Source organism: Colias eurytheme, chromosome 14, assembly GCF_061535395.1.
Source record: "Colias eurytheme isolate Ceu_HAF_F1 chromosome 14, ilColEury1 Martin Lab GWU primary, whole genome shotgun sequence".
NCBI lineage: Eukaryota > Metazoa > Arthropoda > Insecta > Lepidoptera > Pieridae > Colias > Colias eurytheme.
This window is the reverse complement of record NC_142993.1, coordinates 2,403,084-2,547,262: the sequence shown is the minus strand read 5'-3', so window position 1 is coordinate 2,547,262 and position 144,179 is coordinate 2,403,084. Positions and strand designations below refer to the sequence as shown.

Sequence of the window (144,179 nt, the reverse complement as noted above, 5' to 3'; positions counted from 1 at the left end):
TGGTTTAATTATCGTCATAAACTACTGCCTAAGTTTTAAGTATGAAATTTTAGTTCATTAGTAATTAAATAATTTCCATCACATCTAAGTGCTCGGTTGTGACGTTTATGACCATTTAACCGTTTAAAATCCGCCATTAAATGTCAGAAGCAAACCTCAATTTTGTCGAGATTAAATTTACTATTCAAGTTTAATAGACTCTTCAAGTAGATTTGTGTGCGAAATATAGGTTAATATGCCATATAAGTGAACATTGTATTCACCTCCATATACTATAAATTACACGTTTAATTGTTCATGATTTTCAATCAATTAGTAGGTAGTAAATGACTACTGTATTTTAGTACAACAGTTAGAATTAGTTAATTTTATGACTGAAGTTAGTAATCAAAATTAAAGGTGAACATTTAATGATGGAAATATGTACATAGATAATAGTCAGTTATATAATTGTAATTTGTCCAACGGTATGTGTATACTGTTGGTAATTTTTTTTTAATCGCATTTCTTCATAAGGTTCAAGTCATCTACATTCTTACTTTTAGAAAAATGATTCTCATTATTATTTACAAGTGAATGCTCGTATTTTCCGAATGTGTTTATAAATCTGGATACAGCCAGCTGACAGAATAAAGCATGTAATCAAGGAGTAGCAGTTCGCTCCAAGGCACAGGTTACAATTACTGGTGATTTATGAAACAGCCAGTCAATTGAACTAAATTGTTGAGTGGCCATCTTCCGTGAAACAAGTTACATCTGGAAATAAAGTAGCTGTGCTGTGCAAAAATGTTGAAGATTTACGAGCTTTAGACGCGCTTTTGTTTTTCAATTTGACCTCCATTAGATGGTATGAGAAATATTTTAATTAAAATAATGTGTTTATAGTAGTATAGCATATTATATCAGTGGTTTATAGTAAACTAGAGGTCCGCCCCGGCTTCGCCCGTGGTACATATTTCGCAATAAAAGGTAGCCTATGTCCTTTCTCGGGTATCAAAATATCTCCATACCAAATTTCATGCAAATTGGTTCAGTAGTTTAGGCGTGATTGAGTAACAGACAGACAGACAGAGAGAGAGCATTTATAATATTAGTTTGGATTATGTTACCTGCATTCTATATAAATAAGCCCAGAAACTATAAGCCTATAAGCTCGCTATGACATAGTAAAAAAATATTCAAATAATATTTTTCAGATTTAAGTCGATAGATTAGTAAACAGTATAATTAATAAATTTAAATGAATAAATTGCTTCAATCAGTCCATAGTCTTTTGAATTCGACGACATGTCGGGTCTTTACGATGTAAAAGAATATTGATTATAAAAACAAAATCAACACGATGATTAAATTCATCTGTTTAGATATGAAATTATTACCTAACTTGATTTTGATTTAGCAAAGTTAGAGAATAGGCTTTATGAAGGTGCCTCAAGCGTAATGTTAACAGAGATATCAAACTTCATTTGTGATGTAATTTGTACTTGATGTTTATTCTGTCTATGAATTATTTATTATTGATACTGTGATATTATTTTCGGGTAAAGACAAATAAGTATGAATAATATTAAAATATCTATAAGTAAATGAAATAAAGGGTATTCGAAAAATGTGCAAGTTACATCTATATATTAATCTACATTCAAAGAAATGCACTAAAGCGTATTATTTCATAACAATGTAGGTACCTAGTTTAGTTTATATTAATCAAGATTATCCATAATAATCTTATAAATAAATATAAGTATCTTAAAAAAAAAAATTCAATTACTTACACTTACCTTTTAATCGATTTCATAACTTATCAGATGTCAATTTTTATCATTATTCTCCAAAATACACGTCCATCACAGCGATAACAACAAACGAGGTACCAAAATGAGTAAATCACTTTCACCGCATCACGGTAAATAAATATGTTTTGTGTGTTTGTTAGAAAGCGTTAGATTAAGAGTGTTGCTAATTAGTGAAGGCGCGTGAACATGCGCCCGTTGCCATGGCGACCGTGCTGTTAAAAGCCTTTGTAATTAATTATTATAGGCTCTATATTCATTACGATGCTTATTATTGTATTAAGAACACAAGAGCAAAGCAATGAATTACAATAATATGTAGGGTGGTGATGAATTCTTGTAAGAAATTATTCTTTCCAATTTCCATGTAGCTAGAACACACTTTTAAAATAATTTTAATCATTATCTATAGAGCTGAAGAGTATGTTTGTTTAGTTGAACGCGCTAATCTAAACATTTACTTACTGGTTCAAATTTAAAATTATTTTTCAATCAACTAATAATGCAATACGTTGCAAAAATATTCTATTTTAGAGCAAACGAAGATGAGTGGGTCACTCGTCAGCTTACTCTTGTAGGATAAATACTGAAAAAATATAGGAATACTTACTCGAAAAGACCTTTATGAGTAAAAATAAAAAATACAAAAATCATTAAAATCTATCCAGTAACGATTGTAATATACATATCTAATATTATGTTAACAGTCATATTGGGTTATACATACCTACTTAATTTCCAAGCGGAATTCATAAGCAAACAACAATTACACGTTTTAAAAAAATAATTCAATTGTAACAGTAAAAGGGTGCTTTTAAGTTTAAAAGGAAATCCGTGTTAAACAACTCCATGAAAATAACTTTTTCAAACAGAAAATAAAGTATGTATTTTATGTTAAAAGTTTAATATTGAATCCCGATTCGTGTGAAATATTTATTGCATTTATGTTCAGCATGTTATTAAGTTTTAAGATGGAAGTTGATGGAATCATCAAAACTGCAAAACTAAAATATACAAAAAGAACATTTCATTTGTATTTGATATTGTCTTCTCTTCTTTGTTCATGATTTTCATGATACGTATTTCGAGTTCAACTAAATTATTTCAAAAGAATAATTTTCAAGGAAAAATCTTAGTTTTTCTATCTAATTTAAATCCAAGCACATTTTCTACATATATTGGATTTCCTCAGCGACACTTAACAATTTTGAACTGACGCCAAGTTAATTTTGACCACATTTTCCCGGGAATATTGTTTAAGAGCTTATTATCATAGTAAGCTGCAAACGCTTGCTTCGTAATTTGTAGAGCTAATATTGAATTTAAATATTAAAATTGTTTATTCGACAAGAATAGGACATAATATTATGAAGTTTAAGATTTTAGTTTAAACTAGCTGCTCCGCGCGGTTTCACCCCCGTGGCTCCACTCCTGTTGGTCGTAGCGTGATGATATATAGCCTTCTCCTATAACCTTCCTCGATAAATGGGCTATCTAACACCGAAAGAATTTTTCAAATTGGACCAGTAGTTCCCGAGATTAGCGCGTTCAAACAAACAAACAAACAAACAAACTCTTCAGCTTTATAATATTTAGTTTAAATATGTCATCGTAAATAAGTAACAATACAACATAAAGTGGGTATATTAATTATTAATTACTAGGTTTCCGCCCGCGGCTTCGCCCGTGCAGTCAAAGAAAAACCCGCATAGTTCCCGTTCCCGTGGGATTTCCGGGATTGCGTCATTTTTCCGGGATAAAAAGTAGCCTATGTCCTTTCTCGGGTATCAAAATATCTCCATACCAAATTTCATGAAAAATGGTTCAGTAGTTTAGGCGTGATTGAGTAACAGACAGACAGACAGAGTTACTTTCGCATTTATAATACATATTAGTATGGATTATTCTATGTTGACTTATAATATCTAATTGATTTTCCTTTAGAGGCTTTATAAAATATGTTTTAAGGTATGGAATAATTAATAAAACACCACAGATAATAAAATTAAAAACCACGAAGTCGATTAAGCCATAAAGAGAAGTTAGATAATTTTAACATTCATAAATTTCATATAGCATACCTTCGGGACTCTTTGTAACAAGTTGTAATAAAAAAGGATTTTTATTATAATTCACGAAATGTTCATATTTTCAGCATTTCATCCATTTAAAGAGCCTTTCAAAGAGAGACCCTCATTGTAATTTAAGCATACTCGACCCTAATGATGTAAAATTTTCTTTCAATATATTATACATAAAAAGAAAAATACCATAAGGTTTGGTCTTGTAAGTACATAAAATGTTTATTTAGTATTGCCTCTTCAGTCACGTTTCCAGGGATTTTACAATAAATTAAAACATTCTCTTTTCCGATGGTAAGAGGTGTTGACCTATTTATAATGAGTGCGATTTGATATACAAATTATATAGATAGGTAGATACTACTGTATAATATCTTCATGTTTGTGATTTATGTTTTAAACTAAAACGTTAAATTTAAGTTTTCTTATCTGGAAGGAGTCAGTGGAATAAAGAAATTTGTATACTTACTATGATAATGTAATTCGGAGGTCAACATTGATCTTGATCGCTTGTTAGTTCGAAAATCGGATGGTCTAAATATTACAAAAATATGCACATAATAATTAACAGAAGCCGCTCTAAGTCATTTCGCTTGTAAACGTATCAAATAACATCCATATATCATACAGATATTTGAAATCAAAATTATCATAATTCGTTTGCATAACGTCCGAGAATTAAAAATAGCCACAGGCTATTTGAAAAGCGCGAAAGAGAGGAACAATAAACTTATAAAAATTAACTAAAAAAGCCACTTTCACATTTAAGAAACGAAGAAAGCGTGCCCCCAAATTAACAATCTGTAACAAACGAACAGACAGATTTATAGAAGCTATAAAATAATATGGTTTTAAGAGAATTGAAACATTTCATATCTGCATACAAAATCTCTTTAACGTGCTAAAACCGTCTATCTGATTACTTTATCTTTGTTATGAGTTATGTGTTATTATGTTGGTGTATTTCAATTTAAGAGCCGTTTAGTGCTGTATAATAAATATTTAGAATGCAATAAAATATTGAACCGTACGTAAACTTATAATTCTACAGTTTTTGTCGTAATTCATAACAGGAAAGGAAAAAAATAAAAGAAAGTTATATGTTTTAATTTACAATTTTGCACTTAACTATTTCAACACCTTTGATATTGTTATCTCACGTTAATAAGATGCTTTCATCGTCTAGTGGTTATCTAACGGTAAGCGTTGCAGTTACTCTTAGGTTTCATACCTCCAATGTCTAGAGACAAAAATGTGTGTCAATAAGAAAAAGAAATGATATGAAATTTATGATTTCACAATACAGTTTTGTTTCACATTTACGTGTGCTAAAGGCTCCATTCTATTGCCATTCTTGAAAAGCGGGAAGTTCTATGTCCTCTTGTGTCGTAACATTTCATTAGTTATTTTTACGGACAATTAAGTAAGCAGTTGGCTGCTGTAGCCAACATTGAAGTATTTTTACTGTTACCATCCAAACCTTTTCAATTGTAACCAGACAGACGACAGTTCATATTCTCTCTTCCCGTATATTCTACTTCCTACGTTAAGTCGCACAACTGTAATGGGTATAATGTAACAATTTAACACAATTATCTCGCCCATGTGTATAATCCGTGGTCGGAATCGCATGAGGAAAAGTTTCAAAGGCTAGACTTTTTACTTATTACTTATATTACCTTCGTGAAAGGCAATTATCGTAATTATAATGTCACTTTCTAAGGCAACTCGAATGAAACTCGTGGTAAGTGACATATGGCATCTTTTGCAACTTTATGTGTAGAGAACGTTAATACTACTAGTTTTTTATTTAATTAGTATTGAAACCAATGTGAAATTCTTGAATTATTATGCACATTAACGTATCTTGAGACTTGACTTTTGTAAATAGACTATCTTTATAAGTGAACGTTTTATTTATGGTAATTGGATGTTAGTTTGTTTTTATGTGTGGATGTTATTTAATAGAAGGTATATTATTTGAGTAAAAATGTTAAAATAAAATCGCATAGGCTCTAACAAATTCATTTTAGGTATATGAAAAGAAATTACGCTTTCTGTTTATAGCTTTTGTATAGATAATACATATTATTATAACAAATAACACGGAAATACGACACAACTAATTGAAATATTATACACATAAGGTGTAATACAGAATTAATTCTAATCTCATTCTGCGAAAGGCTTTGAGGTGCCGGTGCAGATGTGAAGTTATTAAATAAATCTCGATGCTATCTCGTGCACTAACAAGCAGGAAAGAATCTCGATAGTGGTCTCGATTAAGAGCAATTAAAGCGAAGGCATCGCTTCGGTGCGCTTTGTACCACGTGACAGGCGCACTCCAAAACGCATCGCGTGACTTTCCACGATTTACTTGTGGTTCTCGATTTTAGTGTAACGTGTTTCGAGATTTTTAAGTATGGGTGTCTATGGTGTAGTTTATTGCATGTATTAATAAATCTACGGATGCAGTTTTACGAAATTGTTTTATTCCTTTTCAATTGTGTGATAACAGTTATTTTGTAGGTATTTAAAAAATGTACGACTTCATTTATGTATAACACATTCATGAATGAAATATGTATATGTAAAAAAATTTAGGTATAATACGTTTAGAGCAGGCTCCAAGGAGATGTTCGTTTGCATAAATAGCGGACCTAAATCTGACTTCCGATATATATTGTATAGATCCCAGACATCCTATAGACAGATGTTGCCAACCAGTTCCCAGATCCCAGGATCTATACAATATATATCAGAAGTCAGATTTAGGTCCGCTATTTATGCAAACGAACATCTCCTTGGAGCCTGCTCTAGTTATTGTGTGTATCATGCTTCTCATTAGATAATATCTGTCTAATGTTAAAAATATTGATCGCTTTCTTTTTAATACATGGTTTAAAGTTTGCAACATAACGCTCATACTCAAGATAGTAGATGATGAAATATGCGTATTCATTATTCATAAAGCGTGCTCTTCAAACTTCTAAACGAAGATGTGGGGAAATTCTTGAACGAGAAACTTGAGAGCTTCAATAGTTTAAAGAAAGTAATATGCGGTACCTACTTCAAACTTTGTTTTTCTTCACATGCGAAAGTTTTATATAAATTACTAGCGACCCGCCCCGGCTTCGCACGGGTGCAATGCTGATACTAAATACACTACAGAAAAATTGTGAACGTTGTATAGGTATAAAAATATAGCGGCCCGCTCCGGCATCGCACGGGTATAAAATACATAGCCGGGCGGCCGCAAACGCTACGTCCCGCAATTTTTAAATCTGTAATATCTTCGAAAATATTCACTTAAATCATACGGTGTAAAGGGCCATATAGATCTATATTAAATGAACAATGTATCCATGGTATTTAATTGGTTAATAGATTAATGCTGTATTGGTTAAAATCGCTTCGAAAATTAGCCATTATTTGTCGTAAAAAGTAAATGACAAAAAAAAGTTATTGTGGGTTATCCATAAGAGATAGACATATACCATCGCGGACTTTTCTGTAGACCTTTTCAATGTGTATAATACTTAGTACATTATTTTGATAAAACTCGTAGGGTTCAGCCTGCGTTTGCAATGTAAGCGAAATAAATGTAATTTTTTACGACATCACATTAGAAACCTCAAAAATAACAGTACTTTTCCACTACTTAATGGATCTTATTATACATATAAACCTTCCTCTTGAATCACTCTATCTATTAAAAAAAACCGCATCAAAATCCGTTGCGTAGTTTCAAAGATTTAAGCGTACAAAGGGACATAGGGACATAGGGACATAGGGACAGGGAAAGCGACTTTGTTTTATACTATGTAGTGATGATGTTAATTATTCATTTTCATCCTAAATAGCTATCTGCATTAGTATAATCTCTAACCAACCACTTTTAATTTTTTTTTATGATATCAAATATTTTTCATAGATTTATTTTTGATTAAATATCATAACTGTGAGATATTCAAAATCAATCAATAACTAACGCTTTGATTATTAAATTTATAACAATCTTAAAAACCACAATGTTAAAAAAGCACAGATTCACGCATTCAAAACAATACTCAAATCACTGAAATCAGAATAGTACATAAAGTACATAAATTGTACGAAGTTAAGCCATTATATTCGAGTTTATCTTCGAGAATGTGTAGTAAGGGCCGATGTTATCATACAGATAACGAATACCGCGCACTTGTTACAAAGATAGCGCGGCTAATGCTCAGTGTTTCTATTTAGCAATTATTTGCCAGCTCATGAATATATACGAATGAACTTTCGTAGATTACGAGAAATAGCTTTACATCGACCTGTCTGTAATTTGCTACTGCACTTAATCGTTATAATGTTGATGACAGTGAGCAATGTTTGTAAAGAGATTGTTAATGTTTTTTTTTTTCAAAAGAATATTTATGTTTTTAAATGTGGGATACGGTAAGAATTAGGCTAGCTTACACAAGGGAAAAAACCCCTATAGAACATAGGCGTGTAATAGTAACATGCAAATACTACTGTGATTCGTGTTATGAGTGGAAGAGCCGGAGTACTGTGTCCTTTCCATTTGTATCTATTATAATTTTCATATTATTAAAATTGAAGAAAAGTAATCAATAATTAATTTTAGTTATCTAGAAAGAAATAAAGAAAAAAAAAGCTTTATTGCCAACAAAAACTTAGACTACCTTAACTTATCTAAGGAAATGCTTTGAAAATAATCCTGAGTTAGAAAAAGTAATAGATAATATCCTGGCGCGTCTGAAAAAATGTTAAGCATAATAATCTTAATGCAATAAATTGTATTTTATTTCATTTAATAATAAGTTTATTGAACGTTACTAAAATATACTTTCATCTAGTTAGTTCACATTAATTAGAGTGCCTGATAATAACTTATAGTCACTCCTTCGAGGGCCATTTACTTTATGGTAGGTACAATTTTTATATACAGACGCGAATTCTCAGTCTATCCTTGTCGTGACAACAATTTCTAAATCGCAATTCTATTGTACATTTTATTTTACTCAAAAGCAGGGCACTAGTGAAAATCATTGAATAAATAATAAAGAGCCAAGCGTTGATAATTGATTTACCAAATAAATAACTTTCATTAAATTTGCATTTTTACACATTCGATGTTGGATAATAATATATTGCTTTTTTGTGATTGGCGACCCATTTAAATATTAAGGTAAGGTTAAATCAATTAAAAATGAAGTAAATTAAACTTACAGAACACTGGTTCAAGCGCGATGGTAGAGCCGGAGTCCAGCAATAAAACTCCGTCTTTCAGGACACAATATAATGATAATTTTTTTTATAAAAAGATCAAGAAGAAAATTGATCAGTGAGACTTAGGCAAGTATATCGTAAGCACCATGAAGTATGGTGCTTACGATATACCTCACAAAGGGATATCAAACAACACTGAATTATAAAAAATGCGTTTCTAATGTAGTCTCTATCTAGTTCATATTCACAAACAAAATTAAACATAGAACAATACATAATTCCATATTCAAATTTAGCAAGAGAAACAATTAAATAAAGAAACAAACAACAAAAGCAACAAATAATCGTGGTTAGTTATTTATTATCTTCACTACGTTTTGTGAAATTGTTTTATCATTTTGCAGACTAAAATGAATTTTATTTCTAGCAACATTCATATGTAAATCCTAGAATCCTAGAAACAAAAAGGAACCCAGCGACCTAAATGTTTTCTGAATAACTGCGTTCAGAGATAGCATGAATAACATTATTTTGTTTTAATCCCATTCTGCTCTGAGTTCGTTATAATAACTTACAAACTACAATTTTGAATATTTTTGGGATGTTATTTCAATATCTAATTATTCATAACGTTATTCAAATAAAAACATACGTAATAGTTAACCAGAGATACCTAATGTTTGATGATTTAGGCTAGACAAGTTATAAAATCTAAATTGTTTTAAATAATAATGCTACATGGATTTTAATGATTCAATGTAGTATATATACAAACATGGATAATGATATAAATAATTGAATTAATAACAAATCTATAATCTTGTGTCATAGTTCTTGAACTTCTTCCGAAATTCCACTTACTTCTACTTATAAATTCTTTTGCATAAACTATGTAAACTACTTTTTATAGCCGTGTGATTTTTTTTCACTCTATGTAAGTAAATTAGAATTCTAACCAAATAAATTATTAGGACCACTTTCATGATCATAAATAGTGGGTGCTCAAGGAAAATCCCTATTTTATGGTACGTTGCCTTTGAGCTCGTGTTCTAAGAAAAATTCCAGATATTTCCTGATTCCTGATTTATAAGCTCGTTACCACCCCTCCGTATAAATAACGTATCAATTGCAATTATTTGTGTCGGGATTCCATTCCACTTATAAGATTAGTTTAAAATATTTTCAATTATAAACATAGATATATTATATACAGGAATTACTCGACCGATTCCAAAAATTCTTTCGCCGTTACATATGTTCCGAAGTGACCGTGTAAAACCGGGTCGGACACAATAACAAAATTTTAATACATCGTTAAAAAAGGCGTTTATGAGAATAGTAGGAAGATAGCAAAATTAGCTACCTTTTACTAATCCTCCATTTAATGTAACCTAACTAATGTACAAGCCAAATCTTGATCCATGCTTTAGTATAATTAATCGTATAACTAGTGACACGAGCTTAATCTGAACAACCGTAACGATTAGACGTTGCTAATGTTATAATAATTTATACCTACATACCCTACATATAGGTAATTGTTAAGTAAACCCTACCACACAGATTTCTAAAAGAATTGATATGTGAGGACTGCAAAAGAGTCAAAATTTTAAAGCAGACTATTATCCATACTAATATTATAAATGCGAAAGTAACTCTGTCTGACTGTCTGTTACTCAATCACGCCTAAACTACTGAACCAATTTGCATGAAATTTTATATGGAGATATTTTGATACCCGAGAAAGGACATAGGCTACCTTTTATTGCGAAATATGTACCACGGGCGAAGCCGGGGCGGACCTCTAGTTTATTATATTTATAACGCGGCCGTGTCTCATCAGGACATAAACATTAAACAGTCGAAAAGCTTACCTATTACTTAATTATAATCTGTTCTAAATTTCATGCTAATCGATTTCGATACTTAACTAAATAAACATACACCCTAATCCTAATCAGTTGTTTGTACTACAAAAGAAAACCCCATTGAGGTCCAAAGTACGTAAATTAGCAACTGAATGATACATGTTTAAAAAATGTAGACATGCGTGGTCTGGCACGCGGGGAGCGGTTCGTAATTAAACCGCAACATAATTGGGTCAGGCATCCTGCGTCACATTATACTAGGAATGGCGACAGGAGCGGAGTCGAGGCTTTTACTTCAACCGTTCTTTAAGTTTAATAAAATGTTTGCGTGTACTAGTGTACACACGTAAGAAGTGAAACTTCTTTATTTTTCAAAAAATAATTTACTATATGCATCTTTACAGAAATACGTGGATTCACGCGTGGTAGGGATAAGAAAAAGATGGCGCGTAACGGAAAAATGTCACGCGTATCGAAAAAATGTTACACTAAATTTTTTCCCAACCCCGATAAAGAAGTTTCACTTCAATAAATAATTAGCTAGTTAATATTGATAATGGGAGAAATGAGTGAGGGTGAGTATCGGAGGTTTTTATGTACATAAGAAAAATGTTTGTCAGGCAACATTCGTCTCCCCATAGAACGATAAGTATAGCTTTTTTTTTTTTTTAATCTTTTTTATTAAGGGATTTTAGTCCTAAAGGACGATGCCAATCCCATCGTACCTTATATACAAAAATTTAACACTTCAGAAACTATCTTAACTATATTTTAAATTTAAATTTGAATAGCATTCTAGCTGCATCAGAGTGTGGTGCAGCTAGGATGCTATGATATGCACCGACATTCAAAACATTTATTTTAAAATTTGTCAATAAGTCTTTTCTTTTAACATCATTCCGGACACACTCCATGAGGAAGTGTTGGATATCGTCATATTTATGACAAAATTCGCAGTTGGGCGAGTCAGCTTTTTTCAAAAGATAAGCAAAACTTCCGCACGGTACGTGTCCGGAACGAAGTCGAAAAGCGGTTACAGTTTCGCATCTATTAAACTTATTGCTATAAAACCATGGTATGTGAAGAGGCTCACATTGTATGCTCTTGTACCAAATGCCCTTTAGTCTTGACCTTTCATTAAAATACTCTTTGAACCTATTTAAACACTTAAATTTGAATTTTGTTAGAACTTCCGAATAATTTGGTAAGTAATCGATTTCTTCTCCATCTAAAATAGCCGTTTTTGCTAGCCTGTCAACCTCTTCGTTACCACTCAGACCGATATGGGAAGGAATCCATTGCAGTGCCAAAGTAACATTGGAGTTATTAAAATTATTAATTTGTTCTATTATTTTGTATGCTATCGGGAAACCTCTCTTACCGGACACACAACGTTTAAGATGATGAAGGGCACTTTGACTGTCTGTGAGAATAACTATTCTTTGGGCATTTATATCAGCGGCATAGATTAAAGCCTTAGACACTGCAAGTAATTCCGCTGACATTATGGAAATGTAACTATTATTAATTTTATATTTATAGGAGTATTTTCTATTGGGGTCCCAAAAAGCAAAACCAAGGCCATTTACAGTTTTAGATCCATCAGAATAAATACAATTGTAACCGATGAATTTATTGTGGAGTTCATTCAAAATATCTAGTTTTATCTGTTGATCAAGATATTGAGACTTTGGACCATTTATACAATCTAAGTTAGTAAAAATGTTATTTTGTAAATTAATATTGGACACCCATGTGTCTAGAGTAAACGTATGGAGTAAATCAGATGTTGAGACCGGGTCTTCACGAGTATCCTTATAGCAGGTTGCAAGCAATGGTTTCCTTTTATAATTCCAATAGCTTCTATCACATAGATTATACAGTTCACTTAATAGTGCATTATTAATATTGCTATTCCAAGAGTGTGTTTTTAAACAGAACTTATAAGCTAAATACAATCTTCTTACACTCATCGGTGGAATGCTCAGCTCGCATTCCATAACATGAATAGGAGTGGTCTTTAAAAAGCCACCAATAATTCTCAGTGCCTGGTTTTGCAGTCTATCAATCTTAGATAGGTGACAATTGGCTGCATTATCGTATATGTAGCTGCCATAATCTAAACGGCTTCTTATAATCGCAAAATAAATCCTACGTAGGTGAATGGGATGTAGACCCCAATTGGACCCAGCTAATACTTTGAAACAATTCAAAAACTTCAAAGCTTTTGCACAACACTCATTTATGTGTTTTCCCCACCTAAGAGATCTGTCTAACCAAAAACCTAAGTATTTAAAACAATCAACGGGGCTTAATAAAGAATTATCAATATAAATTTGGACCTGTTGCATTCTACGGGCTCTACTAAACACACAGTACCTAGACTTTGTACCAGATAATTCCAAACCCAGTTGTTCCACCAATCTAACAAAACTATTAAGTGCTTCTTGCATGTTTAAAACACTAACTTCAAGTTTCCTTTGCTTTTCAAAAATTACGAAATCATCAGCGTATTGACATATAAATACTTGATTGATATGCTGACAAACACTAGTAGTTACAATATTAAATAATAAAGGCGATAAAGGGTCACCTTGAGGAATACCTTTATTTGTCGACCGTATCAAAAATTTATCCTCATCATCACACTGGATTTGAAGGTGTCTTAACCGCAAAAACTCCCATAAATATGTGCATAACCTTATGCCCACCTTTAGTTCATCCAAAATACTAATTACTCTAGAAACCAGTACATTGTTATAAGCACCTTCAATGTCTAAGAAACATGCAAGTGTTGGAGTATTGTAGGTAAAGCCTATTTGAATGCTTGAGACAAGGCGGACTAGACAATCCAAGCTAGATTGACCTCTCCTAAATCCGACTGTATTACGAGATAATATGTTGTGATGTTCGACATACCATTCGAGTCGTCTACATAACATTAAATGAAAGGTCTTACACAAACATGACATAAGGGCAATCGGACGAAGTTTTGAATGTCCGTTGGAACTATTTTTTGGAATGGGCAATATATTTATATTTCTCCATTGAGCAGGAACACAGCCATAGGTATAAATTAAATTATAAAGATTTAGTAAGAAACGTTTACCGCTTTCTGGAAGATTATATATCATACTATAATAAATACCATCCAAACCAGGAGAAGTATCTTGCTTTTTTAAGCAGTTTACCATCTCATGCATAGCAAAATGGTCATCAAGTTTGGTGCTAGATGTACCAAAAGTAGGTGGAGGTTCAGATACGAAGTCAGGTGTTAAAGTGGACAATAATTCTTCTTTGGCTTTGTCGGAGGCATAAGATTTCGCTTGACTAAAACCTTTAATCCACCTCATTTTACGCCACATGTCTGAGAGACTTGTATTTTCGTCTATACTACTACAGAAACTACGAAAGCTTTGAGATTTAGCTTGCCTTATTAACCGTTGACCCTCTGCTATTTTTAAGTTAAGTTTTGACAGATTCTGTGGAGTGGGATTCCTTCTAAAGCATTTAAGCGCAAGACGTCGTTCAGCTATTACCTTAGAGAGTTCTTGATTCCAATATACTTTAGGTACGAATATACGGTTAGAATTGATACACTTTTTTTTGTAAGGAATACTTTTGTCTGCTATATCGTTAATTATATTTAAAAAATGGTCATACATATCTTGAACGTGGTTAAAATTTCTGCTAATTTGTGAGAATAACCTATCTGCTATGTTTGAGTATTCTGTCCAATCAGCCAGTTTTAAATTTCTTTTCGCTATAAATTTTAGGCTTTCCTGATATTTAGCACAAATCCTAACAATTAAGTGATCGCTTCCAAGGTTCTCATTGGTCACATTCCATTCGGCATTTACCGCAATATCAGTAGAACAGAAGGATATATCTGGTGAAGTTTCCTGGATACTACCATTAACAAGCTTCACTCTTGTAGGGTCACCATTGTTAAGTGAAATGAAGCCAAACTCAAGAGAGCTATCAAAAAGTTGGCTACCCCGAGGATCGATCCTATTTGACCAGTTACTATGGTGACCATTAAAATCTCCTAGTATCAAAGTTTTCCTAGAGAAAATAGAAAAGACATCATCCCAATCTACTTGGGACGTTCGCACAGATGATGGACAGTATATGGAAATAACATGCTGCAAATACTTACAATTTAATATGTTGATACCTACAATCTCAATGCCAGCATTACGCAGTTGAATAGAAGATCTTGAAGCTTTCAGCGACTTGTGGCAAATGATTGCAACGCCTCCATAACCATCCGACCTATCTTCTCGGAAAATACTATAACCTGATAGATTTAAAACTGATTCCGAATTAAGCCACGTCTCACTAATAACTGCTATATGAGTTTTCTCTCTGTTAAGAAGCGCTTCAAAATTTAACAATTTTGGTTCCAGGCTCTGAGCATTCCACTGAAGAACGTTTAACTTAAAACTATAACTATTAGCCATTACTTATGTTGTTAAAAATAATTGTAATAAATTCCCTTCCTTAAAAATATCACACAAGAAAGAAGTAAGCTCGTCGACAACCAACCGTATGCACAGATAAATTTTTTCATTAAAATCCTTTCTGGACAGTATTATTTGCTTTATCTTATTCAAAAATGCTGTGAATGTTCTCTCTTTTCTCTTTCCTTTACCTTCTGATACCGGTTCTCTTCCATCGTTACACTCGAGTACTTCGTCCCTTTCTATTATGTCTTCTGTAAATATTTTTCCTTTTGGTTTGTTTCTTTTTTTCCGAAATGATGTCATGCCACTAATTTCTGAGGTCATTTCATTATCTATGTTGTTTTCTAAATCTTCATCTTCCATTACTTCACTTGTAGTCCAGTTCTTACCCTGGATGACTATGTCTCTATAAGAAGGGGTGCCAACCTTAGCATCATTATTTTCTCGTGAATCTATATAAGTTGATGAGTCGTTGTTGTTGTCGAGCCTAGATTGAATATTGCTTTCAAGGTAAAGAGATAAGCCCTTGCTGTAGGTGCAGTTATTTTCACTCATAATTCTTTTAATTCGCTTTTCCTTAATAAAAACTGGACAATTTTTGTCCAGAGCCATATGTTCCCCTTTGCAATTTATGCACCAAAACCTTTTAGTTTCACAATTTTCGTGCCTTTGGCCACATTTTGGACAAATGATCTTTCTACTTGGACAAAACTTTTTTGCATGACCAAATTTCCAACAACCTGCACATTGTGTGACAGGAAAGATGTAACGTTCAACCTTAAACGGACACCCGTAAACATGTACGTACGAGGGTAAGGACGAACTTTTAAAACCAAGACGGACCACGGTACTGTCTACCCACTGGCCGTCGCTTGTCAAGCGCTTTAACCTTCTCATTGAGACAATCTCATATTCACATGCGGACTCTTGAAGTATTTCCTTCTCTTCAATATCTAAATCTATATCTCTCACAATACCATAAGAAATATTCACTTCATCCATATTTTGACACCGATAATTATTCTCATTAAATCTCTTGCACTTCAACAGTTTGCTCGCATCTTCCTTGTTTTTGAATGTAATTATTACTTTATACGGGCTTCTATACTTAATTGATATTATATTGAATTTATATTTTTGGTTTTATGGCATTCAAATGCTTTATAAATATAAATTTATAAAGAATAGAAAAAATTCGATCACGAGGCGGGACTCGAACCCGCATCCTTCGCGCCATTCCGGGGCGGATGCCTCACCAACTCAGCCACTCGTGACCCGCCCGAGTGATCGAATTTATTCTATTCTTTCAGTTTTATGTGTCTGAAGGGACACACCGCGCGCCATCTATTGAGATGATTAACAACCATTTCAACCAATATGAAGCACTTTTCAGTGAATACAATATTGTAACGATGGAACACGACCTTTTTTGTTGAATTTATATTTTTGGTTTTATGGCATTCAAATGCTTTATAAATATAAATTTATAAAGAATAGAAAAAATTCGATCACGAGGCGGGACTCGAACCCGCATCCTTCGCGCCATTCCGGGGCGGATGCCTCACCAACTCAGCCACTCGTGACCCGCCCGAGTGATCGAATTTATTCTATTCTTTCAGTTTTATGTGTCTGAAGGGACACACCGCGCGCCATCTATTGAGATGATTAACAACCATTTCAACCAATATGAAGCACTTTTCAGTGAATACAATATTGTAACGATGGAACACGACCTTTTTTGTTGAATTTATATTTTTGGTTTTATGGCATTCAAATGCTTTATAAATATAAATTTATAAAGAATAGAAAAAATTCGATCACGAGGCGGGACTCGAACCCGCATCCTTCGCGCCATTCCGGGGCGGATGCCTCACCAACTCAGCCACTCGTGACCCGCCCGAGTGATCGAATTTATTCTATTCTTTCAGTTTTATGTGTCTGAAGGGACACACCGCGCGCCATCTATTGAGATGATTAACAACCATTTCAACCAATATGAAGCACTTTTCAGTGAATACAATATTGTAACGATGGAACACGACCTTTTTTGTTGAATTTATATTTTTGGTTTTATGGCATTCAAATGCTTTATAAATATAAATTTATAAAGAATAGAAAAAATTCGATCACGAGGCGGGACTCGAACCCGCATCCTTCGCGCCATTCCGGGGCGGATGCCTCACCAACTCAGCCACTCGTGACCCGCCCGAGTGATCGAATTTATTCTATTCTTTCAGTTTTATGTGTCTGAAGGGACACACCGCGCGCCATCTATTGAGATGATTAACAACCATTTCAACCAATATGAAGCACTTTTCAGTGAATACAATATTGTAACGATGGAACACGACCTTTTTTGTTGAATTTATATTTTTGGTTTTATGGCATTCAAATGCTTTATAAATATAAATTTATAAAGAATAGAAAAAATTCGATCACGAGGCGGGACTCGAACCCGCATCCTTCGCGCCATTCCGGGGCGGATGCCTCACCAACTCAGCCACTCGTGACCCGCCCGAGTGATCGAATTTATTCTATTCTTTCAGTTTTATGTGTCTGAAGGGACACACCGCGCGCCATCTATTGAGATGATTAACAACCATTTCAACCAATATGAAGCACTTTTCAGTGAATACAATATTGTAACGATGGAACACGACCTTTTTTGTTGAATTTATATTTTTGGTTTTATGGCATTCAAATGCTTTATAAATATAAATTTATAAAGAATAGAAAAAATTCGATCACGAGGCGGGACTCGAACCCGCATCCTTCGCGCCATTCCGGGGCGGATGCCTCACCAACTCAGCCACTCGTGACCCGCCCGAGTGATCGAATTTATTCTATTCTTTCAGTTTTATGTGTCTGAAGGGACACACCGCGCGCCATCTATTGAGATGATTAACAACCATTTCAACCAATATGAAGCACTTTTCAGTGAATACAATATTGTAACGATGGAACACGACCTTTTTTGTTGAATTTATATTTTTGGTTTTATGGCATTCAAATGCTTTATAAATATAAATTTATAAAGAATAGAAAAAATTCGATCACGAGGCGGGACTCGAACCCGCATCCTTCGCGCCATTCCGGGGCGGATGCCTCACCAACTCAGCCACTCGTGACCCGCCCGAGTGATCGAATTTATTCTATTCTTTCAGTTTTATGTGTCTGAAGGGACACACCGCGCGCCATCTATTGCCACGAGTGGCTGAGTTGGTGAGGCATCCGCCCCGGAATGGCGCGAAGGATGCGGGTTCGAGTCCCGCCTCGTGATCGAATTTTTTCTATTCTTTATAAATTTATATTTATAAAGCATTTGAATGCCATAAAACCAAAAATATAAATTCAACAAAAAAGGTCGTGTTCCATCGTTACAATATTGTATTCACTGAAAAGTGCTTCATATTGGTTGAAATGGTTGTTAATCATCTCAATAGATGGCGCGCGGTGTGTCCCTTCAGACACATAAAACTGAAAGAATAGAATAAATTCGATCACTCGGGCGGGTCACGAGTGGCTGAGTTGGTGAGGCATCCGCCCCGGAATGGCGCGAAGGATGCGGGTTCGAGTCCCGCCTCGTGATCGAATTTTTTCTATTCTTTATAAATTTATATTTATAAAGCATTTGAATGCCATAAAACCAAAAATATAAATTCAACAAAAAAGGTCGTGTTCCATCGTTACAATATTGTATTCACTGAAAAGTGCTTCATATTGGTTGAAATGGTTGTTAATCATCTCAATAGATGGCGCGCGGTGTGTCCCTTCAGACACATAAAACTGAAAGAATAGAATAAATTCGATCACTCGGGCGGGTCACGAGTGGCTGAGTTGGTGAGGCATCCGCCCCGGAATGGCGCGAAGGATGCGGGTTCGAGTCCCGCCTCGTGATCGAATTTTTTCTATTCTTTATAAATTTATATTTATAAAGCATTTGAATGCCATAAAACCAAAAATATAAAAAAATATAAATTCAACAAAAAAGGTCGTGTTCCATCGTTACAATATTGTATTCACTGAAAAGTGCTTCATATTGGTTGAAATGGTTGTTAATCATCTCAATAGATGGCGCGCGGTGTGTCCCTTCAGACACATAAAACTGAAAGAATAGAATAAATTCGATCACTCGGGCGGGTCACGAGTGGCTGAGTTGGTGAGGCATCCGCCCCGGAATGGCGCGAAGGATGCGGGTTCGAGTCCCGCCTCGTGATCGAATTTTTTCTATTCTTTATAAATTTATATTGATATTATATTTCCAATATTTTCCACGCTTAAGAGCTTTGCCAAACCAAATTGTTTAGGTAACAATTCCATAGAGGATAGACGGACCCGAGCACCTTCAATAGCTTCATCATCTCTTGTTTTCATATTTGTTGTTTCATCATTTTGATCGGACGAACTGCGCAATAATCTTTTGGGCTTTCTTTTAACGGCTATAAATCCCTCATCATCATTTATAATCTCTTCCTCGCTATCTGACCTGTGTCTTTTTTCTGGACCCATGGGCATGTCAATTATCACTTCCTTTTCTTTCTGTTTCTCTTCATTCATCCCTTCTGATTTTTCAGAGCCAACACTCATAGATCGATTGAAACTAGCCATAATCCAAAGTCAAAATAAAAATTGACATGAGGGTAGAATTAAAATAAAACGCCGCTAACGCTCACGAAATACGAAACTGGGCAACTGACGTGCGTCTTATGCCGTCGCTCGCGCGCAACTGAAGGGTATAATCGTTCTTACAAATTGAATTTGAATTACGTGTTTGTGCTAGTGTTGCCCGCGAGCGTCGATAAGTATAGCTGTATTTCGGCTGAGTAAAAGGACGTGTGTTCATTTCAGAAACCAATATCAATACTACTTGTTTTTAAATTTTATTATGATGAGTTTGCAATAGTTATAACGTAAATAATACTAATACCACAGATAATGTAATACATACTATACTCTAATACGCAACTAATACGTTACTGTAGTGTAATTACAGCGCGCAGATAATCTTGATCTGTCACGACATGTCACAAGATCATTAAATATTTCTCACACACAACTACCTATAAACTTTGTTATTGTAAGGTAATAAATTGAGAAAAGGAATAAAACCTCATAAGTATAAGAACAACCATTTGAAATAGAGCAAGGCTTTTTGCTAACGGAGTAATTAAGTATTATGTATATTGCTTTTTATTTGTATCTTCATTATACCTTAGGTACTTTTATTTTTTTAACTTTCCTTTTATATTCTTCTCTGATAGTTTCAGAAATATGTGATAATGGCTTCGGCTCGTGGCATCATGAGCTCACCTTCCTATAAAAACATAGACCGTGCTAATACACATGTTTTTTTTGTGCCAATTTCATCCAGTCGTTTTTCAAATAATATGTGTACGTGTATGCGTATAAATAAACATTTTCTCTACATTTATTCACTCACTCTCACACACTCACACACATTTGTTTTAAAGATTTTTATAGTTATGAACTCTATGTTCATGCAATATAATTCCAATACGAATATATTTCCAATAGTTTTATTTCGCCGTTAGTGAAACAGAAAAATAAAAACGATTTTATTAGTGGGATTTTATTGTGCTATTTTATCGGCACTTGCTTTTATTGTCCACGTAAAATGTTTACGATTAATGTGTCCATACATTAAACTCGTGTAAAGATTATTTTTTGGTCGAAAAGTTTTTTTATTATTATTAAGACCTACCTTTGAGAAGCTTATTAATTATTGATAGATTAAAAGTATTCGTTAGACAAGTTAGAATTTAGATTTAGTTTTAATTCGTAGCATCGTTGAAACAAAGCTAGGTAGGTAATTAATTGCCGTCTAGAAAGCTGTCCGCGGTCTAGTTATTTTTAATTAATAGTTATATCAAGGAAAACAAAGTCAAATGGGAAAGATGGCGCCTACGCCCTATGTACCATGAGATAATTAACAATGCAATTGGACCGCTTATATGGAGAAATAATAATTAAAATAAATCCGTATCTGTAGAATTCGCTTCTTCGCAATATCTCTTTGTTCATAGCTAATACAATTTTCATATTAATTCAATTTTGAGGTTAATTTAAACCAAATGAAATAATGATAATAAATACGAATAAAGACATTTCAATGTATTTTACTAACAATTTTAAAGACAATCCGCCCATTCCGTTGACTGCAGAAAAAAGTTTTTGTCTATTACCAGCTAAACCCAGCAACTTCGTCTATTCCTCAAAGGCTTTTCTATTATATTTTATGTTGAACTGCTATTAGTTCTAACATTAACAGCAGCAGCACCCTTTCTCAATATCAGTATTCCTGAAACAATAAAACCAGTTATTATAAAACCAGTAAACTCACCTTTATAATATGTAATCGTATAGTTAAAGTTGACACAAAAAGATAAACACCGATAGACTTATCTATCGTGTACACTGGACAGTAACCCAACCTGCATGTCCCGAAATTCGGTGCAAACATAGTGGTTTCCACTCGTTTGTCCCTCGACTTTGTTTACAACGTTACATGTGTCCTTGTTACCTACGTTTACTAGTTTTAGGGTTCTACAAATTACACCGATTTTATGAACTTCTTTGTATTCTATATGCATGAGTTTGTCTTTTTGGTTATAGAATATCATAATAGATCTAATTTTATTTGTTTGTGCGTCTGATAGCATTGTTTTATACAAGTGTATCTTTATTGCTGGTTGGCGACGGTTGAAGTAGCCTCTGCCGTTCACAACTTGCCGATCATCTGTTAGAACTCTAAGATTCTGCTATTTTATGACACACCAAGATCTAACGCGTAAATAAGTACACGCACTCGATTAATTACTTGTGAGTTACTGCAACTTTGTTATCGGTAATTAACTAGTTCGTGAGACGCGTCAAGTGGTCTTATAAAAACCTTTTCCACAGAGACGCCATAAAAGGGAATAGTGAAAATATTACCCGGAGATAAACTTAGCAGATTTACGAGCATCTTAGAAACGCTAACCAATTAGCTTTTTATATATTGATTGTAATAAAAACGTAAATTGGGATGGTTGTCGCATCGAAGCGTTATGTGTATTGGATGTTTTAATTATTTTTCTGGTAAAGTAATTATGATTTATTTATCGGAGCAAATATGATAGGAAAACTATCCTTTGCACCCATTCAGTTTGAGTTGAGTTAGTCTATAGAATATTCACTTTATGGTTGTTTTAAAAATCAAATTTTTTCTGAACTAAACTACACAAGTCAAAGTACAAAAATCATCATGATTTATCATTATTACCAATTCGAATACCTCCTAATTATTACTACTACATAGTTCGTAATCAACATCTTCAGTTCGACCTCCGATTACGGTTCGGTGTAATAGCCGGTAAGTTTGAAGAAGACATTCATTAATCTTGCGATCCCAGATACACCAACTAATCATTTTTATCACTTTCACTAAAACGCATGTGACTTATGTCTACGAAAGTGATTTTGAAATGTTAATTGCTGAACTTTATTTTTTTATAACTTGATTGACGTCTAGTTACGAAACACAAGCTTATGGTAACTTTCAAAACTTGTAATAGTACCATAAATATATTTGTAATGTATACTTTCCTTGAGGTTAATAATCCGTGCACTTTATATCTTACTTTTCTAATGCTAGTCGAATGCGTCAATTAAATTGGTACGGGAGCCAGGTGCAAATTTGGTTAATTATTTCCTCTCAAGAGATAATTCGTCAGACGCCTCAGAGTTACAACCTACAACCGCTCTTCCCCCCAACCGAGCTCCAGCTGACGTTCACGAGGCTTCATAATACTATACTTTGATGCATTTTACTAATTACCGCTTGAGAGGAACTTGGTCATAAAATCTGTTCCTGGCTCCCGTACCAATACCTTTCAGCATTTTACCAAAAGCAAAATCACAAACTGGGAAAGTTTAAGTATGAAGTAATAAAAAATTGTAAGTATGTAATTCTTTTTAGGACCCGGATAAGACGCAGCTCCCAAAAAGATGACTCTTATTTGTTGCTATTATAATTTATTATTTTTTATCAATCTTGATATTTCGTGTCTGTTTTCATCGGTATGTGAGCTAAGAAATTCACAAATTTTTGGGTTTTGTTTTTGATATTATTAAAAAAATCCTGTATATATGTAAGTAATTACGTATCTCATGGCGGGATTTACATTATTTCTTGTTTAACATTGTACTAATCATAACAGATTTGAATTCATTCACGTCGTTAGTATATTGAGCAATAAGATCCTGTTTGAAAATTTACTTTCCTACAAAATTTTTCGATTTATATGAAACCTACGAACTGCATCTAGAAAATATATCAAGCGACTAAAAATAAAGATTTTCGCGGAGTTTTTCATGTGTACGCTAAACAAAAGCTGGCTGCAATTCATTTTCAGCCCAACATGGAAACGAAAATAAAATGAGGACTGAATAAAATTTTATTTTATGCGTGGCTCCAGTGTTTAGATAAAACCTTCTTTATATATTGTTGTTTTATTTGAACAAAGGGATAGTTGGATAGGGGACGTAATGAGTCCAGTGGAGCTCGCTTTGAAAATTATGTGGTTTTAAATTGTTGTTGTTTACGCGACTGTGTTTCCAATTATTATTTGCTTGATACAATATGTAACTTAAGTTATCACAAATAACAATAGAAGCTTGGGTTGTACAATATATGCCTAAGTGGTGAACTATAAAAATGTACTGTTTAAGATATAAGAGTAGTCTGGTAGGGATAATGCGTAGGTACCTAATACCTATACAATTTTGAATATATTTTCTTCAACAACAAAAATTATTATAGGTAGTTACACAATTTTGTAAAATGTAGTTCAGTTTTTTAAGGTTTTTTATAAATGGGGCAAAAGGTCGATGGTTGGAAACTGTTGTGAAATGAATATTTATCTTAAAATCTTAAAGCACTCTAGGAATCTTCCATCATGTGTCGTGAGCTGGCACTAATTACCGAGTCTGGGATTCACGCTACAAGGATATTATTTTATAATTATAAAGTAGGCCAAGTATGTAAAGAACCATGTTATTTGTGTCTTATTTCCGTAGTATGTATCTTCTGAGTTATCATTGGGTACATTGTCAACTTTACAATTATAAAATGTAGACTTTCTTATACTCGATAGAATTTTGTTTTTTTTAATACAGTGTGGATTTCCAAAGTACCTATTTGTGGGATAAAAATAATAAATCTTATTATGATTACATTATCAAAATAATAAAAAACTTTACAGTATGTATTTATTATATTAGGTAGTTACCTAGGTATATTTAATTTTAAATTTTTCATAAAGGTCCTCTCGTCATATTCCTCATAGGTACCTATTTACAGATCTATGCATAAAATTAAAAATGTTTATGACTTAAAATGATAACTGGGAACTATAAATATTTTTGGAAATATCTACAAGTCAGTTTTTTGGAAATAAAGATGTTATGACCACGGTCGTAATTTTGTAATATGATATTTTAATTTTTAATCTATAATATAAAAATGAATCCCAAAATGTGTTGGTAAGCGCATAACTTGAGAACGGCTGAACCGATTTCGTTAATTCTTTTTTTATTATATTCCTTGAAGTACGAGGATGGTTCTTACTAGGGATGTAACGATACATGATTTGGCCGATACGATACCGATACCGATATTTGTAGTAATGTATCGGCGATACCGATACCGATATTGATGGCTTGGTAGAAAAATAAATAGTGAATTATGCATAAAAAGTTACCAACATTTAACAGAGACAACTGTTAAACGTATTCTTTTAAATAAAAATGCCAAATCAAAAAACAACAAAACCATTTATTTTAGTATTATTATTTTACGAAGTCAGTTAAACTTTAAGTAATACACATACAATCAGTACCTAATAAAAGTTTACTAATTGGTAGAGTTTTTTCAGAAAACAAAGTGCGCACGCGCGGGCGGCCTCCCGCATCGTTCATTGGGCGCGGATTTTTGAATTATTTGATATCAGAAAAATTGGTTGTTTGTAAAGTAGGTTTACGATCGAGATGTTTACGTGATAACATAATGCAGTGGCAGCGCTCGTTATAAAACGTTATCACGTTAAAAATTAAAAAAATTCACAATTATTTATTTCTTTCCTTTACATAAACAAATTTGTGATTGGAACACTCCTAGTAAGCAGATAAAATGCTTGTGTCAGGAGGTTCCGCTCTTCATTAACACTATTACAGAAACAGAAATAAAACAATATGAATGAATACAATGCAAAAACATAAAAGAAAAGAAAGAATTTAATAAAAAAATATCGGTATCGGTTGATTTATTATCGGCGATACCGATATATCGGCTTGCCGATATATCGGTAGGACTGCTAGTAATTTATAAAACCTAACAATATTAAATCTGTGGTTAATATTAACCACTACTAGGTAGGTATGTAATCATTGATTTGTATGATACCGCAATCAAGTTGGAAATATTGAAATCTATAATGATTAATAGCATTGCAGTTCTTAATCCGGTAATATAAATCCATCGTCCAAGTCCGAAGCAGTGTAATACGCTTTTTCCATTTAATACGACAAGTAGTATGCGCATAATATTATGTGCATAATATTACATGGACACGACCACTTTCAAAGGACTAATGCATCGCCTATTGCGCAAGCCGCGCCGCGGCCGCAGGGAAAGCCTCCGCAAAAAAGTAATCCATAATTTCCAAACCGCATTTCAAAGGGAGTCCATCTCTATTACATCCGCGGAATTGCAATAAGTTTGCTATTTTGTCGAGCATCCCAATACATTTCACCGTGTTCGAATCAGTTGCGCCCGCGCATCAGTTCCGTTCGCACGTGTTATTCGCGCGCCATCTGTCCACTCGCGAAGTGCGTCCGAAATACACCTGTGATAGTGATATGGTTCTGTGTGCCAATCGGATTCCTTCTTAGTGCTATTGAAAAAGTAAGTCTGTGACCTGCTTCATATTCGAGACGCAAACGCGTCCACAAATTACGAAATTATCACCGATAAGTGTAAATAGTGTTGTGTTAGGTTAGTTACTAGGTTAACGATCCGACCGGCATGTAAAAAGTCTGTATCAATAACATAACACGCGAATCACAAACCCAATTCCGAAAGAGTGGATGGCTAATTAATGATATATGCGTTTATTACGTGCACGTATTTAAATTATTTAGAAATCTCAGTCGTCACATGAATGATAAAGTGCACGAAATCGACGGAGCGGCGCGCTCAGATGCTGCGATCTGTTTAGTGTGTAATAACTTCGTAACATTGCAATAAACTAATTGAAATATGACTCATAACTTAAACTGTGTTTAAATTCCGATTTTCAGTCGAGTTTCATTTATTATAATGTTTAGAATCGCTCTCACAATTAAAAACTAAATCGATTCGCGTAGACATGCAAAAACGGCGGCGAGTGATAGTATAACAAATCGTTTAAAATAAAAGACATCAATGTCATTACGATAGAAACGATCGAGAGCAACACGAATGCAGAATAATAGAACACAAGTAATATTCACGATATCTTTATACGACTATATTAGACTGTGTTCATGCAAAATGCAACGAATCTCAGCCATAGCGGAGATTGGCTGCGTGTGCGCGCGTAGGGTTACTGGCATTTAGAATATCAGCTGATTTATGAGCCGCGAAATTGTAGTTTTTACTTTTTAATTGGAGACGTGTGAATCGGTAGTGAATGCATAACTTTGTTTTTAAAATCAGTGCAATAGAAGAAGAAAGCGGAAAATTAAATTTAAATAAAAATAATGAAAGGCTTGAAGATTTAAATTAATATCTTAAATATTATGTAAGAGAAATAGCTAGTTTTGAGATAATTTAAACATTAATGTAAGTACTTAATGAATATTTATTTGCTTGTGATCCATAACTATTGAAAGAGAATAACTACAATACTTTTTTATATCAAATAATACTTTATCGTATCGATTAATATTTCATAAATTATAGCAAGCATCTATTTAATCAACAATCATTGACCAACATTTATAAAGCAACCTACCTTAAAACAGTACAAGAGCAAAAAATTAACAAGCAATACAAAATAGCTATAAAAGTATTTGAACAAAAAACGGCGATAAAATCCAATTATGATACATTGGTAACCCTATCCGAGTATGTTAGTGGCGCGCATGCGTAGTGAGAGTTAGAATATTATGTAGCAACGACCTGGAACGCATCGGCGCGAATTAGCGCCCGTAAAGAAATTAATATTTTAATAAGTACTCGCGTGCAGGTGAGAGCAAAAGGTTTTCCTTGTAGAAATCACAGTTTTATTGCGGTGCTTTTTAATCTCGTGCTTTTGACGCAATTTTATGGCTACGGTATATATTTATCGGAACAAATGAATTTTTATCGTTATTACATCGATATGACTTCAGATTTCGCATGTGTGATGTGATGTAATTGGAGTTTATGGATGGTGGAAGAGATATTCATCCGTTTTATTCTTAATAACAATAAATAACATGTAGTTGTTACATTCAATGGGAATTTTACACTTATAGGTACTTTTAATGTTAAATGTAGAATGCAAACATTTTCATATGATAATACTTACCGTTGTTGTTTATAATTACATATTTACTATCGATACCTTATAATAATTCTTGAGCGCAGCACTAGAGGATTAACCCGTGAAGAAATTATTATAATATTTGAATATTATTTTCACACTGAAATTTGAAATTTGAATTTTGAAATTTGAAATTTGAAAATTTGAAATTTGACACATGTTTAAATCTAGTTACAAAACATTACAACTACAGTAGCATAATAAAATTTAAAAATATACTATACCATAATCATCGACATTTCAATAAGCACATCACTACACCTATAAAGATATGTAATTCCAATCACAGGCTCGAAGTTAACGATGTATGGAGAACACAAATGATATAAATTCAAGTTTAACCACAAGTCGGACTTGTCATCGATCCAATACTACAGTTTAATTGATGACTGGATGGTAATGCGCTGGTAATATAGGACCTGTAATCTGTGCCTGGGGGCTCAATTTTGTCTCTGCCTTGAATCTAGATGTTTCCCAGTCAATAATATATTCATGAATGCTTTTATGTTTGCATATTAATAAACTAGATATTCAATTATTCATGCATATTTTAAGAAACATGTACAAAAGTTGCCTCAAAGTAATAACTAATAATTAAAATAGGTACGATTGAATAATATCGATAATAATAATAAGAAATATTTAGGACAGCACTAGACACACACTATTATCGTAGATGTTAAGCTTAAACTACCTACGACTCGAATTATTAGTCAAAATTATTGCAAAAATCATCCATTCCAATTATTATAATATGTAATTAACAAAAACATCTTCTATTTTACTAATAAAACAAAGACTCACCTGACAATGTTAGGTTAAAACACCCACGTTGAATATAAAGTCGAGCAATAAACAAATTGCTTTGCCTACATCGTAGCGTTGACATCTTAATTGCATTTGCTTTTACCAACTGCAGAATGTAGGTACTCAAATTTCGACGGACCGAAGGACGATTTTTAAAAAACACAAGATTTAATTTACACGTCTTTAATTAGTGCTTTCTACATTCAGAATGAATTAAAGTAATACTTAAACTAATAAACTTATCTCTAAACAAAAATGCAGCGTTTGAAGAAATACAATACGTATGCATTAAGGCGATGCAGGGTGGCCATAGTTTGCTGCGTTAACAAATATGACATCGCTCGCATGTACTGCGGGTGGCCCCGATATAACTCCTCCATCCTCAGTTTCAAGAAAATCTGAAGGGTTTTCTTGAATACATATTTTTCTTAATTTAGACTTAATAACTATGACGATTACAATTATAATTACAATTAATACAAAAGTTATAATGTTAATCACTCCGACGGCACTATTCACTGTACTATTAAACTGGTTTTCACTATTTTCACTATTTTCAATTAAATGCCTAAGCATATTTATGTCAGTTAAATTTGCACCCTTCAGGTTAACAGGCTTCCTGTCGGTCTGGGAGTTCATCAAATTTGGTAATATAATTTTTGGTAAACTTGGGTATATAAGATCATTTCCATTCGCTTCATATTTCTTTAGTGTTATATCTCCGATTTTCACGTAGCAGCCAATCTCGTCTAACGCCAATAAATAAGTACCACGAAGAAATTCTTGGGTTACCTCATTTTCACAGACCTTAGTAAGTACTGTTTCCACATTTACGTAAAGTATCCATCTATTTGGTAGAACATTGTCGATTTTCACGTCATCTATGGAAATGGGAATCGGCTGACAACTGGAAACATTTGTAGATAGTCGCAGAAGATCGGTTAAACAATCGTCTTTGTATAGTGTTGATGTCAGTATTTCCGGGCATAGGAACCGGTCTTCGTCAATTTCTTTGCATGGTTGTGAAAGTGGCATCGTTTTCAACCCCTTCACAAGGACATATGGGTATTTGGGAAGGATAAGGGAAGTCTGACCTTTTTCTTCGTTAAATATAGGTAAAGGTATTATTTTAAAATATGAGTAAATATCATCAGTAATTAATGGAATAGTCATTACGAATTTTATTTGACTTTGTTTTACATAAGTTTGTACTTCTAGTAATTGTTCGATTTTAAGAACATTATCTAAATTTACTGGAAATGGTAACTTAGAGCTAGTTTCAATATTTTTTAATAAAAGTAATAATTCCTTCGTATCTACAACGGATTGGTGTAAAAGTTTAATTTTACTAAAAGCTATAGCAGTTTCAATTTCACTTAATCTAACGTAAATAGACATAAAATTATGTAAGAATGCAGAATATGTATGTATAATTTCATTAGTCCTTTGATGTAAATTTGTGTCATTTAAAAGCGAATCAATTACATTTAGCTTATTCTGGATTGCAATGAAATTGTTATTAGATATTTCAGCTACATTTAATAACGAACCCACCATCTCAGTAACGATCGTCATCTTATGTATTATAGAGTCTTGTTTAGTCTTTAATTTTTCAATAGTGTTTTCAAATTGTATAGCATCTTCGTTGTCGAGGTTACCGGTGATAATTTTTATAACTGAACCAAGTGGATTTAATAAACCACGTTTAGATCTAGAAGACGGAATTAATTGTTCAAATTTATCAATAGTATAATTCATATGATAATCTGTTTGTATTTCTGTTGTAATAAAATCGGAACCTAACGCTTTTACATCAATACAACTATGAACCTGATTTCTAAATGATAGATAACTATTTATATTAAATTCTAAATCGTCATATATTAACTTTAAATCTAACACCTTAATAACTCTCCATGTGTCATTGCTGACGACTGCATAGCCTTCACGGAGGGGTAGTATTCCGGGATTCCGTTTAATCTGGTGCAGCTGAAGGCCCTGGTTTTGGATCACATGGATCGTCAGAAGCAGTAACCTGCGGAGGACGCTTAATGTATTTAATTGGAACTTTAGTCTCACGATTGTGTGTCGTTACTGGCACAACATTTCTATGGATCGGTCCCGTGACTATCGCTTTCTGATACCTAGGCTTATCTTTAGCACGTCTCGGGTTAACTCCCTTAATGTAAACTGAATCTCCTATGTCTATGTTAAAATCATTTTCACCGCCATGCTTATCCTTAATAACCTGTTTCTTATGAATAATTTTGTCTGTAAGATATTTGTATGAAAATTTAGTACGTTTGTGGTGATCTTTTACGAATTGTTGAGTTAATTGTTTATTAAAATCTCCAGCTTTATCTAGAATCAGTATGCCTTCCGTATCAAGATCGCGAGTTGAGTGAACCGTATCTGTATTTTCGCTATTATTGCTAGACGCGGTCAAGGTGCTGCTTTCCGCGGTTATTGTACTACTATCAGGTAACGGAATCGAATATGGGGACCTCGGGCGATTATTTTTAGTGATAGGCACTGTTCGGTCTGAATCAGACGAAATTGTAATCGGCGTCAAGGGTCGGTCACATTTTCCCGCCTGATCGTTACTAACTTTTACTATTTCATCGGATAAGTGTTTTTGAGGATTTCGCTCCTTTTCATCTACATTAACTTTCATTGACACGTCGACTATTGCTGCTGGCATACGAACGCTTTCACGAAAAGTCTGAAAATCTAATATAGCGTCACCGTTCTGAAGGTTAGTTGGAATTGATACTCTAGTTTCTGATCGAGGCTCTAACGTGATTTTTAACGGAGGATTATACGTATATATAATCGGTATTTTGGCATTAAATGTTTCTAAAACTTGGTGCTTCATATCGATATTTGCATCTAGTTTCTTAAGTAAATCAGATCCGATTAATCCATCATACTTACTGTCTACATTGTATACATAAAATTTGTGGGAAAGTGAGCTTCTAAAAGTTTTTAATAACGGAATTTCTATAACCTCATCATGAGTGCTTTGCGCATGGGTACTAACAACTGTAAATTGTTCATACTGTTTACGGTCTCTAAAATATTCTTCTGCTTTGGCTGGACTTATAAAGGAACGACTGCTACCTGTATCTATGAGAAACTTTGCTTTTATTTCGGGAACTATAATATGTGGTAATTTTAAGATGCTGTTACAATAATTTAAATTTATTATTTCACTGTCTTCGGAGGCAGGTAACGGAACATTTTCGTTCTTGTCATTAGAATTGCTTTCAGTTACTTCCGGATCGGTATACTCGTATAACTCGTTCACGGCGTCTTCTTTATAATCTAAGGGTGAGTAATCGTAATTTTCATAATTTGGTTCATCGCAGTAATATATGTTATGAGTTACGTTTTGCCTCATAGGTGCCGTACGCATTGATACATCGCTATTTAAGCCGGGGTTCGGTGCCTGGGCATGTTGTATGCCAAATTTAAAACGAGGTTGGGCTGTTTGTTGATTTGGGATTCCAAATTTATAACCGGAATTTTGAAAAGGTCGCAATTGGTGGTTATTATTAGATTGTGTGCCAAATTTATAGCCTTGGGCTTGTGGTGTTTGCTTTAACTGTTGCATAAAATTTGGTCGAGGTGGTTGCATTAAATTTTGTTGGGGTTGTTGGGCGAAATTTGGTCTATAACCAATTGGCTGTTGAGGACTGCCGTATTTAAAGTTTTGATTTATAGGCATTGTAATAAAATTAGGTTTGAATGAATTTTGAAAAGTGTTTTGGGTTATAGGTTTTGGCTTACTAATCTTTGCGTTATATTGTTGTATAAAATTTACTTCTTCCGTAACTACGCTAAGTGCATTTTCTAAGTTTTTACAACCCCTTAATCTAACAATCCGGATCATGTCCTCCGGGAGGTTGTACAGAAAAACATTTAACGCAGTATTATTGTATATGATCATTTTCGCGGCTTTGACCCCTTCATCTGTGAAGCGGTTCACCTTTGAAAATAGGGAACTTTTTACGTTTTGTATTCTGTGGCAAAACTGTATGTAACTTTCACCTTGTTTTATTTTTAACCCTTCTAACTCTAATGCTATACACTCTTCCGATCGCGGGTCTCCGAAATGTTGGGTAAGTATTTCTTTCAATTCAGTCCATGAAGTTATATTTTGGTAATCACTAAGCAGTGAAGCTGCCTTACCGATAAGCCTGCTCGTTATGGCATGGTATACATATAAGTTTTGTGCGTTACTACTCGCATCTTGGAATGACCTTATAATATATTCACTTTTATTGATAAATAGGTTTAACAGTTTTTCATCCCCATCAAATTTGGGAATGATACATAGTATTTCTCTAGGAATGAGTTTAATCTCTTCCATTTTGCGTAGTTTTATCGATTAAAACACGAAATTAATGAAAGTAACACTTAAAATCACTAACTAATAACTAACAATTAAAATTAAACACTAAAAATTACGACTTATCACGATAATTGTAATGAACAAAATCAAATAAACGTAATGATTAGGCCGACTATTTTGGGTCGGGGATTTCGTGAAAAACAGGGAATATGAAAAACAGGAGTGAAGAGGTCTACTCACAGTCTGCTCGCTCCCATGTCCTTCACTTATGATCCTGAATGCTCGTCCTTGAGGTCTCCGTACGCGCTTCACTGCAGCGATTCAGTTTTTTACGCGTACGCGTCGCGGGAGTTATTTATTTAGTTCGAGGATACTCGTCTGTACCGCACTATCACAGGTCCTTAATTATGGCTTTACTGATAGCTCGGCAGCAGGATAATATCGAGTATCCTACCGGCTGCGCCACTCAAATTTCGACGGACCGAAGGACGATTTTTAAAAAACACAAGATTTAATTTACACGTCTTTAATTAGTGCTTTCTACATTCAGAATGAATTAAAGTAATACTTAAACTAATAAACTTATCTCTAAACAAAAATGCAGCGTTTGAAGAAATACAATACGTATGCATTAAGGCGATGCAGGGTGGCCATAGTTTGCTGCGTTAACAAATATGACATCGCTCGCATGTACTGCGGGTGGCCCCGATATAACTAGGTAATTGATATGTAATCACCACTTTCATGACAACAAAATGATGAAAATAGACCATCGTATCCCTTACTATTATTAAATATAATAACATTAGATTATTAACTAATTTTACACTTATTTACAACTGTTTTTTTTTTATAAAAACACAGGCCAAAAACAATCTCGCTCATTGCGTCTGCCCGCCATAATTTGAGTAAAGAATTCACGCACAGATAATTAATAATATTGCCATCCTCAAATTGTACTAATTAGATGCAGATAATAAATATTGCTAGGTATTTTATTCCTGATTTTATCGTTATAACAAATTAAATTTGCACCCGCAAAAAAGTTATAATTCTTTTAAAATAATTTTGAAGTTTTAAGTATTGTGGATGTGGCGCCCAGATTTTATTTATTACCCTTACAAATTAGAAGTTAACTAATATTAATAATTGTTTGGTGAAAATAAAAACACATGTTTCACATTAAAATCTCATTCCATATCTAAATATTAATAAAATACTAATAAAATACTTCTAATTAAACGATATTATCTTACAGGCATAAAGAGATTGTCGTATTAGACGTTAATCTTACCACTTGATTTATTATTAATGAAACGAAACTACAGGTCTTACGAAATATGTGATGGGAGAAAGGAAAAAGCGTAAATTATTTCTGAATAATAAATGTCACGTCACAATTATCCAACTTTCACCTCTTAGTGTAACGTCTATTGATATTTAATGTTCTGATAAGGGGAATCAAGCACGGCACCAAATTTAGGTATCCCTTATCGAAGATGTGACGTTGAGAAATGGGAGGGCGCAAACATATTGTGGAATCGATCGACATACTTTTTATTACGAAGACAGATGTTTTGGTTATTTTAATGGTAATACTCAATCATTCTTATAAACCTATTATTGTTGCTTATGATGAATTGAAAAATATTTTAATGAAAATGTTTTGTAATCTGTGAAATAGACCAAGTAAAAAAAAAATTGTCAGAATGATTAAAATTTGGCGCCACTTTTTTTGTTTCTCTGTACTATTTGTTGAAATAAGCTTATATTATTTTCAGTTTAGCGAGTTGTACGATTTCTCAGTACAACAATTAGCGTATAATTTAATAAATTACCTTCATGTCGATAAGGGAATGGAATGAAGATGGCCTATACTTGGAAAATGGTCTTTTTCAATTTAATTTAATTATCACAATGTGATAAATTAAATAAAAGTATTTTGTCGCTGCTTCGTGAGAAAACTCCATAGATTTTGCATAAGCTGTATATAGATGTGGGTAAGTAAAACATTGATTTACAAATTACATCAAGTAGGTATTAATAAAAATCATTCAAACTACATATTTATATATAAGTAGATAGATTCCATACATAGTGTTCATGTGAATACTTAAGATTTAACATCAAAACAAAATATGTGCGGGTAGTCTCACTCAACAATTTTTGATCCACCCTCAAAAGATATAATTTTTAGTCTTTCTGTGATAGTATAATGGTTGTATAGTACGGTGGATAAAATAATAAAATGGGAAAATCTTGTTTTAAATCCGTTAATTAAATTATAAATAAACCTGCTACCTATATTGCTATTCTAACACAGTGTTTTTAATGTTATTATGTGAAATAGTACCTTAAGTGTACACTGTACGTACCTACTGATAACAGGTATGTGTATCAGTGTATCTTAACATATGTAACCTTGTAAAAATATTTACATCTACTTACTAAAACAGTTACCTTTAATTAATCAATTGATAAGAGTTACCTATATATAATGGACATTGACAATTGTAACTTGATCATACAATTGGAAAACTTCGCAATTTGTCTTGAACATCTGAATGATGTCGAAACTAAATGTTCTAGAAATTTCTACAGTTGCAATATGAGTATTGGAACACGTCGAAGGGCTCGTGTATTGTATGAAAGCACAATTACCCACCAAGAGATTACAATTACTCGGCCCAGTGCGCTCTCGCTAGTCGCTAGATTAAGTTAAAGATAGCTGCTAGACAGAATACCAGGTTGTTTAGCACTCCTACCGTAATTATATCGGCTATATGCTGCGTGGTTAATTACATTCGAATCATTTTTAATTGTTTGTTGATTTGTGGCATTATTTTCTCTTGGTTATGTCTTTAACTCGAAGAAAACAATGTTTAATTTCGATTAATCTTATACCTACTAATGAAAATCTCTTGTTAAAGTAAAAATTTAAATCGCAATAACGTAATCAAATATACTTAAATTAGGTACCATTTTAAGAAGAATAAATATAGGGTCATGAACCTTAACATTTTATTCCTCAAATAAATGTACGTTATTTTATAACTGTGTATCGGAATAATTTGTACACGGTATATGGATATGTTTAATTTAAATTGTTAATTCAATTATAACAGCAAATAATAGCAAGTGTTAATAGTACAATAATACCGCTTTTCTAAGACGTAAAAAATTGATTTGCATATTCGCCTTTACTGGAATCATGGTCCGTTTTAGGCAGAAGACAAAAGGCGAAAACTGTGATGTCAGAGGCCAAAGACCCCAGTAATTAAAGAGCAATTACAATGGAACAGAACTCCCGCGCTCTGACAAGATCCAGTTATAATATTTTGTCAAAATCACACGCGTCGCTGCCGTTAACTCGGTACTACAAGCTGTATTGCCTTTTGTTTCTAAAAGTGAACGCTTGTAATTGCTTTGTAAATTATTTGTGACTTCGCAGAATGGAGGTTTGAATGCACATTTGCGTATTTTTACACATAATGATTTCGTTATTGTTTGTAAATTTTGTTAGTGTGTAGATTCTGCAGATTGTGTGATTTTGATAGACTCGCATTTACTTATTAAAATTTGTTCTTCCTTTGGCTTCTTAGTTTAAACAAAGGACTTCTTAACTATTATTGTATAGTAGATAATTCAATTTTCTTAATGCGATGATAGGGTTTCATAGAAATCAAGTAGCAGTAGGACCACCCTGTTATTTTTAACGTCAATTAATTTTAATATACCTTATCTCTCGACTTTCCTATCTATAACAATATCATAACGAAATTGATTGATAACGATTGCCCTCACAGAATACGATCTAGCGTTTGTTCCTATTCATTATTCAGTAGATTTTCCTTCATGAATATGTAGATGCCATGCAAAACATGTCTACTGCGACACGCCATGGATCACTTTTAGAGTAGGATGTTTATGTTTTTATTAAATGCACTCATACGAGCAATTTCTAGAGTTAAATATTTTTTAGTAGTAGGTATCTAATGTAGGTATTAAACATTGTTATGAATGCGTAGGTACTCAATGTAAAAGTTAAATCTACATATCGAAAATAACTTATGGCAGTGTAGCCTGTAGATAGGCAGATTTGATATTATTGTGTAGACAACTACATACTTACAAAGTGACAAAATGTGTGTGTCGTTCTTTTATTAAGTAATTTTAAATGGTATAGAGAACATTTATGAAATCATTTTAAATACTATAGAAAAAAAAGAGGCATTTGTTTATATAATAAATACATATCTTAGATATTAAAATGTATTGAAATTTGTGAATTTATGCACCAGTAATTGTAGATATATTTGCGTCTAAAGTCTATTGTCTCAAAAGTTATTGTAGTTTTTAGTATTATCTCAGTATTTAAAGCGTACTTCGCTGTTGTTTCGTATTTTAATCGTGTCTTTGGATTTGTTTTAAATACATATCTACTAATATTATGCACGTTTTCTTATGTAATATAATTTCAAATTCTTATATCTATAATATATATTTTGATAGTCTCGCATTTACTTATTAAAATCCTTGTGAAACTTTTTAATTTTCTTCTATATATATATATATATATATATATATATATATATATAATTATTCTCTTAATTTAAAATCCTGTATATTCATATCTATTCTGAAAAATAAAAAACAAAAAGAACAGAAAATTCACGTTCAAAAACATCGAATTATTATTCATAAAGCGTCAAAGTAAATAGCTAATATATTCAACACAAAATTATTTTAATAAGGTCAGGAAGCTGTTCCCGAAGTCTGACATAAGTAAATAATTAATTGCGAAACCAAATTATTAAACTTTGCACATGAGTAAGCTATATCGGAGTTATAGCAATATTAGTTTTGAAGATACTAATCTATTTTAGATAACTTTAAATTGAATTATTTCAAGTTGGTTACAGTTTTTGTTTTTTTATAAAAAATTTATTCTTCTATTTTGCTAATATTAGATACTATATAGGCAATTAGGCCTATGAATGGATTTATGAAAAAAGTTTTTCCGGCATCAAAGATTCGATTACGAGAAAAATTGTGGTTTAAAGCTAGCCTATTAAATTTGAATGTTTCGAGGAAAAAAATATTCATGTTCTATAATATTTTGGTAATTAGATAATTAACATTTTTTTTATTATGTTATAATAGTTATAAAGCTGTGTTTTGTTATGCACATCATAAAGAGTTAATGTTTATATGTGATCTATTTATTTAAACGTGTGAAAAGTTCACACGCTCTGCAATTTTTTAAAACACGTACTATATAGTAATTAAGGCTAAGGGAATATTTATATTAATTTAAGTAAAGTGTTTCGAGTTATTGTCATATGAATACATAATTTAGAGATCGTATTGTGTTGGAGATGACGGGATGAAAAATAATAAATAATAAATATCGTGCCAATTAGCCTTCTAGTTATTTAGGAACAAAGTTTTATTACATTACAATTTTTCTTCTTTAAATGATCTCATCTATTAACTATTAGTGTATGTTAGTTATGATTCACATGACAAATGTTTTAAATTCTATAATATTATACTTTTTAAAGACTACTAACTACTTGCAGGGAGTGTGCTGGCATCCTCAAAGTGCGGTAATGCGCCGCGCGCGCTCTCACGCGACATATGCATGCCGCCCGCGCACCCGGTAAGTTACCTATAACTATTAACTATAATACAATAGTAATTAAGAAAAAACAATAATTGTTTATTTAGAAAAATATTCTTTTGAATTGAACTGTTAGGCCAATTGATCAACCACTAGATGCCTTATAAGATATAAGTAGTGAAAATATGTAAAACTAGCGGTCCGCCCCGGCTTCGCCCGTGGTACATGTTTACGTTTTCTCTACATAAGAACCATCCTCGTACTTCAAGGAATATAATAAAAAAAGAATTATCGAAATCGGTTCTGCCGTTCTCGAGTTATGCGCTTACCAACACATTTTGCGATTCATTTTTATATATAAGAAGATGATGGTTGCACCAATGTCTGATACTGAAACAACTGTGAATTGCTATTGTGTTAACTTCTTATTTTTTGTCATAAGTATAGATTGTATTTACATGAATTTTATATAAGTATTAAGTGTACGTACCTACGTACCTACGTACAGACGTACGTAGGTCACGTATAAAGCAAAGATATGAAAGTATAAATTAAGAAGAAAAGTTGGAAAGCCTTGCTGGAATATGAATGCATTTCATTATGCAACCACTTTACGCCTACCTGAAAATTCCTAGTTTAAGATAAAAGCATACCAAATAATTCGTAAAAGCATTCCACAGTCCGCCAAATGCATCTCTGCATATTTCATGAGTGCAAAATGACTCGCAGCTGAAAAGGTTCGTTCAATGTTTTGTGGAAAAAAAACTTTTATGTTGTAAAAAAATGTAGGTTTTAAAACTACATATTTACCTATACATATCTAAGAAACCTTTGTCTATATACATATATAAAACTCAAAGGTGACTGATATAATGATCTATCAACGCACAGCCCAAACCACTGGACGTATCGGGCTGAAATTTGGCATGCAGGTAGATGTTAGGACGTAGGCATCCGCTAAGAAAGAATTTCCCGAAATTCTTGCGGGAACGGGGAAAAACGGGGATGCACGTACAAAGTCGTGGGCGGAAGCTAGTCAACAACTATGATATTAAATTTCATTATGAGTATTATTATTAAGTTACTTCAGCCGAGGCAATAAAAGGAAAAAGTCATGTTTCTTTTAGATGTGACTGATTGATATTGATGTCCAATGAAAGTTCCTAATTTTTCGAATTGCTGAGGAAATATAACGATGAAACTACATTTCTCTTTAATAGAAGAATTATTTGAAGTTAAATATAGAGACTAAAGTATATTCTTTTATTCACAATAATGGACAATCTGTCTTCCAAGTCCTCAAACAAGTTTTAACTGCCATAATTGAGATACGCGGTTACAGTTCTCAAGTCAGTTATGAAGCTTTGAATGTTTTAAAACTTTTGTGAAATCCTAATTATTTCCATTATAGTTAAATTGTAGCTGAGAAAAGTTTAAATGGACTGGCATTTGATTTCAGTTTTTATTTTAAAAGATTTTGAAATGTGAAAATCAAAATCTTTTAACATAAAAATGGAAATCAAATGCCAATAAGAAAGAAGCATAAAAACTTACATGATAAATGTTATAACACATTCATTGTATGTAGGTAATCCTACCTCCTACTCAATGCAGATTGCAGCTTGAAGACTGAATATCCAAACTTATATTTTGAGTAGTTTTTCTCCTCTCTAAAATGCACACATGTTCGGCATTGAAACATACAAAAAAACCTCATTAATAACAAACCTAGTTAGCTATACAATCTCATAAATCTTCACGAGTAATGAAAAAAAATTATCAGCATGCATTCACGCTTTTTACTTGCATACTTCCAAAAGTCTTTCAGGTTTTGTTTCACGAGTCATTAAGTACAAACTTTTGCAATCGCGCTTGTGGGTCAGACAGAGTTATAAAAATTTGCTTTTTAGTACCGTTTTTATATTAATTTCGGTGAAAGTGATCGTCGTTTTATGTTTGTTTTTGATTGAAAATGGCCACAGAATATGTTATGCAAAATTCAAAGCCCCTTTGATGTCAACGGGTTTGAAAGCTTTTTTGCTGAAATAAAAAAAGTGGGAATGTGTATAAACCGCAGTTTTATGAAAGATATTTCGGGATTTCTGTGACATGATATCGTGCTTATTCAGAAAATGTTCGAGCATAATAGATCAAAGAATAACGGATGAAATAAAATATGAAGTAGCGCAATTTTGCGATTGCTTTGGGTAAAATATCATATCAATATTCAGAGGCAATCGCAATAAGAAGAATTATATTATAAATGATAATACAATTTGTTGTGTACAAGTTTGTAAAATTCATTATTTCTAAAAATCAATGTTTTGTAGGTTGTTTTCAGTTTCGTAAATAATATGTTGCAGGTGCACTATGTGATAGAAAATATTCTTGAGTTAGGCTATATTTATCTTGTCATATAAAATTTAAATACTGATAACTAAGTCAATAATATAAAAAGCAAAGCAAGTGGCAAGAATGTCGGCAGTTTTAGTTGAATAGTAAAGTACCAAACCAAACCAAAGTAGAAAATGTTTTAATCGTCCCCATATTACTGTTATATTATCTGTTTAGAAAATCAAAGTAAGAGTATACTGTAGTGTGAATAAACCCTTATTGTGAAACTATCTCTCCATAGTTGGAAAGCGGTGGAATCTCGTTATACACCTCATATAACCTGAAAGAGAGGCCACTAGTATTTTTTATCATTTTCTATGATACACTTCGCTTAACTGTAAGAGCTCATTGAAAGTCGTGTTTGTAAAAAGTTTAAATGCATTTTTAAGGTTTCATTGCAAGTAGTAAATATCAAGTAAGTGCGGTAAGATACATATTTTAGTGGACAAAGTTAAAATTACGAGATTCTAAGTTGCGATCACATAGCAATATAAAGAGAAAAGTATTTTATAGACCAGGCAAATTATACTTAATTATCTAAAGCAATTAAGAAATCACGTACAAATTTCAATTTAATTTATATGCAAAAATTAATCCCCACACAATGACGATGGCAAAAGTATTCAGGTATTAAGGTTATTAAGCATTTACGAAATTGTTGAAATCTTTAGCATAATTAACCTTAAATATTACTCGTATATAAAGAAACCTGAGTAAACAAATATTAATATTTCCCACATGAATTTTGCGTAACCAAAGTTTTCATTTCAGTTTGAATTGTTAACAGTTTATGAATGTCTAGTCAATGTGAATAGAGTCTAAAAAGGAAATCGTTACGTATATTAAGATGCAAGTTTTTGTTTGATTTTGCTTCATGTGTGAAAGTTGGATGATCATAACAATTTTCATGATATTCATCTCCGGCTTATAAAATATTTAATTCACTTTCTTCCTGTCATAAAATTGTTTGAAAGTATAACTATTTACTTACCACTGATTTATGGCACTACCAAACTTCTATAAGTAGCAACTTGAAAAGCTATAAGAAAACACCCTGAAAGATCAATTCTTTCAGTTTCAGAAGTAAAAGTAATTAAAGGCGTCTGTTTCTGTCAGAATAAGGATAAGCCTCACTGATATCATTAGATATCGACATGTTTAAATGTATAACGTCTTTATAGCGATGGCGTAATTCCAGACACACTGGTCGAGAGAAAATCCCGTTTCACGCCATTTATTCCGTGACGGGTCATTGGGCTCTTTCTTGGGCTCTTTCGATCCGATGTCAATATATGTTTGCTGTTTCTATTCGAACGAAATTGCGAATTACGCTTATCATTGAAAACAATGCGCCCATAGGGTTTGGAATGTGCTTCATCCAATATGTCGTTTGTTTTTTGGAGTGGTTTGGTTTCACATTTGATTTAACGATATGTGAGCTCAAAATGTGTCTTGTTTACGTATGATTGAAATCGATAGTTAAATTACAAAGCCTTCTTTTTTGTCATTTAGAACTTCAATAATAATTTTTGTCTGAGTTTGGAACTGTAATTTTTGTACTGAGTTAATGAAAATATTTATGTTATCTAGACATATCGTGAGCTCAATTCAAATGCTTTGCGATGAGCATTATAATTATAATAGCGTCGTTAACACCTTCTCAATGCTTCGATATCTATCGAGACTGGTTTGATCTACCTTTTATAAGTTTCCACACATCCTTTGCAAAAGAATTTCATACTATTATGAACCTTTTCTTCTTAATATACGAAACAAATTCCCGTGTATATTTTTGCATAGTTAAATGTTATAATGATCCACATCGAAATGTTCCAAGCTACGCATTAAGTTCTAAGATATCGTTTATAAGAAATTGTAATGAATTGTAGATCAGTTCATAGATAAGGTGTTCTATTAAAAGAAATAATGATTTCTGAGAAGCATTGGGATGAATATTAAATCAGATAAGATTCAAGCCGGATACTTTGTTTAATAATAAATCTGTAAGTCCTAACGTGATTTCGCTCGCTTCATTCAATCTTTTTAACTGTATCCGATTTGTATTGCATTAAAAATAATATCACACAAAAAAATAAATTTAACAAATCTAATAAATACTCAGTTTACGTTCAAAAACAAATTAATTATTATTAACGTAACATCTGTGTAAATTAATTTTTGGAGTAGATACTGTCCCTAGTTATATAACGTAGCATTTTATTCCAATTGAATGAATCAAAGCATTTTAGTTGTGAAGAATCGGCCTAAGGCTGTTTTCGCTTCATTAAATTCAAATCACCAATTTTAACGCTATGCTTCTCTCATAAATAGCATATTTATTAAAGAATGGAAAATACTTAACGACTTCTAAGAAAATTCTTTTTTTAGCTTCGCATTTTTTGCTAAAGCTTATTTCTTTTGTTTAAAAAACCACGCTAAAATTGTAAATACGAGATGGACTGTACATATTTGTTTTGATATCAAGCGTAAATTTAGAAAACAACTTAGGGTTAATTTTTGTGTTGTAAGATGGAACAGCCCAGAAAACTAAACGAGATAGTCACACACAAAAAACCTCCTCCTATACCGGTTGGTAATTCAGAATAGGGCTAGAAGAATATTCGTGGCCAAAAACTCATAAATATTAAGTTTAATAAGGCACATCTATTGGCAACATATCAACAGAGATAAATGAAATTTAACATTAGATATATTGCTTTGCAGATCATCAATGTAAATTTCCTAATCGAACAAAAAAATTATCATTATTCTGTAGAGAAATCTTGTAGAAATCTGCATGAAGTCGGTGTCGTTTCTTATTTATTCATCTGTTCAATTTGGTCAGGTGATCGTAATTACTGGAACCAACTGCTAATACGGATTTCGTCTAGATTTAATCATGGTAAAATAGATTAACGAGTAATGCTTTTCTCATCGGATCTTACATCAGGTATTTATTTTTTTAGCATTTTCATGCACTTTCCTTTTTAATGCTCAAGAATAGACAAATATTGATCAAGCGAAATACGTGTCATTGAATATCTTCTCACTCTCAACGTGCTCTCAACTATAAAGCTTTTTATATTCGTTTGTAAACATCCTATAGCTCTCGAACTTCTACATTTACATCGAATCGAACATTTATCATTGATAAAAACAACACCTTAAAATAATTTCTAAAGAGGTCCAGGAGTAGGTTACCAAATAGTAATTAACGTACGTTCTTATTAATTATTCTATCAACATAATATTATATAACCCCAAAATCGATAGGCACGAGTTTTAATATTTATAAGTATAAAGCTCTTAATAATCAGATCACGTCGATACTTCCTAAAACTATCACGTACGAACTGTTTCATTGAATTAATTGCCTCATTGCTAATTCGTGAACTATACTCTTATATAAATCGGATTATATTACCAAAGGCACTTTTCCAAAAAATACTTTCACCCTCCGTGATTTTGAGTCAAGTTTTGTAAAATTAAAATTGCCTGGCAATCGTTATTCGAGCTTTTCATTCTAACGACTCTATACGAATAGCGATGATACATACATTTCCTATTCCTGCATTGTAATATTGAAAAAAATAATATTATCTAATATTAGTATTATCGCAATATGTGGAAAGAACACGCTTAAACGTATGAAGACGATCATCTCCTTGTTATTATTACATTGATTTATCAACAAAAATTGAAATCTTCGCATCGATCAATGTTAAGCGGATATTAATTACAACCGTGCACTCAATAAATAATTAATCATCGATAGGATCGCAATCATCTACAAAACAACGATCGAACTAATCTGGAACACAAAAACCACTATCAAATTTTAATTTAACTGTACTCCGTGACGTCACAAATCAATCGCTCCCTAATATCTATTGGCCCAGTAATCTTCACCCAAGCCGGTCATTATCATTTTCTTTAACCAACAAAACACTCGGACTTTCTACAGTACTTATCTTATTGGACGTGCTGTATTTGTTTTTGTCATCTGTTTATACAAGTTTTAAGGTCGTTTTCACTTTCGTTGGTACAGTCGCGCAGAGAAGCCATTTGTATTCCAATCGCGTATCGTATCGGCGCGTCATGATTACGTGTCTTTAATGTTATGCCCGTGTTAATTATGTAATTTGACAGTGGAACGTTTATGTTACTTCGTGTTAAGGTTATACTAAATAATGCTGCGTGCTTTTAATAGTTCATGCGATTTTATAGCGTGCTAAATTGTTTTTGCCTTTCATTTAAGAAGTGGAGATTTGCTATGAAATCAATACGAAGAGATTGTTGAGTTTACGAAAATCCAATACATTTTATTTATTGTGAAGGTATTTTGTAAAAAGAGAAGGAATAACTAGAATATTGTGTCATGAAAATTGAATGACACACATAGAAGTATTCCTTAAAACAAACATTATCTTAGCTGTTATTAATAAAATCGTTCTTTTCCATTTTTTAAGAAAGATCAAAAAAAATATAAAAAATTTCGACACGATTGTACCAACTGTATCTGGGAAAACAGGACAGAAGTGCTCGCATATAATTTTTTAATATTTGATTTGTCCCAATACGACGGCTTTAAATGGCTTTCAGAGTTAAGCGGCTTACGTTTTATATTAAAATAATAATAACATTTGATTGAAAGAAAGAGATAAGAACGTAATATAAACAGGTGCTCTTTGTTATATTTTTTACTCGTTGAAGCGACATTTTTTCCTGAAAATAATGACTGTGATAACTTTTGATTTTGTTTTAAATAATAGCAGACCGTTATTTAAAATCTCTTAGTTATAAGTGAAAATTTTGTAGATACAACTTTATCAGTATTCCCATAGTAAAAACATGTTCTAAATAATTACGAAACTCCGAATACGTACGTTGCGTTTTTATGTTACATATTTCATTATGTGATATTTTGTTGACAGAACCTATTTACCGACACTGATTAGGGAATGGTAAAATTTTACGAGTGATAAAATCGAATGGGATTTAGCCCTTCCTTCTGGTAATGGTGTTAATTTTAATCTATAATACTCTGAAACAATGTTTAAGTGTAGTAGAAAATGAACCAACAATGAAAAGTATCTTAAACTTTGAATAACAATTTTCATCATCATTAAACAAACGTACACGTGGACTTATGTCTGTGCTTATGTCCTATAATTGTAGGTAGATCTAGACGAAAAACAACTAATATTTTTTTTGTATTTATTATTCTATAAACGCATTAATAAGTCCATCGTGATTGCATTTAATCCCGAATTGGAACAAAGGCCATCTTGTAGCATACCAAATGTTCGTTTCTTTTAATAGTTCAATGTTATCGATATATCATTCCTGGTACATTGTGAGAAGATATTTATCACTGTGAGAATGGATTGATATTATTTTTTAATGTACATTTCATTAGTTTATTAGAAAAACCCAAACAAACAAGCAAAAACCATTATTATTTGCTGTTTTTCATTAAGGTATTATTATAGAAATATTTTATCTTTACAGATTATTTACATACACTAATTTCGGTTCTCCGTTTCGTCCTGACTATATTGGACATGGAATCATTTTTCTAATATGTAAGATTTGCTGAAGATAACCACAATGTGCAAACCGTACATATCTATAAATACAATTATTAAACATGAAATAAACTAAAACAATGATTCTTGTATCGATTGATAAACTATAATTCCACTACCATAGTTAATCCCAGAGGACAGGGGACTCCACTACGTACCATAAATAATAAATAATATAGAGGACATGTTAATCAGTGCTTAGGTCTCATTACGTATGCAACACGTATACACGACAGGACGTGTATTCGGAGCATCCCGGGGATCCAGGATTTATTTGGTACACATGACTTGCTTGTATTAATAACTGCTACCCGTTTTACCTGCGTGAAACGAAATTAATAAGTAGTCTAGTATAGCCTACTAATTATTTACAAACCAAAAATTAAACCATAAAATTGCTCCGCTGCGACGTGAAAGACACACTTTCGTGTCTGTAATATTAGTAAGGATCTTTCAGGTAATCGTAGGCGTTGGTAATTTAATATAACCTGGCATTTGGATTTTTTTCATTGTTTGTAAAAATGATTTCACGGCTCAATTTTATAAATTTGTATGAATTTTTATACGTAAATTAAACACTCAACTGAACTCGTGTCACACTTTCACGTGAAGTGCAAAAGTTATTTACTTTTTCAATCGACATGTTTATATTTATTGTTTCATTTTTGTCGTGTGATCCCCCCTTGGATATGTAGTCGTGTTTTTTTTTGCAATAACATTTTGTTTACTATGTGTATGTGTATTTACCTTTGCGTATTTGTATTTCATACGTAGTTCAAATATATACCTATTACATTGGGGCAGCAAAGAATTTGCAATCTATTTTTTGTGAGCACGTAAAGGAAAACAAACAGTCCAGCTACCACCAATAAACCATGGCAATTAAAAGCTATAGAACCATTTGGAGATTGGATGACTTCTACATAAAGGCAGAATATAAAGATATAACGGTATTTATTTTGTTTGGGACAGTCATTTATCAGTATTTGCAAGATAAAAATAAAAGGGAAGTAATTTATTTAAAAGTTTTATACGTAGTTTATAAAATCCGATACCTAATAATTAAAATAAGGTTTGTTTTACCCTTTGGTGAAAAAATTACTGCTATTTAACCCTTTTTGACATTTTTTTTTCATATGTTATCAAAATTTATCCAGAATTTGAAAACGTGGTCCTTAATATTAATAGGTTGCCTATCCGGTGGAAAAGTTACGATATCTGTTTTATCAGTAAAGTACTATGACAAATGATCATATAGGGTATATTACGTAAGAAAGGATACATGTCGAACAAATGGAAGGGAGAAGATTACGAAAATCTGACTAATGCTCATTACAAAACTCGCTGCATTGGTGGAATTTCTGCAGTGATTCAGTGTTCTGCTGTGTTTTCTATTCAAAAGTTGCAAAAAGGTAATTTTTTTATATTTTTTCCGATGTTTGTGTTGGTTTTCTAATACTTATTTAGGTAGTTCCGCGACCTATATTATATTTAATCATTATTAAATCAAAATATGCTTCATACACGAACACGGGCTTTTTTATTTTTATGTGTGAAAAAATGTATATCGAGATAACACTATGGTTTATTATTGGAATCGGAAGATTGTGTTCTTTAGATCTCTCAAAGACTGATTTTTTCAGGATCTAGGATCTAGGATCTTGTCCACATACATATATAATGTGATAATATAACGTTGTACTAATTCCAGACACTAACTAAATTATCACACCAGAAATATTAATTTTACTAGATCATCGTGGCATATTTAACGTTTCAAGTAATTAACGTGATCTTAAGTTTAATATTTCAGATATGTTTATTTGAATCTTCGTAGAAATAATATACGCTATAAAACTTATAGGAGTATAATTGAATGTTTCAATGAGGCCTAATTAACTAATTAATAATTGCCGTAGGACTTACATTCCTTGTTATGGCTGAACTGTAATTATTTTAATTACATTACGCTATATAATTACTCCTATATATGTACATGTCTATTAAAAGCTCGAAAATTATATATAAAAAGACATTTTATTTTATTTCATTTCATCATCTATGAGGAATCTAAGAGTTAATTAACATGACGGTTATTTTTTTTTAAGGGAAGCCTTGTCATCAAAATCATATCAACATTGTAACGTACCAAATGTTCACTTATTATACCACAAGAGCTTCAAAATTATCGGGTATTTTCCGATAGGTTCGTTGCAAACAAATGAAGGAGTCAAGTTTTTAGTCAAGGTTAAAAAATCACGAGCGCGAAGCGCGAGTGATTTTTCCTGAAAAACTTGACGACTTTATTTGTTTGCAAGGAACCTTGAAGGAAATGCCAGATAATTTTGATGCTCGTGTGGTATTCGGGGGATTATTTTTCCGTCCCAAATGTCGCCCAATAATTTCACAATTGAATTCAACCTGTCAGTTTGACGTCAACGACCAGAGAAAATTTTCAAAAAATTATCAGTATAATACCATGTAGGTTGTACCACGTGACGTCGAATGGTGCAATTCTATTGGTCGATATTTGGGTCGGAAAAATAATCATTCTAATACCATTAGTAGTACGTATTATAAAACAAATAAAAGATATGGCCTATAACAGCATTAGTTAGATATAATTCAGCTTTCTACAAGTGAAAGAAATTTCAATAACGCTTAAGTATCTATTAAGTAGCTTTTACGTTTATTACCAAATTACCTAAAAAAACGTTACTTTCCATATTAATATTTATGTAAACTAGAATAATGAACTTATTTTTTACCTTTTAAGCATTTGATCCGATTTTTTGTCAAGGAACATATACATCCGACAATCGGAATCGTATTATCCAAAGCGAGTCATAAAAAATCACTCAGAGAGAAGATTTTTCCCATAAGAATAAGATGTTACGTCGATAAGGAAAATGATTAGATTTTTGCCTTTTCTAACTCTTATTCCGTGTTATATCTATAGACGTCATATTCATAAAGCGGTTTGTTGTTTTTTCGTTACTGTAGAATTTTCATTTCTACGGTTTAGTACTGGTCCAAATGCTGCAGCAAAGTAAGCAATGAATTATACTTTAAAACTTATTAATATTTATAATTTCTGAATGAATTAGAGCGATGGCTATACCATGGAGAAGACATAGACTTAGACAAGGCCTCCTTTCCATAATAATCTGAAAAATAAATTGTGCTAATGTGTGTTTAAACCCTTCTGTGTGTGTGTGTGTGTGGGTGTTAGTTTATACAATTATCCATTAATCTATAGTACGACATAAAAGAGATGAAATTAATTATTTTGGAACTAATTCGTTTTTCATTACCTGGCAACCCTGAATTGGCAATGTAGCTGTCAAGTTGAATAAAAATTTGTTGTTTTTTTCGTGAAGTGGAGAATTATTGAGATAAAATTGTTATTTAGAACAAGAAATTTAAATAAAAAAGGAGACATCATGAAAAAGGTTAAACGTAGCGGTGTCCGTGATGTGGTGTATAAAGTTTTTATTCGGTGTTTGTCCGAATTTCAAGCTGGAAATTTATTGACTGATTTGGAAAACGTTTACAAACGTACAGCAGAATATACCGGTGAGATTCCATTTATTTTTGCTCAGTACTACGTAAAATAGAATATTCCATTAGTAACGAGTGTTTAATGTATGTATGTATGGCGATTATTACGTTTTCGCAAATTAATTTGAGGTTATTTGTATGTAAACAAAAACTAGTTTTTATAGTGCGACCAGCACAATTTGAGTCATGAAGTTATATCCAATCCAACCAGCCTCAAATAAAGTACCTAGTTTAGATTTTACTACATAGTATAGTGATAACTGTTTTCATACAGCTATCTATCTATTAATCAATCAAACCATAAGAAAAAAAATCATATTTACTGTATCATATTTACAGATACTGAAGATGCCCCGTACCCTCTTGCCAGTACTTCGAAACAGAGTGATGATCAGTCCTTTGAAGGAGTAGAATATTTAGATTTTGATGAATTATATTAATGTACAAAATTTATCTACAAAAAAAATAAAAATATGTGGTTTTCAAATCGCCTTGTTTTTTTCTACCCGACGGACCCAGAAAGAGGGTAATGTGTTTGAGCTGCATGTATGCTTGTTTGTTTGTATGTTTGATTCTATGTGCGCCTCTGCAGTCTAAACACTTGACCGATTTTTATAAAATAACTAATTCCAAATAAATTTAAGTAAAATTTGACCTAGGTAGGTCAATTAAAATACTAATGTATTTTTGTCTTAAATTACACTATTGCTACACTGAAACAATTATAACGGTTTAAATCGCGGTATTTTTTTAGATTATATTATATACATTTTTGGATTTTTATTCTATAGTATCAAGATCGCTTGCGTCGCAGTATCAGTGTTGCTATATGAGCGACGGTGGCGCCCTCATTTATTTTCATCTCTTTTGTGTCGCACTGTACTTGCGACTTCAAAAAATCTATATTACAAAAAATATTTGTAAGTTAGCTGAACGCTGTTTGCGAAACAAAATAAATACAAGGAATTACGTTCCCGAGTACGATTTTAATATTCAAAAGCTTGAACGTTGACATCGGTTAATGCGTAACAAATTGATATAATTTACAGAATATTACGTTGGGCAAACTTATGAATAAGTTAAACGGTATTTGCTCGATTCAAAATTAATTCACGATCCTTTAGCTGCTCAAGTTTGTGGTTTTCCAAGCATCGTACTGGGATTAAATATGTCTTGTATGAATCATTGTGGGTCCTTTGATGAATCACTAAACGCATTTGGAAGTTCGAATTCTTGGTAACGTTTTGGTTCCCGTTTGCTAATTTACTCTGTCAATCAAATTCACATCGTATTATTTATTTGTTTTTATCGTTACATCCTTTTGTGGCATACGGATATTTGTATCCTTTTTTATGAAATTGGTTTAATATCAACCAGAGAATTAGTTGAATCACGCCGTGTTTTGTAGAACCTGTAACCTGAATATCATGTGGTTGTTCGTAGATGCTATAAGGCGGACCCTCTCTGTATTTGATAAATTCCGATCTTTCATCAATTTTATTAGCAGTATGTAATACAATTAATATCAGTAAAATCATAACTAAAATGATATTCAGAGTTCCGTAATACGACAGTTTATTGATTAAAAACAAACCAATCTCCCCTCTTTCTGTAATGTAAATAACTCGAATATTTGAAGATAATTCGAAATGCCAATATTTAAATTTTCTAATATTAATGGAAGTATTGTTATTGTTGACATTCCCAATTTTCCATTCGCTCTGATTTCAAAGGGAAAATATTGAATATCTCTGGTATCCGGGACGTTATGCAAATAAAGATGTTCTGAATGAAATAATGAGGTTATTTGCATAAAAATTCACGAATTATGCATAATAGCAATTATCCTCGCTAGACGCAATCACGTGGGTTCGGTTTAGCGTCAATTATGCATTGCTCATTAGGAATTTTACACAAAAATGGTATTGTGACACGCTGATTTAATTCTTTTGTTAGCAAAATAAAGACATTATAATTGATTTCAATTATTTTGATGTGGACATACATATAAAGCACGAGAGGCAGTTTTAAAGTTTTTTAATCAGAACTAAAAGTCGCTATGTTATAAGAATTTTGTGATTTTCTTATTATTATTGCATATAACGCCATTTATTTATGTTAGGAACATAAAACACACGTACTTTTAATAGATAGGTAGTTAAAAAGATTTTGGTTTAATCTACACAATTTTCTGCTTTTTTATCCTTGCACATACAAACGATTAGGCTGGTACAGGGATAAGTAGTGATTTCATTAAGCCAACATATAAGCGATCGTTGACATTGACAATACATATACTTAAAGCTTAACTAAGAAGCTCTAACGTATACGTTAATTTATGGAGCAATTTCTTGCGATTACCGGCATTTGGATCGAGTCGTGCTCCGTTGATCCTCCACTGAGATATTTCTTTAACCTTTCACGATAAATATTCGTGCGTGTTAACTATAATGGATGTGTTAAATTATCCCCGTGATGAAATGAAGATGTGGTTCAGATGGGCTCCTGTATCCGCAGACTTTTATGTAACTATTTCTTTTGGACATTTCTTTGCGGCTAGTTTGACGATTGTTCGATTGTGAATGCCATGCTTATTATTATAAAATGTATGTACTTTGTTGAATTCTTTTTCAGCAACATCATGGGATATATTTTATGCTTTTGATAGAACTTCATTGTATAGTTTTAGATTTTAAAATTAAAGAAGTCAATTTACTAGCACCACTTTTATGAAAATTTTATATTTCATAGATTTTGTAATTTATTATATACTTATTATATATTAATACTCGAACTCAAAGAAATGTTTTAATTACGTAATTGGTTCCGAATCTACTTTAAAGTTATCCAACAAACAATCAAATGTTTCCCCTTTATGATATTAGTGTAGATTTGATCACGTAGGTTTACTAGGTTAGGTTAATCAGGGTTTAATAATATTATGTATGAGTACGACCCGTTCTGATTATATAACCTTAATCTCTTTACAATGGAATTGTATTTAAATGTAAGTTACTGTTATAATAAGGTACATGACGAGAAACGATAAGGAACTCTTATAATAAACTATAGCTGTGCCGCACAGTTTTACCCGCACTGCTCTGCTTCTGTTGGTCTTAACGTGATGATATATAAACTATAGCATTCCACAAATAATGGGCTATCTAACACCGAAAGATTTTTTCAAATCGGATAAGTAGTTCCTGAGATTAGCGCGTTCAAACAAACAAACAAACTCTTCAGCTTTATAATATTAAGTGTAGATTTAGTAAGTTCTTATCTTAATTACATCATGTTCACAAAGTGTATTGTAATGCGATAATTCTAACAAGATTCGTTATTGTGTTTTGGTTGTAGTATTAATATTACACCTACAGAAAATTTGGCAGTTCTAAATTATGAGTCGTAAAGCTTTATTGCGACATTCATAAGATATTGGTTAGCTCACGCAGGTAAAAATTGATGAAGTGGTTCAATTTAACTAAAATGTAAATTCATATATTAAACATTATTGGTGTGATTGATAAATTCATCATCTGTTCAGGAAAGGACTCGGCTCTGTTAATAAAAAAAACATTTATTTAATTTCCATTTTGTCTCAGAAGGCAGAAAATGATTCAATAAATAATAAAAGCATTGCAGAAAAAGCATAAGACGTACAATTCAAATAAATCGTCATTTTGTAAATAGACAACAATGAAAACGCAAAATAGAGTGCGCTTTTTAACAGACTAGATAGCACATTAAAAGCAGATCACAATAAAGTACATCAGTTTCACATAATGGAGACATTTAAGAGTGATCTATTATGGCGCTATCAGATCAAATGCTAAGTAAAATAAATGGTTGGATTTTATCAAGTGTTGGTCTATGAAAATTGTGATTTATAGATTTGGTGCCAATGGCAAAATGCATCAGGTACGATTGTTGTGTACTTTCTAAAATGTTTTAGTTGTACATTTTTATAGATATGATTTTTAATATATTGGACGGAAACAAAGATTTAGGTACGCAGGTAATGAAATATAATATCACTGCTTGAATCTTTGTATTGATTACTTGTTCATAAAAATAAAGAAAACGTTTGAGATGTAATGTATACGTATACCTATGAATGAATGAATGAAAAATACTTTATTGTACACCTTATAGAATACATTTTACAAACTTAAAAATATAATATAGCAATGTACAGTAGGCGGCCTTATCGCTGGCAGCGATCTCTACCAGGCAACCCAGAAAAGACGAGGAAAATAGATGAGTCAATAACATGGTGGTGCAAAATAAATAAAAGTGCCAGAATAATATTTTATTATATATATACTATACTATACCTACATATATGCATCTTACATTATCATATACATACACAAATAATAATATTATATATATACACATATTAGATAATATGTGTATATATATAATATACACATATAAGAATACATACTTAAATATATACAAGCATACACACACACATACATACATATTATATACATACATACATATTTTATAAGCACATATTATAAATAAATTGTCAGAGTTAATACCTAGCCTGTGACATAGTTAAATAATAGTTTTTAACTTTCTTTTTGAAAATAAAAATCGATTGAGCTCGTTTTATTTCTTCAGGTAAAGAATTCCATAGGTTAATAACGGTGACAGTGTAGGAGGAATGGAAGAAGTTGGAACGGTGAGAAGGAATACTTAAGGTTAAAAGGTTGGAGGAACGGAGAGTGAGGGAATGCTCGTTGAGGAATTTGAAATTGTCTTTAAGATAGGAAGGGGTCTTAGGATCAAACAAAATACCGTATAACGAATGCAACATATGAGCATACCGGCGAAAACGTATAGGAAGCCATTCAAGTTTTTTGCGGAATTCGGAAACATGGTCGTATTTCCGGAGACCAAATACGAACCGAATGCAAAGATTTTGAAGGCGGTCTAGAGAATCGAGTTGTAACTCGGTTAAATCGGGGTAACAGGAGTCGGCGTAGTCAAGGATGGGAAAGAGTAAGGTCTCTGCAAGCGAAATCCTAGAAGGTATGGGCAGGAAATTGCGCAGCCTGCGTATCGATCCTGCAGCGCCAAACAACTTCTTACGCACAACTTCAAGTTGCACCTTCCAGGTCATATTTGTGTCAAAATGAATGCCAAGATTTTTGACAGAGTTACTGAAAGGTATCACAGTTCCATCCAGAGTTATCTTCGGAAGGATGCTCCAGTCTATCTTATTTGTCAGTTTAGAGCTGCCAATAATTATGGTTTGCGTTTTTGCTGGGTTTACTAACAGGCCAAAGTTATTAGACCACTGAGTGATTTTTGCCAAATCGTTATTAACCTGCTCAATAGCTTCTGGAAGTTGAGGAAGTGAAGCATGAGTATAGATCTGCAAGTCATCTGCATACATATGATAACATATATATACCTATATTGAAACTTTAAAAATATAACAGCATAATTTTGAGTTTGTGTTCCGTGAATGTTCATTTCGCTATTGTAAAATATCCGATACTGCAGGTCATATAAAAGCTATAAACGTGTACAAATTGAAATAGCAAAGCTGAAATGCTACAAAATGTAGCTGCATTTGTCATTTCGAATTCCCGTATTTCATCGCTTCCATTTGCAGGTGCAGAAACTGAATTAAATCCACTAGGTTTACTCAGAGACGCTCTGAAGTACCCTCGTATCTAGAGCTCTAATTTTATCTAAAGTTTATGCTTTTATGCTAGAATACCATTAATGAATACCGCTTTAAACGTGTTATCGGGCTTAACGATTAAGAGCATTAGAGTTAATGTTTATTAATCAACTTGAATATTAATCGCTTACTTTGCCTTTTTTTAAGGCTGTCTCAAATTGGTACCAACGGTACAGCTAAAATTGAAAGGCAGGTTTTACATTGTTAAGAATATATTATATCGCATAGTGCACACATAAAACAGCATTATATTTACTTTAATGGTAATTTCATAAATTTTGCAAAACTAGATGATATCAAATTATTTGTGCAACACAGAACTTAGTTTCTCTCCTGTTATGTTGAACGACGATACGCTTTAAGTCATAATTTGTAGCTTTTTATTTCCAACAGACATTCCTCATAACTTTTAATGTATTAAAATACAGAGTAGCTTTTATTATTTATGTTAAAACTTTTTATGATATTCTTAAGCGGCACATTGTGGGATTACTTTGTACATTAGGCAATAGCTTCAAAAACCCTTGTGCTTTGGTTAATATGTTATTACATATTTACATTTCAATAAATAATAATAAAAACACGCTTTTTGTAGAAAACCGAACTAAAAAATAGAAAATTTTTATCAAATTAGTGTATTGTCATCGGTCCTCAATAAATCTACAAAGTTTGAACGAAATCTGGCCGTTTAAAGTGGGTCAAAATCGCGCCCAAAGAAGTCGGTTACAAACATACAGGTGAAGCTAATATAAAGCGTGTAAAAATGCAACCGTTTTTTCAAAATTTTGTTTGTAATTAATGACGAATTTTAAGAATAAATATAAATAAAATTATACGAAGCTATTTCATATCCGTAAAATTATTTGATTTTATAAATATTGCAAGGATACCGGGAAAAGCTTTTCAGAAAGTATGGCACCTAAACAATTCTAGTGGACCACATTTATCACCGACGTTGTATTTCAGTTTTATTTACGGACGCGTATGTTTTATCAATAAGGAAATATCCTCTTGGAGTAGCCGTCGTCCCACTATCTATGACGTCATATATTTCCGTCGAACCTTCGAGAAGGCAGTGATTATATATTTATTGGCTAACCGAGGAGGGTGCTATAACTTCCGTGTTGAACCTTAAATCTTATATTTCTTTATATGAAGCGCTGGCCAATACAAGGTGCGATATCTTTAGTAATTAATAGGTATTGGTTGAAAATTGAATTGTTGAATAGTCAGAATTTATTTATTGCGAAGAGCAATATTGTGAATTTCTTATTAATAATGTTTATGATCTATTGAAATTGATATATTTTCTTAAAATTATTTAAAACGTTTGTACTACAAACATTGCGAAATTTAGATATTTAATTCCTACGTTTACATTGTTTTATAATTATTCCTTTAAACTAAACATGCTTTTTATATGATTTTGGATAAAATAGCAAAACCAATTTTATAAATTACTTAACCATTTTCAGTAAATGTCTAATTCATTACAAGCTAATGTTACGCTTTTACCAATCTAATCAGATTTCAGATTAATTTCAGAAGTAACCGCTCCTAATTTCCCTAAATCGCTTTTACAAGATCTTTAGATTACCTTTTCTTTAAAATAACATAATAATAATTGAGCACACCCCAAGCAATAGGTATGTAAACAATCACCGTCAAGAGCATGTTCATTCGACGAGACAGGATCGATTCGCTCATTTATCTCAAAAGAAAACCCGTCACGGTATTCAGTTTGATCTCCATTAATATTGTTTTCGGACTATTTTCATCTTACTTTTTCTTGATGTTCTCAAGTGATTTGTTTGGTGAAAGTAATCACGTCATGATATTTATCTAATCTGGGTTCCCGCGCTTTTTTATTAACGCTAATATTTTCGCGTTTAGTTTTACGTTGCATTGTAATGATAATGAAATTTAGATGTACAAGGTGATGGCGATATTTTAAGTGCTTCTGTGAACTGTCAAGCTTAAAACTTCTAACAATTTTCCTGTAATTTTAGTTATATTTGTAATACGATATCGATTTCCACGGGCTTCATAAGTGATTCTGAGAAATTTCTTTCCTGATATTACTTTCCTTTTAACGAGAACTTCTAAAATTTAAGAAATAAAGATTATTTACAAAGTTATTTATGAAAGGCTTATAATTTGTTGATACCTTCTAGCAAGACACTCGAGAGAATCCGCAGAGATTACAAGCAATTGTTGAACTTGACAGTTGAAAGGTGCTTTTGAAAGAAACCGTTTAATGAATAAAAATATACGTATTAGCTTGAGTTCAAAAATATAACCGGAGATTTTCGCTGCAACTCGAAAAAATTACAAAAGCTTTTTACGAATATGAAGCTTCACATGTCTATGAATTAATTTTTGCATTTGACAGAATCCCTCTACGGTTACTGAAATATTTTCGTGGAATTCAACTTTAAAATGCTTAAAATGAACCGTCAAACTCAGCTTCAGTATATCCACGAGTAACTCTAATATTATGTTGCGTGTACAATAATGACGAAGCGAAGCGAGTGTTTTTTATTTATTATGTTATCAATTTTTATTACCTTTATCAGTATTCTTTGTGCGAGATGCGTGAATTGAAAAATATGCTAAGCAAGGATAAGTGCGACGTAATTTATAGCCGAATAAAAATAATGGAATGTTTGTAAAGATAAAAGTCTGCGTTTTGATGTCTTTCGATCGAAATCTGAGATAAACAACAAGACGCTTTAAAAGGAAAATTATTAGCGTCTGTCTAACGCTCGCAATTATGTAGTTAAAATTAGTATTCTTATCTCATTCATCAAGTAACTTTTGTGTAAGTTTTCAATAGGAACTTTGGCTCAAATTAAATTAATTGATATATTGTCAAAGTTTGTTCTTACAGTTAAAATTAATTCAATGTAATTGCTTGATTTAGGTAGATAGAAGAAGACAGATTGTCTTAAATATCATAGTCGTTGAACACACTTATTTGATTTCATGCCCGCTTAGTATTTTGAAATTTTTATAATACTTATATTTTTATATTTTTCTAGTACATTAACTTAATTAAACGTCACAGATGATATGTATGGACGTAAAATACTTACATCTATTGTTATATTATGTATGTATCTACCTTAGTGTTAACTATAAGTCTTACCTATACTTGCCAAATACATATATTTATATTGTCATAGTTATACAAAGTTCTAATATTCCAGACTCCATAGAAACTTAGGAAACCCTCGTGTTTAATCGTGTTAAGATGGGACTTCAAAGACCCAGACCATGTTAAGGGTCGTGCCGAACTTTCATACATTATCACATCATAGGTATAGGGGAGATATCATTGTACAATCTATTTTGAACTTTAAGTTCATGTAGGAAAGTTCATATTATCGTACGTATATTAAGATCATTTTGTGTCAAAGTGAGGTACAGCCGAGATAAAACTTAAAATGTTAGCGTTCATAGCTCCCAATTTTCGCATAAAAATGTAAATGACGACTCCAGAATATATAAATCACATTATTGATCTTTTTATTCATTAGTTTTAAAAGAAGTACAATTTTAGTTTAGTAGTAATAGGCTCAAAATAAAATGGCGCCGTAATATTATTCAAAGCTCATCATTGTTGTGTCGATGAAAATTTATTTCAAAAACAATTTCTAAGGAAAATCTTCAAAATAGTCACAAATGAATGCGGCTTTTGCCAATTATTTCGTTTTATGTTAAAAGATGGCAGATAAATCCATTTAGACTCTAATTAGTGAAAATGTTTAGCAAGCGATGAAAGAATTTGTTGAAAAAGGCGTTTAACGATTCTATCTGATAAGAAACACAGAACGTTGGGATATTAAAATGTATATGATACAAAGTTTTAGATATTGTCTTCATTAAGGTAATGAGTAGCTTCATATTATCTATAAAATCTTAATAAATATAATAAAAATCTAAATTTCATGCTGTTTGACTCACACTAGACGCTTTTTTACTGTAAATAATCCTTTTAACAGTAAATCAGTTAGTTTTAACCATCTAAAAGTTGAAATAAAATTGTATTATGTATCCAAAAAGTCTATAAGCCTTTGGCAGCCGGTATAACGCGATTTTATTTGGCTCCACTGAACATACTTTAAAAACTACGTTTATAGATTCGCTTTGAACGGAATCCGATTTATAGAAGTCAAAGCGTAATCCGAAAATTGAATTTCAAAGGCGATATTTACCTATCGGAATTTCCGCTATTCCGTTTTCCTGGTAAGCTTTGCTATGAATTCGCCTTAAAACCACGTTCTTATGATTTGAATGATTTCATATACCTTTAGTTGGAGTTTAAAGTTATAATTCCGATAGGATTTGTGTAGTAAGTAATGTAAGTGTAATGTTTAAAGCTTTCTGTTTGACGCTCCTCTAGTGTTTACTTTACATAGATTAGTAAGTGATATCCATAAAAATTTTCATTCCACATACAATCTTCTCACAATCTATACTAATATTATAAAGAGGAAAGGTTTGTATGTATGTATGTATGGTTTTCACGCATAAACTACTGGACCGATTTTGATGAAATTTGGCACAGATAATCTTTAGACCCTGAGAAAGAACATAGGCTACCTTTTATTGCGAAATATGTACCACGGGCGAAGCCGGGGCGGACCGCTAGTTCTGTTATAAAGAGTCGTTTATGTTTCAACAAAGATATATCTTTCCCCATGACAAATTTTATAAAATCAGTGTAGGTTTTTAGCCGTGAAAGCTTAGGTAATAGACGGATGAACTTTCACATCTTTCAAACTATATTGTGGTTTAATTAGATAATTATTATTACATGCATTTAGAGACTTCAACATGACCACAGGGTGCTGTCTACATTTTTCTTTTATTCATTAATTCTTTCAAACTCAAACTCAAACTGAAACATTTATTTATTCAATTAGACTTCTTCTAGAAGCACTTTTGAAACTTCATAACATATTTTTTACTATTTACCACCGATTCGGAAAGCAGTTTTTTACTTTAGATAATTATTAAACCAAGACGAGCAGTGGTTTTGTATGGGCTTGTAAATTGAATTATTTTATGAAGATTATATAAATAAACAATTAAAATATTGGTCGTTGAAATTTTTTAAAGAGCTGACATATTCGGAACAGCGTGTTAAAAGCTATTCAATTCAGAAAGAAGAAAGAAAGAAAGAAAAAACATTTATTTCTAGAAAAAGCTAATTCAGTAAGCTTTTGTTTCGGGAACTGTGATGTCGAACCATGTTTACATTTAAATATAACATTTAAATGTAATACATTTAACACCAGTTTATTTAAGTTTTCAATAAATACAAATTCAATGTAAAGATTAAATTCAGTTACGATGTGTGCATACAGTGCATATAACATTTTATGCACTGTATGCACACAAAACCGCGACAGTTTTAAGTATATAAGTATTTCAAAAGCCCACTTAAAAAAATGGGAGTGCCAACGTTCTATAACATAAAAGTTTAGACATTCAAGGATGCGAAAGTCCATATCAATATTAATTATACTTGTGAAAAAATATCGCTTTCTTTTACAACATCCGATGTGTTAATCATTAATTATAGCTATTTCAATTGTCCGAAGGCTATAGTGAAAGTGATACTTTGGTGTCTATTGAATTTGACAAGTAATATATCTGATTAGAGCCAAACCGTGTCTTGTCACAATATTAAAGAATAGAAAGGATGTTATAATATCGAAGAGAAATTGAAGACGCCTTTATTCGATATACAATATGATTGTCAATATCACATTTATGATACAATAGATATTAGAATAAAGATCGAGTTCTGATAGCTAGAGATTTATTGATAAGTTTATAGAATTGGTAGCACATTTGTTGTACACGATTTACTGATTTCCTGATAAAGTCATTTTTGTTATTTATTATTTTACTTCTATATTCAGAGGTGTGAATAAAATTGTTTTATTGATTGATTGTCTTGCCTTTTACAAAAGCAATGGATACGATACATAGCACATGTATTATAATTCTATCTTGAATTCTATATTTAATTTAAAATCTAAGACTTCTTTTTGAAACGAATAACGTTAATTTCTTTTTTTCATACAAATCATGTTATACAACGTAACGTGGGATAAATTTCTTTTAAAACTGAATCTGATTGGTACGCTCTTGGTACGCTGTATTCAAAGGTCGTAAAAACATGAACACCGCTTGAATTAATAGCTTTCTGATAAACAAGTGAGGTGCAAATTCACTCGCTTTTGGAAACTCGTTTTTGGCAACCCTGTCTGTTGCATAAATATTGTAAGACGTACATAAAATACCTCCGCACTTTCCTGATCAAATATAGCTTTAAAGTCCTTATGGATTTTGCTAACGTTATTCATTTTAATCCATTTATTAGCGCTGATTTAGTAATTGGTCCAAGTATAAAATTTATATTGTGTCGAAAGTTTCCTATTTGAGACTGTTTGTATAACGTAGGAATAAAACACTCAAAAAATTGGGAGTCTTAACTTAGATACTGCTGAAGATCTGTGTTTTTTAGTCCTTTAAATCCTTATAAAATCAATTTATAAAAGTTGGAACAAATATAATCAATATTTAACTTAATTACTTACCACGCAGCCAAAGCTTTGCATTCGCATTAACAATAATTAAGCCCGTTGATTATTACGAGCAGTTCCGATATTTAATTAACGAATTTTAATATAAATTTCGTATAAACTACATGTGCGTTTTGCGAACGAAATTATTTTGGTTACGGGTGAAAGTTAGTAATTAAAAGATATGCATTATATTCGTGGTAAAATTTAATTTTACGGCAGAGTTTAATTTAGACTCTTTGTATTAAATATAAAATTCTGCGAAGCGATAAAGATTTTTAAACCATCGGTCCATAAAAATTAGGTCAGACCACACGGGCATTAAATCCTGCCTTCGATAAAACAGTTATGCAAATCATTGATATATTGTCAAAGCTAATTTGCATTATATATGAGCTTCATTTGAATATTAAAATTAAGTTAAACTAGTGTTTATTATATCTATCTCAGTTCTTATTGAAGTCACTATTTGTATAAAACGGTTATATTTAAAACAGAATAGTTTCATGAAGACCATTTTTATTAAAGTATTAGTCCATTAATTTCCTCCACAGACTAATAATAATATACTACGTATACAAATTTCCTCGAATGTCACACATAATATGGTGTGTGTGAAAAAGTAATTAACTACTTATAATAAGTCTTTATTGAATAAAAAACAAATTAATTAGGTAGACTGGGAAAATTGTTGCCACTTTTATCAAAACTTGACTATTCATATGAGCCTAAAATATGATGAGCGGAATTTATTCGGAAGTTTGATAATCAAACACAATGAAAACTCAAACTAAACTAACTTCTATTATTATTCAGCTATGAAACAATTTGATTCAGCATTTTAAACAACAAAATATTACCAAATTGTACCAATGAGGAGCCGTTAAAAACTTTTGCAGTTTTCGTTTTCAAACCAGATTAAAGTTTATACAATATTGTTTTAACACTAACAAATAGAATATTTGTAGCAAGCTTTAGATAATGTATCGTAATACAATACTAGGGGTGCATTTACAATATCTCCATTGAAATGTAATGCTTCATCAGGGCTTCATCTACACTAATATTTTAATGCTGAAGAGTTTGTTTGTTTGTTTGAATGAGCTAATCTCAGGAACTACTGGTTCGATTTGAAAAATTCTGTCGGTGTTAGATAGCCCTTTTATCGAGGAAGGCCATAGGCTATACCATCACGCATAGACCAACAGGATCATAGCAATGCGGGTGAAACCGTAGAGCACAGCTAGTATATTAATAACATTACGTTGCGTACCTATTCACCCATACCGTCGGTTGATTGATACGAATATAAATTCAGTCCATTTTACAATAAATCAAATTTCCGACTACGAGTTTATGATCGAAATACGGAGTAATATGAATGATATCATAAAATATCGCACTGTATTTGTGGAAGCGAATTGAATGCAGTTAATTTCCATATAGAGTGAATTCCCGAAATAGTGCTTTCATTAGCTCTGTGCAGACTTAATAAGATTTAGAGCAATTGGTATATTCATTTATAATTGTTTAATTTATACGTATTCACTGTAAGACCATTGGAATCTACATTTATATTATGTACATTATAAATACGAATTTCTGTAAAGTGGTGTTTTATAATCCTGAATAGTTGACTTTCTGAAGCAACGCTCTGTATGCGAATGTGTGTTTATATTTAACAAATTAAATATTCTGTGATAATATTCAATATGTTTGCTGCCAAATGATCAAAATTAAGCCCCATTGTACATTTAAATATTTGTTATATTCAGTGTGCATCTCATATGAAGCCATACAGAGTAGAGTGTCTAATTATGAAAGAATTATGAAATATTTTGTCGTCAAATGTAAAAGCAGCGCAGATGATGCTATTATACCAAAACGACGGTAATTATGCCGACTTAACCCACGCACTCTCTTTATGGCAGGCTTTTAACGTCATTTGCCTGTACACATTTAATATCGCCGTGATGGAGAACACTGAAATTATAAATTAAATAAATAATAATTGTGTAGTTCAATTTGGATGTATTATTTTTATTTAAAAAATGGTTCAATAATATGACCTCTAGACTCTAGTACCTAAGAATTTTAATGTTATTAAATACTTTTGAATACGATAAAATCTCTCTCATCTTATATACTGTGATAATCCTATAAAGAGGAAAAAACCGACAATTTTTTTCGCAAGTTGTAAAGCTGAAATCAGTTTAAAAATTCCTCTTCAGATATCGTAGTGAATATTTAATTTCCATAGAATTAAAGTGATAAATTGATTTGTGTACATTCTCTCAAGGTAAAATATTTTATTGGAATGCTTATTGCTTAAGGATTTATTTCAGAAATCTCAACATTTTTACACAAGAAAAGCGCCAAGCAATGGACTTATTATGGCTGTCTCGTAGAAAATCGACGTTAAGTAGCGAAGCTCAGCACTTTAAACTAATTATCTAAGTGTTTCAGGCGAAAACTTCCAGATCCATTTATTTTCACGCTTTCAGGCTTTTAGTTTATTAGATAAAAATCTTTTATACGTTTATCATTTTTTAGAGCAATCGCTGACAACTTTTAAAACAACAGTTAATTTTTAAAATCGAATTGCTTTATAAGTTTATAGATTTTTCGTTACCAATGACGTATTTTTTTTGCGACTAATTTGATGAAAATAATGCACGTATAATATGCTATCATATGGATATGTATATAATAAGTATGTGCGTTCTAATATGCCTTTTGTAGATACTTAGTTTAAAATAGGTATATAAGAATGATTAATGATTGAATTTAATTTTTTGTAGATTTATGCCTTGCTATTAGAATACCTTTAAGTTTTAACTTTTTTTTTACATATCCAAATTCCAATGTAATAAGTATTGATTTCCGTCTTATTTATCACAATCCACTTTGTTAAGTTCTACAAATTATTATCCTTATCTATATAATATATAAAACTCAAAGGTGACTGATATAGTGATCTATCAACGCACAGCCCAAACCACTGGACGTATCGGGCTGAAATTTGACATGCAGGTAGATGTTAGGACATAGACATCCGCTAAGAAAGGATTTCCCGAAATTCTTGCGGGAACGGGGAAAAACGGGGATGCACGTACAAAGTCGTGGGCGGAAGCTAGTCAAGGATATAATTACATCTAATATCTATCTCTACCTCATAATTTTTATCTTCACACCAAAAGTTTCACCATAACTCAAGCTATCTAACCGGTTTATGCAGATTTACCCTTAACTCAGTGACTTTGTAAACAATGGCGAATTCTTCAGATATTCACCCAGTAACGTAGTTATTTTAGTAATTTAACAGTTACAAAATGAAGGGAAATTGACCTAAAACAACGGACTATAGTTTGATAAATCACATAGGAATAATTGCAAAAATTTTAACATAATATATTACGTTATGGTTTTTTATGAGTGCCTTTTGAAATAAAACACAATGTTTGATTAAATACTTTGATTAAAGTCAAATAAAACTATGAATCCACAGCTTTATATTTTTGAATTGACCGTTAAAAATATTATTTAACGTTAACTTTATTTCAATTTCATGGACCTTTTTAAATAAATTGTCACTTATAGTTTAAACGTATGTTTACGAATTTGTAAAATGTAATACGTTTTAAATGTAAACCAGTAATTCGGAAATAATTAGTCGAGACAACTTTCTATATCAGCCGATGATAATATAATTGAGTCAGTAATACTAGTCTTGCGAAACTTGTAATAAAATCGACACTTTATTGCTTAATCGAGGAAATTATATACTTTCTCTTTGTTACAATATTTCTGAAAATTCTCTCTGGTAATAAGTTACGAAATATTTCGCAATTTAAGCAGCAAGCAGCTAAATCCTTCTTACCAGATAAAAAAACTAATCTTAAATTTAATAAATGAATGCATATTTTATAAAGGAGAGTGGATCCTTCTCTATTATTCTAGAATATTGTATTCATTCATGCCGGTATAATATCAATTATTTTGTTAGCATAAAACGATCTGGGGCCGTATTAATGACCTCTTATTTCCAGACACTTTACGCTGCTGTGAATTGAACTCTCTGGCAAATTCATATTATGATTGAAATAACCATGGCTGATTGTTGTGATCATAATATTAATTTGCCAGTCAGTTCAGTTCACGGCGTAATCTGTCTGGAAATAAAACGTTGTAATACAGCACCTGTGGTGATTATAGATATCATATTGATTCGATTAATAACTACGAGTGTATAAGGAATTGGGAACTGTGAAACTTACCTGTTTGTCTCATTTGCCCTAAAAACAATTACTACTAAATATTATGATTGTCTTTGTGATCATGTTTACAGTCGGTATTAAATTATGAATACAACAAATAAATAAAGATGATCACGAATTAGTTTACCCAAGAAAGTTAATAGAAAATAGAACGGTCTCCAAATAAGTTAATTTCACTTTCTACTGATAAAAATCTTTTAGAAACTTCGCTTTGTTTCCGCGGCAAAGTCTTGATACCGAAAACGTAATCAGCGTATAATTGTATACAACAAAATGGCGTTTAAAAGCTAAATAACAGCTTTAATTGCTTGCATACTATGAATTATCTGTCTTCCCACGGTTCAATTGCTTTTTGTATTTATGAAAATATGTACATTGTATACATAATACATAGCTACTTTTGTTAACAAAAGTGCTGATATATCATGTCCAGAAATTAAATTTAATAAGCGTACGGATTCATTTAATTATGTATTAATAAATATTGTATCTAAATAAACCAATTGACGATAGGTTACCTAACGTGTTCATAAGGGCCGTTATTTCTTTTATATGAAACTAGCTTCCGCCCACGACTTTGTACGTGCATCCCCGTTTTTCCCCGTTCCCGCAAGAATTTCGGGAAATCCTTTCTTAGCGGATGCCTTCGTCCTAACATCTACCTGCATGCCAATTAATAAGATTTCTATTAATCGTATAATATACGTGAAAATATCTGTACGATCATGTGATGTGAAAAAATGTTATCGTGGATATGAAATGATTACGTGGATGTATTACAAGCTTATTACGCGCTAAACGTATGTTTTCGCATCTAGATATAAAATTACTGGAAGGAACTAATATTTGGACCTAATATATGAATAACAAAATATATTTTAACTTTTCTTTCAAATATATGAAATCGATGCATATAAACAAAAAAGAAAATAAGTATGACACAATAATTAAAACTTTATAAATAGCTATTGTTCAATGAAAAATCAATCGACAGATTAGATTTATTTTCTGTATGTTAAAAGGTTTAGTTGAGGTCTTAACATCTCAGAATTAAATGGCTTGAGGAACTAAATTACTCTTCAGTAATTAAATGTTATAGGGCTCTTTTATGGGCTAGATCAAAGGAACGCTCAGGAATGTTTTGTTCTTATCTTTGGATAAACTAGTTATAATTTGAATGTTGTAACTGATGGAATGGTGGATTTGTGACTTTGAAACATTTTAGAATTAGCTAGAAAATTTTAATTTAATTGAACTGCACATAATCTACATCATCATCAATGAAAATATTATGACGAAAGCGGCATGTCCAAGAAAGAACCTTTTTGACTTCATGTTATAGCTGCCAACCCGTTCTTTAGCTGTATTATGTATGATTTAATGTATCTTTAATCGTTATGGTTTCTATAAAATAGGTGTTTTCTTGCAGTGGGAACAAATATGGACAGATTATGACGAATTGCATATTAATATTTAGCGGTACAGCTCCATCCAGTCCGATTTATGATCTAAGTTTTATATCGCCATGTAATATGGTCCACCGTTTATCTAAATATGGCAACTAGTAGCGCACGTATGAATTTAATCTTTGAAATACGGTCTAATAGTGAGAAATGGTTGGATTCATAAAAAATAATACCGGGTGCAACATTTTCTATTACGGAAACCGTTATCTTTGATGTGATTTTATTATTTTTATGTTCGTACATTTTTTTTCATTGAATTACTTAAATATTATATATACCTAGCTGAAATAGTACACGGGTTATTTATTTATTTATTTATTAACACTTTATGGGTTATATTATGTTAATGGAGTAATGCCTTAAGTAATGCAGTCAAATTAATTTTTTAACGATTTGTATTGCATTTAAAAATGTAATATTTTATACTCAAGTATCGCTCCTAATGAGGCAGTACATAAACCGACTGGCTTGCTTTATATCGATAAGGTAAAAGGTTACATTGATTACCCTTAGATAAAGTGTTAGCCGCAGTTATTCATATTTACGAAAAGTGGGCTTTAATTTAATCATGTCAATTTCAATATTAGTGTTTGTATTAGGGATGTAACGATACATGATTTTGCCGATACGATACCGATACCGATATTTGTAGTAATGTATCGGCGATACCGATACCGATACCGATATCGATGGCTTGGTAGAAAAATAAATAGTGAATTATGCATAAAAAGTTACCAACATTTAACAGAGACTCAACTGTTAATCGTATTCTTTTAAATAAAAATGCCAAATCAAAAAAACAACAAAACCATTTATTTTAGTATTATTATTTTACAAAGTCAGTTAAACTTTAAGTAATACACATACAATCAGTACCTAATAAAAGTTTACTATTGGTAGTTTTTTCAGAAAACTAAGTGCGCACGCGCGGGCGGCCTTCCGCATCGTTCATTGGGCGCGGTTTTTTGAATTGTTTGATATCGGTATCGGTTGTTTTATTATCGGCGATACCGATATATCGGCTTGCCGATTAATCGGCCGATATATCGGTATCGGTATCGGTATCGTTACATCCCTAGTTTGTATGGTGTTTGTGGTATATAAAATAATTATCATATCGAAAATTTCTAAATTTTTTATTATTATGAATATATGCGTTATTGTTATGTCAATACAAACCCTAATTAGTAACGTTATTAAAATATATGAACCGCGTTTTATAGGTGTACCTACCTAAATTACGAAAACATCATGAAATTCGATCCCGCTTCCCCGCGAGTTAATGACACTTCTTAGTTCAATAACACTATGATTATGTGAGAATAAAACTCATTTTCACTTAAAACCCGTTCATTACCGAAGATATTTAAATTGGATTTCAATCACTTTCCAGTTCGGTTCAAGTTTCCTCTTAAATGGTTCTAGTTTTTCATAGTGTAACTTTTAATTGCTTTAACAGTCCTAGAACGGGTTCAGTCAGATTAACTTTCTTTAGCTGGCTATGTATAGATACTGTTCTTTTATGGTCTGTGGGAATTTTATTGACGTTCGCAAAGATTTATTCTGTGGCCGTGTCAATAAACTCTCGCGTGTCATTTGTCAATACAGATAATCAATAATTATGAACGTCAATGTCATTACTTGCACGGGATTCCAGTGAACAATTAAAAGTAAGGAGATAAATACGAATCAATCGGTTAAATCAATTAGAATGAGATAATTAATAATTAAGAACTTATTTCACTAATCAGCTTAAATATAAATCAGACGGGGAGAAAATATTGAAATAGTCCAATAATATAGGCTTATAAATGTATAGTCATATTAATGGTCTATTTAAACCTACCCTTCCTATGACATTATCTATAAACCTTGACCGATTGGGTCAGTATATAAAAAGCTATAAAAATATCACAAAGCTGTTTTATCGGAAATGCTTTCGGGTCAACGCGCTTCGCTTGCAGTTGACGTGATGACGGGTAAAAATAACAACAAAGTTATAATTTCATATACTATGAAAAGTTGAAGGATAGATATTTTTTTAAATGTATTTATTGTATATGTTGTGTTATTTGTATTTATGAACATTTTGTTTTACGAGTAACTTATCCTATTCAAGGGTCCTTATAAGAATTGTCCAGCTGGCTTAACACATTTGAGTTAACGGAACCATAAGTAAGAAAAGAAAATAAATAACTTCACCATAAATTATATTATGTCGTTGACAAGAAAGAAACAAAAGGTAGCACAAGATTTTTAAAGATTTTTATTTCTAATGCTAGTCCTGAAGATGGAAGATTGTAATTGTTCGCTGCTTTATCGATGGACAAAGGCTATTAAATAACAATGAAAATCTCGACAATGTAGGCTTACCATTTTCCTCAAGTCCTTCCTTTTATACTTGAAATAGGGTTTGCTCGATTTTTGTATTATCCAACATCGTGATCGCGGTGACACACAAACAAACACATTTGTCAACACACGGGGAAAGCGGACCCCATTGATGCGGCGACGTCAATCATCTGACGAGAAAGCGGTACAAATTTACGCGTCAAAATATTGTCGAAATGTTTACTTTGTGACCAATTTTTGGTGGAGATGTCAAAACTGAAGTTTACACACGTCGCGGAAAGGACGAATTTATTTTGTCGATCGACTTTCAATATCGAATTTACAAATTCAAATTTACGCGTCAAAATATTTTCCAAATGTTTACTTTGTGTCCAGTTTTTGTTGAAGATGTAAACACTGAAGTTGTTTACACACGTCGCCGAAAGGACAAATTCATTTCGTTGATCGACTTTCAATATCGAATTTACAAATTCAAATGTCGAACGGATGAACTTCTGGCTGATTGGCCGTTTAATAAATGATGCGGTAAAATTTTTAATCAGTATAATATGTAGTAGTACGTTAATTGAATAATTAGTTACAGAATGTAAGGGAATCGATTTTCTGTTTTGGAAAATTAAGTACATGGTGAATCTGTATCCTGTATGCTCGGAGCAATTAACAAGCCTGGAGAAGTAACAATTAATTGAACGTTTCTTATATAGTGGCTCTCTTTTATTCAATACCCTAATTAATGCGATAGAAAGAGACAACACACTGTTATCTGCTTGGCATTCAAATCCACATGTAGCCACTTTTTGTTCTAAAAAGGTAGTGCTTGCCTTTACTTTATCGAATACTAAAATATCGATAAATAAAAAAATTAAGTTATAAAATTGCTTGAAGATAATTCAAGATTCGTTTAATTTTGAATTAAGGATAGGTAATTTCAAATTTTAAGATTCGTTTAATTTGGAATTATTCATTTACGATGCGTATTGACTGCCTTGCATTGTAGTGTATGGTAGTGGTATTTATAAAAAAATATTATTAGGTATTTCGGTTTAGGTTGTTTTTATGGTTTCGTAAAAAGGTACGTATTTTTTCCTGTTTTCATAGATTCATTCATAGAATTATACGGAACCCTTCGTGCGCGAATCTGACTTCCACCTAGTTGATCTTTTTACAAATCAATAGTCGTATCCTACTAATATTATAAAAGCAAAAATATATAAGAATGGACATATTTTGATACTCTTTCACGTAAAAACTACTGAATGAGTTTTTATGGAACTTTACAATTATATAGTTTAAACATCAGAATAACATATTATAAGCTACAATTTACCACAGGAAAATAACTCATTCCCACAGGAAAAAATTGGTACAAGTTTAAAATAAATTGCTTCAAATAAAACAAATAAACATTTATTTTTTTAACAACATTTTATTTCGATACTTAATTACCAAATTACAATATTTATTATTTAAAATAGATGCCACCTTAAACTTGTGGCACAGCATCTCTGCAAAGCACTGTACTTTTCTTCCCGTCTGATTCGAAATGATTTGAACAGGCTTTAACTCAAACATCTTTTAATTGTTCTCAAGCCAGAAACCTGCAAATAACAATAAAATCCATACTTAAATACTTTTTTTTTCTCCTAACCTAAAGCAGTCATCAATGAAGTACTTCGTTCCTACTCAAGTATCGATAATTGCACAACACTATGGAAGTTATATTTTGCATTTTTTCTAAAAACTAAGCTGATTATGATTTCATTTCAATGATTACGGTTAGATAAAACATAGATGATTAAGAAAATAAGGTAAATTAACTTATTTATCATACAATTAACAAAAAAATTGATCAAAACACTAACCTGTGAAATGACAAATTTCTATCTTCGTCCGATTTCACATTACTACGGCTTTTACAGCCGTAAGCAACACAAGCCATGTTATCTTTAGTCAATTGTCTTTTCATAAAATAACAAATTAAACTAAAACACTCGTTTTTCACTTCAAAAATGATAATTAAAATCACCATGCGTCCGTGACCAGACTGGTCACTGAAACAAATTGACATGGGCATATGTCATTTCAAACTGTCGAACTGACATATATCTGTCCTCTTTTTTCGCATGACATTTTGCCATAAGCCAAAAAGGCCAAACTATTGCTATATTGTTCAATTAATTGTTACTTCTCCAGGCTTGATAATTGCTCCGAGCCTGTATGTATCGTGCGATGAAAATCCAATTTGGTGGTTAGGAAACTGTGTAAAGGATTTGAAACAGCATTATTATAGTAAGTATTTATAATTGTTTAAGTTACATTTTATTTAAATTGAATCTCATCCCAAAAAAATGTGAAAGCTCTAAAGTACTTTAATTTAAATCCAATAATGAGAGAGAGTATATCTATAAAATATAAATCACACAAACCAACTTTAACTCATTTCGAAGTAATGATTTAATTAATTTAATTGGTTAATTAACAATATGAACGTTTTTTTTCTTATTTATTTATTTAATTATTTATTGCACACACAAAAGAAATAGAGACACATAAAGTACAGCTAATAGGAAATAATGTGTACAAACGGTGGCCTTATCGCTAGGTAGCGATCTCTTCCAGGCCACCGTATGTAATAAGTAAGTGTAATATGTAAGTTTTCTTTTGAAAATAAATTGACAAAATAAAATGAGGGTGCGAAACTGGTTTTTATAAAATGGATATCAATAAAGTTTTATTTTAACAAATCATTTGTGATAAATTATATATAAAGATAAACATTATGTGTATATAAATCTTTATATCCTACTTATGTTTAGTTTGTAGATTATTATTTAAATAATATGAATTAATAGTCTAAATTGATGAAGACATTATACATTTTTTAATACAAAGTGTTATCTGCATTCCTTAAAAATGTTTTTGGAAGTCATTTAATGAATAAAAACAATCTATGCTAATATTATGCAAATATAAGTCTAGATTTATAAACTTTTAAGAATTTCAATATTAAATTCTTTTAAAATGAGGACAAATACGATTTTTGAATCGTATACCAGTTAAAGCACCCGTAGTTAAAGTATCAGTGTGTATCAGTTAAACATGAAAAAAATCGCATTTTAAATCGATTAAAAGTTAATTGAAATCAAACACTAGAATAGAATAATCAATATAACAATTTTGAGAAAAATTATGCTATTTTGATACAGTTGAGTTAACAAGTAGATTGTATATTGAATTGTGATCGGTAGTTTTTCAGAGAAATGCATACAGTAGGTACTTATACTGAAACTAGCGGTCCGCCCCGGCTTCGCCCGTGGTATATATGAAAAATAGATATGGCCGATTCTCAGACTTACCCGATATGCACAGAAAATTTCATGAGAATCGGTCCACCCGTTTCGGAGGAGTATGCAGACTAACATTGTGACACGAGAATTTTATATATAAGAATACTCTACCTATGGAATGAAATAGTATTAAATACTACGAACCTTGTACCTTATTTGAAGTCAGTATATAAAGTAAAAACACGTGTACAATGTCATAAATAAACTTGCTACACTTTCATATTAGCAATAGTTACCGAACCTGTACTTTCAACGTAAATATCTTAAAACGTTTGGTAATTCAGGCTATAAAAGCGAAAGCGGTGGAGCGCTATATTTTATTGGGTTGTAACATTTAATTCCGACTTTGTATCTAAGTGGATTATACGTAATAGAGTTGTTGGTTCTATCGGTGCGGTGACCCTATTAGCACCTGCAAATGGATTGGGCTTTTAAAGCTGGTGTGAGGATTCATTTATTTATAAAAGAATATCATTTTTTGATATTATTTTGATAATAAAATGACATAGCTACAATTACAATATGGAAACAAAGTTTATTCCTCTTTCTCTTTCATGATCTCTAGATTTCCCTGCCACCTTTGCTTGACGAAACAGTATTCAAAAATAGGTGGTACCTTGAAGACTATTATAAAAGGAAAAAATAGAAGGTTTTTGTTGGAGTTTGAAAGTACAAAGTATGTGTCGTAACGACCATTTTTATTTCAGTAAAATAACACCTTTACCCTCAAACTTATTCTTCTACGAACTTTGAAAGCTCTTAAGCTTAGAAGTTCTTACTGAAATGTCCTTTTGTTTTAAAATAAAGTGCTGCTGTATTTCCTTTGATAATCGCCATAGTGACACCATTTTTCACAATTTCTTAGTTTTAAGTTCGACGCATGTTGTATTAAAGTTTTCAAGCTTTTATATTTTATAGCTCACAAAGAAAACTTTATATAAGTAGGAAATAACAAAAAGCTACAATGTAGTGGAAAATAATAAAATAGAAGCGGTTAAGTATAGCATTTATTTTAAAGGTAATTACAGATTATTACGTTACATATTTCATATAAACAGTTAGACAATCTTATAAATTAAATATGGTAAAACAACATGTACTTAAACACAACGAGGCAAAAAATCTCTGTCTCAAAAACGTTAGATACCGTAACAGATCTTTTTATTCATAATAGTAGCAATTCGCTACCGTTTTGTTTTAATGGCCCTATCAGAGGTTGCTATGAAATAAGCGTAATAATCATTAGCTTCACAGAATAACGGTGTTTTAATTAATGCGAGATTATACCGATGAAAGCAAAAACGTGTTGACACCAATAACACAATAGAGCCATTTTTATGGTAAACTAGCGGTCCGCCCCGGCTTCGCCCGTGGTACATGTTTACGTTTTCTCTCCATAAGAACCATCCTGGTAATTCAAGGAATATTATAAAAAAGGAATTATCGAAATAGGTTCCCCCTTCACGCGTGATGCCGTGACCAAGGAAAACGGGTTTCATTTTTATATTTATATATATAGACGAGTAGAAGGTAATGTACCTATTTACACGATTGATTAGATTCTATGTAGCTTCTATAGCGTATTGAATAATAAAACTTAATCTGTGAACAGGAAATTTAGTAGCGACGTAGGTTATAGATTGCAGAAGTTAGCTGATTTTGCGTAGATTTGAGAAGTTAGTTAATTTTGCGATAGGGTAGGATTGAGTTTGAAGATAGATTAGTAGGTTTAATAGGCTAGTAAGTTTTAAAGCAGTTTTAATATTTAGATACTATAAGATACGCACTGGCCCTGCGTTCTCCGTGAACCGGGATACAAATAGGAATTATCCCTATATAGTGAAAGTATTTTCAAAAGTTTTGAGTTCGTCATATATACAAATGTAGCACAGATAACCCGCACCTACAAGAAAACGAAGAATTAATTACAATATTACGCGTAAGTTTAATCAGAACATAACAAAGATGCGCCTTACCAAGATGGGCCAAGAACAAGAATATATTTTTGTAAGTATTATATTAAACGCTCACACGTGTGACGCTACAATTTTCCACTTCGTTTTCCATTCAATGATGGATTATTGCCTGTATTTGTGGTTGATTGATATCTGCAGCCGATGACTGCGTGATTTCATTTGCAGGGCCGGATTTAGAGGTCCAGAGGCCTCGGGGCAACAAAGGAGTGGAGGCCCCCTCGCCCCAAATTATTTTCCAAATAAAATGAACAATTTTTCTCAGTCGAGTTTTTCAATAAATAATTTATTGTGAAACCAAGTACTAAGTAGATTCTCTTAGTATTTAACAAACGCATATAAATATAATCGGAAACATGAATTATCTGAACTAAATTTTAGTGATAACGAACGGAACCTTTCCAGCTTTTTTTGCCGAAAAATCGTTGATGATTTCGCTGAAATCCAGTTCTCGGAGTAAAACGCTTTCAATGCTCAGGAGAGAAAGCTTTGATAGACGGTTTTGTCCCATCGTGGTTCGAAGCCTATTTTTTATAATTTTATTTTTGATAATGAGCGCTCTCCAGTGCAATTTGATACCATCAAGACCAAATACATTCTCAATGCAATTTCGAGGTTTGGGAATGTAGCTATGTTTGGAGAATGGCAAACTCCCATAGGACTCTGGGCCTGATCGTTACACTGATGATTTGGCAACTTGCAACAATGATTTGGAACCTAAGTTGGCAAGTTGGTGTGAAAGGGATAAAAAAACATACAGGCGTCATTCAACGTCATTGTTTCTTGATACAAGTTAATGGTCATAGTGCAATCTCCAGTGTATTAGATATAAGCTTCTTGGTATCACCTAATAAATAGATTTATCACCACGAAATATTTTCGTTCTCAGATAAACAAAAATTGTTCCCAGGTATGAATTATCAAACTAATATTATAAATGCGAAAGTAACTCTGCCTGTCTGTCTGTAACTCAATCACGCCTAAGCTACTGAACCAATTTGCATGAAATTTGGTATGGAGATATTTTGATACCCGAAAAAGGATATAGGCTACCTTTTATTGCGAAATATGTACCACGGGCGAAGCCGGGGCGGACCGCTAGTGTTAATATATGTGTAAAATAAGAGATCGATAACCAATACAATTATATTGCATTACATGAATATAAACTTCGTTCTTATAATAACAGTTTTGTTACTTAAATAATAGCTCTGTGCTCAGAATGGTACATCTGTCACCAAATAAATCAATTATCGATCCCAGACTGCGACTCCTTTTTATTTGATAATTTGTCACCAATACAGTAGTAACATTTTATTTCGTTCAGATATTAAATTAATAGTATTCGTTACCAATTTAATACATCAATTTATAATTTTAATGAAAAAATGATCAAAGGGGCGGAGACAAATTGGCGCGACTAGCTGATTATTCAGTGGTTATTATTTTTAAGAATAAATATTGGTTATTTTAACTTTAATTAAGTCTACTATATACTATATGTATATACATATATGTATTTTATCTACTATTCTGCTAGCCATAAGCCAGCTATTTTAAACCAGCGCTGATTGTTTAGTGGCTATTTCAAACAATAAGTATTGATTATTTTGACTTTAATTGTTATACATATTTACTACTCTGCTAAAATTTTTATTTAAATATAATTTATCCTACCAGTGGTTTATCCTACCAGTTGGTACTAGACCTTATATCTCAGGATTTTAGGTGATTTATTGTGGAACTGATTTTGCATTGTTTGGTGACTACATTTTGGTGACAGATCAAACTAATTAAATTGGTGATAGCTTAAATGATACCCTTTTACTTCTGACAACATAATAACTCTGCTTGATAAAACCGGTAGTGAACGAATTATTTTTTTTCCAAAGATTTGTTTACCCATAGAATCAGAAGTCAATATTTTACAAATAATTATTAAAATTAACATAATGAATTTTAAATATATTATGATTTCTGTAACAGTTAGGCCCAGTTTCGCCATTCTCCTTTCGATCTTCGAGAATTTTGTAGTAAAATAGTTCCGGCGATTGATCTTTTCCATAGTCCTTTTTGTATGAATCAATCAAAGACACAAATTGAACCAACTCATTACCAAGACTAGGCTCTAAATCATCCGTATACACTTTCACCAATGCCTCTGCTGCAGCGTGAAAATTTTCACGGAATCGAATACCCAACCTCCGAGGTTGCGGGCAAGTACCACCCCACTGAGCCATTGAGCCATTGGGGTACTCCCTCAAGATGGGTAGTAAATTGGAAGTGCTTATCAGGGCCATTTGAGATTTTGATATTTCACTGATTGCCTGATTAGAGTGAACAAATATAGATCAATGATTTCTGATTTTCTGTTAATATTTAAGATTAATATAATCAAATAATCATGTACTGTAGGCTGTAGGTAAAGGTAAAAGTGAAAAAAAATATCAAAGGAAAAGATGTTTACTAGTTTTAAGTACTAATTTGGAATTTGAAAGATTTTTTTTCCGAAGTCTCTATTGTGGGGGCCCCCTGCTTGTGGAGGCCCCGGGCCATCGCCCCGTTTGCCCTCCCCTAAATCCGGCCCTGTTCATTTGTAGGCTCAATCAATTTATACTTGATTGCCGCGTAATGAGCGTTGTACGTCTGATAATTAAGCTTTGAAAATCACTTTCTGTATTTCTCTTTGATGTATCATTCTGAATGGCAAATTTAATCGGTACATTATTTATAGCGAACTAAAACTTCGTGTTTAAATTATTCATTTTGATATCTGAAAATGTTTTGTTTAGTGAATTAGTGATACAGCTAACGATCTATTGTCAATTTGCTGTGTTAAGTATGAGAATGAATAAAACATAGCTTTGTACTTTTTGTTTATTTTATTTTTGTTTTGTTTTGTTCTTCACGTTCCATGCTTTATATTAGGTACTCTTTAATGAATTTGTTTATTAATTACTAGCGACCCGCCCCGGCTTCGCACGGGTGCAATGCTGATACTAAATACACTACAGAAAAATTGTGAACGTTGTATAGGTATAAAAATATAGCGGCCCGCTCCGGCCTCCGGCATCGCACGGGTATAAAATACATAGCCGGGCGGCCGCAAACGCTACGTCCTGCAATTTTTAAATCTGTAATATCTTCGAAAATATTCACTTAAATCATACGGTGTAAAGGGCCATATAGATCTATATTAAATGAACAATGTATCCATGGTATTTAATTGGTTAAGGATTAATGCTGTATTGGTTAAAATCGCTTCGAAAATTAGCCATTATTTGTCGTAAAAAGTAAATGACAAAAAAAAGTTATTGTGGGTTATCCATAAGAGATAGACATATACCATCGCGGACTTTTCTGTAGACCTTTTCAATGTGTATAATACTTAGTACATTATTTTGATAAAACTCGTAGGGTTCAGCCTGCGTTTGCAATGTAAGCGGAATAAATGTAATTTTTTACGACATCACATTAGAAACCTCAAAAATAACAGTACTTCTCCACTATTTAAAGAATGTTATTATACATATAAACCTTCCTCTTGAATCACTCTATCTATTAAAAAAAACCGCATCAAAATCCGTTGCGTAGTTTCAAAGATTTAAGCGTACAAAGGGACATAGGGACATAGGGACAGGGAAAGCGACTTTGTTTTATACTATGTAGTGATGACTCTCCTGATTTGCACGTGGAAAAGTTTAACTCATAAGATGTAAGATACTTTTAGTAATTTAGTAGTTTGAGTTTGAAGTGTAATTGCATATTACAACTTTAACTCAATCTTAATTAGAAGATGCTGTTAAGATTAGAATACATAAGTCGCTTAGAGTTAGGTATAGCCCCGGGGATCATTAGAAATAGTCATAGCGATATTGTATACTGTATAGTATGGGGAAGCGTGATTCTTTACAATTTCACCGTAATAATACTAGCAGATAACTTGATTAGTTCGCACGCCTGTCCGGCCGGCTGATGAGTTAGGCTTTGCGCATGCTATGATACTATTTAACGGAATATATCTATTTATTTAATACTATGAATAAAAGTAGTATGATACTAAATGTTTATTCCTATCTTTGATGGTAAATCGGTCGTAATTGGTAAAACTATGTTATGATGATTCAAAAATGCTTGTAGAAGTCCAATTGAATAAATAAAAGTTTGAGTTTGTGTTCTTACGGATCTTAAACTGAAATCTGATCTGAAAAGATCAAGTTATAAAGTATTTTAAAAATAATATTAACTTTTTGTTATAACCGTCTACAGTTTCTATTAGTTTGTGCTTTCAATTTCAAGAAAATTTCAGGTACTGATTTTATTTAAGCTTAGAAACATGATATTATACATTCAATTTTATCAGATTTATTTCAACAACTTTCTATTTCATAATTTTTGGATCAATTTCAGTTATCTAATACTTAATTATTTCATACAATGCAAATTATTATAAGAAGTGTATTGAATGAAATATATTATTCAGAACCTATCATAATATCTATTACTTATTATAACATAGTTATTAAAACGCAAAATGCTTTTTAAGGAAGGTTTTTACTATATAATTTGTTAAGTTTCCTGCTAAGCTAGTTAAAAATAAAATCTTATATATAAAATTCTCGTGTCACAATGTTAGTCTGCATACTCCTCCGAAACGGGTGGACCGATTCTCATGAAATTTTCTGTGCATATCGGGTAAGTCTGAGAATCGGCCAACATCTATTTTTCATATGTACCACGGGCGAAGCCGGGGCGGACCGCTAGTAAAAGTATATATTTAACATAACACTTATGTGCAAAGGGCCTAATAGACACAGCTAGCCTTTATGACGTTAATTCAACGTTAATGTACACTAGCTTTTGACCTCGGCGTTTGACGAGCTAATCTGATGTGTGCCATTCATGGAACGCTTCGAAAGTTTTGAGTAAACAGGAGTTTGTGTTTGAGAAGGGACAGAATAAATACACTGGATCCTCTGTTTTAGAACTATTAACAAAGTAATAAAAGGGACGTTAGTATACGTTTATGGTTTATTTCACTGAATTAACAGGTGTTGTTGTCACATTATATAGTACATTTTAACGACTTTAAATAGACTCGTGTTATATCATATTTGATGACACACATGAGACATTCTTCGAAAATATTAGTATAACCATAACAAAACACGCAATATTTAATCACGACATAAATAAAGTTACACAATATAAATTATTTCCATGTGAAATATCTTAACTTAGATTTATCTGTCCATCGAGGTACTAAAAACTGTATCATATATCACTTTCATTTTATGCATTTTTTATAGTGACAAGTATAAAATTTCATATATTTTGAATATAGTTTATGTTCAATAAAATATGTAGACGCGTAAATAAAAATTCAATTTAGTCTCAAGTGAATGTCTACGTTTTATTTATTGGGTGCCGTCTATTTGAAATGCCCAATAAAATCCTTATTGACGTTTGATCGGCTTACAAGAGATGTGCGGCTATGAATATGAAAATAGGTAACTTAACATTGATAAAAAATAGAGTACTGAATAGTTTTTTGTAAGATTTATATGGTAATTATTGAGAAATTTATAAAGTAATTTTCTATGGTAATACACGTTATGTGAAGTACACCATCAGAAGATTATACTCCCAATACTGATTAGAAATTTAATAATAAAAAAATGCACATATTTATTTATTTGGATGAAAAGGGCGTTTTTATGTAAAGAGCAAGGTGCCAAGAATACAATCATTTTCTGCAAAAAACTTATAATTTGGGTCGTTACAACAAGTATAGGTACCGTTCGATACAATTTATTCATGGTGTGCACCAAAAACCATGATGGGTTTTATTTTTTACAACCGATCCGCTTGTTTCGGAGGCTTCCAATTTTTTATTGGTATCTTATTACAATACGATGAAACACGTACTTTGCGTATGTAAAACGACATCTCTCACTCGTGATGAAATCTTTATACTTTCACCTTTATTACGAGACAGGTAATGCGATGTGACTGAGTGGAAAATCTTTTTAAACATTTCATGTGTATTTTATGATAATGAAAAGCGGCGTGGTGTTGACGGCGTAAAGACTCTGTAGATTTCGATTTCTGTTTTTAGATGTTTATTATTTATAGTTGGGATTACTGTTTATTACATCACTGGATAGTGATAAAATGGTTTATCTGTGATTATATTTTTAAGAATAAGCAACTTAGTGACTTAAAAAGGAATTAATGTTAGAATTTTGTTATTTGAAGTTCGGGAACAAAGAGTTGAGATTAAAATTAATTAGGAAGATGAAACTTTATATCCATTTTAAGTTAAGTAAAAGCCTTATTCGATTATACCCATGAGTTTTGGATTGCCAAAGTTTGGGGTACTAAGGCGAAACACGTTTCAATCTGACGGTACTTTGATCTCCAGTAAAAGGAAAAACTTTGTCCCTTTGTTCATTAGAGACCATTTTTTGTAACAATTTTCCCTGTAACGTCTTTATGTCCTGTATAAAAAGAGATATTTTGAACGTTAAAAGGTTTCTGTTAGAATACATTTTTTTTTCTGCTTCAATTGCTTAAAGAGTCCTTGTGTATACTTCTAATAAAATCATCAAATAATTTTCATTAGGCGACATTCCGAAACTGTGGTGATAACCAAAACATTAATTCACCCTTGTAAAAGTTTATATTTATAAAAATGTTACCAGTTTGTATTCAATATTGATTCTCTTAAATAGCCTGAAGCCAGATATACTCAACATTTTTAATTCAATGATTAATCAGAAAATTTGAACACAGTTAATTATTAGGAGCTTAATTTTAAAGTACATACTTACGCATTAAATATTCATTTCGATAACAATCAAAAAACTGTAGTAATGACTTATTTCTTCATTCGGTTTACATATTGTTTTATAAATATTCTGTTTTAGCTTACATATAATAAATATTGTTTTATATTACTTGTTAAATACTTTTGTAGCATTAGCTTTCAAAGACTGTAGGGATTGCTTGCGCCAAATTGTTAAGGCTTCTCTATGAAGTTATAAAACAATTTTATAGCTTATAAATTTCAAATCATAGGAACACTGAAATTGAATTGGGAAACTCGGTCGTGGAATAATCTTATTTCTCTTATACAGTTTCGAAAACTTCTGGAGAATATTCAAAAGGAAATAGGTTTTTGGCCGAACCAGCTTTGACATTTGTAATATACTTTACCCAAGTTTTAGTATGTTTTTTGAAGCTTCGTCGTCTTCTTTGGCACGTTTATAAGTTATTCAATTGTTTGGTATGATGTTCAGAAGGACCTTTTGTTATCGAACATTGTAAAAGTATGTTTGCATCGATATTCGATATATGATAGTTCATCGTATGTTTTTGGACCACATAAGCTTTGATGATTTATAATATGTACATTTTATAATATTCAACTGTAAAACACATTAATAATAAAGTAATCTATAAAATATGCTTTCTATAAAATGTTGTATAAGTCTTATGTTTGATTCTTAGTTAGGCTATCACTTAAGATCATTTTAATTCAATAAATAAACACAAACAAACAAGCAATTCTTTCACATTTAACATCAATATGGACTTGAACAGAAGTTAACAGATAATAAACTAACATTACACTAATAAAATTGCACTAAACAATGGTACTACGGTAAGCGTAAAGTACTTTTAAACTCATTATCAAGACTCGACTATCAATGTTTTCACCCACTTACTGTGACCCCGTTATGTAAAATAAATCCGAGCTTATCACACCGTAAGTATTCACCATTCGCAGGTGCTAGCCACTTTATCAGCTCTAATAGCGAAATACCCGATATGTAAAGTGGGTTAGGAAATATAGGCATTTGAATAAGTGGGAATAAATCTAGGTGTTCGCTGGTTATCTGTAATTGCTTGTAGAGCACGTGTCGATTGGGATTGTGACTAAACGTGAGGTTAAAAGGGTACTACTACTTACATTACGTTTCGAATAAACGGCTTTTACAAGTATATTATAGAACCTAGAGATAGGTACATAACAATTTTCTCCTGAGACAGATTTCAGTCTATATTCTGCGCTTATTTCGTCACGAAAGTTTATCTAACTTCAAGATTCGAGTTTAAAATATAAGGAATCTGCCTTCAAATCTCTCCAAAACGAATTTTAAGCTCTATTATGTATACAGTATGTGCTATAATTCCATAATGATCTTGTTCCAGGTGTGGTTGTGATGTCATGGTGGTGGACACTGGCGGTGCTGGCGCTGTCGGAGCCCGCCCGCGCCGCGCCCCGCGCGGGCATCGGTGAGCAATTTTACAGTAAGCATTCTGCACTATTTCTTACTCGGGACTTGACTATGTTTATCTTAACGAAGATGCCACACGTAATACATTGACCAGCAATTATATGGTAAGCATAATATAAATTATGCAGTATTTTCATTGGGATATTGTGCTAATTCTTAAACACTGCGACTGACACGGAGAATGACCTATGTCAATATAGCTTTCTAGCAAAGATGCGGCCCATGAGTTTTTATCATTCAGTAGACATTTGGCACTGTTTTTGCACTAGTACTGCTCTTTATAGTACCACTCTTTAAACACAAACGTTGGCACTTCCTAAAACTCTGTTTTGTTGAGGTAGCAAATTTTGTTTAGGTACATCACTTGACACTTGGTGAGTATTAATTAATTATTTATAAGTTGTGCTTTCTCCATACGATTATAATTTAAATTCATAGCTCTTTTTTACAATATGCATAGAAAACGAATTGCAATATTGCTAATCCTCTCAAGTCTGTATAAATAAAAAATACTATGCTGATAATAATTATTAAGCGTTAATAGGTTTAAGATTCTAACGATAAAAGGCTTGTTAATTCTGCACGGTTATTTCATTAAAGCGATACAGTATAAAAACTATAATAAAATACAAAGTCGTTCATACAATTAAACGATTAGAATCATATTTGAACCGGTCGTAGTAAAAGTGTTATTAAGATATTACATTCGAGAACGTATGGTCCATTGCACAGAGGTGGACAGATTTCATAATTCAATGCGAGAGAGAAGTCTCGCGTAAACCGGTAGAAATTAGTTAGTGACAATTGCTTTGTCACATTGTTAAACTAATAATCTAATCGTAACTGGAGAAGCAATGTAGGCGTAGGTTTTGAGTCACTGTAATGTTTGCAAAGGTTTCAATGTAGTGTATTATATAGTGTGGTGTAGGATTTGATCATTTAATAGTGTGGAAGTAGTAAGTCTATACGTATATTCTGGTATCTCTGGGAACTATAAATATGATTCTAATTTGTTAGCGGTACTTTCTTTTGTTTTAATATACGTGCTCAGAGTAGTAAGGCATATATTCAAACAAGATAAAGAGGAAAGCTAATTGCACTTACACGAAAAATGTTTTAATGAAATTGAACATCCTTTAACACTTTTTCGTTAACCGCCTAAAAGGAGATTCGTAGGCGTACAAAATACCGTAATATATCCATTATCTTTGTTCAATCACAATATATCACAGCATCTAACGCACGTACGAAATAATACGCACGTAGCATGGTAGCGAATATATCGTGATTATGATAGCCTTAGCACTGAGCTTATGTCATGATCCTTGTCCTATATTTATATGAGACGTGAGAATTTAGCCTATTACTGTTCCTTATATTATAAGGATTAAAAACGAAAGAGTTTAAGATGGTTTTAGGCACATGGAAAGGTGTGTCGAATTAAAAAAGAAATCATAGCCTTCTTTTTGTAAATAAATTTTCAGATTAAGAGGGCGTATAAAGCCAGATAATTCTACGATTAAGCCTCGCCCATTACGCGCCATGCCGCGCGCCCTCACAATACCCTCATACACCCGGCTCATCCAACGTACGTAAAGTTCATCGCACGCTAAATTATACACAATATTCTTCGCTCGTTCAACGCGTATTTTCGGTAGTTAGTAGGTATGTTGTCTAAAATAATTGTATAAAACAGTGAAGTTGAAATCATCACAAATTATGTAATATGTCTTTTTATTATTATTTGTTTATAATTATTAATGATAATCTATACATATTATAAAACAATAAAAAAACTGTCTGTATGTAATATATAAAAAAAAAACAATATTAGGGAAACAGTATAGAGCACGAATCCGTAAAAAAAGTCTGTCGAAATAGCGAGTATAGATACTATTTTTAAATAAACATACGCAGTCGACGACACACATTCCTCCAGAACTTTATTTTGATTAATTTGGTTATAGTCCATTGAATGAGTGCCTCCAAGGGGGGTCTAGAGTGCGTGAGTTAGTAACGTAAGATGTTTCTTCGGAAACATGTCAAGAGTCCCTAGGTAATAAACATACTAAAACCCCAGGCCACTAGGAGGAGCCCCGGAGTGGGGGGAGGGGGGAAATGGGTCCATTTTTTTCATTTTTCGCTTAAATCTCAAAAACGGTACATGTTAGAGAAAAACTTTCAAGGAAAAATTGAAAGGCCATAAAATTATCTACAAGTTGTACCTGAATCATTTTTTCCTATATCCTACCGTTTCTGAGTTATACGCAGTAAAACATGATTTTGGCTCAAACAATTTCAACATCAATCGATCAAAAAATATTTCTTTCTTCCAAAAAACTCAAATGTGCAACTTGTGACCAGTACTGATAGATTGCTCTTAATTAGGTCTATAATTGGTAAAATAAACACATTCCTCCATGGAAGCCTTTAGAAGGAATCGATTGTCAAACTCAAACTCAAACTCAAACTCAAACATTTATTTATTCAATTAGACTTCTTCCAGAAGCACTTTTGAATCGTCATTACATTCTTTAAATTTACCACCGATTCGGAAAGCAGTATCTATGGAGAAGAACCGGCAAGAAACTCCATAGTTGCTCTTTTAAAGTCATGTCCATATACAATATAATTTTACATTACATGTTACTTACATCTAAATATTATATTAGGGCAGTTTGAGTTACTGAACTTGATCTTTTTATTTTTTTCTTCCAAAAAACTCAAAAGTGCAACTTGTGACCGGTACAGATAGATTGCTCATAATTAGGTCTATCATTGCTAAAAATACCAGATTCCACCACGGAGGCGTTTACGGGGAATTGAATTTTATCAGGGTAGTTACGATACATGAACTTTTTATTTTTTTTCTTCCAAAAAGCTCAAAAGTGCAACTTGTGACCGGTACAGATAGATTGCTCATAATTAGGTCTATCATTGATAAAAATACCAGATTCCACCATGGAGGCGTTTACGGGGAATTGAATTTTATTAGGGTAGTTAGTTAAAAAGTTCATGTATCGTAACTACCCTAATAAAATTCAATACCTCCTAAAGGCCTCCATGGTGGAATCTGGTATTTTTATCAATGATAGACCCAATTATGAGCAATCTATCTGTACCGGTCACAAGTTGCACTTATGAGTTTTTTGGAAGAAAAAAATAAAAAGATCAAGTTCAGTATCTCAAACTACCATAATATAATATTTTGACAATCGATTCCTCCTAAAGGCTTCCATGGAGGAATGTGTTTATTTTACCAATTATAGACCTAATTAAGAGCAATCTATCAGTACCGGTCACAAGTTGCACTTTTGAGTTTTTTGGAAGAAAGAAATATTTTTTGATCGATTGATGTGGAAATTGTTTGAGCCAAAATCATGTTTTACTGCGTATAACTCAGAAACAGTAGGATATAGGAAAAAATGATTCAGGTACAACTTGTAGATAATTTTATGGCCTTTCAACTTTTCCTTGAAAGTTTTTCTCTAACATGTACCGTTTTTGAGATTTAAGCGAAAAATGAAAAAATGGACCCATTTTCCCCCTCCCCCCACTCCGGGGCTCCTCCTAGTGGCCCGGGGTTTTAGTATGTTTATTACCTAGGGACTCTTGACATGTTTCCGAAGAAACATCTTACGTTACTATAGTAGAGCCATTTCAATAGGCAACATTTGACAGTTCAACAAAATTCAACAACGTAACCTAGTAACGACGTCATTGAATAACATGATATTTCGTTTTGTTAGAACTGCACATTTGCTTAACTTTTTTCAATTACGATTACGTATTTATAATAATAATGACCGATACAAGTAATTTTAGGATTTGATTTTACTGATAAACCATTCTATACATAATAAACAATTTATGATTTAAAGAACTGACGTCGCTACAATTTTGTGTCAATAAACCTTTTTTCTTTTTAAATACCAGAGACGTTACTCTAAAAATCGAAATCTGACATATAAAATCGAATGCATTGATTACTTGGGAATAAAAATCGAAAAAATGATCATAAATTATTGACATGTGTTTCAAGTTCGATTGACAAATGTTTCAAGTCCGTATCGATTAATTCACTTTAATCGATGTTTTTAAGCAGGTTACCACCCTATGAAGATAAAATTGATAGACGTCAAATGTTGCCTATTAAATTGGCTCGACAATAACTCACGCACTCTAGAACTTTTTATTCAATGGACTATTAGATTGTACGACATTTTTCGACTCAGCAATTATTCTAAAAATAAAAATAAAAATTATCCTTTATAAAATATTACAAAGTTCTTCGAAATTTACGTATTATTTTATCGAGAGCTGGTAACTTTAGCAGGTACCTTTCTGGAGTATTTTTTTCTGCGTGGCAATAGTCAGTAGACACAGGTAGTGAGGGTCCACATTTTCCAAATTTAAAATTGTTCTGTGAAATTAGTAAATTACTTTCAAACAGGGTCAATTTGATTGATTGCATTTGCAAGGCGACCGTAGGAATTAGGTACCTACATAACTAAGTATAAAAAGTGTCTTTGTAAATTGTAGGTACCCACTATGAATGTAGGTATCTATAAATATCGTCGCATGAATACTCAACTCGCGGAAACGAATTTACAGAATTTACACAAATAATAATATCCAAACTCGCCTGGATAAACTTTCTCAAATGAATCTATAGTTTAGGTGGTCTGTTGCGGTTCTGCATCAGGTGTTTCAGTTTTCAAAATAAATTATTATTTTATATTTCCCGGATAATATAATAGTACCTACACAACAAAATAACTTTCATTCAAATCCGTCCAGTAGTTCCGGAGATTAGCGTGTACAAACAAACAGACAAACACAGACAGTTTTTTTTATTTACGGGATAAAACTCATCCTATGACCTTTCTCAGGTCTCAAGCTATATCTGCACCAAAATTAGAGCCCAGACATACATACAGACAGACATACAAAAATTCTAAAAACTATATTTATGTATAGATAGATATGTACTACATATTACTATGTAATACAGATTATGAATATATTATATATATACATATACATAGGTATATTATAAAAAAATACCTATTCAATGTAAGTACAGTTTTGACTTTCGCACGAATTTGTTATACCTATGTATAGATGTTATGTATGATTATCTAATACAGATTGTAAATATAATATATATATGTACTATTCACAACCGGTTTACATATTATTTATATTATTATTTACTGGAGCGAACATAGGATCTGCCTATAGTAATAATAATATAAATCTTTCTTGACTTGATTGATTGCACCGCGACTGTAAGAATTAGGTACCACTATGAATTTTATTTACCTATCTATATTTGCTGCTGCTATCGCGTCAATACTCAGCCCGCGGAAATTATTTTACAGAAACTAAACTTTCTCAAATAGGTAAATCAAGACTTATCTTTTTATATTATAATTATTATTTATTAATATTATAACAATACTATTATATTATACATTATATACCTACATTATTACCTTCGACATTTAGTTATCTTTTCAATTTGAATCTTCTTTAGTTCTCGTTTCTTAAGTCTTTTCATTTTGTTGTTTACCATTTTCAACAAATCAATATTCGGCGTAATTATAAAACACGGCGCAGCAATTTTAGCGTGGTCTACTCGTCTCAACGGAGCGATAGCGTCTGATGTATGAAATAGAATTATGTTTTTAGCTCCCGGAACGTGCGATGGAAGATGATTTCTTGCGTAATTAAAAATATAGTAAGCGCCAAAAGTGTTTTATCGTGATTAAACCAAAACTAAAAGTAATTACACAAAATGCTCTGACAAATATCTTGCAAATGTTTTAATATAATTGTTTATGAAAAAAAAATCATAATAAGTATTACCATGTCCAGTAAAAAACGTAAAAGTGTGAAATTTAGAGGTAACTTCGTGAATTTTTTCTATCGAGTCAATTTCAATATTTTATGTTTTTGATCTGACAATATAATCGAAAATATCATCAAGTTTTACATATATTTTATTTTTTATATTTGGTCTTGAATATTACACGTATCAACTAAAAGTTGATTGGTGATTTGACTTTATACGCGCCCTTAAGATAAAGATACGTGCTCTTAACGATAAATATATTGTTTTTGAAGTTCAAGTTATATTATATTATGTTATTATCTTTTCGCTACAAGAATGAAATATCATTAGATACATGTTTTTGATTCAATATTCATTTATCATTTTAAAATTATTATGAAAGTAAGAATTAACTTTGTTACGTACAATTTATTTCATTACACATTACTTGTTTGTTTCAAATGTGTTGTTTCGCTTTGGAGATTTTATTTGACTGTAATTTTTTTTATTCTCGTTTGAGCTTTATAGAGGTATTTTGCCCGATTTTATAGTTCGGGTCTTTGATGTTTACATTAATTTTAAAGGCATGTTTGTCAATATTTTGGTAGAATTTAAAATTTAATGAGAATAACCTATGTGTTTATGTTTGAGTTTTATAATGTATATCTTTGTTACTTCTCTTTTTATATCCTTTTACCTATACTTTAAAGGTAAACTTTTTGTATGTATTGACCTTAGAATACATAATATATAACCTGCCGTAGAAGCGGTATATGCGAAAAAACTAACAGTTAAAGCCGTTCCGCTTACTTTATTCTTTATTTCAATTACCGACCTGAAAAAATTAGGTTACATGACCATATGATGAAAAAAAAAACCTTACTTAAATAGTTTAGTATAATAATTTAAAGATCGATCGATAGTGCAAAATAAAAATCCATTTAGCTATACTTCCAACTCAAAAAAAATTACCTACACATACACATAGGCATAATATATTCTCACATATATAGTTGACCCAAATGACGTACAAAGTTGTTCATCTGCCACTGGAAAGCCACACGTGTTAGCAGTAATGATCTCAGATCTAGACATATATCAGCCTGTAGATCGTATAGATCGTATAGATCTGCGCCGGACCACTTAGCGTCCATTACAGAAAGAATTACGATATGTCTCTATTTTGTTGAAAGGTGAGGGCGGGGTTCGAAATATGATTATCTTTTTAGGATTGATTGAGCTCTTTATGTAGGTTAGCTTTCTTTTGGGAAAGCCTATGTGTGTAGAATTTAGACTAAATTGTATTATGTATATGTACTTCATAGTGTATTAAGAGAATATGAAGTAGAATTATGTTGATATGTAAAATAGCGATTATGTGATAACTTTGTCAAACAATGAATGATAATTAAAAAAATGGTCATATTAAAATATAAAAAAAAATGTAAACAGAATACTCTCAGACTATAATAATAAACCTAAAGCTATATAAGTTATATAATATATAAGTTTGATTAACTTGAAGTGTTGAGGGTAGGGCTTTTATTTAGCTATAAAGTGTAAGTCAAGTTTATTCACGTAAAGGATTGAATCGTAAACGAAACCTACGTAGTGACATCTGTGGCCGTATACATTTTAATTAAATGGGGGTATATTTTCCTTTTTTATATGAAAAATCAAATATAAAATGTGTGAAATCGTATGGATTATTTTTCTAAATCACGAAATTGATCTCGGTTAATATAAAATAGATAAATATATTCAATAATTGGATTTTAGAATGGTCTCGGAGGGTAAATATTTACTTTGAGTGGGAACGGTCTGGATACAAATGGTTTTGGTGTGCTCGGGAAACATGTAAAACCTTATCTATATAATTATATCAGGATCTAAATTTCTAAAGGGGCCTATTTAAACAAAATGTTGAACCACAATTTAATTTGAAACTTGTGAAAAATCTTAAATAAAGCTGTACAATAATTATGCGTTTTTTCACAGTGTCAAATTTGTTAGTAATAATTGATGATTTTTCTTATTAACTAGTAGCAGATTTATTTAAGAAAACATGCTTTGTGATGTGGAAAAGCCAACGGAAAAGTTCAAAGTTTAGACAGAATTGTCTCTACACTAATCACAATAAACATATAGGCAAGTCAAAGTAGGTCAGACTATCCGTTACAATCAAAACTGTTCAGTCAATTAAACTGCCTTATAAATAAATCAGCCTTACATACACTAACATAACATCCAAGTATCGGCTATTTATATCCAGTTCCCGGTAGTTTATTCAACCGGATAAGATGACACGTTATTATGTAAGCATAGAAGGAGATTGTATAGGGATCGAGAGCGGAAACTTCTAACGAGAGAATAACAAACTTCACGACGATGTAGGAAAATAACTTGCGGAAATGGAACCTTTTTAATGCTATCGCAAATCTTGGGTGTGTTTATTTTAATATTTTAGTATTGTTTACCTGTTGATAAAATATTGTAATGTGGAATTATTTAACTGAAAATAGGTTGCAATAATAAAGCTGTTTTAACTTTTTGATATAAATGTTTTGTTAATTTTGTTGAGTATCGTGACCCATATAATATTTGCTTTGTAAACGTACCTACTGTTACATTCTGACATGCAGCTTTAAAAATTGGCACTTATTGCACGCCTCATAAGCGAAGCGTTGAGGTGGGTACTACTGTCACTTCGCGCAAAACATCTGATTTTTCAAACTTAAAATGTCTTTATGTATCATACATTGCACTTGTAAGATAATACATACACACACATATTAAGAAAAAACACTATTTTTAACGTTCATGATATTTTTGATGTCATTTTTGTTATTTAAACTAGTTAAAAAACAGTTTAAAAAAGTTCTGTCTTGGACGTCCGTGTGTCTGTATGTGCGGATCCTTTTTCTTGTTAACACGATAACGACCGAAATACTTTACTAATCGAGTCTTTTTTTTTCTCTTACGCTTGAGTATGCTCAGGAATAGAACCCTTTCATTTTTCAGGGTCTGATTCGATGTGGTTTAATTGTTATTAAATAAACAAAAATAATAATTAATAAATAATTATTTAAAAAAGTTATGAGGCGTGCACTTTTGGATTTTCCAAATTATTTTTATAATATTCTTATTACCTTTCATTAATCACCACGGTTGTTTAAATATATTGCACTTCAAAAATGAAAAACGACAAGCAAAGATAGATATTAAATTTCATCGCTAAGTACCTTTCTTTCATTACAAAAGTGCGTGAATATTAAAAAGGTTCAGTCATGCATAATTTATAAGAAACGAACTTTACCGTACAGTTTTTCTCGTACTAATATGTGCGTATAGTTGTGTGTATACTTTTACTTTTTCATTCAAGGTCATGAAAGTGAATTTATCAACCTATATGTGTCTAAAGCTAGTGGAAAGTAAAACGGTTTCACTTTCCTACAAATTATAGATCACGCCATTTGTGTATATGATTGGCCCTTCGTGGAGTTATGATTTACAACTGTTTGAGCCATTTGGTTTGCAGGTTTGTTAGAGTATTGTTGTACTCGTAGTTGTAGCTTTAAAGTTATCTCTGCGTCTTGGATAAAACCACAATTCATGCGAATAAATACTTTGAATTTGCTCCGAGTTCTTTATTAAATGATCTGTATAATTTATATATAAGTATAAGTATATTTTTATTAATATCTTTTATAAAATGTTAAGTTAGAATAAAATTTGAAAATCATAATTATATTACAGTGGTGCACCATATACAGTAGCACCTCTATAAGTCGAATATCAAGGGAGACGCCAAAAAATTCGAGTTATAGAGTTTTCAACTTATGGAGGATTTCGACTTAGGCGGATTTTGATTCGACATAAAGAGTTTGAGGTTTATTCTTATCAATTTTGAGTTACAGAGGTAAAATAAATTAAAATTCAACTTGCAGAGGTCACAAACATGTTTTTATTTATATCAATATTATTTCAAATCATTTTAAAATAAAAAATATGGCATTAAAAAGTCAGTATTTTTTTTTGCTTTAGATAATTTGGTTGTTCTCTAGCATTTTATAATCTATAAAGAGCAGAAAATTCTTCTTTTTTAAAGATACTGGTTTGCTTTATAAAATTTCGTAAGGTATTCAATACGGTTCTTGCCCCTTTGATGGAAACCCATGGAGCGCATGTACTATTCACGTCTTCTATGTCATCTTAATCATTAGTATCGGTTTTCTGAGCTACTGAATCGATAATTTCGTCATCAGATACTTAACGCAAACACGTGTTTCGTGAGTCATAAATTAATTATCGTATACTCCTAAAATGTTTTCTAAGAAACAATAGTGTACTGGTTGTAAAATATAAAACGTTGCTATGTTCGAGATACAGAGGTCAAATTTGATTTTTCGAGTTATAGAGTGAAAATATGTACCAAAATGGCTTGGAGGGACTCGGTGATTATTTCGACTAACAGAGGGACAAAATTTCAAGTAATAGAGGTTTTCGGGTTTGAAGGGAAGGGAACAAGACATTTTTTCGAGATTTGGAGGTTTTTGACTTATCGAGGTTCGACTTAACGAGGTGCTACTGTACTCGAATATTTCGTTGTAAATAAAAAGGTCCTTTGACCAAAGGAGTTGTGTATATTTGACAAAACATATTTAAGAAAAGAATATATAGTTATTGATATTTTAAGATTGCCTGCAACTCACAAATAAGCTAAAAAAGCTTTATTTCATTGCATTACGCATTTCGCATCAATGTAAATGAATTTAAATAGATTTTTTTCTTAATTTTCTTATCTTAACATCACATTATCCAGTCTTTATACTCACACATTCATTTTAACGACCTATAACCGGTAAAACGGCAAGATTTTACGATCAATAAAATTTTGTAGCAAGTGGGACGCGACATGAGCTTTTAAAAAAAGATGCAATTTTAATTCCATTTTAAAATGCACGCTTTAACGGTTTTTTTCGCACGTTATGTAAAGGAATGCAAATTTTACGATTTTTTTATTTGGGAAGATGGGTACTGGTACTGGTACACTACGGTTCAATAGATAGGAACACGTTGGAATCAATAGAAACATATTAAAAAAAAAACGTTTTATAAATTAATCATAGAAACTATTTATATAACATAATATTATATTTATCTTCATAATGCTTTTCGCTTTCCTTCTTATCTAAATGTTATTTGTTGTACATTATTCTTTGACATGACAAATTATTAAGTAAAAAGGGGGTAGTTGAACAAATGAAGTCAATCAGTTAGTCGGTAGGTATTATATTATCATCTATTATTTAGTTAATAATTTTTACTAAATACAAAGTATTTCAATAACAACTCAAGACTTAAATAACATCGTTAAGTTTAATTATACTATTTGGGAATAATTTTTCACGTTGTAGTGAAAGCGGAAAATAATTTGAATGCTGATTGCCAGTTCGGTTGCTTGTTATTGTTCTTTTATGTAAACTGTTGTCTTGTGACGATCGTTGCATTTTATTACCATATCGTGATTTTTGAATGTACCAGCAATTCTCCCATTTATGTATGTAATGTCTGTGACATTTATTTTTTCTGTTTTAGAGCTTATTGATTGTTCGATTGTGTTGTGTAGTTAATAATAATGCAAAATTAGGAATTATTAGTATGGATTATGTAGTCAAACATTTTCTGACTCCCAGACTTTTATAAGCTCTTACGTAGAACTTACAACCTGAAAAATTGTTGAATTATGATTTATTAGCTTTCCGCCCGCGGCTTCGTCCGCTTTGTCTAAAACCTAATAAATTATATACTAAAACCTTCCTCTTGAATCACTCTATCTATTACAAAAAACCGCATTAAAATCCGTTGCGTAGTTTTAAAGATTTAAGGTGATTCCTACGATCTGTTCCCAGCCAATGTCCCGCTAGATGGCGCTGAATTCTACATTTCTAGTTTATTTGAGTTTTTGCGTAATTGGAAAAGATTAAGGTCGTAGGAATAGTCATGGCGGTTACTGAATATTATATTTTATTGAAATATGTCATATCATTGCCTTAAAGTCCACCCAATTCGGTAAAAAAATGCATTATAACATCTGTCATTGCATACAGGGTCGTTTACACACACAGACGTATACAAAAATGATAAAGATTTAAGTCTAGATGGCGTGAATGTAAAACAAGTAGGATTGTTATAAAAATAAAAGTTATATTTGTTGGCGTAAACTATTTTGTTGTAATTTTGGGAAATAAATAATGTCAAAATTGATTACAATAAAACGCAGTTTTATTTTATTACATTACACTATTGTTTTTTTTTATCAAAACATGTATTTGAAGTAGCATATACCTATGATATAATATTATGCTAAGAATAATTATTCATACAACAACAAATCTAAAACACTATTTACTATGGAAAAAAACCAGGAAGGTGAAAAAGATATTTACGATTTCGACGCACTCGACTTTTAGTAAAATATAGTAGGTAAAAATTAAACAATGGTAATGTAAATTCTAAACAAACTACTACCAAAATACAATTAGAACAAAAATCATTTGACTTGTTTATTTCACCCAGAGGCCAGAGGCGGCTCGTGACAAAATTGTATAGGTGTTCACTTGAAATAAAACAACGAAAATACAATAGCGTTCGGGATGATTTATTACAAAAAAATGAGCACCACATTTTATAAATGTCTATAACACTAAAAATTACAAAGTACAGGCTATTTCAAAACGAATTCAATGACTAGGTATCAATAATTAGTAAATCACCGAATTTGCATTCGCGAGCGTAGGTATCCATAGTGTTTGTCACTGACGGTCACTGACCTCTATAACTTATAGTTATAGAGGTCAGTGGTGTTTGTTGTGTAAACATGTATGTATTTGAGTAGTTAGTAGCATATTATATTCTGAATTTCTGATCCATGCCTATTCACTCAAAACTAATAACACTAATGATTTGTAACAGTAAATTATTTCAATAGGTAGGTATTTGAACATTTCCCAACAAGACGTAAGAATAATTATTCGTAGGTATACAAGATACAATAACAAATCTAATACACTATTTATTATTTTATTATTTACTAGCGGTCCGCCCCGGCTTCGCCCGTGGTACATGTTTACGTTTTCTCTCCATAAGAAGTAATAGCTAGAGAGCTAGCGCAAAGCTACCTGTATGTATTTGACCAGACCTGGATTTTTGTGTGTTGATTCCCCTATACCTACTATACATGAGATGAGGAGTCACTAAGCCCAGAGTGGTGGACGGGGCGCGCGCTTAGGTAAGACAGGTGGAAATTTTTGGCGAACTTTGAAACCATTTGACCACGTCTGCCATTTTGATATTTGAAAATAGATTATTATTACTATCGGAAAATAACAATGGCAGACCATTATCACGCGGATAACATTCTGGCAGACACTTATGAAAGTGCTGAAAAAAATACAATTTTGAAAGTATTTGACCAGATCTGCCATTCATATATTTTATTTATTAGGGTCTTAAAAACTTATTTTCGAAACGGCAGACATTTTCATTGCGTACAGACTTCAGCAGACAACAAAACTTTACAGACTTCAGCAGTCAACAAGACTTAGCTTCTACATGGTCAGATGTTATATGTATTACGTTCCCTGACCTTACATCAATGATTTACTTTATTAATGTTTTTATGGTCATTTACATTTAATTTTGAAAACTATGGAATAAAATTTATAAATTTGATGATACAAAACTAAATATACATTTGTAAAGAATCTCAAATATAAAGTTGTGTTGCAAATAACAAATCATCATTTAAATATTTAGTTTATTTCTTTATTTAAGAAACAATTAACAATTACAAAACAACATAAAAAAACACGCATGCATTTATTGAAATGTTCATTCATCATCACTATCGTATGGCGTTGTGTGACTCGTCTTCATAATCCATTGAATCGGATTCTGTAAAAGTAAAACGTAAATTATATAATAAAAGAAATGAGTCATTATAAACTTACCTAGTAAGGCAATGCCTTTGATGTCGCACGATGCCGCCGCGCCGCCAGTGTAGGTACTTCTGCTGCTACATGAAAATATGCTAGGGTTGCAACAAATGGGAAATAAAACAATTGTGATTATTACTATTATGATGTAATCATTTATTCATATTATGTACATTCAAAACAATTGCTATTATTAAATCTGATGTAATTATTTTTTCATAAATATATAATTATTATTAATTACATAATATATTGCACTGTGAAATATTTACGTATCACTTTATTTTTGATGTTCTTAATTGTCTTTTATAAAATTTAAGTGACGCATTCGCATTGGGATCAACAATCCGATAAGAAAAGAATGGAGACAACATATACATAGCTTTGATTTCAATTCTACAGATACAAAATATACAATCTATCTAAAATGATACAACGGATGTTTCCTGCGTTTTCTCGTCAAAATACCGAAACAACGTAATTATTGTATAGTAGTTGGGCGTGAAAGTAAAAAAACAAATGAAAAGTGTTTTCCATATGATTATTTATTAAATTTACGCGATTAACCCTTAGCTGGTATCGCCTTTTTTGGCAACACTACCGGTATCGTGGGTCAAATTTTACCCATACTAAACAATCTGTTGTAGAACGTAGATTTTTTTATTATTTGTATAAAATATGGTTAGTTATGAAATAAAAAACATTTTTTTACAAAATTAACTTAGTTTAATTTTAGAATATAAAAAAATATATCATGTTTTACACGCATTTGTAGGAACCTTATTTTTTGGCACTTTTTGGTTAGTGTGAACTTAAAACATAAAAAAAAAATAGAAATGTAAGAAAAACTTAAACTAAAAGATATTTATGGCACTTCTTATATCCTTACAATAACAAAAAAATAAATTACTTCTGAGATCAGCAGAAAATAAAAAAAATGACAACCAAAACCAAAATGACTTCTTCCAAACTAACAAAATAACATATTTCAGTCTTTATACTTTCTCACAACTAGAACATATAACATTTTGGACGGAATGTGTCTTACAAATATTATGTGAACATTTAGAACATTTTAGAGAATGTTTTCGGTCATTTTTCCATTCGCATAAGTAGCATCTGGCCCTTTTCCGATTTGAAATTGAAGCTGCAGAAGAGGTCGATGCAACTGGTTCTTCAAGTTGGGATTGGTTTTCCGGCTGCTTATGTATTTGCTCCAAAACGTTATCAATCCTCCTCTTTAGATCATTGGAAAAATTTGCATACCCTGTCTTCCGTTGCAATATAAATGGTGTAACCAAGTCTAAACCTATTTTCCTTATATATTTGTTCCTTTTTATGCGTTTTTCAGGATTGGAGGCTTTCCAAAGTACATATCCATTAGCAGAAGCAATGTTCAATATTGTCCAAAAAATTATACATGGCCATCTCTGAGTTCTTCTTGCTACAGAGTAATTAGCACATTTTTGGTCCAAAGAATCAACACCGCCTTTGGTACTATTATAAAATAGAATGATTTCTGGTTTCCCACTTTCAGTGTCGACGGATTCATCATGGTGCATTGTTGAAATCATGATTACACTTTGATTCTTTTTAGGGACAAAGGAGCAAAGAGTTTTATCATTTGTGAAACCAAATAAACTGGAACCTACTGGACGAGTTTTATGAGGTAAGAATTCTGGAGGGATTTCGCGTTTATTTCTACGCAATGTTCCGACATAAGTCAAGCCCACTTCTTTCAGTTTATCGACTAGTTCGATTGAGGAGAACCAGTTGTCTGCCGTGATATTTCTGTTTGTATTCTTCAAAGGTCCGACTAATTCCAAAACTGTGCGTGTAGGTATAGATACATCAGTTCTTCTGGATTCTGTTTTACCGGTATATATAAAAGCATTGTATAAATAATGAGTTCTAGAATCGCAAAGGCATAAAATTTTTATTCCATATTTCGCAGGTTTTGATTTCATGTATACTCTAAATAAGCATCTTCCTCGAAACGGACACAACATCTCATCTATAGTGATATATTCAGAGCAACTGTAGTTTTTTTGGCAGTTCTTTATAAACATATTGAATACTTCAGATATTAGCGCAGCTCTATCATTTACTTTTCTTTCGATCCTCGTTTCAATGTCATCAAAACGTAGAGCTGACGCAATAAAAAGGTATCTTTTTAGAGACATAGTCACCCTGAAAATGTCTCTACCTGTACCATCCGAGTTCCATAAACCTTCAAGATCTTCATGTCCCGATTTGAAAACTCCAGACAAAATGGTAAGACCCAAAAAAGCGTCCATTTCAGTCTTTTGTATGGAATTTGTAAAAGCACCAATGCTAGTATTAGACTCTCTAAATTCCGCAATTTTTTTGTTGGTATGTAGAATAATTATTTCAAGCATCTCATTTGTCACTAACAACTGCCATGACTCCAACTCTGACATATTAGTTTTTTCACGAGCTGGGCCTACTAAGCCAGGAAGGTGTGTAATTATGTTATGCCTCCTCGTTCGGGATCTACTTGGAGCTGTTTTAGACCACTTGTAACGATTTTTACCTCGATAATAATTTGACGTCCGCCCTCCATCATCCTCATCTTCTTCGCTCACATCTCTCGTATTTTCGTTCCTCGTGTTTTCTCTTATTCTCGTATTCTCCTCTTCGTTTTCACTGTCGTCAGAACTTACTCCAAAAACACTGTCTTCTGAGCAACTAACAGGTTCGGGACTGTCTCGATCGCTGATGATTTCGTCGTCACAAAGTTGGTTTATATTTGGTGTCCTTTCATTTTCCGATTCCAAATCATCACTTAAGTCGTCCAGCAACTCCTCGATTTGTCTGTCGTTCAAAAAGCCCTCCATTGTAGTACAAATAAACACTAAAACAAAAAAGTAAGTAATTACACTCAGTGAAAAAAAGTTACTTATTTGGTATCGTGGGTCGAAAGTGACCCAGACGGCTACTTACCTCCGCTCCTAAGATAGTCGCAGCGCTGCACGTCTACCCCCTGCCGCAGCTAGCGACGCACTGAGAATACGTAGAAGCGCACAGTCGTTGCATAAATATTAAAAGAATTATAACCGAAAATGTTCGCTTCTGGGTCAAATTTGACCCACGATACCTGCTAAGGGTTAAGAATAATTTCAACGATACAATTTAGTAACCGAGAATTCAGAGGATTAAAGAAAATACCTGCCTGATCATTTTATCAAACTCTAAAAGAATTATGGTTATTTCGCATCACTCGGTTTATTAGTTTGGTAATAATTATTAAAGGTAGTTACAACCCTAGCCATTGAGTCGAACGGTAGGCAACACAATATCGACTTTGTGCGGGTACATATGGTACATTTCTTCTTGCTGTGAAGCGTAACACATTTTGCGATTCATTTATATATATATACTAGCGGTCCGCCCCGGCTTCGCCCGTGGTACATAATATTTACGTTTTCTCTACATAAAAACCATCCTCGTACTTCAAGGAATATAATAAAAAAAGAATGATCGAAATCGGTTCAGCCGTTCTCGAGTTATGCGCTTACCAACACATTTTGCGATTCATTTTTATATATAAGAAGATAAGATTATGTGAAAATAACCAGGAAGGTGAAAAACATATTTACGAAAACATAGTAACATAATATGGCTGTCGCTACAATAATTATATTTCAATTTTATCTTTTTATACCTAGTAGAACTGGCCGACGAATAAAAAAAATCGTATTAGAATAAATACAATAAATTACGGAACAAAAAAAGGATTGTAACTGAATTAGGTATGTTTGTTTCTGGGCGCACCGTTTTCGACGACGCGACGCGCGACGTAAGCGTATAGGTATAGGTACCTACTTTGCTAAAACAAACTAATAAAATTGTGTGTCTGTCTGAAAATTCGGAAAAGCATATTTTGCAAGTTTGTAATTACTTTGATAGTTTACCGATTTATAATATGTAATTGTAAAATTTGTAATTGTATAATATATAATTTGCAATGTGGTGAAATTTCATAAAAATCACGGGCCAATTTTTTGTTTTGAATCCCACCGAAAATATAATTGCGTTATTAGAATAATTAATTACTATACCTACCCACGATCAATTATTACAATATAGTCTCAAATGCATACTAGAGAAATATTGCAATTTGATTCAATTAAAATGCATAGCATACAAAAATAAATTCACAACACAAGAAATTCCGCGCGCAAATCATAGCGCGTGTCAATGAAATCAAGAATGTTTTATATCAAGCCGACGCGGACGACGACGCGACGCCGAACAAAAGTACCTACGACGGACGACCACGCTTCGAGTTGCCAAACAACATGAGTAATAAATTGTTTACAAAAAAAACAAGTTTTCTATTTTTCTGTATGAGTAGACAGAACTTCAAAACGCCACCTGCTACGGTTTATATTATGAACGATTGTTATAAAAATACAAGTTATATTTGTTGGTGTAAACTATTTTATTGATCAATAATTTTGGAATTTAAAATTGTCAACATTGATTACAATAAAACGCAGTTTTATTTTATTACACTATTGTTTTTTTTATCAAAACATGTATTTGAAGTACCATATAATATTATGCTGATCCAAGCATTTTCACTCAAAACTTATATCACTAATGATTTGTAAAAGTAAATTATTTCAATATACATTTCATAACCAACATGTAAGAATAATTATTATTATTCCTACCTACAACAACAAACCTAAAACACTATTTACTATGGGAAAATAACCAGGAAGGTGAAAAACATATTATTATTTACGATTTCGACGCACTCGACTTTTAGTAAAATATAGTAGGTAAACATAATATTATGGTTTTGATTTTTGCTACTAGTATAAGAAAACTGCGTGTTCAAACTACTTGTTTGTCTGTCTGAAAATTCGGAAGTACTTTGGTAGTTTACCGATTTATAATAATATTGTATATATCGTTGTTTAAAAAATATTCAAACACAATAAAATATGATATACTGATTTATCACTGGTTTCAGTGATGAACTGATGAGTCAATTATAGCCACTATACTTTCGTCATACGTGTGTATGATTGATGTGATTTGCAACGTGGTGATATTTCAGAAAAATCACGGGTCAAATTGTCCCACCGAAAATATAACTGCGTTATAAGAATAACTATACCTACGATAAATTATACATAATACAATATAGTCTCAAATGCATACTAGTGAAATATTTTATTTGAATCAATAAAATAAAAAAAAAAATAAAAAATAATAATAATACAAAAATAAATTCACAACACAAGAAAATCCGCGCGCAAATCATAGCGCGTGACAATGAAATCAAGAACTTTCGAGCCGACGCGGACGCGGACGACGAAGGAGCCTAACAAAAGTACCTACAATCATAGGCGGCTCGTGACAAAATTGTATGGCCGTGTTCACTTGAAATAAAACAACGAAAATAGGTACCTACAATAGCGTTAGCAGTACAAAAAAAATGAGCACCACATTATAAATGTCTATTTATACACTAAAAATTATAGAGTATTTCAAAACGAATTCAATTATTATTTAGCAATAATTAGAAAATCCCCGAATTTGCATTCGTGATCGTATTCATAGTGTTTGTCTACACTAATATTATAAAGAGGAAAACTTTGTTTGTTTGTTTGATTGTAATGAATAGGCTCATAAACTACTGGACATTTTACCAATGTTTGCAAGTTTGTGATTACTTTGATAGTTTACCGATTTATAATAATTGTATACTTATATCATTGTTTAAAAATATTCAAACACAATATGATATAGGTACTGATTTATCACTGGTTTCAGTGATGAACTGATGAGTCAATGTTAGCCACAATACTAATCACTTTCGTCATACATGTGTATGAACTATGATTGATGTGATTTGCAATGTGGTGAAATTTCATAAAAATCACGGGCCAATTTTTTGTTTTGAATCCCACCGAAAATACATATATTACTAATTGCGTTATTAGAATAATTAATTACTATACCCACGATCAATTATTACAATTTACAATATAGTCTCAAATGCATACTAGAGAAACATTGCAATTTGAATCAATTAAAATGCATAGCATACAAAAATAAATTCACAACACAAGAAATTCCGCGCGCAAATCATAGCGCGTGTCAATGAAATCAAGAATGTAATTTTATATCAAGCCGACGAGCGACGACGCCGAACTAAAGTACCTACAGTACCATTTACCTTCAGTGTACAATACAGTTTACAGACCTACGACGGACGAACAATAATGAGTAATAAATAAAAAAAAACATAGTTTCTAAGGTCATTAGTTTTATTTTATTTTATTGTTATTTTCTTTGAACGATTGGAAATGAAATTACTCAATTTTTACACAGAACTTTGATTTATTAGAATTATGCTCATTATGCATAAGATAACGAACGCGAATGCACGACATCTAGCGCGTCAATGTCTAAACATCGCCTTTCGTTTAGACATTGACGCGCTAGATCTGTAATAAGTATATAGTCTATGCGCTAGATGTCGTGCTTTATGTCGTGTTTCGCTTGGCAAAAGTCACGCACACTACTGTAGAAGTGTCAAATTTTTCCGGTATTTTACTGTTGTTTTTCTAAGTAAATATTGTAAATTATTGATTAAAAAGGTCGAACGCGCACACATTTCATTATAGAGAAGTGATAAAATGATTAGTTTTAAAGAAATAGTGTCTGTGTTAAGTGTTTAGAGGTAATCAAAAATGTATGGAGGGACGGTCGGAACATCAACCTTAAGCATACATATAGGGACATAGGGACAGAAAAAGCGACTTTGTTTATGCTTTGTTTTAATTTTTATACTATGTAGTGATGAGCTACTCGACTGTGTAAAAATGCGAATGTACTCTTTTGATGAAGGAAATAAATTGTTTGAGACGTTTTACAAAAGTGAGAAGAAGAGTTGTATTAAGTATTCGGTAGCTGTAAAACGAACGCATTATTGCGTGATGCGTATTATAACGTCGTGGTTGGTCAATAAAATAAAATTTTATCGTACCTACATTAATTTAATTTAATAAAGGAATTAGTTAGGTTGTATTCGTTATTAGTTACGTAGGTATATTTGATATGCGCTAATAAAAAATTATTAAACTTATTTGTTTAAATTGTATTAGTATAATTCGACACAACAAAATAATATATATTTCACGTCAGCGCAGAACATGACTTGCGTGTTCGTTACTTCTAGCCTAATTGAGTAGGTACAGAAAAGCATTATTATTCCAGAAAAGCAAATACATAATTAGCGTTTAAGATATTCATTTGTAAACTGAACGTGTAAATATATTTGCAATGTGGAGTTATGTGCGAAGTTTTGGGGTTAAGTGGCCGGCGACATGTCCAGTGTTTGTGTCGTTTTAGTTTGTAGTGAAAACGCGGGATTATCTCGCGAGAAAATACATTTTAAAAGCCATTTTCAACTTCATTTGCGGCGTCATTTTGTATAAAAATTGAATTTTAAATACAACCAGTATATTATATTATATGTGGTTGTACTAACTAGCCATCTTCCGCACTAGAAAATAAATAAGCTATTTTTAAGCCTATTACTATAACCACCTTAGTATCTTGAATGTATTTATTGAAGCTATAAACTCTGTTGCAAGTTGAATCCAAATATTGATGTTTAATGTTGAATCGCTTTTACGTGATTGCAACAAACATGAACGTCTAGTATTTGGTAATTTGAACGATAGCAAAACAGTATTATTTGGGAGATAGGCGGGTTTAGGTCTTTCTTTAACTAGCTCAGGTTTGAACTTTATTATAATAAAGAAAGTTCACTGACACAAGCAAAATTAAACATAAACATTACATTGGAAAGTAGACTGTACCTAATTAGCTATATTTTTCAAAATTTAATTTATAATTGATATACTGGAGTCATATTTTATTAATTGGCATATAATCAGTTATGTGAATGTTATAATAAGCAGTGCAGTAATCTATTCTCAATTAAGTGAAATATGTTGGTAGATACTACATGATAATAACATAACAAATAAAAACATTGTTTACTCTTCAACCTTTCAAGTTTCAAGCAATTTCCAACGTTTGTAGGGCGTAATTGTGGAATTTCCTCGCAGTACAAACAGTTTCACTGAAGAAAGTCAACGTCAACAAGGTATGATGGACAGACTGAGTTGATGCGTGTTTGATGGGCCCTTACACAATGGGCAGCGTTGGCCCATCAAATGATCGTCGACGTTTGCCGCCATTACGGCGATTATGCAAAAACATCTACAATAACAACCGATCATAGACCTTTCGTTATTGCCTCTACTCGTCCAACGCTGGCCGCTGCCCATTGTGTAGAGGGCCCATTAGCTGCACCTTATTATGACAATGTGTTATTTGTTATTGTGTACTACTAGTCCACAAGTATATATTATGTATGTACACAGTACATATAAGAAGCAGCTTTGATGTTTACAGAACGTTAACTTTTCACTTCAATAGCTTCATTTGAAGAGAAAATCGTAAACTATCTATTTTTTGTAGAGGAAAATTTAATCAAGGTTATCATCAAGATATTGTAATGTAAATTCGTCAGCTCAGAAGCTGTCTAGCGGCTGTTGTATCGTTTATTACACGATCAAAAATCGATGACCTATTTTCAATTCTCTATGAATCTGATAGGGCGTGAATAATAATATTCTTCGTATTTTTACCTCACACTTCTTTATATGAAAATCTTTTTTTTACGTTTTATTTTTTGTTGTCTACATCCGTCGTCGTATTGTTATAAATGTTTAATTTAACTTATAATTATTAATGTATTTCATATAGCTATCTATATAAAAACTTACACGTTTTCTGCTCTACAGCTGTTTCCTTTTATCTTCGCGTGACAATTACCTCGGTATTCGAACAAACAAAAACAGTAAATCTATAAGTAATTACATTTCTTCTAACAAATTATACAATTAATGTGCTAAAATTACACATTTGTAGAAACATGTAGGCGTGTTTGATTGAGATTCTCGAAGACTCCAAGTGTGTCAAAGAAATTTTGAAATTGAATAAGTTTTCTCGTCATGAATCTTAATTAATAAATTAATTACTTTTATGATAGAATCAGTTAATTAGTTTGGTACTCAATTATGGTATAATGGAATCCATAAATTTGCGAAAATATCTGGCACTGCCCAGAATGTTATTATTTTATGTACTTATAATATGTATCTAAAAACGAATTAACAGTGAAGTTACTCAGCCAGCTACTCATCAATCTCGGTTGGTCGGCGGTCGGAGTAATTCCTGCAGTTGTTCTCTAAATTGCCCTTGCTTGCCTATATCCAACGGTCCAATTTCAAAATTGCCCCAGCTGCAGGTACGTGAGTAGCCGGTTTTAGTGATTCCTCACATATCACGATGATATAAAATGAACTTATTGTTGTTATCGTAATCATAAAATACAGATTTGACGAATGTAGGTATGTTTTTAGATGTAGGTAATGTAGATAGATGAGAGAAATTAGATTTAGAAGATCCTAGTTTTAATTAAAATCTTCTATACAAACATGCGGGAACAAGAAAGTAGATATTTGTGTCAAATGTGAAAATTAAATATATCATCAGAAAAACGTAGAAGAATTATAAGTTACTCAGGAAACCCTTAAGTTGACAGATGAAATGCCTCTTGGGAAATTAATGGTCTACAAAAGTAAGTTGGTTTATAGGAACACAATTTATAGGTAATAATTCAAAAAATGGCATGAAGGATGTTCATGAATATTGCTTATTGATCTGTCTTGTGGTTGTCTTTTAAACGATTAAAAAGTATTAATTTCATACTTACAATCTCTCAATTGTTTGCTTTCTGAATTTTCCTTCCCTTTCTGTATTTTTTTCCCTGCGATTGTTCTCAGTTTTAGAAGTAACACCTTATTGAATTGTACGCGCTAATGTTTTAGAATAATTGGCCTACTAATATATTCGACACATAGAATTGAGAATGCATCGCACGAACGCAGCAGGAAATGTGCATACTATTCCCATAGGAACCTAGGTTTAAATTAATCAACAATGTCATTATCTGTGAATAAGACTTTTAACACGCTTTAATTATACACATTAGCATCTCCTGTAAGTTTGTTGGTACCTGACTTCTAACTCCATTTCTTAGACGGACACATTTAATTCAAACTTTGTTCATTTATCGGTGACAATATAATAATATCAGGACTGTATCATAATATTTAAGCATGTATTTAGGTACTTTTTAAGAAGCTTTATTATTTATTCATGCACAAGTTAGATTCTTTGTATTTGGACCAACAGTATTTCAAGATTCATGACGCTTCTTCCGTTTATTTAGAGATTCAACCGCCATTCTTTCTCACATTTTCTTCATTCCTCTTTACAATCATTTTTCACTAACGTTCCCAAAAACGGAACGCTACATTTAAGAAAAATATTTTTATAATCTTGTACTATTTAATTATTTATATAAAAGAATAGACAGACGGCTTAGTTAAGTCGACCACAGGTATCATACTCAAAGATACAATAACTTCTTTCAAATACTCTGAAGTCCGAAAAGAATTTAATTTACATCTATTAAGATATATGAATGCATGACATCGGCATTTACAATACTACATAAAGATTAATAAATAATAAGTATGATGTAGCTATGGAATTGACTATCTATTAATCATTATCGTCCAAACACATTAAGCTGTTTAGGCGTAAATTACATGCAAATGTTCAAATAATTTAACAAACTTTCACATTTATAATATTCAATGCTTGTAATATTGCAAGTCATAAATATTAATTAGCCAAAACTGTAGCGGTGATCACAAATGTTTTATAATCTCATTAATTATTGTCACTGATTAATACTAATGAGTTACTGGCGGTCCGTTTCATGTATTTTATCTATTCATTTGACACAGAGCGTGTTATTAATTTGCATATACCGTTAATTTACACATTACGATTGATCTTACGTGACAAGTCTATTAATTGGGAGTTATTCAATTTTAATTCAAATATATTATAAACGATGTGAATAAATCATTTGGAAGTGATTGCAAAATATATCACAATTTGTGTTACGATTAGCGGTAAGTACATATATGAAATCTCGTGTGAACAGATTTTAGTTGACATGTTCTTTATTTTAATTTCATTGTTTATGAAAGGTATAACGTTGCATTTATCGAACTATCGCCAAGAGTTGTATTTTTCCCTCCCCGTTGCATAAAAGCACCCCACTTTAACTTAAACTAGGCTACTCCGAACGGCGGCCAATAAAAACTGAGTCGTTAGCAATTTCAGGCAGTAATTAAAGAAAATATAAGTGTAATGAAAACTTGTGTAGCTCTAAACAATTTCCGAGCACGCTTCACTTTTATCGCAGAAGTTAGACTGGGGCATTAAAAACTTAACGACTGAACATGTCAGACAAATCCCCTCTTGTAGAATCTGTTTTATGTATCATAGAATAATTTTATACTTTAAACTTTAGCCTTGAAGTTTCGCTGCTTTGTGAATTTTTTTATGACGTCGTCGTTATGTATTTTGTAATGCGAGATGGTTGGCTGTCTTTATCTTGTCTTGCCTGCATCTTTCATGCAAAGGGGAGCACCCGCGCGTTTTCTTATATCTGGGTATGTTTATTACACGTTATAGATAGCAAATTAAAAACGCTTTAGTGTCCAATAAATAAATGAAATGTGTATCAAAACTACTAACTACATATATATAATAAATTTTGATGATGAATTATCTAGATTCTAGATTGTTATTTTCAACTGTGGACGTGATAATGCTTCAATCAGTGTGATTGTGTTTTTAAATGGACCTTAATAACCTTAGATTTTCAGAATACTTACCACATTCAGAAATAGGATATGTCCATATTAATTTATTTTTAGGAAAAGTCCTTCAAATTTCCCCTATATTTAAAAAACACTCGATAATGAATTATTCGTGCACAGAGACCTTCGTTTCTATGTCTATTATGCAATCGACTATCTCGTGTAGTCAGACCATAAGAGCTAATTTTAAAGCCACATGCATCATGCAAACAACATGCATGTTTAATTACAATGACGTGGGCCATGTTCCGATATAGTTTATGATTCCTCTGCAAAACCAATAGATGTTACTAGTTAGTAGTTTGTAGTTACTACATTTTGATATCAGTGTAGGAGTGAACTTGAGATAACTCGCGATAAAGAATTCAATTTATGGGAACATAATATTCTTACATTGTTAAATTTTTTATTAATCCTTTGGAAATCGTACAAGTATGTTGGAGGAATTCACTTTTTTGTGAGTATTTGTTTTACTTTGTTGAGTTGATTTATTTTAGTTCATCTGAGTGTCATCAAATATTGAGTTTTGGATATGATTTTTGAAAGCTTTTAAAATAAATCATAAGGCATAACTATTAGAAAAATTAATAGCATTTTATTACCCACACATGTAGAGACAATAATAATAGTAATAAATTATACAATTTATGTACAAATGGCGGTCTTATCATTAAGTTGCTAACTGTAATGGCCGGTTACACAACTTTTGTGAATATTCTGTTTAGCTTATCTGTCACTTAAAAAGGCAAATTATGTATGAAAATTAACTTCAAAAAGTGTTTAATAGACAATTAGGGATATCCAGCAAGCGGTAAAACTGGACCATAACGTTATAATTATCTTAAATATGATATAAATTCACAAGATAAAACAATGATCTCTTATCTAACGTTTGTCGTTATAAAAAGTAAAAAATGCCAACTTTAGAACGACACTTAAATGGGAAATAAATTTTCAAAGCCCAGCGGCGTTTTGCATGTGCAAGCCCTGTTACATTATGATAAATAGTGGTAGTGATTAGCAAACCTGATGCAAGGCAAATTGTTAACGATTTATTATCATTTACGTACGGTTTTAATTTGTTTAACCTGGATGTATACAGTTAACCCTGCAAGGGTTGTTTACCATGTACATGTGATTTACTACTAGAAGATAGATGTGGACAGGAATATGTTTTGTGAGTCGTAGTTAAGTGGGTTTTCTTTCCGTGTTTGATAGTTGTTTCTAATTTAATTGCTGTTAGATTCGAGTAATTTATTTTTGTTCGGATACTTGTTGTGTGTAATCCTTTTGGTACAACGAGATGAGTGTATTTATTGTCTTTTAATTCTAAAAAAATAAGAATTTGTCGAAAGGGGTGTGGTATGTGGTATTTTCGGACAGAGGCTTCTTTTGTTGACTCTTGCTAAATTAAAATTATATTCCTCTTGGTAAATAGATTAATCACTCAAACAAAGTACCTCCATCAAACGATAACACGTACATTGTAACACGAAACTTATCAATTTGACGACATAATAACAAAGCGGTAAGTGGTCCAGTGGGCCCGTATCACAAAATAAATTCATTAACGTCATTGTACACAGCTTTTACAAAAGCATATTGAGAACGTCAAACTGTGAGCGTGGGATTACAATGAAAGTGTGCCCCGGTTTCAGTTCAAATTACAATTTATTACTCTATCTCCTTATCACTATGAATTTTAGGCTCAATACCCATCGAATACACAATTGTGATCCGAATACCTATCGGTTGTTTATTTTTACTTGAGCATTGGACAAATTATTATTATTTAATCAGTTTATTAATCATTATTGACATAGCATAATTCGTGGCACAGCATATTATTGTATGCGTCATTTATTTGGAAATATATTTTACTGTGGGTTACAAATGCTAATACAGTTTTATGCGTATAGTTGATACTAGCATACCTACATACATTTTTAGTACAATCTAGTATCTATTTTGGGACTAGCTTTCGAGGTCACAGTAGAATTGATAAATCGTTAAGTTTTTTATCGATACGTCTGTCAAACTTGGAATATGTCTATTTCACGCTCATTGTGGGTAAGTAGGTGACGATAAAAAAAGATCAATTTCTTAACTGTTTGTTTATCTATACTTATACTCGTACTCGTAATATTATAAAGCTCAAGAGTTTGTTTGTTTGTTTGAACGCGCTAATCTCAGGAACTGATGGTCTGATTTGAAAAATTATTTCGGTGTTAGATAGCCCATTTGTCCAGGAAGGCTATGAGCTATATATCATCACGCTAAGACCAACAGGAGCGGAGCACTGCGGGTAAAACGTGGTAAAACCGCAGGGCACAGCTTCATTATTGAGTTGTGATTCTCGATAAACAATTTGGCAGTAATGAAGTATCATTATTTACATTTTATAAGCTCAAATAATAATTGTACGCAACGAAAACAACAATGTATTTGAAAAACACAAATTGTCACGTCATATTAAAGCGATCGTTAAGCGTAAACCGCGATCAGTTAACAGAATAACTGTACAAGATGTATGAAAGTGAAAACAAGCTCATGGGTGCATTTGCCTTGGGAACATTCTGCCAGATAATTGATAATTGTTGTAAATAGATTGTTGTTTTTTATTGTTTTTAATCAGTATTAGGTTTTTTGGTTGAAATATTGTTTTTTGATTGCTACGTTCATTTTAGGAAATCGATAAATATTCTAGTTATTTTTTTGGTAATATGTTTATTTTCAAGTAAACAACCATTAGATTCGGATTATACAAAGTAAAAACAAGCCATCGCTTAAATTAAAGAAAACCATTAAAGTAACGAAGGTCGAAGAATTCTTGCAGTTGCTCGTAATTTACAAACTTTGTTAGGAAAATAAATGAAAAATTATGGCTACTTTGTAAAGCTTTATGAAGGTCACCCAAATAATCGTAAAAGTAAGCTTGTATTGTTGCCTTTATAAAAACAGGAAAAAATACGAATAATTAGACTTTGTTAATTCTTTAACTTTAGAACATTTAGCCTAATTCAAATAGCAATAGCGTAGAAACGTTATGCAAATACAACAAACATAAAAAACGCAATATATAATTTTGCTAAAAATAAGGAGCTGAGAAATTTTGTCAATTTGAGCCTTTATTACTCGATCTAATGTTATTCCGATCCTTACCATTCTTTTGGACTCATGTAACATGTTCGAATACAATTTAACAAGTGGTGTAAAATAATTTGAGTTAATATGCAAAGCTGAGTGTTCTGTAAATGTTCATTGTGTAATGAAGAGAAGTGGAAACGCTATCCAGTTATGTTGGTTTATGTGAACGATAAATCAATAGCTCTGATACAGGCTCCAAATAATGGTTGCACCCACCAGTTTGTTTTCCAATAAGCAATATACCATACCAGTAGTAGTATACCATTTTAGTTCCTAAGTTTTATTATGTATATGTATAAGAAAATGTCCTTTCATCCTGAATTTTTGTTGTCAATATAGTACAGCAAATGATGCGAATCAAAGTTTTCGCACTGAAATGGAGCTCACGAGATTATTTGCTACACAGTTAGACAATGTTTGCTATGGTACTTATTTTATTCTGTTTGTACAAGAGACAAAGCCAAATATAACCCTATAATTTTGTTTGTTTTCTTCGCTCCAATAATTCTCATGTTCTTGTAATATTCTATTTCTTCTTTGAAGTCTTATAAAGCAATAATTTAGCATTAATATTTCTCAAGCTTCGTAAGTTCTGGTATCCGTGTTTTGTTTATCATTTAATCAGTTGAACGAGGACTACTTTCCTGAACGACTCATAAACTGGTTCCAATTAATTGTAGTTAATTTAACTGTTATGAATTCGCATGTGTAATTCGCGTATGATATAAAAGTTTATAGCCGCGGTAGTCGCTAAAGTAAACCATAAAATGGTGATATTATTTGCATTTGCTAAGGATGGGACGCTGTAGATATGTATGAATATACTAATTAAGTAGTTAAAATGTGGACTCTACTGCGATATTAGTAATTAAAGATCGTTGAGAATTGCTTGAAGTACTCAGTTGTGAGCGTGTTGTTGATAATAATTTATGATATAACTTTAATGAGGAAAAAGAATATCGGATCACATTGACGTTATACAAGGTACACTTAATTGGTCACAACCGAGGACTGATAAATAAAAAAAAACTTCAACTAAATAACAAGACCAAAATTTGAACTAAACGGAGAATATTAAATATCCTACTTCAATAAGGAGCTAAAGGAGGCATAAACTAATCTTAACTTCTGATAAAAGATCTGATCAAAATAAAAGTTATAGGTAGGTCTTCACAATATCATCTTGCTCGTGATCTGAAGCCAAATAAACTAAACAAATAAATTTAGTTTCTTATTTATTCTTTATAGTTCCACGAACGTCTCTCTAATCAATCTATAATGAAAGAAATTGGGTTATTAAATCAAATTTTCTTGGCGAAATGTTCACGTTGAAGCAGTCGAGTAAAGCAGAAAATTCTGCTTCCAGTGCAATAACCTTCGCATCTGTGAGGTCATCATTTGTCATCAGAAAAAATGACACTGTATCACTACGGTTCAAGATAGTTAGGATAGTTAAGGTAACGGTGTGCGACGGGCCTTGTTAGCTTTGTGGCTAACCGCATAGACTGGATTTGATTAATACACGGAAGATGCATTAAAATAATTACTTGTACGGTGTAGCTTGTGGTGTTCAGGTATGCGATCATTTAGGGTATCTGCATTATTGTAAAGGACAGGGTATAGTGAGTGCCTTTCGCATTGGTTTATACCCTCTTAGTCATACATTACATTATGTGACCGTAGTCTTGTTGTACGAAAGGTATCCCTTTTGAGCGTTAGGGGTTGCTGGACACTTTAATATAGATAGGTAGCTATTACCTACATACTCCCATTATAACTGCTTGTGAAACTATAGTGTACTTCCATGCTACATATTTGTGTCTAAATATAATACCTATGTATTTCGTAGACATAGCAATAAACTCATACAGCCGCACCGTTACAGACATCTACGATCTTACTAGCGGATGTTGGATAGACGCTAGTTTATAGTATTCCTAAATCACTAACCATTATCGACACTTAACGGCTTTACATGTCATCCCGCATTCAAAGCGAAAATTTGAAATAATAACGATTTTTTCTTTAACCATTTGCAAGTCATCAAAACTAATTCTACCAAACATTAGTTGAATGTAAAAAGGACTGTATAAATAAGCACAAAAAGTTCAATTTGATTTAAGCGCGAATATAATAGTATAGTTAATTTGCGTAGCGAAAAAAGCGGATCGGCAAAAAGAGCGCCAAAAAATTCGCCCATTGAGAAGTAATCAATTCTTCTGATCCGCTGAAAGCCGTTAATCTAACCGAGGAATAAAAAGATAAAAAGTTTATCAGATTACGCTTGAGTTGCTCATTATTGAGATATCTTAAATTAAAAGTTATAGGGGCTGAGTGATCCTTTCCGAGCCCCAAAAGGAGGTCACTTGAACGGTGTTTTTGTATGCACGCAAATCACTTCAAGATTTCTTCCTTGATTTACGTGCTGAAGAGATCGCCCGAATGGTTCTTATTATTAATTTTCACTCTGTAATTTTAGTTTAATCTGGTATAAGGCATTATATTTTTGTGATACTTCAATTACGAAAGGAGTTACTCCTTAATAAAGAGTACTGCACTCTTAATTACCTATATCCCTTTTAATTACACACTGCATTTTGAAAATTAAATAAGAGTAATGATGTACGTAGTTTATTAGAGGCTAACTACGCAAAGTGCCAAAATTATGAAATAACTAGTTACAGATAGTGGTTCTATTCAATTAATCATACGCAAAATATTCTTCTATGTGACATATCACAAATTATGAAATACCAAATATTTTTTCTGCCATACTATTATCATTATACACTGCCGTCATAGTTCGTAATAGCATACAGAAAAACAAACAATTACTTCAATGGACGTCGATACAAAAAGCATAGCTGTATATGATGACATCAACTCTAATGAGTATAATATAACGGCACGGCTCCGCTTACGTTTGGGCATCAATTAATTGTTTTGTAAAAATAACGACTTCTTCAGAAGTCTTTATACAATGTTACGGAGGTTCCGTCGAATTTTATTATAAAAATTTAGGTAAAGGATTTCAAGCAAATTATTTCTTTGAAATATTAGATGTTTATTTTAAATGATTCTCCAGGCTGTTCATTGTCTTTTATGATTATTCATGCCTATTTGATACATAAAGCTGGAGAATCATACTTAAAATTTATAAAACAAAGAGAAAATAATAGCTGTAAACGAAAAATTTGCGAAAGGCTGAATAGATTGTCATATTTTCCATTATTCAAAATATAGCCAATTTGACTAAGTACTCGAATTTTTAAATAAATGTTCCCAAATTTTATTACGATTACGTTGGATCAGCTGGCCTGTCGTTTTGTTAATAATTTAGCGATAAGCGGGCTTTGATGGATGGATGAATAATTTTGTTACAAAAACAAAAATACTGCCTATAAATCTATTTTGTTAACTCATAAGATTAATTAACTAACCAGCTGTGACCCGGTAGTAACGTAAGCTCTGTTATTACTGTATCAAGTTATTTTATAGTAATTGAAATCCCTATATATTAAGATTTAATAGCTACTTGGAGTAACATTCTTCGGTAACATGCAGCTATTTTGTCATGCAACTTGTTATTAGCTCATCTGTCCCCTACTATATTTCGAAGAATAGTTTTGTGGGTCGTATAGATCTCGTGAGGTTAGATTTAGGCCTCCCCCACATTGGGCGTAGGCCGAGCGTACGCGTTTCCTGAGCGTGCTGCCGGCGTCGGCGCGGCGCGGACGTCGCGTCAGCGCGCCGTCTGTGGGGCGCGGGCTACGCGTTGTCCAGCGCCGCGCGGGCGCTGCGTGAACGCCGCGCTTACGTCGCGTTCCATGGGCGTTCGGCCGCCCGTGCCCCCCGCACACATTCCCCTCCCGCGCCCGCTAGCATCTCCCGCTAGCACTCGGCCGAGTGCTTTAGACGCGACGTCGCGTCGGCGCGGCGCTTGCGCAGCGCTTGCATAGCGTTCGATGGCGCGACGCCCGCGCCCCACAGACGGCGCGCTGACGCGACGTCCGCGCCGCGCCGACGCCGGCAGCACGCTCAGGAAACGCGTACGCTCGGCCTACGCCCAATGTGGGGGAGGCCTTACATATCCGTAACCTGTGTTACGTACTGAGTTAAAGGTAAAAGGTAAATTTGTTTTAATAATGCCATTAAAGGGCTAATATTACTTATAGAGTGCAATTATATAGATTTTAGGTAACGTGAAAAAAAAGGTCCACTATCTTTGTTATCTTTAAAAGCCTGAAGAGAGCCCTGGTAATGATTTTCTTTTACTAGAACATTTGACACTATATTATTTTTAATACAAACAATACCTACAACACCTAACTAACAGGGTACCAATATCTCATTAAATATAATTGATACATTCCTAATCTTCATGCCACTGTCACGAGCGGTTATCTACAGATTTGACTAATGACAAATTACAATCGAGTGTACCGTGAATTCCCGTAGTACATTGCTGGCATCTCAAATGTTTCGCGCGTCCTTGGTATTTAACGGTACGTGAGATCCTAATGGCTACTGGTTTTGAATCATTACTGGGCTTAGAGCTGGCCTACTTACTGCTCTTTTATTTTACATGCGTCCCGGATGTGAAACCCGTTGTTATTAATTTGAATTTCAGAGATTTGTGTATGGGGTTGGGCGGTTTTGGACATTCTAATGTTTTGAGACTGCTCATGTTTTATACTGGTTCAGCAAATTACTATTAAACTCCTGACAGACGGCATATGGCTTCATCCATTTTCCTCTGAAAAATTTGATAACATATTCTTTCCCTATGGTGAAACGTAAACAAATGCGTAAGATCTTTGTTTGGTTCTTGTTTTATGTCTCTCCATTATTTTCTTGCACACTTTAAGAAAAGCATAAAAAATCCTTACACATACTTAAATCAATATTAACAGTAGATATAGTTTATTTTCAATCTGATCACGTTCATTAAAAATTTATTTTCCTGCAAGGCTAGCACATTTTCCACGTCAGAATTACATTATGACAAAGGACATTTCTCAAAGTGTATGTGTGACAAACTGACAAAGAAACATCGTAAGGCTTGCGTCAGCTCAAAAAAATAAGCTCAATTCCCAGTAAATATACTTTAGAAGTAAGTATATTTTGCGTTATATGTGGATTTCTTGTTCTTCCTCTGAGTTATATTTTATTTGTTTAATATATTACTGTTGCAAAGTAAGCACGATAAGAACAATGACGTCTTTTGTTCCGCTTCAATCTAATTTAGTTGTACTTCACGTTATTGCATTGTCAACTAATTTTGTGTTTTAGGTTAAGTGGAATGAATATGGTTTTAGTTTAGTGAAGTTTTTAGTCAAGTCGTAGAACGTTCTGGATATTTTTCTTGATATTATTAGATAAACTAACTATTTAATTATTTTAAATAAACTATTCTTATCTAATCTTCATGTATTTCCTCAACATCGATGATAATTTTAAACAATATACGGATATGAAACTCGGAAGTATGTATGAAATTGTGTCGCAACGGTGACAAAAGAATTACTTCCTCGTGCCGTATGGGAAGTTGTTCGGTTACATCTTTATTGTTACCGTGATTATGGTTTGCCTTACGCAATCGACTGAAATGATATGTCTTAACTAATTCTGAGTAGTAGAATTATGTGATAATCGAATAATTTGTACATTTACTTATCCGTTGACGCATTTGTAAAATTAATTCTGAAATAAGAACGCTATAAAAGTTAAAGAATTTTAATTAAGTAAGCATAAGAATCAATTGCTCTTTATCATGTAATTTTAAAGTGTTTATTTATAGCTACGAATATTCGCCAAGCGTCTATTATTATTTATTCTACAAAATGAAGTACTAATTCATTTAAATGTTGACTTGGGACACACCTTTGAATAGCAAATTTTATTGTTTATAAGGATACTTTGTTCGAAGCTAAATTGAGAAATAAAGTGTACATTTACTGCTGTGTCCACCGTTTCGCTTTATGAGAAAGCTTACCGTGATATTGCGAACTCCAACTTACATTGTGCATTCAAAATTTTCTAAACACATTACCACATTGCAATATTTTCTGGGGCATGAAGTACACGACCTTAATTCATAAAACTTCCAACACAGTTTGTCTCCAACTTGTGTAACATATGATTACATACAATTTGTTTACTTTCGTTATATTGTAACAATGTATTTTATTTTTAGTAAATAACACCCATTGTTGGCAAACGTTGGTGTATTTTTCAGAGAAAATGAGAATTTTGCAACCTAATTTTGAGAACGCTACGTATGAGCTACTCATTTGTCATAGTAGAATAATGATAGTTACATAAATGTATTTTATAAAAGATGGAGACAAATGGGAGACGTGTCGTATAATAGGTAAGAAATAAATGGAGTAAGAATTCATGAGACCTTATCACATTTTATTACCGTGCACATTCAAAACTGTCCTTAATTTTAAAGGGAAAATCGATTTGACTGCTTATTAAATTTGTATAGAAACTGTACCGCAATATTAATCAAGCTATTACCATCTTCAATTACTCTGTCTCACTTGTTGATTTATGTAAAGCAAAGGAGTAGGTTACACCCATTCCCATAGGTTCGCTATCGATTTGGACCAGTCCATGCGTTCTTGTTGAATGGGTGTTTTGTTATTGAAGTAGCTGTTCACGTGACTTAGTTGAAAAGTGAATTCCCTTTTTGAATTGGCAATATCTACTTACTATATTTTTGGACACATCGTTATATAACAGCTTTATAAAACGAAGTATGATTGAATTATTCTTGCAGTGTTTTTGTATGAAATAGCTTAGTCACCTTGACAGATTATTCCATCTTAAAACTGAAAAATAAAAAGTCCGGCCGTAGGAATAGTCTGGTCACTAAGGCTTTCGTAATTTTCTTGATTTGTCTGCGGACCCCTTGGGATATGAACCCCAGGTTGGGAAAGGCTAGGATAGGAAGATGCATTAGAAAGAAAATAAAATTAACAGGCATGGGCCATGGCACTCAAAGGTTATATTAGGCGAAGATATTAATTTAAACACTGTTAATTTTTAAAATTTCGTTCATAATAGATTAATAATTTATCGTATCTAATAATCATTCATAATATTTGAATGCCATTATCAGCCACTTTTCCGTAAACCTTTGAAGCAATAAATATTGAAGTTCCTGTGACTAAAGACGATTATTTACATAAAACCCACCTCGATAACGGAAGTTCCTCAAAGGTTCGTTTCACTCTGAAATCACTATCTTCTTTGTAGATGTTCAAAGGATTTAAATTTCATACTCATTACGAATTTATTTACGATGAAATGATTCTGTATTTTATATTTCAATTACAATTTAATATTTATCATATTTTGATGGACATAATTCATCTGAAATATAAAATTGCAAGTTATCATATTATTTTTAACTATCTAGTATCTACCTACAAGTCATGTCATTATTTCGAATAGTTACCTATTTTTTACTTTCCATCGTAATTCACGCCATATAGATCATCATTCATGTTATATAGAACTTCATAAACTATACAAAACTTTATTACAAATAGCTTCCAACACTTCAAAAAGGAAAAAAATGTAATATTCCAATAACATTTTGCATGTTCGACAACAGAAAATTATCAATTCGCAAGCGCTGTTCGCGCCCAGCGTTCTATCAGCACAGATAATAAATAATAATACAGACTAAATAAAATGGGCTTAAGCTTTGGCTAGACACTCACGGACTTTCGCCGGGTGTCGGCTGTCGCGTGCTGATCGCATCACTGATGCTACCGATGAAGGAGCTTATTGTAAGTCATGAGTTTCAGCGGTTTATTAAATTTGTATGTTATTTTAATATTCAAATTTTATTGGTAATGTTAAATTCAATGAAGAAGAAAAATAAAACCAATCAAGTATTTTCTAGTTTAGTTATTCTGGCGATGGGTTACAAAATGTGGTTTTGTTTGTGAAATAAATAATGTTATATTTTATTTAAATTCTATTTTATACTCATCCCAATATTACATAGTACATACTATGATAATGTCGAAGGTTTTATAACGAAAAATATTGCGTTCCTGTTTTTTTTAATAACATAATTTACTTATGGATTACATACATCAAACGTGTTTAACTTAGTTAAGCCTTGCTCAATCTAGTAATATTTTATTGTTATTTCTACCAAGGCAAGCCGCTTTAAACAATCCCGCAAGCAGCTGTCAGAGGCATCACACAACGTATGTCCCCGCTTAATTGAACATACCTCGCAATTTGTTCCTGTGAGTTCCTACCTTAAACCACGAGAAAGATAAACGGTAGTTGCTCCTTGTACGGCACACAACATATTCTGTTCAATTTATTGCTGATGGAAATTATTTCTCACTGAAAACGGAACCTGACCTGTCCTGTGATAAATGAACAATAAAACCTTTCTATATTTCAATGCGTTTGACCATCGACAACAAGAAATGTGCGCAACGGTTTTCTTTAGTCTGTGGAAATGGTAATAAGCACAGGTAATAAGATTAGCACAGCTTATATCATCTGTAAATGGCTGTACCATAGATACCTAATAATTATTCTGTGCTACTACTGTAGTTACTGATTGTAATTTGTAATGACGAGGATTGTTTCAATTTGTTTATTTTCTCAGGAATTAGTAGGTACTGAATCAGTAAAACATGGTAAAACGTTATTTTTGAAAATAAAATAGTTTTAATGTTTTAATTAATACAAATATAAATAGTCATTTAAATAAAATAGATAAGTATATTGTTTAAATAACAAATTCTCTGGCAATTATATGAAATTACTTCTTTAGGATTAGAGTATTGAGTTAATAATTAACCAAACTTCTGTTTACGACACAATAATTTTTCTTAGCGTCAATTAAAATTAGAAACAGAATTGTTTTACGTTGAGTATTGTTTAAAACACCTTATGGAAGTCTTTCTCCATTACTATTTCCCTTCATTTAAGCACATTTAGAATTTCATTGATATTCATAAATAATTTTATTTGTCTGGTTTTGCGACGACAATGTAATAATAAATCACTTAATGCAATGACAAAATTACATATGGTTACTTAATTAATCAGTCAAAGCATTAAAGTGACCTTATCCATAAAAGCATAAAACGTAGACACTAGAAATTTTCCTCACAAAGCTTGCTAATACATTAGTCTTTAACGTGAATTGATTTTCCTTGAATATGATTGTTATTTCACTTCGCATTAGGGTTTATTTTTGTCTAAACGTAGAATTTTAGGCCAAAGCAGATAGCCTAATAGTAAATTCAGTAAAAGATTCTTATTTATCGGAGAATCTTGGAGAAGCTTTGTTTTGTAATTGAATTAATAGTTAAAGTTTCGAAGGAAGAGGGTTAAAATGTTTTGGCAGAAGGGTAAATCGTATTTTCTTGTAAAAAAACTGGATAAAGAAACGTCTGTGACAGAACTTTCAAGTCTTATTTACTTGTTGCTTTATTTTGTAATTGATTTACTAGTAATTTTATTACATAATACATGTAAATATATGAACATGTATTATGTCTTTATGTACTACATGGATTTTTCACGTTTTAACTATATCTGTTGCGAGAACACAAAGCCGAGAAGTTTCCTTTATTTCAGTTATTATTTAAGTGTTATTTTTTATATCGAAAATTGGTACGTTATCAAAAAGCTCCTGTATCGACGTATGATTCATCATACAATTTAATAATAATATATAATATCAAATAAATTTATGTAAAGTGTTCTGAACTATTTATTATTATGATGATCGAATTTTTTCTTGTTATTTAATTTAATATAACTAGGATTGCTTAATTTACTATAACTAGTGACATCTGTTATCAAGTTTCTTCTAAAATAATTTCTGTATGAAATTCGTGTTGCTACTCACCCATAGATAGCGCTGATATAAAACTTTCGCTATCGTCTCATAGATGGCGCTGTTATCAATTTTTTTTTTACACACCAATTCAAATGCATGCTACAATTAAATATTCATCCTAGCAATTTTTTATATTGTATTAAAATGTAATTGAATAATTTAATAAATATTTTTCAGGTTATCAGATGTCGCGCAAATCATGCGTGGCTGGCGGCGCGCGTGGTGCGTGCATGTGGGTGCAAGAATGCAACCGTGTTGGAGGCAAGCATGCAGGCGTATGTGTCGACGGCTTTATGTTCGGATCTTGCTGTCGACTGCCAGACAAACCTATTGTTATAGAAGGTCGGAGGATTTAAATTTTAAATTAAAATTGGAAGATATTGCAATTTATTTTATAATTGTTGTTTGCTTTTCAAATTTCAAGTTTAATTTGAATGTTAATTTAATGCATGCATAAACATGATATAAAGTAGCCGGAAATAATTATAATTGATCCCTACAAAAACATTCTACATTGAAATAAATTTAAAGTTTCTTTAGCTTAGGTATAATATATTTCTCTATCAGTCTTAAGCGCTTAGTAATAATTTCACGAATAGTAATTAAAGGTTACATTATGGAATCAAATTATTATTATCTGTGAAGACAATAATTAAAATATGTATTTAGTATTCATTCATCTTTTTTATTTCCTAGAAACATCAAGTCCAACCACCATCACAGACAAACCATATACAGCGCCACCTGCCGAAGTAACGCAGGCACCAACTCGACCCACAGCACAAACGCAACGGCCGTCGTTCATGACGAAACCAATAGATGGCGTTGCATCGTATAACTATAGACCGCCAGAACTTAACCTGCCAGTCGGCAATCTAGAATCAAATAGCGAACAAAATAGTGATATAGTTAATAAAATAACATATAACAGTGTAAATAAGTACCAAAATGTAAATAGGCCGAACGGCGATGTGGAAGCTAGTCCCCACAACAAAATCTCTTCTAGTCTTAGCCTAATGCCGGGTGCGCGACCTATGGCCGTGTCGGAACAACACGCTGAAAACAGTATTTCTTCAGGTGAGTATAATGATGTAGTTCGTAATGAATTTAACAGATGGCATTAATTTAAAAATGTGTAACTTTAGGCCCGAGAAATTTTAAATCAAATGGTTTAATAAACTACTTAGGTATATACTTTAGGTATATTTACGAAAAATGTGAAATAATAAACGTTTGTTTTACTGATGGATAAAAAACCCACGTAGAAAATACTTATGATGCTGACAAAATAGACACACATTACTATTTACTTATAATATTTCAAACTAATATTACCCGTATTATATTTACAATACTAAATACACCAACTATTTCTATTCTAGCGCACATAATGTCCAGGCCGAACAACGTGAACACAATGCACTGGCAAGCGACAACCGAGCCAGCATTCATAACCAAGCCTCGACCTTCAAACTGGGAGAAACCAGGCAAACCAAAACCAACCAAGAAGTTCACTACAACCACAAGCAAACCACATAAGAACTACATGAAACCGAAGGACCCGATGATGAATATGATTAACAAGACTGATGATACCACGGCGCCGACTATACATACTACTGCTGCGACGAGTAGTGTTGGTTAGTATCTTATTTTAACATTATAGAAATCTTTATTTTTTTGGGACAAAAGAGCGTGAATCAGGAGCTCAGTTTTTTGTTAGAAGGTCACAAGTAATTCAAGTAGCAAGAAAAGTTATTCGCAAGATATACTTGTTTCTAAGTACAAAATTGTTATTTTTATGGTGTTAATCATGTGTTAATTAAATTTATAGTCAAAACTGCAATAATTAGGTACTTAAATTGCCTGATAATAATTTTGTTAAGCACTTATATCAATTTTTACTACTACCTAACTACTTTAACCATTTTTAGTTCTCTATTAAAGTGTTAGTAAACTTGATGAACAATCAATACTAAAAGGCCAAAAAAAAACTAAACCAAGATCTGTGATGTTTTTCTCGTGATATTTAAATAAAAAGCAAGATTTATTTAACACTAGCTGTCCACCCGCGGCATTGCCCGCGCAGATTTCCGGGATAAAACCTATCCATGTCCTTTCTCGGGTATCAAAATATCTCTATACCAAATTCCATGCAAATTGGTTCAGTAGTTGAGGCGTGATTGAGTAACAGACAGACATACAGAGTTACTTTCGCATTTATAATATTAGTATGGATTACTCTGTATGTTTAATTCCGGACCGAGGGGTCCTGGGTTCGATTCCCGATGGAGACGAAGAAAAAAAAATGTCTCGGTCTGGCAGGACACAGAAGGCTGATCACCTACTTGTCCCTAAAGGAAATGGATCAGTGAAACAGATGTATGCATAATGCATCTGCCCCTTACCCCACTTGGGGACATGGCACTTCACTTTTTTATATTAGTATATTAGTATGGATTACTATATGTTTAATTCCAGAATGCGGTGTAACATCAATGTGGCCGCGTCCCGACTCCCGCATCATGGGCGGCAAGGACTCTAGCTTCGGGCGCTGGCCCTGGCAGGTGTCTGTTCGACGGAACTCGTTCTTTGGCTTCTCATCCACACATAGATGTGGTGGAGCCATTATCAATGAAGGCTGGATAGCTACAGCTGGCCATTGTGTTGATGAGTGAGTTATGGGGTCTGTTTTGGTGGCCTGTACCCAACATTGTGATGATTTTTTATGATAATATGTAATAGATAATAAAGGTAATGATTTTTTCAAGCGTGGTTAACTGTTTTGCATTGCTTGTTACTAGGCTTTCTTTGGGTATTCATTGCAATTTGTTAATGGTTTAAGATAGTCTTTGCAATTAGCTAGTGACCCACAATAATATCTAAACTAGCAATCAGATCTTAAAAAATACAAAACATAATATTTCTTAATCTAAATTCTAGTGACACATGTTCTAATCTTACGTCGCAGCGTTAACAAGCAAAACTTTTCAAAACTTCAATAGACAGAACCACTAACTATAAATACTTCACTTATACAAAAATTTAAAGTACCATTATTGCCCAGTATAACAAATCACCTTCCTTCCAGCCTGCTAACATCAGCAATCCGGATCCGCGTGGGCGAGTTTGACTTTTCTTCCGTATCAGAACAATACCCTTACGTAGAACGTGGTGTAGCCAGAAAGGCAGTACATCCGAAGTACAACTTCTTTACATACGAATATGACCTTGCACTAGTGAAATTGGATGCTCCTGTGCAATTTGCTCCCCATATAGCGCCAATTTGTTTGCCGGCGACTGATGATCTGCTTGTGGGGGAGACTGCTACGGTCACTGGTTGGGGGAGATTGTCGGAGGGAGGCGTTCTGCCATCTATTTTACAGGAGGTGAGTTTAAATGTTCTGAATAAACCTAACCTAAGCATTATTGTACATGATATTATACTGTGTATTACAACATAATCAGTTGATGGTAATAGAGTGTGGCGGATGCCACACTACGTAGATATACTATAGATCTTGTAAAATACTGCAATATTTGACTGTTTATCAGAAAGAAAGGACAAAAAAATAAAATTTATTTTAGCATCGGGATAAAATTTACTGATTTTTAGACGATTATTGAACATTCTGCGGTAATAAGTCATTTGTATGTAGTTCCTCTTACTAGATTGTCATATCGAAGCTTTGGCCCAAAAGAGTTTAGCACAAAAAATCACTTCAACGTAAATTGAAATGGCAAAGTATTAATTTTGACGATCTTCATAATCAGTTTATTTTCTATATATACTAACACTAGTGGTCCGCCCCGGCTTCGCCTGTGGTACATATTTCGCAATAAAAGGTAGCCTATGTCCTTTCTCGGGTATCAAAATATCTCCATACCAAATTCCATGCAAATTGGTTCAGTAGTTTAGACGTGATTGAGTAACAGACAGACAGACAGAGTTACTTTCGCATTTATAATATTAGTAAGGATTAATTAAAATAACAATCATTCCAGGTGCAAGTACCAATAGTATCCAACGAGCGTTGTAAGTCGATGTTCCTTCGCGCGGGGAGACACGAGTTCATTCCCGACATCTTCCTGTGCGCGGGACATGAGGGTGGCGGACATGATTCCTGTCAGGGAGATTCTGGAGGACCATTACAGGTAAAACTTGTTGAAGTGAAAACTTTAGCGGCGTTGAGCACTTTTTCTGTAATGGGTATAAAATCTTAAACTCGCGTCAGGACACGTGACCTGATCGAAAAAGCGTAAGACGGTTACCATTCCAAAATATCAAACATGCTGAACGTTAATAATCAAGTTTTCACTTCTGCCGCCACTCCCGGAGTGCACCCGTCTTTTTTTTACATTTTAACAGGTAACAATTCAATTTTAGTACTGACTACGCTCCTGTTGGTCTTAGCGTGATGATATATAGCCATTATATAGCCTATAGCCTACCTCGATGTATGGGCTCTCTAACACTGAAAGAATTTTTCAAATCGGACCAGTAGTTCTTGAGATTAGCACGTTCAAACAAACTCATCAGTTTTATAATATTAGTATGTACATTATGTATTAATAAAATAGTGGTCAAATGGAATTCATGGAATCTACATTACAAAAGATCAATATTACATATCCAACATACGCAATAACTATACATTTAAACTTAGTTAAATAGTATCACTAAATGCTATATTAGGTACCATAAAAACCATATTATTTAGACGTTTCAAAATATAATAAAAAGGGTCTTTAAAATATTTGATAACAAAATGTACGAAATATTCATTCAATCCATAAACATTACGGCGGCTATATTGTTTATGATTCAATCATAATATTATACTAAAGTAATCATAAAATAAATTCAAATAAAACAAAAGGGTTGACAGCTATCAAGTTTCTACAAATGCTAATTTTATTGCTTCATCTTTATTGCCAATTCCTTTGTTTCGTCAATTTAGCATTTTCATGAAATATGACAACCACTTTATTGTAGGGATGCTAATTGATATTATCTGTATTGTTTTGTCGAAATAAAACATTTTGTGTAAATTTATGCGTGTAAATGGTTTTTTTTTAATAAATTCGTATCATAGTTATTCAGTTTTTTTTTATATTTGTCCTTAACGAGTTATGGTAAAGCAGTATCACAATTAATAATCATCTTTTATAAGATTTATTTGGGATTATAGAAACACTAAAGGAATTTGAAGAAAGGCAGTGTAAAACAGAATAGAATTCTAAATATCTTTCAATTTCATTTAGCCGTCTTAACAGCACAAAGTATTATAATTAATAGTTAATTTGAAATTTTTGTTATTATTCCAGGTCAAAGGAAAGGACAACCGGTATTTCCTAGCAGGGATCATAAGTTGGGGCATCGGTTGTGGAGAAGCCAACTTACCCGGCGTTTGTACCAGGATATCCAAATTTGTACCTTGGATACTTCAAACTGTTAACTCTTGAGCGACAATGTAATATGTTAATTATAGACTTAACTGTGAAGTGTGGTGTTTTTTAAATGACTATTTATTAGAGTTAAATAAAAAAGTTACGAAAAAATAAGTGTCAGTTTGGCGCCAATTTATGAAGTGACTGTTTGAGTAGCAGGAAGAAGTTGAAGATTGTGAAATTATTCAAGATTATGAGTGCTTATTTGTTGAACAAAATTGTTCACAATACAATACATGATACAAATGCTCAAGCATTGCATTTATTTGTTTGTTTTTATATAGTTTTGAAAGCATTTAATGATTGCTCAATCGATGCTTACAGGGATACAATACAGTTTGTGTAATAACCGAAAAAATATAAACGCACATGCATCGTACATGCCTATTTGTTGAACAAAAATGTTCACAATACAATACATGAAACAAATAATCAAGCATTGCATTTGTTTTTAAATATAGATTTGAAAGTATGTAACAATTGACCAATGGTGACTATCTGGGATAAAATTAACGGAGTAAATAGTTATACGTATGTGCTTCTTTGATGAACAAAATTGTTCACTATACAAAACAATGTTATACAAATGCTCAAGCGTTGCATTTATTTATTTGTTTTTATACATAGTAAATTTAACATTTAAAAAAAAACATTTAAATCGAAGCTAACTGAATAAAGATTGTGGACAAACATGAAACACAAAATATACCTACGACATTGTCATTTGCCGAAGTGAAACTACTTTGACATAAAATGAGACAAACGTGTTTTAACATTAAGGGCCGACAAATATGACGGAGAGCAGCGCAGCGCATTTTTCGTTGCCAAACTATTATCGAAATTGTCTACATTAAAATAAAATTCAAAATCAAATAACAACAATTTATTCCCAAGGTGTATCGAAGCATCACATGCGTAAGGTGCTGCGCTTTTGAATATTATTTTATAGTTGAGCCAATTTAATAGGCAACATTTGACGTCTATCAATTTTATCTTCGAAGAGAGGTAACCTGCTTAAAAATATCGATTAAAGTGAATTAATCGATACGGATTTGAAACATTTGTCAATCGAATTTATTAATTTATGATGATTTTTATTCACAAGTAATCAATGCATTCGATTCTAGATTTCAGATTTCGATTTTTAGAGTAACGTCTCTGGTATTTAAAAAGAAAAAAGGTTTATTGACACAAAATTGTAGCGACGTCAGTTCTTCAATTCAGAAATTGTTTATTATGTTTAGAATGGTTTATCAGTAAAATTAAATCTTAAAATTACTTGTATCGGTCATTATTATTATAAATATATAATCGTAATTGAAAAAAGTTTAGCAAATGTGCAGTTCTAACAAAACGAAATATCATGTTATTCTATGTCGTCGTTACTAGGTTACGTTTTTGAATTTTGTTGAACTGTCAAATGTTGCCTATTAAAATGGCTCTACTATAATGAGGACAATGTCGATAATAATATACCGTCATATCTGCACCGGCCCTAACACGTAAACATTTCCACCTACACTATGAGACAGTTACCTTCAAAAATGTTGATTGAATTCAACGTTTTCTGAGGCGTTTTATTAAATGAATAGACCACCGTAAGGCTACGCAGGCTCGTACAAGCGAGATTCTGTGTCAAAGGCTTGGAAACGGTGACTCACGCTTAACTTAATAAACGCCTTTTATATTGTAAATTCACCTTTTGCTTACAAAACATCCAATATATTACACGAACTATATATTTTATACAAAAAGATAGCTAGAATCTGCTTATAAATCTGCCTAAAGTAAATCTTTTCTATACTTTTTTAACAACCAACACCAAATAGTACGAACATTGTTAAAGCATTTATTGCAATCTTTTTTACAAATAAGTATATTATTCACCCTCATGTATACGTAGTTATAATATAGAATATATAACGCAAATCTGACGTGTATCTCTTAGTATATTACAGTATTTAGCGCTATTGTTATTGTACGCTATTTGAACAAGACATTTGATACGTAAAATACGTGTTTGTATGCAATAATGAATTTTTGATACAAATAAATATTTTGAGGCTATAAGAACAATGCATTTATAAATATGACGTGAAAATGGTACTTAGTTGAAGTACGCACTTAAAAAAATGTTATATTCTAAGAAAAATGTATAGCAATATATTGAATATGTTTTTGTGTATGTCATGTACTCATGTATTATGTGTGGATAAATCGAACTTAAACATTTATTGGTATATAAATACCTGCATTAGTATGTAAAATGTTGTTTAATGTAAATAAGATCGTAATTTATTAATTAAGTATATAATTGGTAGCATTAGTTTCTTGCCTTTTACTTGTATACAGTATTATTATTTAATTTTTAAGATAATTTTCGCTAAAATTGTGTTGTATATAGTCTGCTTTTAAAAAATATAATACCGTATAGAATGCTTATTGTAAATGGGTAGTTTTTTTTTATAGTTATGTGAAAATTACCAAATCACACATTGTTATATCTTATTGCTTAGCATATTTAGAGACAGTGATGTATTAGGTAATAAATATATACATTTTGTTTGAGTGAATAGTCTATGAAGATGTTGTTTGTTTGCACATTAATATTGTTAATTATTAAATATCGTCGAACAATTTTGTGTTTTTATTGACCCCTTTTTTATCAAGTACTGTTGTAATATTGATAATAATATCATCTTTTATATTTTATCATAATCAAAAGTTGTGTTAAATGATTGGTGAATAGGTAGTGGGGTTACATCTAAAAAGAATAAATAATTTCTAGTTTTTATAAATTCCATAAATCAAAACTTTAAATAGTATAAAACAAAGTCACTTTCTCTATACCTATATCCCTTTTTATGCTTAAATCTTTCAAACTACGCAACGGATTTTGATGCGGTTTTTTTAATAAGTAGATAGAGTGATTCAAGAGGAAGTTTTTAGTATATAATTTATTAGGTTTTAGTCAAAGCGGGCGAAGCCGCGGGCGGTAAGCTAGTTTATAATAAACATCTATAACAATAATTCATATCATATTATCGCAACAAGATCATAACAATATTCCTATAATAGTTATATCTATGACAGTTCGCCGCACAATCGAATCATACACAATAATCTAAACATACTAGAAACCAATGCTAATTATAATCAAATAATTCAAAGCAATTTGGTAATTAGTTGTAGATAGCATTGATGAAATTCCCAATACAGCAATGGTCCATTACTGACTATAATGCATATCGAATTTGATATGAATTATGTGGCAACATTAGAATTTGTGGAGGTTTCATTATAACAGGATTCAATAGCTAGAATATTAGATTCTAATAATAAAAAGGAAATATCAGAAATTGCTGTTTGTTTGCTAGTTACGATTCAAATAAAAAGGAAAAGGTTTAAGAATTAAGGTATCCATTAAAAATAAGCATAAAAATTTCAATTATAAATATAATTAAATCCTATTGAATGCTTACATTCACAGAAGCATCGAACAGGCATAAGTCATGAATAAGTAAAAATAATAGCATAATAAAAACAACAACTAAAATGCATAAAAAATTTATTAAAAATAATTGCAGCTGAATCGTAGCTAAAATATTTACAATTGAATACAAATTCTTATTCTATATTAAAAACAAAAATTGCTAAAATACATTTCGCATACCATTCATCATACCTACTGTTACGACCAACACATGCCCAATATCTGCATAGGCAATAACAGCCACGACTGGAAGTTTTCCACGGATTTATCGCAATTCAATAACATATAGCCTCTATACCATGTGGATACTATACAATCGTAGTAAAAGAGAAACACACGTTTGAATTCTTCGCTGCAACTTTCAAACCCTGGGTGGATAGCGCTTCGTGTATTCTTGCACTGAACACTATTCAACTTAACATCGTATATGGCAATCGCTCTCGTAACCGGTATTCTGGGTATACCAAATTCCAAATCTAAAATCCACGAGGAATTATCATTCACGTTTTCCATTTTGCAGAACTCGTCTATGATAGGATTCGGGTCTATAACAAGCATCCGAGCTGTGGGAAATAAATCCTTGGGCAATTGTAAAAACAGATCTAACGGGTCGTGTATTTCCGCCGGCGTATCGTCTATTAATTGAGAGGATTGGGCTTCACTGTACACCTCTATTGGTGAACTTTCTGGTGTATAATATATAGGTTCTACTAGTACATCTTGTAATGTATTAGGAGCCAACGATTCTGGTGGTATATAAGTGTAGGGGCATTGTGGTAGCGTAGGAATTTGAATCGGGCTTATTAGCGTGATGGGTATCTGTTGGATTGGAGGCGTATACATCGGGCTAGGTAGTGGAATGATTCCTGTGTTCCAGTCTGCTACTACCAATGGGTAGGAATAGCTTGGCTGCATATACTGTGAATAGTAGGTAGCCATTTGTGTTTTTGCTGATAAAAACGTACAGAATTCGGAACTGGAGTATCCTATGTTCGGAATTCTTCCTGGCTTAAATTTTAAATCTTTCCTTTAAAATGCTCCTTTTACTTATTTATTATTGCTGACTTTACCTCTCGTTTTTGGACATTAATGCCATAGTTTAACATGCCTGAAAGGAAAAATACAATGTTTTATGATAAGTTCAAGGGAAATTAAAAAAATTAAATTTTAAAGTCATTTGTTTTGATGTTCAAATACTCGTTGGTTAAAATAATATCAAACTCAGTAGGTACTTACTTCATTTTATACGCTTTTAATTATATACCACTATTTATATTTATATTCAAGTATATATGCACATACTTTCGTCTTTTACTAATATATTTTCTGATTAATTCCTCTTAACAGTTTACAATACATTACAATAATAATACAAGCAATGCGGGTAGTCGAAAAGGTAATTGACACGATAGCTATAATCATACGATTAACACTTAATTTTGTTATTTAATATATTTTGTAATCTTACAATTATCAGTAATTAAATATACTAAAACAATAATTATTTAAAATTAAATTAACATTATAATAATCTTATAAAATTATAAACGATAGTGACATCTATGGGTGCGATGTCGTTATTATGTTTCAAATAGTTGAATTAATCAATTTTCTTGATTTATTGAAAACAAACGTTAATTTATATCAGTCAGCTATGAAATTGTTAAAATTGGATTAAAATACATATATACATACTGTAAATATATAATGTAAAGTATAATTTAAAATAAATAAAAACTTAGTTTATCTTTGTAAAAAAAATAGTTTCTATTCTGTGTTAATAGGTACTTAATATCCATCAAGTTCCTTTTACTGTAGATTTAACGCGTTTATACGAGCGTTAATGTAATTTGCCCGCGCTTTTTGCAATTTTCATGTATCGAATGGAACTGATAGAAAATGAGTCTTTATTACGACGCAATAGGCGTGAAATTTCATTGACAGTGCCGTATGTGACTATTTCTTTGAAAGAACTTCTGGTGCAGAAAATTGTTTCCTTTAGTCCTGCACTACGTAACGATGCAATTGTAACAGTTCATTTGACACTTATTTGTTTTAAACTAGCTCTGTCGTGCGACTTCTTCTCCATTATTTATCATTTACTAGTATTTTAACTGAATCTATACTAATATTATAAAGAGGAAAAGTTTGTAAGTATGTATGTATGTATGTATGTATGTATGGTTTTCACGCATAAACTACTGGACCGATTTCAAAAATTCTTTCACCATTAGAAAGCTGCATCTTTACTGAGCAACATAGGCTATATTGCATTTTCAAAAAAATTAGAGATCCTTACCAAAAATGCAATAATGTAACCCAAGGTGTAAAAAAATCCTCAATAAAACTTCTGTCATCGCGTGCGCTGCGGAATCTATTGAAGATAGAACAAAAAAATGTTCTACGGTATTATAGAATGGACAATATCTACAAGAAAGTCCGCGATACCATATGTCCATCTTCAGTAGTTATGTTACTACAACAACTTTTTTGCGTTTTCAAAGTAAATAGAAGTGCCGACAGTAATCAAACCATGTTTTCCATACACATATATTAATCCTTATCCCATTAAATGATGTTTTATTATAGACTGTTTCAATACCAGCAAAATACTTTTTAAATGAAAAGAATTGGATATTCCATTCAAAAGATATAACGAATTTTTAAAAGTGTCAATCTACAGAAAATAGTAGGTATACTGTTCGAGCAGGCCGTAGTGCGGGGGTCACGGAGGAATTCTACCAATATGCGTCTTGACGGGACACAGTGGGGTTTTGGTCGGTAGGAATCCGACATAACCCACGGCCCCTCCCCCGGAGGCCGTGGGTATCTATGAAAGATTTCCCCATTAAAACAAAAAAAAAAAGGCCGTAGTGCGGGACGGGGTAAAGGTGATTTTCATGTGATTAAAAATTAAACCTATAGTCCGACCTATAGTAGACTTTTCACTGTAACGATATCGCTATCTATGCGGGTGAAACCGCAGGGCAATGCTAGTATGTCAATATAATACAATGTATTGTCGTTTGCTGACTGTATGATGTTTTGATCCAGTTATGAAGATTTCAATTTTATATTTTTTCCGAGTTGGTTTATTATCAGCCTTAGGTTTTATTTATTTTCAATAGCTTTTATACCCATAACTTAATTTGCAAAGTCATGAAATGAAATGACAAAAATTTTTCTATCGTCATATTTGTAAAACTAAATTTAAAACCCAACTTTAAAAACAAGTAAGGCAAACACATAATATAAGAATCAGAAAAATTATACAATTTCCTAACCGACAATCATTCGGGCTTTTGATTGTCAAAGATATTTTTTTTTACCGAAAGCTTCAATAAAGGAGACAAAGAACGTACCTACCAGCAATTGGACTTCAATTGACGGGTGGTACAAGGGATAAGACACAAGTTGGTTACTTTTTAACACGCTTTTAAGATTTACCTGTATGTTTCCATGTAACTGACATGTTTGTGTGTAACAAACCACTCGATTTTATCCCACTTTAAAGGAAGATATTTAATTCAAACTTTGTACACTTTTCAAGAATCGACAATGCAATGATTTCATGTAATTATTGTATGAAAAGCGTGTTTTTTAGGTTTTCATTATGATGCTTCCCTTTCCTTTATTATTTAATTTGATCTCATTTGAATCAACTCGTAACTCATATCCACATTATTAATCCCAAATGTTTTTCCCGTATGACAGTCTGTGACTTAGGTCTGTTACTTCAAAATAAACCCCAACCCCTTTGCACTGCATGTTTTGTAATAAAAAATGGCATATTTTCGATTTTATGCCTTACAAGCCGAGACATCGCTTTTTTAGGACACGGCCTTATTTTTACAAAAGTTCGAATACTTAATAATAAATAATAATAATTACGTTATAAGTAATATGAATTATGATATATGTACAAAGACAGCTCTGAATTTTAGTTACGATTTATTGGTGTGACCTTTGGGGTGTGAGTGTGTGAATATGTTTATTTTATCATAGATTTCTCGCTAACTAAATGTTTTTGCGTTTCCCTTGTACCATCACAGTCGCTCCACATGTCATAGGTAGCACTTGCATCGCGGTTGGCTTGCAAAGCAGTCGACAACCGTTCCGCTATACGAGATTGAACATTACTTATTTGTTATTAATTTTGTCTAAAAAGCAATACTATTAAGACGGAAGATTCGCCGAATTTAACAACGTTACAGTAATACAGTTTGGAAAGTTGGATTAATGAATGAACTGAAATTAATGAATAATTGGAACAATTGTAGTATTTCATTTTGAATGATTTTTTAAAAACGTTTATAATGCAAATGCAAGACGCATAATGCGAATAAAGGCTTATCAAACGATCAATTATTTTTCTTTATTAATTATATTTACCTATAATCACCTCAACACACTTAGGTTACTATCACTAGGTCACTAAAAAGTATTTAGTATCTTATCAATCAAATCAAGAAACAGAAGCGGGTCTGTAATTAAATTTTATTAAAACAATATCCAGACAAGACAAATTACAACTAAAAATCGTAAACATAATAATTGTAGTTTGTCCATCTAAAAAATTTAATAAACATAAAAAAAACATTACTTCATCCCAATTACTTACAATCCAACTAACAGAAAACTATAAGCAGCTATCATCATCCAACCAAACAAAACTAATTCAAGCAGGTCATCCACAATCTACAGAGTGCTTCGTTCGATGCTCTAATACTATTGTATACTCCAAAGCAATATCCATTACTGTAAAAGTTCAATCTCAGTAAGTTAGTTGATAACAGTGTTCAACAAACGACCGATTACTGCAGAGCCTCGATATAGTTTAAAATACTGCTATTTAAAGTAGCTTTTAGATTCTTTATCGTGGTGCATTAGTTAAAGGACAAAAGAATTGAAAATAATGGAGACGTGCTGAAAAAAGCGTTTAATGTAAGTTGGTCTATTCTTTTTTGACTTTATTACCTTCTATTTAAAGGTAATAAAGTCAAAAGGTACATATAGGGGAAGGGGGGGCAAGACGGGGTAGCGGGCAAGACGGTGTACCCGCTGTATCAGGCGATCTAACTGACCAATCACGATCGTTCTAACGCATGACGTGACGCTGCCATTACAGCTACTAGTCGGCGATGTCAAGTAACACAGAAATCCCGCGCTGTTTTATTATTCGAGAAAAACATTTTTTTAATGGTTTCGTTGTCATTTTATCGTAATTTTCTAAGCGTGTTCTGACGTGAAGGAGGTTTATTCTGTTTTGAAGTTAATTTATTACAGAGAGCTAATGATTTGACAACCATGTAAGTATATTTTTGTCTTTCTACTGCTAACAGTTATTTTAAAATTTGTTTTTGTATTCTAATTGGCACGAAGGGCAAGATAGGGTATATCTGACGGGGGTAAGATGGGGTAGTGCACCATCTATAGAAGAAAAGAGAATTGATGAGCAGAATAGAAAAAAGGCTAAAGAGATCAAAGAAAACATAAAGGAAATGGCGGAACAGATGAAAGAAATGAGAGAGCAAGTAAAAGAGATAAGAAAAAAGAAAGGAAAAGACTCAAAAGGCCCAAATATTTCTGGAAACAAAGAAGTAACAACAGCAGTGAAGAATACTGCAGTGAAGAGGACTAAAAATAAAACGACAGTGATTAAAAGAAAAAAAGCCAAAACTAACGACAGCGATAGTGATGTTGAAAATACTCCATGTCTGTATTGTAATGGTCGATATTTGGAGTCAAACGAAGGCTGGGCGTCTTGTGCTGCATGCGGAAAATGGGCTCATTGCAGCTGTGCTGGTATAGAGGATGAGGATGAAGATGCTACGTTCACATGCGAATTATGTTTGGGATAGTGGGTTGTACCCCATCTTGCCTCTAAGGGTGCCCCATCTTACCCGACATGGGGGGCAAGATGGGGTGTAGGGGGTGTATTTGAATTTTATATATTTATTAATTTCCTGTGCCATTAAGCTACCTAAAAAAGACATAAAACTGAAGACTGATTATATTAAGTGATTTTAAAAATAAAACAGTTATTGTAAACAAAACCCTTCCACTTTTATTCAAACCTAAACATTAAGTACCCTGTCTTGCCCCCCCTTCCCCTAGTTAGGAATAAATCTGTCCTATTAAAATGGGTCTAAACTCTAAAATGAGTCTATGAGTCAGTTACATACAGCTAAAGCTAATATTATTATCGTGATATAAAAACATTTCAATAAATTATTGAATAACTGTCTAATATTAAAGAACAAGGAAATATGTACATAGTTTTATATAGCGCAGGCGGTGTCAGTGAATTATATTCTAATTAGCGATTGCCATTGTTGCTGTGTAATTAATTAACTTTACCGGTAAATGTAGCACTATGGAAACGTTATTCTGTCAGCACTGGATAACAAAATACCCTCCGTACCTTTGAACATTAGTGTAGAAAGTGTAGGGCCCTTTTGTTCGCGTAGTATTATTAGAAACTAGATATTCGCTTACGATTTACTTATTATAGTCCTAATTAATAATTTGTTTAATTATTCTTTATGAAGCGATTGAAATTAATTTACACATAATATTACTACAAGATATAGATGAAAACCTGTAAATGAGAAAAAAAATCGACCTTGCGTTGAAGAAGGTACTTCGAGATTCAAAAATTTTCTATTATTTTATGAATTTATTTTTTTTATGAACTGATTTAATAATTTTACATTGTTACTGGAAACTTTTCCATAAATATTTTGTAACTTTATTTATTCTCATGCACGGAAAAATTACCTAAACGAATGTAACTTTACATTCTGGAATTGTATGGTCCACTTACAAGAAATAGCCTCAGTTTTGTTTTCTAGAGACCAAATTACGACTAGAACAAATAAAAATATAGATTATCTATTAAGGAATATACTTATTGTTAACAACCGCTTACACTCGTACCAGTACCAAGACAATTCGACCAGGTAAGACCGTAGTATTAGGTACGTAATTCACGCTCAGAATACGTCTTCATCTTGTATTGTTCAAAGACACGCTTTAGGCATGTTCACATCTTTACTGTGAATATTAATCAACTATATATTGTGAGATATTCATCATTTATATATATTAAACATTTAGATTGGTAAATTATTAACTCAATAACGTAAATGATATTGAATGTACTTCCTAGAAGCTACATTAAAAGACGCTGGTATGAAAGAAGCTTTCTTAATGTATTTAGGCGTTTTATTGGGTTCTTACTTCTTCAGATTACATAAATTTATGTGGACAGTGTAGGCAATTTTTATCCGTTTAAAAAAAGTGCAACTTTTATAAAGTATTTAAGTACCGTACTTAATTAATTTCCCATTTTATTAATAGCAAATGAGTATGTTTCATGTATCTATGAACAAACACGAAGATAACAAAGGTTCATTAATTTATTGTATAAACTTTTTTTTTCTACTCGGTTTATTGAACAGCTTACTGTAGCTAACTGCTGTTAAAGGAAATTGTAAGTAAAATTGTAAGAGTTTATCTTTAAGAAATTTATTAATTACAAGTAGTAGATGTACTGGTAGGTACTATGTACTCTTTGGTTTTACAAAAATGTATGCAAATAAGAAAAAATACGTGTATAAGTATGAATAATGGAGTGTATTATCGCTAAGTTCCTTGCAGAGCTTTTAGTCAAATTTCACTACTTTTTAATGCTTACAGCCATTTTGGCCGTCGCAGTGATCGTAAATTAAGAGCCTTTACAGCACTTATTAGGTTTAAGAGTTTGCCAGAAAAGTGCATAGGGCCATCTAGTGCCAACACTACGGTAGTGGCTTGGGATACAGCGATAAGCGGTTTTATAAGCGAAAGCGGATAATAATTTTGTTTTTGAGAATTTTGGTTAGAAATGTAAAATACAAGGACGTAATGCAATATAATTTTATTAAATAAAATAAAGTTTAGGTAATTTTGTAAAGACTAATGTTAACTGTTACTATAAATCACAAATTTTCAATTTGTATTCGAAACAAATGCTGTCCTTTTTTATTTAATTTTTGAAAATTGACTTTACTTAGTTTTTTAATTTAATTAATTTCACCCCACCCCACCCGCTTCGTCTATCACTGTGTTTCAAGTTAGTTCAATATTTGTAGATTTTTGATAGGTCGTTATATTTTTTACTGTCGTCATATTTCTTCATTGTTGTAAATAACGAGAAATTGTACTAGTTTGCTTATATGTGCACCATTCGTATATTTCATGGCTATAAATTTTATTGAAAAATGTGCAACAAAACTGTCCATAGTAAATTTTGTGCTATTGCTACATAACTAATTATTGTTTGTCCCTATATAATTTTTAAATACAGAAATTATAAGCATTTTAATTATGAGATGCTCTACAACTACGCAACCTTAGGTACTACTACAACCGGTACCTTTCAAAACATTCAATAAATATATTGAATCAGAGGCTTTGATAGATATCATCAGCTACAAAAAAGTCCAAAAATAGCCTAGAAATTTCTTATAAAATACACTATGTCTATTGTATTGGAAGGCTGGAAGCTTTACTTCTCCGATACTTTATTCTTCTAAACAAAGCTGTTTAACTTCAGGCAATACTGATACGTATTCCGTGTGGCTTTAGATCCGAATTTGTGTTTGTAGTTTTAAGTTTATAAGCCGAATGAAAAGTTTAGTATTTGTGAGTTCGTTCCTAACTCGGGTAGTCTTGCATCACATGGCCCATTGGAGACTGGGGTGTGCGAAGAAAATGCTTTCACGTAGTTCGTAGTTTCGGAATTGGTTGATGTTATTTCGTGACGGAGTATTGGAGTAACTCTTTTCATGTAGTTTCTTTTTAGGTTTGATTTTCAGAAGATGACGATATATTTATGTAAGAAATGCGAAATTGTTAAATGCTCTTCTCTGTTTTCATACTACTCTATATATCATACAATAAGAAAACTTTTTTTTTTATCGCTCTATACTATGTGAAAAACCTGCTTTTTTTACCTGTATCACAAGTAGGTGAATGAGGCACAAGAAATAGGTAAGTAGAAAACGATCGTTAACTTGGCAATTACATAAACTTATGATAATTTTAATCACCCTAATTAGTAATTATAATTTATATATTTAATACCTAGAGTTTCATCTCAAATTCTTCTTTTTTATATTTCTTCGAAAGTTTTATAATGCGTGCAAACTTTTCTGCGGCGACACATGACAACTCACTAATTGAATAACTTTGAAACATGTTACTTGAGTTTCAAATAATTCTTATTATATTGAATTTCGTTGGATTGTAAATGTAATTATCTATAAGTATAAAAGTAAAAAAACCCCTACTAATCCCTACTAATATTATAAATGCGAAAGTAACTCTGTCTTTCTGTCTGATACGCTTTCCCGCTTAAGCCTCCCTACCGATTTTGATGAAATTTGGCACAGACAATCTTTAGACCCTGAGAAAGAACATAGGCTTAAGGCTACCTTTTATCAAAACACCACGCGGGCGAACCCTCGGGCGGAAGCTAGTTAATAATAAAGAATGACAGCATATATTATGTAACCTACATCATAAATGTCTGTAGTAACCATAAACTACAATTGAACAAGAGCTATAAAAGCCTCATCAGAAAAAGCTCTATCACTAAGAATAAATGTTATGTTTTAAGCCTAGTAATATAAAGGGACATTTTTATATCATCCGTAGGTACTTAGGATAAAAATTGAGGGAGGACGAGGAATCTGAGCTATATCTTGGGTCTAGGTTTTATTAGTCGGTGTTGCGTATATTTTCAATAAATGATCAATCGCCTGGTGATTTTTTCGCGGTAAGTAACTTGTGGGAATTATGACGAACGTCCTTCTTTGTTACTTGTTCCATGTTATGTATATGTTTATCGAAATTTAAAAAGACAGGACTTGATTTTTCTTGTCTTACCACTGCCTTGTATATAATTATAGTTATTTCAATGTATCTGCAGCACACAAATGCTTGGTGACTTATGTATTAATAGGTTTAAAAACTTCTGACTTATGTGCTTGTGATGCATCTAAACTAATAAAAATACAGACGTTCTATTTCATATGTTGCAAAATATAAATAGTACAAAATATTTTCGATATTTACGTACTTTTATTACAGTGTAAATGAGATTAATAAAAATGTAATGATATACAATAAGCAATAATTCTACCTTTGAGAATATTTCCATTATCATAAAACGTTTTTATTTGCCATATCAGACAGTATTACGGTTCTGGCCGTTACCTTCAATGGTATTCAAAGCGCATTTGGAACCCTTGGGAGCCTTTAAGAAGATGAGATGTTTAAGAAATAAGGGCCGTTGTGACGATATTTTATGGTTTAAAACGAATTATTCTTGGTATTGTCGTTCTAGTTGAAAGATAGAATATGTAGTAAATTTTATAGAACCATTTGCAAATATTTAAGTAAATTCTCTGATAAGTATTAAGTAGGTAGGAAAATCCAGTGAAATTTATCATCATCATTCTTTTACAAATATGCCTTCTACATAGGTATTATGTTTGTGAGAAATAAGCCAAATCGGATCAGCGATTTTCAAGTATTAGCGAGACAAACGAACCTTAAATACAGTCATAGTCATATACGGTTTAAAATAAAAGCTCACTTTAATTCGTCAAAAGGTACCAAATAAAAATAACACCACCACACTAAAACCTATTAACGACTAAGTTATAAATATTCATCAGTTGACTGCAGTATTTCATTTAAAAATATCATAAATTCACGTGAAATTTCAACATGTCAAATTCATTGATTAAATTATAACAATCGACTGATGTTTTTGTAATGTCAAATACAATTTGTGTACTTGGAATACGAAATTAGTTGAATAATACTGGGAAACACATTAATATGATATAGCTACGTCCTACACATACTTACTCAGAATTATATAATTTACTTTAGTAATCTGAATTTTGGCTTCGAATCTTGGAACCAATTTCACACTGATCAATTTCACTTTTTACATATAACTCGGGGATAACTCTATACAAGAAAGGAGTAACCTTACAGGTTTTTTTTAATATGTTTTCTTTCAACAATTTTTTTTTTTTTTTTTTTTTTTTTTTTTATAGGACATTATTACACAAATCGACCTAGTCCCACAGTAAGCTCAATTAAGGCTTGTGTTGTGGGTACTAGGTGACGATAAATATAATATTTAATAAATACATATATAGATAATAACACCCAGACCCAAGAACAAATAATTGAGTTCATCACACAAATATTTGCCCTGACCGGGGATCGAACCCGGGACCGTCGGCTCAGTAGGCAGTTACTCTACCACTGCGCCAACCGCGTCGTCAATATTTAATAATTCAACTAGTCTGGTTACTGTTTTATTATATATGTAGGTATAGAAAACCTCCATCAATGCAGGCGAAGCCGAGCCAAGTGGCTAGTAAGTATTTAATAATAAAGAAAATAAATAAAATATATATAAACACGATATCCTCTAACATGTTGCAGTCGCCATTTCGTCTTGTAAATTCCAGCTTGTGTAATATAAAAGTACTATTTGACTAAAAGATGAAATTCATTTGAATTCCGACGTCGCGTACAATTTCAGTATTTTCGTCGAAAAACATGTAATAAAATCAGGTCAAAAGAATTGTTTTCATTGTATTTGAACTCTGCTTATGGAGGTTTTTTATTAAAGTTAAACCGAGAAGTTTTAACGAACGACTAAAACGTAACTGCGTGCAGTGTTGCCAACGTTTAAAACAAAAAAAATGGGGGAAAATAAAGTAACATTTTCTCTCATTAGGCATTCGCAGTAATTAAAAATTTGTAAGGAAAAATATGGCTTAGTTTATGTTAGTTTCGAAGTTCGCTCAGCATCGCTAGTTAGATAGAAGTTTTATGAATGGATGATGTTAATTATTATTAAATGGATTATTCTTGCAGAGGAACTTGGTTTTTATAAGTCTCTTAGTAATATTAAAGTTATATATACACAGTCAAAAATAATTGTTACAAACCCAATTACCGAGTCATAATTGTCATTTCCTTTTTTGGACGTTTGAATTGGACCTAT

General features: G+C 32.1%; 2 protein-coding genes across 3 annotated transcripts; one reads left to right on the top strand and one right to left on the bottom strand.

Annotated features, from left to right (window-relative positions):
- Positions 1 to 26,186: 26,186 nt before the first annotated feature.
- Positions 26,187 to 128,929, top strand: LOC149902727 (uncharacterized). 2 transcript variants are annotated; one of them, XM_090109185.1, is made up of 10 exons: positions 26,187 to 26,406; positions 38,813 to 38,892; positions 84,329 to 84,412; positions 123,331 to 123,495; positions 123,850 to 124,230; positions 124,536 to 124,793; positions 125,635 to 125,827; positions 126,245 to 126,542; positions 127,159 to 127,308; positions 128,482 to 128,929. In XM_090109185.1, exons 2-10 carry the CDS (start codon positions 38,871 to 38,873, stop codon positions 128,617 to 128,619), a joined length of 1,689 nt encoding a protein of 562 aa, XP_089965311.1. In that variant the 5' UTR covers positions 26,187 to 26,406; positions 38,813 to 38,870; the 3' UTR covers positions 128,620 to 128,929. The 2 variants fall into 2 exon arrangements, with proteins under 2 accessions (XP_089965311.1, XP_089965310.1); XM_090109184.1 differs by having other exon boundaries at positions 26,188 to 26,406; positions 84,329 to 84,427.
- A 3,366-nt stretch (positions 128,930 to 132,295) lies between these two features.
- On the bottom strand, positions 132,296 to 133,036 carry LOC149902726 (uncharacterized). The gene has a single exon (XM_090109316.1). It carries the CDS (start codon positions 133,034 to 133,036, stop codon positions 132,296 to 132,298), a length of 741 nt encoding a protein of 246 aa, XP_089965442.1.
- Positions 133,037 to 144,179: the final 11,143 nt, after the last annotated feature.

What these genes read in the sequence shown, in the direction of transcription:
- LOC149902726 (XM_090109316.1), bottom strand. Translation starts at nt 133,036, where the DNA reads ATGGCTACCTACTATTCACAGTATATGCAGCCAAGCTATTCCTACCCA.
- LOC149902727 (XM_090109184.1), top strand. Translation starts at nt 38,871, where the DNA reads ATGCATGCCGCCCGCGCACCCG. An exon ending in TGAAAACAGTATTTCTTCAG is followed by an intron (nt 124,231 to 124,535) that starts GTGAGTATAATG and finishes TTTCTATTCTAG; the next exon opens with CGCACATAATGTCCAGGCCG. An exon ending in TGCCATCTATTTTACAGGAG is followed by an intron (nt 126,543 to 127,158) that starts GTGAGTTTAAAT and finishes CAATCATTCCAG; the next exon opens with GTGCAAGTACCAATAGTATC.